This window comes from Anabrus simplex, chromosome 2, assembly GCF_040414725.1.
Source record: "Anabrus simplex isolate iqAnaSimp1 chromosome 2, ASM4041472v1, whole genome shotgun sequence".
In the NCBI taxonomy this organism is placed as follows: domain Eukaryota; kingdom Metazoa; phylum Arthropoda; class Insecta; order Orthoptera; family Tettigoniidae; genus Anabrus; species Anabrus simplex.
The window spans coordinates 520,956,600-521,100,778 of NC_090266.1; positions in this window are offsets into that span (position 1 = coordinate 520,956,600).

Consider the following 144,179-nt stretch of genomic DNA (forward strand, 5'->3'; position numbering starts at 1 on the left):
ATGTCATTCACCAAGGTCATTTCCAGCACAGGTTTTCTATAAATCCTTGGGCCAGGATCTTGAGAGATCAAATTCTTGGATCAGTAGAGCTACCTGCACGACTAAATGGCTCTGGTTACTTCCATGTTCTGCAGTCTTCTCTGCCAGAGCTTCTATACGACGTTCCACAACAGATACGTTAGCGGATATGATTCTAGGGCGATTGGGCACCTCCTCACGTCACTGCGGACGTTCGTGGATTTCTAGATCACGGTCTAGTTCTGTCAGCTGGCCATGGAGGTCCCCCGATTTAAATTCACCAGACGTTTATTTCTGGGGGCACCTCAAAGATTTGGTGTACCAGGCGGGATTTGCCTATGAAGCAACTCTACAACTACGTACCCGGGCTGCCGTCGGAACTGCGGAGCTGACGTGGAGTTGTGGAATCGGTGAGGAATTCTTGGTGTCACCGCATGGAAGCTTGTCGTCGAGGTAACGTACGATATTTCGAGCGTTTCTATCTAGAAACAGAACAGTAAATTTGGGTGTTTGAATACAAGTTCCAGTAATTTGGGAGTCATGTCCAGGGTTATACGATTAGTAATTCGGACTTGTTGACAGTTTATCATTTTCTTTTTCATTTGATTCTGACAGATTACGAACTACAAAGTTTGAGGGTAGTGGTTAACTTCTATTTTCATAATAATAGTCTAATCGTAATAATCTTTATATACGCCCCACTAATTACCCGCAAACCTGTCAGTAAATCTAACGATAGGAAGCTAACGTATCTGAGCATCTTCAAATACTACTGGACTGAGCCACAATCGAGCCTGCAATGTTGGGACCAGGTAGCAAGTGCTTCAACCACCTAAGCCACTCAGCCCGACAACTTTCATGTTGATACCTTTAATAAGCACTGCAAAAGCAGTAGTAAGTTATAATGCTTTATTTCACCATTACACATAATATTTTTCGTTTGGTAGCAAGAACTGTAGGTACGTTTAATTTATTTTGTTTTTACAACATGTCCATAATTCCTTTAAAATAAAAGTTTGATGTGCTTCGAAAATTCACTTCCGATACTAATCATTTGGACAACCTGTCACATGCATTCTTTCGTTGACGTAAGGAACTTTGTTTACATAAACGTCAACACGATTATGATTGTCTTGTTCCTTTTCCCTTTGTGCAATTGAAAACGGCGATAGTAGCGCATTTGACGTCCCGGAGCGCCTATCCCAACCGTACACTCAAATAATTATAATACCATTCCATCTTACAGACCCCACAATGACACAGATCAGGCCATTTCCACACTCAATATAGCATGGGGCTGATGACTACAGATGTCCTAATCCACTAAAGGACGTAACAGCAAAATAATCCGCGTTAACACTGGCTATTCGATTCATCTTCTGAATTCGAAACCAATGTCCAAAGGTGACTGAAGCCCCTAAAACAGAAACAAAGCTCTAAAAACACTAAACCAGTCTGGGAAGAATGTGACGGGACAAGGCATGCCCTAGTAGCGCTAGCCTTCAACTGGTATCGTACTTAAGTTGCTTTTAAAGCATAAACAAAACCATTTTGGCAAGAATGTTACGTAACATGGCTGTTATCGAAGCAAAATCATTCATTCACAACAGCAAGGCGTATTACCTATTCTAAAAGCATCGTATCCCTTTGCTCACGAAGTAACTTCCGAGTATCACTAAAATATTGATGTATATATAGGTTCGTTATATATATCTGCAGTAATACCCCTTACACTCTGTATAAGGAAAGCCGATCTTTGAGGCATTAAACTCATAATTGTCGTGAGCCATTCTTCATTTCATTGTGATAATCACTCCTCCATTTCTTGCCACTAAAACAAAATTTCTGCACCGGACAGATATCCTTCGTCACCTCCGATGTGTAAAATTATGATGCTTTACCCAGCTCCAGACGTTGTTTATTCACCACGCGATCCATAAATATGCTGAATATACCGTATGTATTGTTTACAGTTGTTAGAGTTGTTTTCTAAAGCACCAACCACGTTTTCTTGCCCTTGCCACGTACTTCCTCCTCTCTCTCCCCACCCCGTCACTTTGAAAGGAACAAATAGCACTCAAAACCATCGGAAGTTCAACCTCTGACAACGGTACCTCGGAGGCATCATGAAGTGATGTGGCCAAAATGCAGAACACAGGCAGGCTATGCAGACAACGCGAGGTCATCGGAGTTCCATTCCACAATTGCACGTTGTGAGTGTTCGCGGCAACGCTTCACCCGCTTTCACCACCCCGTCTGCTGTTAATCGCACGGTCCAGCTCACACACACCTCCCAAAAATATTACTCTTCATAAATTCGGTATCACATTGTACGGTTGCAGTTGTCGTAGTTTCTGATAATCACGAATGAGAGCTTCCAAACAAAAACAAGTTTCTTGCTGTACGTTTATCCAGGTCTGAGCAAAATGATAAGAACTTATTTTTGGATGGTTGAAAGAATTGTAACTCGGTTATTACACTGGCAGTACGTGTGGCTGTAACGTATAAAATGTTATTACCGTCAAACAAGACTTTTCAATTTATGTATTTTTAAGTAAGTGGTTCATAGAAAAGAAGCCAAAAATTCCGAACAATTACTATTACAAGCACAAATAAAAAACGTTTTGAACTTCAAAAACATTGGCTTATATAGCCTAACGCAGAATTAAACAAGACAAATATTGATATAACTCATCTTTCAGTAGGCCCATTTGTTCGTTTGTAATTAAAGCCTAAACTCGAGTACCCATTATAAAACACCCGACAGCTCTGTGGCTTCGTTTACTTCCACACATATATTCATTAAAAAAATACTAACCCAGTCCAAACATCGTCAACTACGACTCCCCCTACTTCACTTACTCACCATAGCCGAGTCCATGGATGACATATCTTCAAGTCGAATTATGATTCCTCTTAGGAAGTGTCAACTACAATTAATAATTTGACAAAATGGAGGGATAATTTAGATTGTATTAAATGTATGAAATGACAATTTTGTACTTGAACAAAATAAGTTATGGCACTATTTCATCCATGTCACTGTCTAACCCTTCATATCATAATCTATCGTACCTTTATGACGATTATTTGTCGCTCAAGGTGTACGAATACTCACGGTATACGTATGTCTGTTCGATAGTACATGAAATCTCGAGTTGATATCACATCTGCTTACCGTTTATGATTCGTCTTTCATCGCTTCATTAATTGAGTATACACAACATTAGAACACAAACTGTAGTACTATACCGCATGGAGATCATTCCAATGGAATGCTGATCATGAGTAAATTAAAGGTGGATTGGTTAATGAATTTTAACGGCTTAATAATGAGCTCCGGGAGGTTTCCGCAGTTAACCATTCAATTGTCTATAGAGTAATTACGCATTTCCTCTGCATATTTGAAGTGGAATGTTATGTAGTATTCTCTGAGTGTCTGATGCGTATAACCGATGACAAAGCAATAAATTAGTCAATAAACAATTAGTTCTTTTTGCAGTATCGGCCACCACAATTCATTCATTCATGTAAAACAAATGATATCACCATAAGATAAATAGAACTCATTAACATGTAGTAAAACGTTGAGATTCACACTAGGATTCCGTTTCTACATGGGAGAACAACTCGTTCCGGGATATCAGTATTCAATTTTTGGGCTAGATATTTGCTCATGTGTTAAGAATTTATGCCAAAGTGTTGGTGAGAGCTCACCTCGAAAATGACTCGGGGAACTCATATGATAACAGCATACAGCGAAAACTCGATATTTCTTCGGTGATGGCTGGGTTTCGGTAGTTAGACGATCATCCAGTATAATGTCAACTCTGAAAGCGGTATGGAGAAAAAGGCAATATGGATGCAAGATGGAGATATTTCTTTAACTTCTTTTCTACAGTGGTTTAAGCATCGAGCATATTCAGCTTCCAAAAGAACTTATTTGTGTATTTATCAACATTGGACGTGGAATTATCAGCGCAGTAGTAGTGAAGGTGTGAATACCACTTGGAATTTCCCGGTTTCTCTGAAACGTGACCGACCTTGTAGTCTAAGTGCTCGAGTTTATAGCTCTGTTAATGTTTGTTCGTGACTCAGGTGACAGTAAGCACATTACTGAACTACAATACACAGCCAGCAAACTTGCATTCAGCTCACACAACCTCCTGCTAGGTCTGCAGTTAAATCATCTCTTGATAAACAAATTGAATTTGCGGGATAACAGAGCACAAAAATATTAGACATGCACAGAATACCCAATGTTAAAATAGCAGATTTGTTTTTCTCTTCGACCATATCTACGATTTTATTATTACGACGTCCGGCTCCATGGATAAATGGTTAGCGTCCTGGTCTTTGGTTACAGGGGACCCGGGTTCCCCGCGGTGTAGGGGTAGTGTGCCTGCCTTTCACCCGGAGGCCCGGGGATCGATTCCCGGCCACGTCAGGGACTTTTACCTGCATCTGAGGGCTGGTTCGAGGTCCACTCAGGCGTTGCCTACGAGATATACAAGGGTGGGACATAGCTACAAATTTGTCGCTGAAAAAGCGGCCCGACCTTGTTCACGATTTGGCCGCTAGATGTCAGGTTTCCGTTCTATTCTTGGCGGACTTTAACATTGTAATATGCGGAGTAATTGTGATGCTGTGTTGATTTTGTGCAATTTATTGTGAATATTGTTTCTGTCGGTGAGTGTCTGTGAGGTTGAGAAGAAGGTGCACTGTTGTGTACCTCTCTGCATTTCGGATGACACCAAAAAACGCATGAAAATTGACGTTCCATAGCACCGAGCTCGATAGCTGCAGTCGCTTAAGTGCGGCCAGTGTCCAGTATTCGGGAGATAGTGGGTTCGAACCCCACTGTCGGCAGGCGTGAAGATGGTTTCCCGTGGTTTCCCATTTCCACACCTTAATTAAGGCCACGGCCGCTTCCTTCCAACTCCTAGCCCTTTTATGTCCCATCGTCGCAATAAGACCTATCTGTGTCGCTGCGACGTAAAGAAACTTGCAAAAAAAAAAGAAACGTTCCATAGTTTCCCTTCCGAGTGCGGTTTTGAGGAGAAATGGAAGCAAACTATTTCTAGGCAAGGTGATATAGTAGGATCTCCTTAGGTACCTAGCAGTTCTTCTCATAAAACAGATTTCAGTGTAAGCACAGCAATCAAATTTCCTTTTGTTTTCATTGTGTATCCTGTTCACAAACCGGAAAATGTCAAACGCAGGAAGCGTCCAGATCCCAAAAATGATGTATTGCCATCAAAATTTAGCAATAGTTCCGATTCAGATAACGATGAACATACCATATACGTCAGCCACAAACGAAAAAGGAGTACAAGTCTCGTTTCTTATCAAGGAAAGTCTACGAGTATCTCTGTTAAATCTAAAAAATATACGGATGAGAAAATTAAATACCAGATTACAGAAAATTATCTGTAAATTGAGAAGTGGGATACGGGCAATGAAATCAGAAAAAAAGTTTTACGGTATCTGAACTTGCCCGAAAAGCAAACCAAATTGAAAAGCATGCTAAAATTGGTTATTTAGGAGCTTTATTCCTGTTAGAAAGAATTTAATTTTCTTCTTCTTTCTTCATCCGTTTACACTCCAGGGTTGGTTTTTTCCCCTCGGACTCAACGAGGGACTCCACCTCTACCGCTCAAGGGTAGTGTCCTGGAGCACCAGACTTTGGGTCGGGGGATACAGCTGGGGAGGATGACCAGTACCTCCCCAAGGCAGACTCACCTACGATGCTGAACAGGGGTCTTGTGGAGGGATTGGAAGATTGGAAAGGACAGGCAAGGAAGCGGCCGTGGCCTTAAGTTAGGTACTATCCTGGCATTTGCTGGAGGATAAGTGGGAAACCACGGAAAACCACTTCGAGGATGGCTGAGGTGGGAATCGAACCCACCTCTACTCAGCTGATCTCCCGAGGCTGATTGGACCCCGTTCCAGCCCTCGTACCACTTTTCAAATTTCGTGGCAGGGCAGGGAATCGAACCCGGACCTCCGGGTGTGACAGCTAATCACACTAACCACTACACCACAGAGGCGAACCCAAATTTAATTTTACGGGAAGGAAAAAGAGAAATACGGTGAAACGACGCTAAATATTTGCACAACGGGCATAACATCGCTCACCAAACAGCGGCTTCAATACGAATGTCAAAATATCAGATGTGCGGAGGAAAAGATTGGATCGCTGATAATTGGTGAAAGGGCGATTAAACCGCAATCTCGATCCGCTTATCAGATACTCTGAGGCACAATTAGAGGAATCGGTAAGAAGTGAATTACTTATTTCGTTTGAGCATATTGTAAGAAATACGCTGTAGAAAATAAGTCAAACAATTGCTCTTGGTCTATCTTTGATCTCATATCTGTTTGCTGCCTTCTGAAATTACTAGTTTTAATGAATTTTTATAGTTTTTCATATTCGAGCGTGCTGTAAGGAACGGTAGAGACAGATCAGTAAAGAGAACTCTAGCGGCACTTGCCGGAAGTATCTCGAGGACGAGTCTAGTGTGCTGTATTTCCCGGCCTTGTGTATCTCGTAGGCAACGACTCAGCCTATGTGATTACAATTGAGGAGCTATCTGACTGTGAGATGGAGGCCCCGGTCTGGAAAGCCAAGAATAACGGCCGAGTGGATCCGTCGTGCTGACCACACGACACCTCGTAATCTGCAGGCCCTCGAGCTGAGCAGCGGTCGCTTGATAGGCCATGGCCTTTCGGGGCTGTTGCGTCATGGGGGTTCCGAGTTCGAATCCCGGTGGGGTCGGGATTTGTAACCATACATGGTTAATTCCCCTGGCACGGGAACTGGGTGTATGTGCCGTCTTCATCATTATTTCATCCTCATCACGACGCGTAGACGCCTATGGGCGTCAAATCAAAAGACCTGCACCAGGCCTCTCCGGAGTCCACACGCTATTGTTATTATTATGGTTACAAGGAATGTAACTTAGATTAGCAATACTATATTTGGCAAATAGGTGTATGATTGCAGATTGTATAACATGTATTATATTTACTTAAGGAATACTGTACAACGAAGGCGAATCATTAAGTAAGGTAACATACCTCTCATTGTCAGTGTGTAACGTTACGTAACATCTACATGCATTCATACCGGGTTCGATTCCCGGCCAGGTCAGGGATTTTTACCTGGATCTGAGGGCTGGTACGAGGTCAAGTGATCCTACGTGATTACAATTGAGAAGCCATCTGACGGTTAGATAGTGGCCCCCGTCTAGAGAGCCAAGAATAACGGTCGTGAGGATTCGTCGTGCTGACCACGAGACACCTCGTAGTCTGCAGGCCTTCGGACTGAGCAGCGGTCGCTTGGTAGGTCATGGTCCTTTGAGGCCGCTGCGCCATCGGGTTTGGTTTGCTTCATACGTTCATATAATAAACACATAGTATGATCTTGGATGCATTGAAGAAATTAGTCACCGAGCTCGATAGCTGCAGTCGCTTAAGTGCGGCCAGTATCCCGTATTCGGGAGATAGTAGGTTCGAACCCCACTGTCGGCGGCCCTGAAGATGGTTTTCCGTGGTTTCCCATTTTCACACCAGGCAAATGCTGGGGCTGTACCTTAATTAAGGCCACGACCGCTTCCTTCCCCACCGGGCGAGTTGGCCGTGCGCGTAGAGGCGCGCTGCTGTGAGCTTGCATCCGGGAGATAGTAGGTTCGAATCCCACTATCGGCAGCCCTGAAGATGGTTTTCCGTGGTTTCCCATTTTCACACCAGGCAAATGCTGGGGCTGTACCTTAATTAAGGCCACGGCCGCTTCCTTCCAACTCCTAGGCCTTTCCTATCCCATCGTCGCCATAAGACCTATCTGTGTCGGTGCGACGTAAAGCCCCTAGCAAAAATAGCTTCCTTCCCATAAGACATATCTATGTAGGTGCGACGTAAAGCAACTAGCAAAAAAAAAAAAAAAAAAATAGTCAAGATATGACGTCACATGACAGTTTTCTGAACTCGCAGTCGGTTCATAATACTTCTTCAGTGGTCCAGAAACACAGATATCTGTCGATAGGAGGTTAGGATAGGATAGTCCAGGGAGAACTCCGCAGTGTGTGGTTGGTTGAGTGTGATCTGGTGTTATCGTGCAGCAATACGTCAAAAATTTACAACAATTTCTGTTATTTCCTGCGACTTCTTCAATTGCTTATCTGCCCTCGAGACGTCGACATCGGCTCCCACTGCACACTGTATTTGATAATCAAACTGCAAGCCCCACCATTTCGCGACTGATGGTGAGAGAGTAAGTTTCTTATGTGAAGCGGCGTGAGGTGAACTGGTGGTATACCCACTCTCGTTTGGCAGAAAATTGGAATGAAACAAGGAAAAATACACACATTATGTGTCACATTGGTAGCCTCCGTGACTCAACGCTGGGTTCCATGGTTCAAATCCTGGTCACTCCATGTGAGATTTGTGCTGGACAAAGAGGAAGCGGGGCAGCTTTTTCTCCGGGTACTCCCGTTTTTCCTGTCAACATTCATTCCAGCAACACTCTCCAATATCATTTCATTTCATCTGTCAGTCATTAATCATTACCCCGAAGGATTGCAACAGACTTCGGCAACCGACACAATTCTTATCCTCGCCGCTAGATGGGAGCTTCATTCATTCCATTCCTGCCCTGTCAATCCTGAGGAATCGATAGCTGCAGTCGCTTTAGGGTGACCAGTATCCAGTAATCGGGAGATAGTGGGTTCGAGTCCCACTGTCGGCAGCCCTGAAGATGGTTTTCCGTGGTTTCCCATTTTCACACCAGGCAAATGCCGGGGCTGTACCTTAATTAAGGCCACGGCCAATTCCTTCTACTTCCTATGCCTTTTCTATCCCATCGTCGCCATAAGACCTATCTGTGCCGGTGCAACGTAAAGGAAATAGCAAAAAAAGAAGATCCTGAGGAATTTTGATGTGTCTTATTACGTTGGCATGTTACATACTAAACCGTCTACAAATATTTCTCCCACCTCGCGAGTGAGAGGATCACGAAGACAATGTCCTAATGCAACCATGGAGTAAAAGAAAAATAGGAAAGTAGAACCATCTCTGTGCAGACAATGAAGACCCTTGGAGAAGTGGAAGATAAAGGATTCCACTACTCTCAACCTCGGCACGAAGTCGAGTAGCGCTAGAGTGTTTAGTTCTATGCCCGGCTATCTCAGCCTCAAGGCTCATTTTTGTTGTACGCTGAGTGAACCTCAGGGCAAGTGCTTCTGCGAAACTGGAAATCACGTTTTTTGACTTCCTAAAGGGAATCTAACCAACGCCATTCTGGGAAAACCGAACAATCCTTTGCCTCCTCGACTGGGCAGCCCCTCAACCAGTAGCGTAGCCAGGATCGATCCATAGGAGGCGGGGGGGAGGAGTATAGTTACAAAATATTGATAAAACCTAATGACGGTGCTTGTGCGCGTGTAGTGCGCGCATCCATGAGTGACATAATGACACTGATACAAATAAATTACATTTTTGTATTCATGTTGCAGTACCGCAGAACAAGAACAATATCAAACTGAATATTTTTACGGCGCATGGTATCTTCAAGTTACAATATATAGTCCAACTTCCGGGTATTCTTAGAAAATAAATTAAAGAGATCAGTTGGTTTTACAATTTCGTCCCTATGAATGTTCAAAAAGAGACTACCCTTTGAGTCCAGTTTCACTTGTTCATTGTAAGTTTCTGTTTATTTTCTTTTGTAAAAATTCCACTTAGTGGCATCAAAATCCCAGTATCCCCTTCCCCCCCCCCCCCCACCTGGCTACGCCTCTGCCCTCAACTATGGAGTAACATCCACTTCTCTCTGCCAACTTATCGAGCAAATGGCAATTGGCAAGTGGCTATGGGTCACATAGCTGTCAATTTGCATTCAGCAGATAGTGGGTTCAAACCCTACTGTCGGCAGCCCTCGCGGTTTCTCATTTTCATACCTGGCAAATGCTGGTGCTGTACCTTAATTAAGGCCACGTTCCCTTCCTTTGCACTCCTAGCCTTTTACTGTCCCATCGCCGTCATACGACCTATGTGTGTCGGTGCGACGTAAAGCAAATTCTCTTCATTCTCTCAACTTTTACTTTCTCCTCATTCCTGTTCAATTTTTGTTTGTTGGCCGTGTTTGTCCGACCCTGTTGTATGGGCAGTTCAATTGGTACATATTTATTTTATTAAAATGTTCCAAGTCTCAGATTCAAGTATTCACGACAAGACATGCGACGTAGTGGTACAGTAATAACCAGTGTAGTCGCCACGATTTTGAAAGCAAGCATGCGAACGTGCATGTGGACAGGTGTCGTATTTCATTTTGTGGGATGGAGTTCTACTCCAGTTGCACTTGTTCAGTCAAACCAGCAACGGTTAATGCTGGTATTAGTTGACGCTGAATTTGCCGTTCCATAATGCCCTATACGTGTTCAATGGGTGACAGGTCTGGTGATCTCGCAGGCCAAGGCAACTGGTTGACATTCCGTAGAGCACGTTGGGTGACAGCAGTGATATGAGGACGAGCGTTATCCTGTTGGAAAACACCCCCTTGAATACTGCGAATGAATGGCAGCACAACTGGTTCAGTTCTGGCGAGGTTCTTGGAAAAACGACGAGAATGCTGTTGTCAAAGGAAATCGCTCCCCAGACCATAACTCCTAGTGTAGGTCCAGTGTGTCGACGCTGCAGACAGCTTAGTTACAAGCGCTCATACGGCCTCCTTCTTACCAAACTATGGCCATCACTGGCACCAAGACAGAAACGGCTCTCATCTGAGAGCAGAACAGTTCTCCCTTCCGCCCTCTAATGAGCTCTAGCTTGACTATACTGAAGTCACAGATGCCAGTGATTCGGAGTTAGTGGCATGAACGCTACAGGACGTCGGGCTTGGAGCTGTCCTTCAAGTAATCGATCTGTCACAATTCGCTATGTCACTCAGGTGCCAGCTGAAGCTCTAATTGCTGCTGCAGATACAGTACGATCCACCACAGACATGCGGTGAATACGGCGATCTTCCCTCTCCGTAGTGGTCCATGTGCAACCGGACCCTGATCTTCTTGAGACAGTGTCTTTCTTTGACCATTGTTGCCAACACCGATGCACTGTGGATACCTCTCTGCCAAGTCTTTCTGAAATATCGCAGAAAGATCATCCACCTTTTCGTAGCTCTAATACACGACCACGTTCAAACTCAGTAAGTGGCTGATACTGCCTTCTTCGTCTCCTTAAAGGCATGTTTGACTCACACCGACCTTACAACGTTCACACCGGACAATGAATAACGCTCACAATACGTATTAAAACAAACATGCTTTGCAGGGTCATAGTAACACTACTAGCACCACTTTTCGTCAACTAGCGCGCAAATCTGAATAGGCGTCATCTTTCGGACGTGCAAACACGCCTCCCGAATTTCGTTTATCTAGTACAACTCCTTCCTGGTGTTGTGATTTTATTTTCCGCCAGTGTAGATATAGCCTAACGTAATTTCCTCCAGTTTACATCGAAACTGCACAATATTCTCCTATAGATGAAATATAGAGGACAAACTTTTTGAAAATGATGTATTTATATCTATCATAACAATCAATTGGTAAAATATAATTGTATTCCCAAATACTTCAATTTAATAAGAACCTAATTTATAGTTAGCACCCTCAAGAACATTCAGTAGTTCTTCTTACTCCATATGAATTTAATACCACATAATGGTACTTCTGATTATGCTAATTTTGTTCATTAATAGTACATTTCTGTAAACATATTATACAGACGAACGGATTTAACTTCGCATAAATTGTGAAATAATACTCACACTAATATAAGTTGTATCACTGTAATTTTGAATTTGTAAATATGGAATATTTAAATGTATGTATTACATCACCCATAAGGTTTCGCCTTACGTTGTATAATATGTTATTCATTTATTTTCATAATTTCATAACATAAAGTATTTAAGTCAATAATAATTATTGTCCCCTAGTTTGCGGGTTCCATCCTAGCTGAAGTTGGGGACATTCGAAGGTGTTGAAATGTGACAACTCCATGCAAATGGTTTCCGGTAGGTTAAAGAACTCCTGTCGGACAAAATTCCCTTACTCCAGCATATCGTAAAATCTATAGCAGTTGAAGAGGTGTTAAGAAAATGCTACCACTAGTCCATTATTATTATTATTAGTAGTAGTAGTAGTAGTAGTAGAAATAGTATTTTATTGATTTTACGCCCCAGTAATCACGTCTTGAGAGGAAGGCAACGGAAAACCACCTAACTCCTCATTTCCCTACTACACCGCTTCAGTAGCGCTTAGGATATCTACGGCAACTGATTGTAGTTCTGTTGAGAATCCACCAAGCTTCGGGGTGAATATTAAACATTCATACAATAACGCCTTAAAGTTTTCAGATACGTTGAAGTGACGGAATTTTGTTCCGCAGGAGTTTTTATATACCCGTAAATCTATTGACACGTGGTCGGCGTATTAAACATCTCCAAATATCACCGTACTGAAACGTGATCGAACTCGCTACTTAAACTCGGAAGCCAGCGCTCTACCGTCCCAGCCACTCAACTCGGCTATTTCTATTATTATTATTATTGGTAGTAGTAGTAGTGTCCGCCTCTGTGGTGTAATGGTTAGCGTGATTAGCTGCAACCTCCGGAGGCCCGGGTTCGATTCCCGGCTCTGCCACGAAAATTTGAAAAGTGGTACGAGGGCTGGAACGGGGTCCACTCAGCCTCGGGAGGTCAACTGAGTAGAGGTGGGTTCGATTCCCACCTCAGCCATCCTCGAAGTGGTTTTCCGTGGTTTCTCACTTCTCCTCCAGGCGAATGCCGGGATGGTACCTAACTTAAGGCCACGGCCGCTTCCTTCCCTCTTCCTTGTCTATCCCTTCCAATCTTCCCATCCCTCCACAAGGCCCCTGTTCAGCATAGCAGGTCATTCTCCCCAGTTGTATCCCCCTACCAAGAGTCTGAAGCTCCAGGACACTGCCCTTGAGGCGGTAGAGGTGGGTTCCCTCGCTGAGTCCGAGGAAAAAGCCGAACCTGGAGGGTAAACAGAAGATGATGATGATGATGATGAGTAGTAGTAGTAGTAGTTGTAGCGGTTTGGTTCACGTAGCTAACAGCCTGCATTCGGGAGATGGCGGGTTCAAAACCCCCTGCCGGCAGCCCATAAAATGGTGTACCGTGGTTTCCCATTTTCACATCAGGCTAATCCCGGGGCTGTACCTTAATTAACACCACGGTCGCTTCTTTCCCTTTCCTCTCCCATCGTCTCCATAAGACCTATCTGTGTGTGCGTGAAGCAAATTGTAAATACAGTATATTATTATTATTATTATTATTATTATTATTATTATTATTATTATTATTATTATTATTATTATTGGGTCATAGTCTCGACAGTTCACGTACACTTAGGACATGAAGTTATTCTGGTAATGGCTAATCTATAGTGTCTGTACTGGTGAATGTGTTTGTACTTTGTATTTGATGGCGAAATGGTGCGAGGGAAAACGGTCGTGCCCTATATTGAGCTTCTTTCGGAGTTGAGGTGGAGAAATTGCAGAATACTATTTCTAGTAACTCTCCTAATTGTTCTCATGAGGCGAGTGCAAGTCTGCAGAATCCATAATTTTCATGATTCAAACTCGAAATTACAGAGTGAGATTCTGTAGTGGAATATTAGCCCCAAGAGTATAACGGTAGCTTACTTATTTTATCCACATGGTTAATATAGCAACAAGTCTCCAAATTTGAAATAATGTGAAATGTATCTCATGCTGTATTTTAATCCATATATTACGATATTTTTCAAGGTTGCATACATGAGACTGATTCATGGACCACAATCTTCTGCGTTACTATGAAATACAATTAAAAACATGCATTAATTAAATGAATCATTCTTAGTAAACCACTAATTCACCTGATGCAGGAGTTAGATCTAGTTTAATGAATCCACTCTGTCTTGGGGAGAACGGAAAGTTAACAGCAGCTGACAATGAGAACGGAGCAAATGTTTTCCAAGTTGTGCGAACACAGTTTCAAGGATTTGTGTCGACTGGAAACTTGCTCAAGTCGACGGGGAAAAGTATGAGAAATACATTAAACATTGAAACCGAAAACAATGAAAATAAATTACAATTGGAATATATACTGAGAACAGAATACGTGTTGAAATACTGATGCCATATACAGATCTGACTGCAGCAGCTACAGACTGGAGCAGCCCATAAACCTCTGACGTACAAGTCATAAACCACAACAGAAATAATTGTTTGATCGTCGTTCCATCTCGGAATGTTTTACGTTCGAATCAGCGCTATTAAAGCTCTCAACCAACATGGCATTTGATGACCAGAGCGAAGAGCTCCATACATTTGGGTGAATAATATCAGCCCAGTCTGCTTGTGTACAATGTAATTCTTCAATTAATATCAATTGTTTCAGAGGCAACATACGATGAAATCATCAGACCCTCATACAGCATGTGGTGTGAGAAACAATTACAGTATTTGCGATTCGGTGTTAAAATTCGGATTTACATTGAATGCGCCAGTAATTGAAATAATTCCGTATCGCACAATTTTGAGGGTGTGAAAGACTCGAGTAAAAATATCAAACACAGTTTCTCAAAGTTTTCGAGACATGAGATCAAACCCAAACTTTAGTTTCTCAGTACTACTGTATCGTAGACCCCATTTTGATACCCTCATACCGAGCTCGATAGATGCAGTCGCTTACGTGTGGCCAGTATCCAGTATTCGGGAGATAGTAGGTTCGAACCCCACTGTCGGCAGCCCTGAAAATGGTTTTCCGTGGTTTTCCATTTTCACACCAGGCATATGCTAGGGTTGTACCTTAATCAAGGCCACGTCCGCTTCCTTCCCACTCCTGGCCCTTTCCTGTCCCATCGTCGCCATAAGACGTATCTGTGTCGGTGCGACGTACAGCAACTAGCAAAAAAAAAAAAAAAAGAAGATACCCTCGTATATTAAGTAGGCCTAGTAGGTTCACCAGATATCAGCTGGCATATTTTTTCTCAAGTCCCGGAATACGTTCCGGGAATTAATAATAATAATAATAATAATAATAATAATAATAATAATAATAATAATTTTATTTATTTATTTATTTTATTTATGTATTTATTTATAACTTATCTAAAATACATTTGCAAATATGCAGTAGGATATTATACATTATCTTTGCAATTATTTACACCTGCAAAGCATTTGATGTGCTTATCTGCCGGTGTAGTTGTTTCACATTTATATACAATGTTGCAATCCTTACTGTTTACGACATTAATAAGGTATGTATATTTACATTAGCATTGTAATTTTGTCCTGTGGTGTGAGTTTTTCTTAATCCCTGAAAGTATCACTCAAAATAGATAAGTCTTTGGTACATTTTTCATTCATGAACAAATATTTAAACTGTAATTTTATTATCTATGATCCATAGTTTCACATGTCTTTTTAGTTGATATTTGGTTTTCAAGTGTGTCAATTCTGAGGGCAACTTGTTCAAAAATTTAGGAACTACAACTTGCAGTGTTCTGGATCCATACTTGTTGTAGTAATAATAATAATAATAATAATAATAATAATAATAATAATAATAATAATCACGATAATAAAACTGTGCGTCCTCGGTACAATGTGAGATAGTCGATTGGTTCTATGCCTGGCCACCTATGCTCCATGAATTAACATGATATACATTTCTAACGTAGGCTGCTAGAACCCCGTGGGACCATGTGCCTCTCCAGAAGTGTAAGAATTATCTTCAATATTTCCTCTTTCCTGACAGGCAGTCGAACCTACGTTCTTCCGAGTAAACCGAGCCCTCTTTACCGCGTCGTTTAGACAACACTTAATAATTACGGCTCGGATTTTTATGCCATGTCATATTTTCCTTTACAAGCTTCAGTTAAACTGAACACGTTTCTAGGTTTTGTGAGCACGCTTGCATCGTTTTTATTGATCAAATGCGAAATTTACCTTATCTTTGTCATATTTGATCAAACCATGAAAGCATTTTTGGGTCATATTATAATTGTTTTCATTCACCGTTCTTAAAGTATTATTCACATGTTTTGAGCCGACAATGCTCAGTGATTTTGTTTGTTATAGGTGATTTCTAAAAATAAAAAATCGACAATATATCACTCGCTTTGTGTCATAATCCGAAATTTTAAAGTTATATTTCGATATTTTTATGGCGTAAATTACATGCATAATTCCAAATTTATTATATCGTATAAATTGAATCCCCAGAAAAGCAGTTTCAATAGGATATAGAAGAATTAACTTCCTTGGGCCCAAATACAAGGTTTGGGGATTAGGCTCCAACTAATGCTCCACTCAGGGCGATGGCAAATAATGGTTATGAAACATTACTATAATGAAAAGGGAAATGAAATTAAATGGGCATGGCTTTTTTTCTTTTGCTATTTCGCTTTACGTCGCACCGACACAGATAGGTCTTATGACGACGATGGGACAGGAAAGGCCTAGGAATGGGAGGGAAGCGGCCGTGGCCTTAATGAAGGTACAGCCTTGATTAAGGTACAACCCTAGCATATGCCTGTTGTGAAAATGGGAAACCACGGAAAACCATCTTCAGGGCTGCCGACAGTGGGATTCGAACCCACTATCTCCCGGATGCGAGCTCACAGCTGCGCGCTCCTGACCGCACGGCCAACTCGCCCGGTCGCATGGCTTTTAGTGCCGGGAGTGCCCGAGGACATTTTCGGCTTGCCATGCACAGGTCTTTCGATTTGACACCCGCAGGTGACCTCCGCGTCGTGATGAGGATGAAATGATGATGAAGACGACATGTAAACCCAGCCCCCATGCCGGACAAATAAACCTATCATGGTTAAAATTCACGACCCTGCCGGGAATTGAACCCGGGAACCCTGTGACCAGGGGCCAGCACGCTAACCTTTTAGCCATGTAACCGGACGATGAAAAGGGAAACTAAAGGTCACGGAAATACATTAATACGTCTCGATTTCACCCAACACTAAACTCGTGGTACATGTGTTTGATCGTATGGTCGTCTTTAGTTGAAGCAACTTCCTGATACAAATGACCTCGATCTTGCCGTCATAACCTGTCAGCGATGAATACGACAGCTGGTCAGAAGATAGATCTAGGAAGTCGAACATTGTTCCTGTTGCCATTCCTATCAACTTCTGCAAGATTGCTCCAGAGATGATTTTTACACACTGTGTTTGGTATTCTTAGCATAAGACTGGGAATCTCTTTTCTTGGCGTTCAAAATACACATTCCTTAGACTGGCATAGTCACTCGTTAGCTGAATGGTCAGCGTACTGGCTTTCGGCTCAGAGGGTCCCGGGTTCGATTTCCGGTCGGGTCGGGGATTTTAACCTTAATTGGTTAATTCCAATGGCTCGGGGGCTGGGTGTGTGTGGCATAGTCAACATTAGAAATCATCCTAGGTAGGGTCCTCATCTTCACAGACATGCAGGTCGCCTAATAGGCCTAATAGAAAAAGACCTGCACCAGGCCTCTCCGGAGGCCATACGCCATTATTATTATTATTACTATTATTATTATTATTATTATTATTATTATTATTATAATTATTATTATTATTATTATTATTATTATTATTATTACTGGTTTCAAGAAATGCATTGGTTCGTAAGAAATCAATATATTTCCACATTATCTTCTTGATATTCACCTCGTGTGGAAAAGGAAACCATAATGCCACTAATGTCCCCTCTTCCACTCTCGTCTCACACTCACACAGAATACTTCGCCTCACTTTCTAATGGTGTTGTCCTGATTGGCGCAGCCTGACACGAAAAGTCCATCACACGAAGCAAAGTGGAAAACATGGAGGTAGTGACGAAAGAGGACGCAAGTCCTGTTCTTCTTCCGTGACTGAATATTCTCTTCTTGATAGAGAAATAATAATAATAATAATAATAATAATAATAATAATAATAATAATAATAATAATAATAATAATAATAATAATAATAATAATAATAATAATAATAACGGGCCGATCAACAATCAACCTATCACCATCAACAATAAAAATACGTCCGGCTCCTTGGCCGAATGGTCAGGGTACTGGCGTTCAGTTCAGAGGGTCCTGGGTTCGATTGTCGATCACCTGGGGACATTTAGCCGCATCTCGTTAATTTCTGTGGCTCTGGGACTGGGTATTTGCGTCGATCTTAACACACAACTCTACAAATACACACAACACGCCGCACTACTAAACACCACATTCCCGCCCAGTGGTGAATACATCTCTCCACATACGGTTGGCGTCAGGAAGGGCATTCAGTCGTAAAACTGGGCCAAATTCACGTCTAGTGTCGACCCCAAGTAATTGGGAAGAGAAGTAGAGGAAAACACCTTCTACAATTTTCGGAGAAAAGAGAACTCGAATGCCAGAATTTTGACTTTCAAAAGGGATATTTAACTTACCAGTAAATCTATTCGTATTGAACCCTTTAAGGTCCTTCGAAGGATACCTACCTTCATAATTATCAGCAAATCGGCATAAGATCTATCTCTTGCGTCGTCGACGTGTTCTTCATCACTTGCTTAGGTAAGAGGCTGGTTTCAGTAATTTAAAGTATTTTCTACAATGAGAGGAATCGAGTCAAAATAAATGGATGTTTATTGACTATTGGCGATGAAGTCGAGGAAACATGTAACATTACACAACATCTTTTTTTTGCTATTTGCTTTACGTCGCACCGACACTGATGGGTGTTACGACGACGATGGGAGAGGAAAGGCCTAGGAATGGGAAGGAAGCGGTCGTGGCCTTAGTTAAGGTACAGCCCGAGCACGCAACCTCTAATCAACGAACTCAGTCTTGTCCATTTAAAAAATAACAATAATATAATAACAGTAACAATGATGAGAGACGCTGGCTTTTGTGACCTCAACTCAATTGCCTGAGAAGCAGCCTTACTAACAACCACAGACTTCATTTAAGAACGTAATTTTTAAAAGTCTGGAGATCCTTAAGTTCGGTTTCCATGTGAGACTGCAAGTACTACCATAATGATTCGTGATGATTCAGTCCCCGTAACACGAACTCTAGATTTTTGGTATAATTAAGGCAGTCCAATCGGTATGTGCCACACAGTGGTTGTACGGCATGGACCCTTAATTGAATCGATGTGACCTGCGACTATGTCCTGGTCCGACATCTAACTTGGTGATTTACGTTAAACTCATTGTGTTGATGACCCCATGACTATCCAAAATTTTAAACTGAAGGCTGAACATAATTTTTTACAGTAGTTGATGACCAAGATTTCCACATTAATAAATCCCCAGCACATCTGATGCTCAACAAATCCAAATCAAAATAACAACAACAACAACGCTCACAACACTTGTGGCAATAAAGTCCCTTGCCATCGGACGTGTCCCCTTAATCGTTACATTAAGAAGTTGAAATTTCCCAACAAATAAAACTAAGATTTCCAGAATACATTTTCAAGTTAGTCACTTAGTTTAAAGCTAATTCTAAAAATATGGTTCCACTGAATTTAATAAATTAATAAATGAAGTAATTTCACAAACCTAATCAACAACAAATTTTATCTATCCCGGACGAAGTGGTTTCTTTAAACTCCCTAACTGTTAATTACTTTTTCGTTATCACTTGGACCTGTTTAGCAGAAACATTCCTTTGATGAAAAATAGTGATCTGCTATTGTTTATGATCAAGGTTTCCTTCAGCTGGAAAGCGAAATACATTGTCATATCGACCAGTACAATTTATTTATTTCATGACGTTACTCAACAAGTTTACATTATAACACTAATACTTATTAAGAAACTAGCTTGGATAACCTTAAATCCTATAATCTGCATAATTTTATACACAGCTCAAAATAAAACAAACCATGTCAAATCGCTTATGAAGCCGATGGTTATCCCTTGGACTAATTCCGGCACCTCCTTCGATATGATTTCAGGTCGATGAGACTCAAGTGTCGTAATGCACCTCACCCAACTCTAGGGTGGATGCACTATTGCACCCCATGTGCTCCACAAGCATGACCTTATACCACATGAACGGTCATTCGTGTCTTGGAAATCAACAACAACACAATCATCCATCACGAACTCTGTGTATTGACAGCTATCGTGACATTCAAATAAAATAATCGCAAAACTTTGAACAACCCTCAACAACACGAAACAACATCATTACAGATTCTCAAATTCTGACATCATTCAAAATGGTTATTTACAACATAACATACCATCGTGTCATTTCTGTCGCTTCGATAATGAATCTCAAGTCTCTACTAAATGACTCTCTTCTAAAATAATGAAATAAAATTACAAACCTTTACTGCAAGGCGCGACCTTCACACCAGTTGTTACCAAGCAGTGGGACTGAAAGCAAGTTAAGAAGTCAGTGTGGTCTAAAGGTGAATATCGCGCAACTATCCGCTACAATTTTGCTCGTCAATTAACTGTTGACCAGTGCCTGGAGGAAATGACTCCTGTGCTGGGGAAACAATTTTCCGCTGGTACAAAGAGTTCCAGAGGGGAAATTTTGGGTTTGAAGACGATCCTCGTTCTGGGCGACCGTCTGAATCCGTGACTGAGGAAAACGTTGAAGCTCGAAAATGTTGTAGCAAGAGAGGCGGTTGACATATCAGCAGGTAGAAGAGACCCTCCATATCCCTGCACCAGCTATTCATTCAGTTCTACACGACCATCTCCATGTTAGAAAGGTTTCTTGCCTTTGGGTGCCCCATTCACTTTCAGAGGAACAAAGGGCACATCGAGTGAAATGGTGCCGAAAAATGCTAAAACAGTTTGAAAATGGGACTTCGCGTAACGTCAATAGCATCGTTACAGGTGACGAAACTTGGCTTTATTATTACGATGTCCCAACAAAATCCCAGAACAAGGTGTGGCTGTTTGAAGATGAGAGTACTCCTGTGACTGTACGAAAGTCAAGGTCAGTGAAGAAAAGGATGATTGCAGTATTCTTCACTGAACAGGGCATCCTGACTCGGGTTATGCTAGAAACACAAAGGACAGTTACTGCGACGTGGTACAGTGAGACTTGTCTGCCCCAGATCATCCAGGCTCTCAAGCAGCTCCGTCTAAAGTCACGGCTCAACACTTGCCTCTTGCATCATGACAATGCTCCAGCACATCGTGCTAATGTAACAATGGATTTTCTTGCCAGATCAGGGTTGACTGTGCTTGATCACGCTCCATACAGTCCTGATCTTGCCCCATGTGACTTCGCACTCTTCCCAGAAGTGAAAATGAAGCTGAAAAGGCGGCGTTTTGCATCCGACGAGGAGATTCTGGCAGCATAGGATCAAGAGTGTGAAAATGTAACCGAAGAAAAGTGGCAGAGTTATTTCAGTGGCTGATTTGGACGTATGGAGAAGTGTATTGAGTGTAGTAGAAATTATTTTGAAAAAGTCTAAAGCATTCACTGGCATTGCAAAACTTTCCTAGTGCCCTTTGTACTACAAACGACAAAATCTCAATTACAGTTTCTTTCTAACAATAAACTGGCTCGACCGCTCAACAGCTGGCTTAATTCCGAGAACACTACCCCTCCTCGCTATCTTCTTAAATGACACATACGTTATCTTGACCTGTATCAAATGAAAACCTCGCCGCGCTGACAATTCGCATGAAATACGATTCTTGACCAACATAGACTATGCCAAGAGATTTAATTTAAAACGTCCCTTGAAATATTCTTATCCATCATGGTCCTGTGGTTTCACATGGAATCCTAACTATGGAATTACCCTATTCCCATATCATTGAATTACACAAAATAAATCCTCGGGTTCCCTTCAATGAAAATCCCGGCACAAAGTCTCTTCAACATCACAGGATTTCAACAACCTGATGCACATTCCTTCCCGTTTCTGCAAGACTTGCACCAATTGCTATCACAAATTCTCTACACGACAATAATATGGAATATCTCTCGTATGTGATCCACCATGTTGTTACATAAAACACTCTGTGACAAACTAACCATCTCTCCTTCCATATCTGACATTGACAACACAATATTTCCAAAACCGAAACTCACAACTTGACTTACAAAATGTTTACCGTTATTTCCCTCTCATCTATTCTACACAGATTTTAGCAAACTTTTGGAATAGCACTCACCTTTCACAAATTACACACCGGTCTCACTTCGTACCTTCCCTTGACAAATTTACAGCGCCGAAGACATGCCGGTTTGCCGCCCGCAACAGCTGACATTCCTTCATTATCGCGCACTTGCTCTAAATGGTAAACCACGGATTACACTTACAGGAAATTTCATCTTTACGCTGAACACAATTTCGTGATAAATTAATGTCTTAACTTTGGCAAACAACAAATATAGGAAATAAAAATATGGAAATGATACTTTGCTCTAAACATTGTATTCGTTTTAGAGCCATCAAATCTACTACTGTACAACATTTCACACGCTAGTTTCGCGATCTTCCCGATTATCGTATTCCTCTGACATTTTCACGAAATAAAAGGGTGACCAAAATGCGTCACAGATACACAAATAAAATGGTGTCATCATGAAATAAATAAAATGCACTTTATAAAAAAGGTATTACACGGGCTTACATCTTAACAGGCCCACCAACCTCTCTCATTCTTTAAATAGGCATATCGACAGATAGTGGCTTTACAAACCATATTCTTTCTTTCATTTATATTTGGAAACATTTACCTGAAAATAATGACATAAACAAAAAAATGTCCTTCACGCGTTCTCTTCCTCGCGAACCGAACACGTTCGTCAAATCACCGATCCGCACACGCAATAAAGTGAAACAATATTTTCTAATTCAACTGCAGGACTTTGGCATTATAATGACCGTCTGTTGCCTGGATGTGAATTTACATTACGGTTCCACATTTGGGAACATCGTGGATTTCACTGCTATTCTATCTCTACTTGGAGACGACTTTAGATAGCCACCTTTGGCCAAACTGCCTTCCCTTCTGGAGACTTAGTCTCCACAATAAGGTTATAATGTAAGTCTGAATGACGTGCGGTCGCTTCAAATTCACTATAAACAATGCGAGGATTGCATATGGCGCGGCGTGCTCTTATAAAATTTTCTCCCCATCTCATGCCATCCGCATTTAACGCCAAACAATTACAGACACTTCTTTCTCCTCACAGGAACTGTAATTATGGCTGATTACGACATAACAAATAGTCGCTTAGTTTAGTAGCGGTGTTGATGATAAGTATTAAGGGTTTCTCATAACCAATTGAGTCGTTAAATTAACTCATGAGCTAGGCACTATATTTTCGCCGATGTAACAGAGTTTAAACGAATAGGCGCGTCTTTCAACAATTTTCTTTCTGGAGCTATTTAGCGGTATGAAGTCTTTATCAATAACAACCAAATTGTTTCACATACGATTTCCTGGTGTTTACTACGGCAATTTCGTCGCCAATTCTTCTTAAAATGTATTTTTACTTTTTAAAAAATAGTTCCGCCAAATGTCTTCGTATCCCTGCACATTCTACATGTGTGGGTGACGTCATTTCTTTAACGTGAGAATGAGAATCATCCCACCTGTCCTACACGTATCGTCTCTGGTAAGAGATTTAAAAAATGCAGCTAGGGCTCCTTATGCCTTGTAATTTATATGGGGCCTCATGAAACGAATTTAGGACTCTGACTCCTTATGACCCAAAGGTCATAGGTTCAACTCTTGCCAAACGACTCTATCAGAATTCGATCTCGTAACCATGAGCATAGAAGGCGATCACCCAAATAACTAGCCTACACTGCCAATTGCTGTTGACAGAGCAGTGTGAGTTCATATTACTGCCGTTTGCTGGCATTTCTCTTTCCTTCCTACAACCCTGATACGCTTGAGCTATCTCCGCAGTTGTTTTTCTCCCAGACTTATTTCAGCTGCCGTTCAGTTCTTACCACACCTACGCAAGACAAATAACGTCAGAATGACCTTGTGTTCGACCGCGAACGAATCACGTGTTTTCGTACCATAGGTTTTCACTGTAACTTATATACGAAATGCTAGGTTAAAACGTAGTTTCCAGAATAGCTGTTTTCAAACACTACGTCTGTAAAGCATTGGGTCTGATCACTAGAATGCTGGAAGAAGGAGAGCACAGAAACTAATCATTGGAAAATCCGGTTCGAAAAATCGTTTTTGGATATTGCTAATCCTTCAATTAGACTTGAAACACTCGGTCAACACTCGATAACTTATGCCTCTGTGATATGCGCTCACAGATGTGTAGGCTATTTGTATTTCATTAGGGTTAGATTTTGAAAGGAATGGCTCATAGTTTCGAGAAATGTGTGACCTGACTACTTTGCGCGTTCTGTGTTACAGTTGGTGAGTCGCTCGCTTCTTGGCTGAAGAAGGCGGAATCAAATGTCAGCGTAGAAAACTGGCATATAAGAATGGAGACACAAAGTATATCAATAGATTTTCTCATATGTTGATACTTCGAAGGGTCTTCGGATCGATAGTAGTTGAAGAAACGAATCACATAGAAATATTATTATTATTATTATTATTATTATTATTATTATTATTATTATTGAACTCATCAATGGCCCGGGTGCGAGACTGGTCGACTGAAACTCCATTAGATGACACTATATGGCCTAAAAAGGACATCTGCGGCTTTGCAAAGGAAACCTTCGACAATTTAACCGTCAGGCCAGCGTTACGCAGTCTAGACAACACTTCGCGCAGGTGGTCAAGGTGCTCCTCAAAGGTTTCCGAATAGATGACGACATCGTCGAGGTAATGATAAAGATAACTGAATTTAATATCCGAAAACAACTGATCTAGAAGCCTACTAAGCACCGCAGCGCCAGTGGAAATGCCAAAGGGCAATCGACAAAATTCGTAGAGGTTCCAGTCGGTTGCGAAGGCTGTCAAATGACGGGACTCCTCTGCCAAAGGGATTTGATAATATGCCTGGTTTAAATCCAGGACGGTAAAATACCTAGCCTTTCTGAACCACGAAAAACAGGAATGCAAGTCTGGGAGCGGAACAGATTGCAATATCACCTTCTTATTCAATGACCTATAATCCAAAACTGGACGGTAACCTCCCTGAGGCTTAGGCACGAGAAATATGGGTGAGGAGTAAGCGGACGTGGAAGGCCGAATTATTCCCTCCTGCAACATGTTATCGATGATCTCCTTCAATGCTCGCATTTTTGGGGGAGAAAGACGATAGGGCGGACTCCTAACAGGAATAGAATCTGAGACCTCTATCTTGTACTCCAACAAGTTAGTCATCCCCAATTTTTCCGTCAGAACCTCGGGAAAGGCATCACACAACTCCCTAATGCTCTTGGCCTGATCCTCGGGCAAATGGCTAAGATCGGAGCCCTTTTCGTCCTCAGAGGGCACCACGGCAAAAGAAGAACTCGAGTTAGACCGCAATACAGGAATCCGAACATCACGACAAAATTTGAACCAGCAGGACCCTTCCTGTATATCCAAAACCAAGCCTGAGTAAGCGAAAAAATCAGATCCAAAGATTACAGGACACGGTAAATCTTTGGCCACATACAACGGAAATTTCCACGAAAAATTAGCAACACGAATCTTACACTTCACAACTCCCAAGACTTCAACTCTAGAAGAATTAGCAGCCACACAGGAAAAGGAAACCGGGTGGACGACGGGAAATTTACACACAGATTTATGCAGACCAAACCACTTCTCGCTTACAAAGGAAACAACACTTCCAGTATCTAAGAGTGCCGTCACTGGCTCATTATTAATCTCGGCCTTGACAAATGGAGCTACCCCCTTATTCTCGGTCGTTATCTGCAAACATTCGGCAGGACAGGATGACAAACGTTCACCTGGAGTCGTACGATGATTTTGACTAGGCGACGGCGAATTAATGAGCCTGTCCCTGGCCTTTTGCCGGTCTAGTCAGATACCTTTCGGCCCTTTCGTGCAATCCCTCGCTACATGACCCGGGGTCCCACAGCGAAAACATACAACCTTCGAAACCCTAGGCGGCCCCTCGGTACTCGAACCACGGCTAGGCCCTTGTGCCTGAAGAGATCGAGAAGGGCACTTATTACGGAGATGATCAGACGCGCCGCAGCCAAAACATATTTTTAACGGGGCGGGTTTACGAGTCACAGCACGCTCAGATACACCCCGGCCAGAAGAAAGACCAGGATCGCGAAGCGAGTCGGCATGTCGAATGCCCTCCGCCGAGACGACCATAGCTTCCAACTCGGCAAGGTTACGAGGCTGAGACACAAAACACAAGCAAGAACGATACGACGGAGTAATCCCTTCCACGATAGTCGAAACCACCTGCTCCTCCGTATAATCAAGTGCGAATACCCTGGCATAAAATTTAATGTCAGAAATAAATTCTGATAAGGTCTCATTTAAACGTTGCACACGAAAGTAGAATTGTTGCACCAAAGAATTAAGAGCCCTAGCGGGGATAAAGTGAGTTAGTATATGGGCATGAAACTGATGCAACGATAATTGTTCCGATATAGCATTAACAATCTTATCAGAAAGAACTCCAACGGTATGCGGATAGATCACCTGTAAAATTTGTGCATGCGTCAACCCAAATACTTGAGCGTGATCCAAGAATTCGACAAGAAAACGAAGAAATGCAACCACATCACTCGCCGAATTCACTGAGTAGCGCGGGCTGTCCTTCAGCATGTTATTCAATGGGTGAGGAATACTCGAAAATGGTGAAACCTGCGGCGACAAGGGTGGCTGTTGCCTCGTAGTCTGTTTTGAAGAACGCTCTAAAGATGAGAAATGCGGCTCCAGGGAAGTTCGCTGCCTGTCAGGCCCAAGGTCAGGAGTGGGTTGGTTTAACTCGCCTACCACCGCCGCAGTGGAAGGTAACACTGGCTTAGTCTTGATGGACGGGTCAGCTAGCCAAGTCTCAACTTTCTCTAAAAGCGTAGAAGATTTGACCTGTAAATCCTGAACCTGATTTAACCCCTCCTCCTTTAATTCTAATGACAGCAAATCACCTACACGATGAACATAATGCATCAAACGACCCTGCACTCTCTTAAGTTGATGGGGCGAAGCGACGTCGTTCTCCAGAAAATCCATCACTGAGGCGATATCAGAGAGGTTAGTCTCAATAAGGGATACCGAACTCGTGACCTCGCTTTCGGTATAACAGGGCGCTGAGACATTCCGATGTAAATTGTTCCTCAACAAGAGTTCATCGGCCTTAACTGTCCCTTTCGATTCTAAATTACGTATTGCTAACTCATACAGCAATTCCTCCTTCCGCAAAGCTCCCGGATAAATAATGTCGCGAGCAGACATCGTGTAAATGATACAACACACAAGGCAAAATTACAAGCACCGAGACGAGAGAGCTCTGGGAGCTCAAATTTCGCAAGTAAATGAAAAAAAAAGGAAATCCAGATCGAACCACGCTCCTGGCTGCCACCACTGTGCCGTACCCCCGGCAGGATGACCCAAAGGAGAGCGGGCCAGGGATCTGGATATAAATGTAAGGTCCAACCCAGAGGACAATGTCAAGTCCCAATTCAAACAGCTTGACAACAACTTTATTCATAGACAATGTAAAACAAACCAATTCGGAAGCGCACGAAAATCAACACAACATAACTAAAGAAGGGTTTTAACCCGTTTCCATTTCTCATCCTTGTAAAATATAAGAGGAATTCCACTCCTCTAATAAAAGGTTTAACATAACGTAAGCTGCGCACCTTGGTACCAAATAAATGTCTTACTAATCACTACAGCGCTACAACCTATATACAGCTCGCCAGTTACAAGGTAAGGAAAACTCTTCTATCAGTGAACTCACAATGACACGCATACTCCCTAACCTACACGTCCAGAACATTCTGGAACCTTTCTTTCATGTTACAAGAAACGTACAACACTTTAAGTTACTTTACGTTACTTTCACAAAATATCTCGGCACCAAGCCGTTCCTTATCAATTACCACCAGATACATGGCGTTACATATCTGTACAAGTTCCTAGTTCCTCCCATCATCCTACCAACACATAGCAAGCCAGTAGATCTTACCTCCCATGCCCCTCTCACGGTCCTCGGTTCGACCCAAGAGTAGTGCTCTCCACCAAGAGCAGCAGGTAAGTGAGACGGACCACCGCCCGGCGAGGCACACTCGCTCGCCGGGAGGGGTAGGTCCCGATACCAACGCCATCACGCCCCTCTCTCGGAGAAGCCGGGAGGGGGTAAGTACACGCGAGGGAGCATGGCAGACGATCGACATACGAAAGAAATGCAAATACGGAGGGACGCCCCAGGACGGAAAGAATTCCTTGTCCATGGAGCCATAAGTGAGGAACAGGGAGAGACACATTTATTACACAATCAATGCCTAGGACATTCAGAAATACGCACAATGATGGTAGTAAATTTTCAATGAGCTCGCTAGGAGCACAGCACAGGTACCAAGTCCTTTAAGGCGGGAGGAGACCAAACACACGGTTCAATTATTATTATTATTATTATTACCGAGCAATTTGACCATGTGGTTAGGATTATCCAGCTGTGAGCTTGCATTCGGAAATAGTGGGTTCGAATCCAACCGCTGGTAGCCCTGATGATATTTTTTCGTGGTTTCTCATTTTCACAACAGACAAATGCTGGGGCTGTACCTTAATTAAAATCACGGCCGCTTCCTTCCCAATCATAGCCCATTCAGATCCTTGCGTGGTCAAAAACCTTCGATGTGTTAGTGCGACAGTAAACCACTAGCAAAAAATTATCATTATTATTAACATTATTATTACTACCGGACTAGAAACCAAGAATAATGGCCGAGAAGATTCGTAGCATTGACCAAACCTTATCTCGTAACCAGCAGGTCTACGGGCATAGCAGCTGCTGCTTTGTATGTCAAGGCCCATTAGGGCTCTAGCGCGTGGCTTTGGTTTGGTAATATTATTATTATTATTATTATTATTATTGCAATTCCATCATCATTACCGAGCTAGATAGCTGTAGTCGCGTAAGTGCAGCCAGTGTCCATTATTGCTAGTGGCTATTACGTCGCACCGACACAGAAAGGTCTTATGGCGTCGATGGGATAGGAAAGGACTAGGCGTCGGAAGGAAGAGGACGTGGCCTTAATTAAAGTACAGTCCCAGCATTTTCCTCGTGTGAAAAGGGGAAACCATAGAAAACCATCTTCAGGGCTGCCGACAGTGAGATTCGAACCCACTCCCTCCCGGATGCAAGCTCACAGCCGCGCGGCTCTAACCGCACGGCTAACTCGCCCGGTAGTATTCATTATTTGGTAGATAGAGAGTTCGAACTCCACTGTCGGAAGCCCTGAATATGGTTTTCCGTGGTTTCCCATTTTCACACAAGGTAAATGCTGGGGCTGTACCCTAACTAAGCCCACGGCCACTTCCTTCCCACTCCTAGCCCTTTACTGTCCCATCGCCGCCATAACACCAGACCCATCAGTGTCGATGCGACGTAAAGGAACTTGTAATCATCATTAATCTGAAGTGAAAAAGTAACAATTTCAAGGTTATTTTTTATTATTATTATTATTAATAAAAACATTGCATTTTGGGATATATCTCGCCGGCAATACCTATATAAAATAGTATGTATGTTTACCGCTTAACTTCGTTTCCTGAAAGTACATGGCATTCTACAATAGTATAGCAATGAATTTTAATTTTGACAACCGGACGAGTTGGCCGTGCGGTTAGGGGCGCAAAGCCGTGATCTTGCATGCGAAAGATAGTGGGCTTGAACCCCACTGCCGGCAGCCCTGAAAGTGGTTTTCCGTGTTTCCCATTTTCACACCAGGCAAATGCTGGTACCTTCAATAAAGCCACGGCCGCATCCTCCCCATTCCTAAGTCTTTCCTATCCCATCGTCGCCATTAGACCTATCTATGTCGGTGCGACGTAAAGCAAATAGCAAAAATATAATTTGGACATAAATTACACAACAACAATAAAGATATAACAGACATATATTTTAAGAAATTGTATCAAAACTAAAAATTTCATATTAACGAAAGAAGATTTAAAAAAATACATTAAATTGAAAAATTAAAGACGTGACAGTTTAAGATTACTTGCGAGTAGTGTAACAAAGTAATTGAGAATAATTCAATGATTCTGATCGCACAGAAAACGTACTAAAGTTACAGAAAATAATTAAAAATATTCCCTTACATGTCTGTCTGTCTGTCTGTCTGTCTGTCTGTCTGTCTGTCTGTCTGTCTGTCTGTCTGTCTGTCTGTCTGTCTGTCTGTTAGGACATCAGCCCGGAAGCTAGTTGGGTCACCAAACAGCACCACAGGGAAACCACAAAAACCAATGGTGGCCCTAAATGGGGCGTACTAGGCAAGATGAAGAGTGAGGTAGTTTGTGATTGCTTTCCTCACTGAACTAGAACATGCTATTGCAGAACAATTGGACCTGTGAGTAGTATCTTTCATAAGCAAGCCATCCTCCAAACGTCATTTCTCAGCACCACCCACACTGAAGTACCTTCCGTACTGTCGCAGCCATAAATGAAACTGAAACTTCGGTGAAAGCTACATTTTGCTCCGACCCGTGCCAGAAGACAGATGCGAAAATTCTGAATAGACCAAGAAATGGCAACAGCCGCTCCCTTACACGTAGTGCAAAAATTACACCGCAGTAACTAAGAAATTCCGCAATCGAATACAAATTCAGAGATAACTTAAATATTTCCGATAATTTAACATTATTATTTACATTAGACTGGGTGATACTCAATGCTTTATAGCTCAGCATTGTAAATACAACACCATGACAAAGAAGTCTACCGGTACGCAATAATGCAGTCTTGCTTAAGCATCTTATATTAATCGGAAAAGGATCTTAGACCGCCCCAAGGAATATATTCTATTCTTGACGATGAGATTTGAATTGCACCGTCTCCCGAGTCCATATGTACTCATCACTCCAAAGGACCCCTTAACATGCGACCCTACCCAATTCTGCAGGCTCCATGGAGTTGAAAGAAAAATATTTGTGTCAGTTTTTCTTCTTCATCTCGTAGGCGAGATGTTGTGATATCGCCTTCTCTGCTTCATGCTTGTGAAGCCTTTCTAACAAGTGTGAGGCTGAGTTATGGGCGGAGATAAGCGTATTCAGTATCCTTAGGACCTGCTAGGTAAAGCTAGGTGTAAGGGTAGCACGCCTGCTTCTTACCCAGGGAGCTCGGGTTCGATTCCAGGTCAGTCTATGTGTTTTAATTCTGCTCTTAGGGCTAGGTCGGGGTTCACTCAGTCTCGTGAGACGAATTGAGGAGTTGTCTAATATGAGAGACAGATCATCTAGTTTCAAAGTTGAGTGCACCCCGTTCCAGATCCTCAAACTTAAATTCGTGCGAACAAATGGCCTCGAGTTTTTGACAACATTAAACACGTGACAGTGCCAGGAAGATAATCGTGTCAACCGATTAGGAAGCTATTGTGCTAACCAATAGCTACAGCATTGACGTAAATTTTGAAAGGAATGATAGAAGTCTATTAAAGTTACTGTCTTAGACCTTGGTTCCTAAGAAAGATGTTGGAAATATCTCCTCGTTTCCTGAAGAAATTGGAGCGACTGATTTAATAATAATAATAATAATAATAATAATAATAATAATAATAATAATAGTTTTTGTTTAGTGGCTGTAGACTTTAAAAGACACCACGTATAACGGCCGAGAGGACTCGTCGTGCTGACCACATGACACCTCATAATCTGCAGGCCATCGGGCTGAGCAGTGGTCGCTTGGTAGGCTATGGCCCTTCGGGGCTGTTGCGCCCTGGGGTTTGATTTCTTTGTTTGTAGATATCACAAGGCGTCAAAGTATCAGAATTTGTCGCTTAGGAGTTCTTTAACGAGCCGGAAGCCAACAAAACAGGCGTCTCGCACTTAAACACCCTCAAGTGCCACCAACCTTAATGGGAACTGAACCCACTATCGTCGACACAAAAGGACAGTGACATGCCGGCTGCTTCGTTAAAGTCGGTAGTGACCGGTTTAACGAAGCGATCACGTAACTCGGTGAGTAATACGACAAATACCTTTATTGTAGAGGTAAGTACTATTGATTTCTCGAAATGGAATTATGAAAATCCTCAGCTTGTTACCAGTCATTCAAACGTGTCAGGAATGGAATGAATGAAGCCCCATCTAGCGGCAAGGATAGGAAATATGCCAGCTGCCGAAGCCTGTCGCACTCCTCTGGGGCAAGGATTAATGACTGAAAGATGAAATAAAATGATATTGGAGAGTGTTGCTGGAATGAAAGATGAGAAGGAAAACCGGTGTACCCAGCAGTCCCGTCTCCGCGTTGTCTAGCACAAATCTCACATAGAGTGACCGGTATTTGAACCACGGAACCCAGTGGTGAGAAGGCGACGCGCTGCCACCTGAGCCACGGAGATTCTCGAAACTGAATTATATTTCTGGAATTAAATGCGACAAAGTTTGAACATGCAGGATAAAACTATAGATAAATGGAAATTTAATTGTTTTATTGTCTAAAGTTTTATGACATTAATAGCCTCTTTTTAGAATTTGCTTTACGTCGCACCGAGACATAGATAGGCCTCATGGAGACGACGGGGTAGGAAAGGCCTAGGAGTGGGAAGGAACCGGCCGTGGCCCTAATTCAGGTAAAGCCCCAGTATGTGCCTGTTGCGAAAAATAGAAAACCACGAAAAACTATCTTCAAGACTGCCGACAGTGGGGTTCGAAATGTTATTATTTTATTACTAGCGAATGTACCCGTGCTTCGCTACGGTATTCTACATTGTATTCGAATATCGAAGTAAATAGTGTGCATGCAGTAAATAAGATTGTTTTAAAATTGCATGTCTCTTAGCGTTATCCGAGAAAGAGCATGGGGAGGTCCCCGTACGTTGTTTCCAATGTAAAGTGTTTGTTATGGATTTGTGATATAACGGCAGGCTCACTTGCCTACTGCCATTCACAATCGAGTTGGGAAGTTTACATTATAATTGCAGGCCCCATTGCCTACTATGCGGACAGAATCGATTTGGGGAGTTTTCGTTAAAATGGCAGCCCCCCTTTCCTACTTCCAGACAGATTACAGTTTTTATTATAATGGCAGGCAATTACCCTACTATCACTCGAAATTGAGTTGTGCAGTTATCATTATAATGCCAGGCCCATTTTCCTACTTCCAGCCAGCTTACTGCCAGTCACAACCAAGTTGGTGAGTTTCCATCAAAATAGCAGGCCACTATGCCTAATGCCAGTCACAATTTAGATGAGGACATTTCTTTATAATGGCGGGCACCCTTGCCTACTGCCAAACACAATCGGGTAGGGGAGTTTTAAACAAAACTGCATGCTCACTTGCCTTCTGGAAGTCAAATCGAGAAGTGAACTATTCATTACAATTGTAGACCTTCCTTACTAATGACAGTTACCCTTTCAGGAACCCTTTCATACTGCCAGTCAAAGTCGGTGTGGGGAGTACTGATTACAATAGCAGACCCACCCTTTCTCGATCGCAACAAATCGACATCAGTGAATATATATAGATCGACATACGAAAGTATAAGCGTGTTTACAATATTGAAGACCTTCATTTACAGATTAACTGCTACTAAACGTACGTCATATCGACAAAGGAAAATACATAGCATTAGGCTCATATATGGCTACTGGGTGGGCCAATTTTCGTGAAGAGTTTGATGATTCTGTATTTCATATAAGTAATCGAAGGTATGAATTATGCATGTGAAAATTCCAAATTATGTGATAGGAATTTCCGAAGGTCTGCACCATCATTAAAATTGCCTGCATATTTCGATATTCTTCGGGGGTAAAAAGTGAAAAATTTAATGATCTTGGATGTTTCCGTTCGTTACAGGCTAAAACGTACAATTTTGCCAAATTTCAATTATCTTCTTTTTCTTCTGGCAGATTATGCCGCAATCTGGATTTTGGCCAGATTTAGTGGCCTAAATGGCTGGTCCTATGATATGTCATCTATTCTTGGGTCAGATTGAGTTAGAAACGTGGAACAGAGTAACGTTCTTGTAAGATTATCTCACATTACATTACTTTTCGGATAATTATGTGACAGCTACATACATAGCATTAGGCTCATATATGGCTACTGGGTGGGCCAATTTTCGTGAAGAGTTTGATGATTCTGTATTTCATATAAGTAATCGAAGGTATGAATTATGCATGTGAAAATTCCAAATTGACTTAACATCCATTAATAGAGAAAAATCAAACGTAAAAAGGATACAGATACGGCAAAAAGTCATAAGACCAAGGTTGTAGATCATTCCAAATTGAACGGAGATTGTGCAATCTGTTATGTGATAGGAATTTCCGAAGGTCTGCACCATCATTAAAATTGCCTGCATATTTCGATATTCTTCGGGGGTAAAAAGTGAAAAATTTAATGATCTTGGATGTTTCCGTTCGTTACAGGCTAAAACGTACAATTTTGCCAAATTTCAATTATCTTCTTTTTCTTCTGGCAGATTATGCCGCAATCTGGATTTTGGGCGAGGCGGGTAAAAATTAGGACTTTCAGGAAACTAAACCAAAAATTATGCAGATGGTCATTATTACCCCTTAAACGGAAAGCTGTACGAAAATTTCGCCAAAATAGTCAGTGTGGAGGCACACAGTCGTTACGATTTGATTTATATAGATAAGGAATCTGCTCCATGTAAAACACCTTTTTGGCTATGTCCGCTGGACTTAACCTGCAAAACTGACTATTCATGATATCTCCCTTATTAATCCTCCTGACGAAAAAATGCACATGAAAAAAAGGTTTAGAGGTGGAATTCCATCACGTTTGGTCGATTTCCAGTCAGGTTGGTCTTGTTCTCTATATATTGTGGAAGAGTAAAATCACCATTTCGGTTCCCTATAAACCGCCAGTCCATTCCGGAACATGAAATGTTATTTACGTTTAAAACCTACCTTTGGACAGGTGGATGCTAAATATGAATTTTGGTTCGAATGTCTTCAGTAGTTTTCAAGTTGTAAGGAATACGCTTTACACGCACCCGCTCGTGAGTTAAGTCTGATGCGACTTGTACAAAAAAAACGGTCCGTTAATGATATCTCCCTTATTAATCCTCGTATCGAAATGATGCACATGAGAAAAAAGGTTTAGAAATTAATTTCTACCAAGGCAGGTAGATTTAAATTAACGTTGGTTGTGTATATTTTGTGGAAGTGCAAAATCACTGTTTCTGTTTCGTATAAACCCCCAGTCAGTTCAGGGATTTAGAAACAATATTTGCCCTAAAACCTATCAAGGACAGGTGTATTCTAAATATGAGTATTGGTGGAAATACATCCAGTAGTTTGTAGCACTCGCGTACATACGGCGTAATTAAGGAAGAAAATAATACAGTTAAAGTTGAAAGTAATAGAAAATGGATTATAACTGAGGACAGCCGGAGAACGACAAATATGTAAATGCCAAGTTAATGTATTGGAAAATCAAATGCCCCTAAATAAATTATGCTGGTGTGAGTTATGGATATAATAAAGCGGTAACAGAGGAGAAATTTAGGTCCATTGATTCCTAGGTAAACAAATAATAAGCAGGTGACTAATGGTGTAATTACTTAATCTATTCGAAGGCGGTTATAACATCCAACGATATTCCGCCAATATCCCGCAGATAGGCCGATTGACGCCTGTCTTGCCTTCTACCCAAGGAACAACCACGAATTTAAAAGCATGATGAGGAAAATGGCAATACGTTACTTCCCTGCTGGCATGCAGTCAGAGACGTTGCCATGGTAACCTGTAGGTTCGTTGTCGGTCTGTCGGTCACTCAATGCAGAGCATGGTACCAGCAGAAAATTGTAAATTTCTCCGTCATGTAAAGAGTAAGGTAAATTATGAACATAACGAAAGTTGTTTATAATGAAGAGGCGTTTCACGTACGGTAAACCAAGTTTACAGAAAATCAATAGTATAAGAGAAAATGGAGGAAAACCATTCTGGTTTTCCTATAAACCCCCGTCTATTCAAAGATTTTAAAATGATATGCATATTTAAACCTTCCCCGGTATGAGTATACTCTAAATATGAAGTTTGGTTGAGATCTATCGAGCCGTTTCGACGTGATGGTGGAAAAACCATTCTGGTTTTCCTATAAACCCCCGTGTATTCAAAGATTTTAAAATGATATGCATATCGAAACCTTCCCCGGGATGAGTATACTCTAAATATGAAATTTGGTTGAGATCTATCCAGCCGTTTCGACGTGATGGTGGAAAAACCATTCTGGTTTTCCTATAAACCCCCCGTGTATTCAAAGATTTTAAAATGATATGCATATCGAAACCTTCCCCGGGAGGAATATACTCTAAATATGAAGTTTGGTTGAGATCTACCCAGCCGTTTCGACGTGATGGTGGAAAAACCATTCTGGTTTTCCTACAAACCCCCGTGTATTCAAAGATTTTAAAATGATATGCATATCGAAACCTTCCCCGGGAGGAGTATACTCTAAATATGAAGTTTAGTTGAGATCTATCGAGCCGTTTCGACGTGATGGTGGAAAAACCATTCTGGTTTTACTATAAACCCCATCTATTCAAAGATTTTAATATTATATGCATATCGAAACCTTCCCCGGGATGAGTATACTCTAAATATGAAATTTGGTTGAGATCTATCCAGCCGTTTCGACGTGATGGTGGAAAAACCATTCTGGTTTTCCTATAAACCCCCCGTGTATTCAAAGATTTTAAAATGATATGCATATCGAAACCTTCCCTGGGAGGAGTATACTCTAAATATGAAGTTTGGTTGAGATCTATCCAGCCGTTTCGACGTGATGGTGGAAAAACCATTCTGGTTTTCCTATAAACCCCCCGTGTATTCAAAGATTTTAAAATGATATGCATATCGAAACCTTCCCCGGGAGGAGTATACTCTAAATATGAAGTTTGGTTGAGATCTATCCAGCCGTTTCGACGTGATGGTGGAAAAACCATTCTGGTTTTCCTATAAACCCCCCGTGTATTCAAAGATTTTAAAATGATATGCATATCGAAACCTTCCCCGGGATGTGTATACTCTAAATATGAAGTTTGGTTGAGATCTATCCAGCCGTTTCGACGTGATGGTGGAACAGACAAACAAACAGACACGAACAATTTTATTTATATAGATTATCATTCTGTTTGGTGAGATCTTGTCACTCTCCACTAAAGTTCATAAATTCATACGAGCCACCCCTCACTATTATTATTAGGATACAGTGGTCGTTCACTCATCCCTGCATAGACTATCTGACAAACTATGGGACTGTGGTGACTGCAGAATTATCGACCTTTGTATCTATAATAGACTGCCAATGAGAGGTAGGATATGAGAAAATCATTATCAATAATGCGTTCCTGCTTCTTCGATACAAATTTGTGTCCTGTTCTCTAATATTTCGTATTCTAAGAGGGAAATATCATTAACCATGACCGTACTGAGTTACTCAAACGGGATAGCGCTGACTTTCTGAACTCTAGTTGGCGGCAGATTTTTCCGGGACGTAAAATAACCCCCACGAGACAAAATTAAGTCTCCTCGGCGTCCCTAAGACCGTAAAAGTATAATAGTTAATGGGACGTAAAACCAACAATACTCTTAACAACTATGGTCTCAGGTCTTGCTCCAGTACTTACCAGCCATGAGTCTTTGAAAGCGTGATGCACGAACCCTCACCCACACTCACTGGAATTTAGTCCCGCAGGAGTTCTTTACGTGCCAGTAAATCTACCGACACGAGGCTGTCGTATTTGAGCACCTTCAAATACCACCGGACTGAGCCAGGGTCGAACCTGCCAAGTTGGGGTTAGAAGGCCAGCGCCTTAACCGTCTTAGTCACTCAGCCCGGCTAGGTGCCCACTAAGGGAGGATTTTTGATATTCTATCTCTAAGGGGGTGGAAAGGGGGGTGGATTTTTAAAATGAGTGTATCTATATCTCGAAAACGGAACAGTTTAGACATAAATATTGATATTTGGAATCTCTTTTAAAAATAAAGAAACACGCATTTTTGCTTTCGGAAAATCCTGTTAACGGGGTGAAAAATGGGTTGAATACCTTATGTCGATACATATATCTCAAAAACTGAAGATGTTAGAGTCATGAAAATTTGTATTTGAAGTCTCCTTTAAAAATACAGAAAGATTTTTTTTTGTTTTTGGAAAATCTACTAAAGGGGTGGTGAACAGGAGTGACAAAGGGGGTCTATTCTTAAAATGATTATATCTCGAAAACGTAACGTCACAGACGTGAAAATTTGTCTTTCAAAATTGGTAATTGGAAGCTCCTGCAAATGTAAAGTAACAAACAATATCGTTTTCTGAAAATCGAGTTAAGGGAAATTGTTAAAGTGGGTATTTTTAAATGAGCATATATACAGTATATATCAAAAACTTAAAACGTTACAGACGTGAAAATTTGTATTTTTATCCTCTTTTAAAAATAAGGATAACATGAATTTGTTTGTTTTTGGAAAAAGCACTTCAGGACTGAAAAAGTGGTTGAATTATTTTTATGTGGATACTTATATATAAAAACTGAACATGTTACAGACATGAAAATTGTTATTTGGAATTTCCTTTAAACATACAGACACGCGCATTGTTTTGTTCTCGGAAAATCCACTAAGTGGGTGGGGCAGGTGAAGAGAAGTGGACTTAGTTGAAAACTTCTTATGTGGATACTTATACATCAAATACTGAAGATGTTACAGACGTGAAAACTGGTATTTAGAATCTCCCTTAAAAAATAAGGAAACACGTACTTTTTCGGAAAAGTCCTCTAAAGGGGATGAAAAAACGTTAGAAAGGGGTTGAATATCTTTTTTGAGGATACTTATATCTCAAAAACTAAAGACGTAACAGCCACGAAAAGTATTTGTTTGTTTTTGCGAAACCTATTTAGGAGGGGGGGGGGGGGCAGGACTGACAAAGGGTGAATTTTTAAGATGAGTATATTTCAAAAACGGAACATGTGTCAGACGTTAAAATTGGTGGTAATTCTAATCTCTTTTAAAAATAAAGTAACACATACTCCTTTGTTTCCGTAAAAATCACGTGGGGGGGGGGGGGGCGTGGTATGGTCACTGTAAATTTCAAACAATCTGGAAAAAGTCCTTCAGTCAGTATCCAGTTAATCAGCTGAGTTAAGTGAACTAACATTATATCAATAATTTGCCTTAGCATATAGTTACTCAAACCATAATAATCTTCGCAATTTGAGAAATGTAATTCTGATACTATTTTAAGCAGTTTTTCAGGCTTTATCCCTTGCCACCTAAATGGAGGTCTGTAAGTTTTAGGAATTCCATTATTTCTTAATATGCTATTGTACATTGTTTCATTATCACGAGAGGCTTTACTGTGGTTCATATATTTGACACTACGAAATATTCGTTCAATACATCAGGTTCTATTAGCACTGACACTTTATCATCTGTCCTACCAATTTCATCACTTATAACTGACCAAACTGCCTTACATTTATGTTTCGAGTTGTTAATAAAATAATCATAATTTTGCTTTCTGGCTGCTTTAATTTCTTTACGATAACACTTTTTTTTTAAGATATAATTTTCTTTATCATCTGAAGAACCCCCAGTTTTTTCTTTAATCTAATAAATGATCACTAGGTTCCAAATAGTTGCAAGGCGAGGAGTGTACCATTTCCCTTTCTATTTACCTTTATATATACCTGATGTGTCAATTATCTGTGTTGTTCTAGGAGAACATACTCTCATACAGGACCCTAACGTTCGCAAAAAAGTTTTCAGTTGCTTCTGAAACATTACTGGATTTTGCTATTATGTTTTCAAAATTGATGTACAGTCATTCATTTCTCACCTTAATTATCTCCTAACATCCTAAAGTGTATAACTTGTCTGTGGTTACCGTTTTCCTCCAAGACACGTTTGAATTGTAACCAGAGACCGCAGTGATAAGACAAAAAGAGGCTCTATGATAACACATGTAAATCACTTTTATGAACATTAGTAAAGATATTGTATAAAGAGGAACTTTTTTCTACTGGGTTGGCCACTGACGTGCCTGCCTCTTGCCCGGAGGTCCCGGGTTCGATTCCCGGCCAGGTCAGGGATTTTTACCTGGACCTGAGGGCTGGTTCGAGGTCCACTCAGCCTACGTAATTAGAATTGAGGAACTATCTGACGGTGAGATAGCGGCCCCGGTCTAGAAATCCAAGAATAACAGCCGAGAGGATTCGTTGTGCTGAACAAACGGCACCTCGTAATCTGCAGGCCTTCGGGCTGAGCAGCGGTCGCTTGGCAGGCCAAGCCCCTTCAAGGGCTCTTGTGCCATGGGGTTTGGGTCATAGACCTTAGAAGACCACAAAAGTGGACTTTGGCAGTTGATTGAAATAAAGTGCTAATATTAATGTCTCCAATATAATAGATTGTATAGTGTCGATACCTTCCCAAGCACTCTGCCAAATTATTCCGCAAGTTCATAAAAATTTTAATGTCGGAATCAGGTGTTCCATATAGAGAAATAATTATCTGTTTAATCTGAGTAAATATCATCCCGGCTACTTCAAATATGTTTATACACAGAACTGATCTATGTTTAAAACAGTGTTATCTATGTTCATATATATTGCAACACTCCCATTTGAAATCCTACTTATACAGAATATATGTAACTCTCTTGTATCCTGGGGGAATACTTGTATACTGTACAAGTCAACCTCTTCCTTTAAAAGCCAATGTTCATTCACACACAAAACATCAACAGAGAATGAATTCAGGAATATTTCAATTTCACCAAGCTTATTTCTGACAGATTTTAAGTTGACATGGAAAATAGTAAGTTCTGTGTTTACATAATAATGTTTGCTAGCGATCTGTTCGTATCTGTGTGCCCCCCCCCCCCACATGATAGTGTTACCCATCTTAATCCCAAGTTTGGAAGTTCAATCCCGGGTCCTTTCAGTGGTCTTAGAAGGTGCTGAATTACGCCAGTCCTGCATCAGAGAATTTACCGGCACATGAAAGATCTCATGTAGGACAAAATTTCGGTACCATGTCACCGAAAACCATGAAAGTAGTTTGTGAGGCGTAAAACGAATATGATGATTATTACTTTTCGCTTTCAATCGCACGAATTCTCCACTCACATTCTAAGCTCAGTTAATCCGTCTTGTAGCTATTCTATATTGTCCCTGAATAAAATAATAATAATAATAATAATAATAATACTAACAATAATAATTTTTACGTACTTTCTGTGGAGCACAGAGGTGTATAAAGGTGCTGGCATGAATGGGTGGACAGAGGAAAGATCAAATCTTAATTTAAAATTCTAAAATTTTAAATTTTATTTCTTTCCTTTTTTCTCAATTCAAATTTAAATGAACACCACCAAGTGACAGTTGGATAGACAAAAGGCGAGCTCGTTAGCTCTAGAAACCATAGATATTTGAAACCTAAGAATACTCAGGTACAATAGACATAATGATTTTTAAGAGATGAGTAGGGTTACTCAAACGTTACACTATTACAAAGAGCACTACTGCTTCAATCAGTTACAAATTAGGAGACGGGCTCCAAAATTTACATTCCAGCCTCTCCAATTCTCTATTTTTACATTACATTGAATATAAACAGTTTTCACTGTCTTGCTCGCTCGACAGCCTAAGTTACATTTAAACATGGATTGATGACATTTAAGAGGGGCAATAATTGCCCATTCTGCATGCGCATAGTGAAAAAAAGGATTAAATATCGGCCATAAACCAAAATGCTAGGAGGCGAACACTTGCACTCATTTTGGAATTACACACTGAAACTCTAAGAACCCTATGTGGGCTTATGGTCCGAAGTTACAGAGGCTAAGCCTACACTACAGAGATGACTAGATGGAGAGAAAATTTTAAATTACAAAAGGAAGAGATAAAGTTTAAAGTTTACGAAATCATAGTCACCCAAATACCAAGTTGAATGGGAATTAAAAGACGGTTCACACACTTTATTCCCTAAGTTAGAATAAAGTGTTTAGACTGATTTGAAAGTTTACATTGAAAGCTTGAGTTTTACATTAATAAAGAATGTTGGAACCTTCCCCTCACGTTAGCTTTCTGAGACTATTACATGATTAAAAGATGTCTGCCATTACCTTGAGCTGGTGGGCCTTCCGGTGATGGGCAAGGCTTGCCTCCTCTACGGACACACTCTAAACCTCTTGACTGGAGCGATCGAAAGACAATATGGCCCAGAAGGTCCTAGCTTTTATAGCGGAGAGGAAGATTCCAGAATTATCTGGGCCGAAGCCCAGTACATACCCTCAATTGTGATTGGTTAATTTAATAAATATTCCAAAATTATGATTGGCTAGAATTATAAGAAGGAGGGAAGAGATAGAAGGGCTAGTAACCTTAGAACACCAGAAACAATCTACAGACAATTCAGTTTAGAAAAATTATATATACCAAAATTCTCCTGAAAATGAATTGTCCATTCTCTCACCAGTGGGGGCACATAAATCGCCAGTAGAGACACCTGACGATTAAGTTCAAAACTTCTTTGGAGATAAGTTTCAGTGTTCATATTACAGATGAGCTTCTAAAAGGCGTAGGTGTACCTCCGGTACAATAATAATAATAATAATAATAATAATAATAATAATAATAATAATAATAATAATAATAATCGTCATAAGTGTAGGGCCTCCGGGGACGACGGGTAAGAGCACGAACTGTTGCACTACCGGGGAGGTAAACCCTGAATAACGTATTTTAACCTAGGTAGGTGGTTAGCCCTACCTAAACTATCCAGATAACTAAGCTGCCTACTGGTAAGCCAGTTTACTGTCGGGGTTGTCTCCTTTAGCCTTTGAGGATCTCTCCAATATAGAAAGCTGCAGCTTTCCGCTACATGTATCTCAGACGAGATTAGGGCTGCATTTTCCGCGAGAACTAAAGAACGACTTCTGCGTCGAAAATATCGCAGAATATTTATCGCATACATGATAGGAAACCCTACAGGGTGCTATAAACCGGAGCCTGCAGAATTCAGATCATTCTTAGAAGATCCCTATATCTGGGCTTGGGTTGGCTGCATTGACTGTGTGTTACGGGAACTAAAATATGTACCAACCTACACTGAAAACGTAAGTCATACATTTTACGAGACATTTAAAATGTATCGTGCCATGCAAATTTTACACAAATTACTTCAAGTAGACAGTATGCCTGCGATAACTTCCAGTGCGCGTACACTTCCACAATACGACGAACATCACCGTGGTTCAGAACTTTTTTTAAGCCACTGCAAAACATAACACGGTGGTATAACCAGCTGCTCTATACTCCACATAGAATCCCACCGTCATTTCGTGGTAGCCCAATTGTGAGGTTCACCAAACACATTGAAATGACGTATAATTGCTCTACGCCTTTGTAAAATAATACTGCACGTTGAAAGGATCGGAGTTCCGGGAAAGTTAACTTGTCCTGTGGTGGACAATGTTAATAATAATAATAATAATAATAATAATAATAATAATAATAATAATAATAATAATAATAATAATAATAATAATTTCGTATAGCTATTTCTAGCCGGGTGCAGCCCTTGTAAGGCAGACCCTCCGCTGAGTGTGGGCGGCATCTGCCATGTGTAGGTAACTGCGTGTTATGGCGGTGGAGGATAGTGTTACGTGTGGTGTGTGAGTTGCAGGGATGTTGGGGGGAGCACAAACACCCAGCCCCCACGCCATTGGAATTAACCAATGAAGGTTAAAATCCCCGACCCGGCCGGGAATCGAACCCGGGATCCTCTGGACCGAAGGCCAGTACGCTGACCATTCAGCCAGCGAGTCGGACAATAAGTAATAATAATAATAATAAATGACTAGTTAAGTCCTCGGCTCAATTTATTAGACGAGGAATAATTTGGATTTATTCGATGAGGAATAATTTGGATTTATTCGTCCTAAACAACACGTGGATTAGCTGCCACCCGCGGAGGCCCGGGTTCGATTCCCGGCTCTGTCACGAAATTTGAAAAGTGGTACGGAGGGCTTTAACGGGGTCCACTAGCCTCGGGAGGTCAACTGAGTAGAGGAGGGTTCGATTCCCACCTCAGCCATACTGGAAGTGGTTTTCCGTGGTTTCCCACTTCTCCTCCAGGCAAATGCCGGGATGGTACCTAACTTAAGGCCACGGCCGCTTCCTTCCCTCTTCCTTGTCTATCCCTTCCAATCTTCCCATTCCCCCGCAAGGCCTCTGTTCAGCATAGCAGGTGAGGCCGCCTGGGCGAGGTACTGGTCGTCCTCCCCAGTTGTATTCCCCGACCCAGAGTCTGAAGCTCCATGACACTGCCCTTGAGGTAGTAGAGGTGGGATCCCTCGCTGAGTCCGAGGGGAAAGCCGACCCTGGAGGGTAAACAGATAAAGAAGATAAAACAACACGTGGAAAATACTCTATTGAACCTACAGTACAGTTCTCTCCAATGCAACATGATTAGGGAGTGCTATCCTATTCGAGGCAGTGAAGGTATTCTTGGTTCATCGAGAAGGATGTGAAATCGGCTCCCCATAAAAAGGTCGAAAAATGTTGAATCAAGTTTTTCACTTCTGGGGAGGCGCATGGCCCTGTGGTTCACTCAGCGTACACTAGAAATGAGTGTAAGGTTAATTACTGGGAGCTAACATTTCAAAGAACAGTTTTATGCTGGAAAACTGAATTCATTTGATTAATAAGCAGAGTATATGGTATAAATCTACATAAGCGTAAAAAGTAAAAGTAGCCGCTTTCAATTTTCTCCCACTTGTTTTACGTTCGTATAAGACATCCCTGTTCCTTCTACTCTTGTTAAATTTCATTACTGTAAGAGCTTCAAATTACACAGCTTTTAGTCACTGTTATGGTAAACAAGACGTAGGGACGCGTTGTATTGCATGTAAAAGATCTATATTTTCTTATTCTTATCCGAAAGCAGTCAAGGAAGAAGGATGAAGTGACATTAGCCTGAATCACTCAGAAGAGCTTCTTGGTAGCAAACCTCTACGATACAATCTGGAAGCTTTGCCAGCTATGTGGATGAAAGAGAAAGAAGGAAGAGAGGAAAAGGTTAATACCGAGGATTACTTCTTTATCCCCTGAGAATAAGTTGCGGCAGGATTACTTTAACAATCTTTAGAAAGAACTTTCCAAGGAGACTGTGCAAATACAGCTCCTTCAGCCAAACTGTCATGAATTCCTTGACCTTGAACCTGACAACAGTTAAAGAGAAATCTTTTGGCAGCAGGTCAAAAGAACAATAATAAGTTCACACATATAGCTATCAGCACCGAGCGAGTTGGGCGTGCGTATAGGGTCGCGCAACTGTGAGCTTGCATTCGGGAGATAGTGGGTTCGAATCCCACCGTCGTCAACCCTGAAAATAGTTTTCTGTGTTTTCCCATTTTCCCACATGGAAAACGCTGCGGCTATGGCTTAATTAATGCCATGGCCGCTACCTCCCCAATCCTAGCCCTCTCCCATGCTTCCGTCGCCGAAAACCGTCGATGTGTTGGTGCGCCTTTAAAAAACCAGCAGGAACAAAATAAGAATTAACAGGGCCCGGTTGTGGTAACATGTAATACTTTAATTGATATATCACACTGTCCGCCACTGTGGTTTAGTGGTTAGTGTGATTAAGTGCCACACCCGGAGGCCTGGGTTCGATTCGATTCCCGGCTCTGCCACGAAATTCGAAAAGTGGTACAAGGGCTGGAACGGGCTCCACTCAGCCTCGGGAGGTCAACTTAGTAGAGGGGGTTCGATTCCCACCAGAGCCAACCTCGAAGTGGTTTTCCGTGGTTTCCCACTTCTCCTCCACGCAAATGCCGGGATGGTACCTAACTTAAGGCCACGGCTGCTTCCTTCCCTATCCCTTGTCTATCCTTTCTAATCGTCCCATTCTCCCACAAGGCCCCTGTTCAACATAGCAGGTGAGGTCGTCTGGGCGAGGTACCGTCCTTCTTTCCAGTTGTATCTCCCCGACGCAAAATTTCACGCTCCAGGACACTGCCCTTGAGGCGGTAGAGATGGGATCCCTCGCTGAGTCCGAGGGAAAACCAGCCCTGGATGGTAAATGGATTAAGAAAGAAAAACGTGTATAGAAACGTCTGTCGTGATGACGACATTATAGAAATAATTATAAAGTTACTTTTGCTCATGTTTTGCTATTTAATGTTTAGGTCTTTTTAAGGTTTGTGTCATTTTCAGGTATTTTTTCGTTGACAATATCTTCTCTTTATTTTGCGTTTTGCGCCGTGATTTTCGTGTCGATTCATTTCAGTACAAATGCAGCTTTAAATTAACGATGTCGAAAGTACAAGCATTTTGCACTAAGAAACCGTCTTTGTAGATCCCTTAACGCTTTCTTGGAAAACCCTCAAAGCTGTACAAGAACGTGCTGGCAGACAGTGAGTGTAGTGAGTTTCTCTCATCGGTTGGCCGGCAGGCACGCCCAGCTTATCTGCTACCCGTTGACTCATTACTGCCCGTTCCGTGGCGTAGCAACAAGGACAGCACTTTGCTCACTTTATCCGTGCATGATATGAGATAACAATTAAAATTAAGAAAATTAGTAAATTAAGAATTAAGGAAATAATTCGTACCTTATGATAGGAGATACCTCCCCGTTCATCAAGATATTAATCAATTTGCCCCTCCACGACTTAAGTCTAGATCTCCATCCTGGCGTGCTGCACTTACACTGGAAGAATCTGGGTTCTCCATCACGAACGCCTGGTTACATCAATGGCAACAGTCTTCTGTTCCCAATCAACATCTTGTGACCCTACCTCATGTTCAACCTCCCGGATTCCATCTACCCAGACGTCAATGGAGGACTATAAACAGGATTAGAGTCAATCAAGGAAGATGCGGCTATACTCTTTATAAATGGGGCTGGCAGAAGTCTCCTGGGTGTGATTGTGGAGCTACCTCACAGACCATCTACCATGTAATTGTCGAGTGTCCACAGAGAGCATTTCAAGGTCCTTTGGAGGACATTCATAACGCAACTGAGGAGGCCTTAAAATGGATCAATGGACTTGATTTGGAACTATAGGCTTCTGTTTGTATACATTGTGTACTTATTTGCATACTTATTTATATAATCTTTCTGTGTACATCATACGATAAATAAATAATAATAATAGGAGATGTTAAAAATGTTCTCGTCGTGCCTCCACACATTTCCGGCCATAGTCTTAGGAAACTCCGATTCACACGCATAAGTTCGTCTTCCGTAATTGAGACTGTTTCTCTCCGGATATGTTCTTTAAGTTCATCCAATGTGTGAGGGTTTCTTGCGTACACTTTATTTTATAAGCTCCCTCATAAATAAAAGTTACAAACAGTTAAATCTGGTGACCGTGACGGCCGTAAGTTCGTACTAATAACACGGTCTTCAAAAATGTCATGAATATTAAGTTTAATGTGTCATTAGCTGTATGCGGGTTGCAGAGTCTTCCTGAAAATATCCATTTCGACTGTCAGTGTCCGTCAGTTCGTCAAGAAATGGTTTGAGTATATTATCCCTGTACCTGTGTGCATGAAATGTGCCCTGAAAAAAGATAGGTCCTATAAGACCTGTATCCATTCAATTCGCACCATACTCCGATACGTTCGTTATGTAGAGGAATTTCGTATATGCGATCGGGGTTTTCTGTAGTCCAATAGGCTATATGTTATTCTGCGTCGAAACATACCCGTGTAAATCGATATGCTTCATCAGAGAAGAATATTAGGGGTGGATCAATTATTTCATCATGAACGTTTCGCAACATTCAATTACATAAACGCTTATCATGATCACGTGGATGCAGTTCGTGTACTACAGTTACCTTATATGGTTACAATGTTAACACTTTCGTAGCCGGCCATGCTGAGATCTTCGAAACCCCAACTTCTTGTCCAAATCGTCTTAAGGATTTCGTAGGCGTATGTTCTAATCTTTCTGCGATGTCACTTATTTTTTTCCTCGTTATGTACACGTTGTTTAACACTTCGCTTCTTATCAAATAAAGAAACAGTTCCCCTCAATTTTGTTTACGAGTTTGCGCACGGTCTCTCTATATGGAGGGCATACACTTGGAAATTGTGTTACAAATCAACTAACGACTTCTCTGTAAGACACTGTTTTCACATAAGTATCGCACATAAATACCCTTTCATCTACAGTGTTCAAATGTGGAGGCATTATAAGAATTACCAAACCAAACCCCATGGCAGTACAGCCCTTGAAGGGCCTTGGCCTACCAAGCGACCTCTGCTCATCCCGAAGGCCTGCAGATTACGAGGTGTTGTGTGGTCAGCACGATGAATCCTCTCGGCCGTTATTCTTGGCTTTCTAGACCGGGGCCGCTATCTCACCGTCAGATAGCTCCTCAATCCTAATCACGTAGGCTGAGTGGACCTCGAACCAACTCTCAGGTCCAGGTAAAAATCTACGACCTGGCCGGGAATCGAACCCGGATCCTTCGGGTAAGAGGCAGGCACGCTACCCCTACACCACAGGGCCGGCTTATGAGAATTTTACACCCCGAAGTAACACTTCATAACTCGCGAACAGCTGGAGCGACAGATCAACACTTAATACACGTTCTAACCACGGACCTGAACTGCGAGGTGCGGGCATTCCCGTGTTGCCACTGCCCTGTGTGACGGGAAGTGATGGGTCAACGGGAGGCAGGGTGCGCCCACCGGCCAACCTATGAGAGGAACTCACTGTATTTTACCTTCGGAAACCTGCATATGGTAGCGGTCATAATTGCTACGCGGAATAAGGTATGTAGTGAGCACTATAGTTGTGCAGTGAGGAGTGTTGTTACTAGATATTGCGTTAGGTTAGCCTGTAAGGATTTTCCTTTCAGATAGTGTAATGATGGTATGCAGGTATTCAGTTATATTACTAAAAGAAATACACGCGAAACCTAAAGGACTGGGAGTATATTATTATTATTATTATTATTATTATTATTATTATTATTATTATTATTATTATTATTATTAATATTATTTCTAGCTAACTATTATCTCAAGTAGTTAATTATTTTAATTTTATTAACGAAAATAAACAGAGCATATGAAGCAGGAAAACTGATGAAGACATATGCAGGGCAGAGACCAATGTGAGCGCTACAGTAACTTATTGAAAATCGATCAGATGGTATGACTAGTTAATTTATTTTACTTACTGTACGAAAATAATGCTCAAAATTGCAGTGCAAATATTCCTAGCTGAATCCCATTATGCAGGTAATTTGACTACCAACTAATAGGATTAAAGCAAAGAGCCACAGTTTTAATTTCCTCTCTTGGTTCTCGTCTAAGAGAAGTGAGCTTCTAAATAGCGTATGCACATGTAATGAAATGGTTTTCAGGGGAGCAAGAAAATCCTCTCTTCCTGAAATGTTCATGACTACTGCAGGAGTGGCCGAATATATTCTGTCTGAGAGAAGTGCACCGATTAGTTCCTTATTGAATAAGAGCAAACTTTTCCAAGGAACTTCGTATCCGGAGGAAATCATAACTGTAGTAGCAAGGCGATTCCCGTAGAAGTATGAACAATTACAGTGACAGCATGTGACTTAGACATGACATTCTCACGTACGTGGCCTTTCTATAGAGTAGCGGTCGTGTAACCATAAACTTGCATTCGGCAGACAGTGGGTTTGAACCTTTCCATGGCTTTCCATGATTTCCTGTTTCCGTACCTGGCAAATGAAAGTGCAGCAATTTAATTAATGTCACGACCTTACCCAAAACCCCTAGTAATAAATATGATATTAGTTTTACATCCCGCTAACTATTTTTACGGTATTCGGAAACGTCGAGGTGCCAGAGTTTTGTCTCGTAGGACTTTTTTCACGTGCCAGTAAATCTATTGACACGAGGTTGACACTCGAAAAATACTACCGGACTGAGCAGGTATCGAAGCCACAAATAATATGAGCTCAAAAGGCCAGAGCACTACCATCTGAGCTACTTAGTCTATCGTGATCCTAGCTCTCTCTCTCTCTCTCTCTCTCTCTCTCTCTCTCTCTCTCCTCCTCCTCCTCCTCCTCCTCCTCCTCCTAGTAATATGACGAATTACAGTGACTGCATGTGACTATCGTATGACATTTTGTTATTTATTTTACGTCACACCGACAATGACAGGTCTTATGGCGATAATAATAATTTCGTGTGGCTATTGCTTGCCTGGTGCAGCACTTGTCAGGCAGACCCTTCGACTAGGGTGGTCGACATCTGCCGTGTGTAGGAAACTTCGTGTAATTGTGGTGGAGGATAAAGTTATGTGTGGTGTGCGACTTGTAAGGATGTTGGAGATAGTACAAACTCCCAGTCCCCGAGCCAGGGGAATTTACCATTTACGGTTAAAATCTCCGTCTCGGCCGGGAATAGAAACCGGAGTCCTCTGATATTTCAGTCAAGGAGCCGAACCTTGTCCTGATGATGGGATAGAACTGGGAAGGAAGCGACCACGGCATTAATCAAAGTACAGCTCCAGCATTTGAAAAAGGGAAACGCGTAAAATCACCTTCAAGGCTGCCGATAGTGGGGTTCGAAACTACTATCTCCCGTAGGCAAGCCGATAAATACGTGATTCAAACCGTGTAACCAGATCGCTCAGTCCACTATGAAATTCCCAACTATTTGGGTAAAAATGAAGATTAATTCTATGATACTGTCTATTTCACTTCCTGGGCCCATTAATGAATCATTTAAGTCCAACTACTTAGTTACATATTATCACAGACCCGACAATAATAACACAGGGTACCGGGCAACATTCTACCGTGATGGCGGGTGGGTAATTGAACACACATCCGGCAGCATTTAATCTAGGATTTATTATTTAACACTAGTTGCAATACAACTACAAAGGCGCACAATTACACTAGTTCGCGCTCATTCTCTGTTGTCATTGTTCAGACACACTGGTTATTCACTCTGACACTTACAACCTAAAATAATTACACTGCACACACTTCTGCAACTGCCACTTGGACCCTAGGGTAGTTCACGATTAAACTAACTGTAACTGCACACAGTTTGCGCGCGAGCAACACAGTATCATAATTCTGAACGTGATACACAGCTCGTACAATCACGGTGGCCTTCGTTCACTGTCCCTCGTCGCTCAGCTGCACTCTTCCGCATTCACCGTCAGTTCACACACAACGGCACTCCCAGTGCTCCACCGCAATATCACTCACAGAACTGAACCAGTCAGGCAGGACCTTCTAGATACATCTGACGAGGAGAAACCCCTGGAGTTCTATGGAATAAAAAAATTCGGGGTTTACCTTTCTAGTCCTTGCTCGTACCGTCAGGGAGGCCTGAAATGAGATCACGGCGTGTAGCAGAGGGGGCTGGCCTAGCACGCTTGGCTCGATCCTGACCGGCCGCCACAGTGACGAGCGCGTGGGGCCCCAATTCGGTGGCGTTACTCGCGGCCGTGCCAGGGTAATTTGCTCCTCCAAAACCACTACAATAAATTTGCGGGCGCCGTCACAATATCAACACTCAACAAGAACAGGACTATATCCAGAGCCCTATCGACCAGATGATGAGCAAGGAACATAAATGGCCGAGTTCCTAAAAGATGGAGTTTTCGTGAATACTGCGGTGCAATGTTGAACAGAAGCACAACTGGATATACGTCCGGCATCATTGAGCACAGGTATTTTGCTTCATGATATTGCCTGTAAATACATAGGCAAGTCAATAAGTACCTGCAATTTTGCTCTAATTGTTTTTGGGTTGGCTCTATGGCGTGTTGTGCTCACCAGCTGCTAGATGGTAACGTTATCTATGTCTATGGTAGGTTTCAGCGTTATCAGATCCTTACAGCTTGCGCTGTTGTGACGTAAATAATGGCCGCGCCACTCTCTGATTGCACCAAGGAAAAACAGCGTTCCGCAATCCGTTTTTTGTGGTCTGAGGGTTACCAGAAGCGGAAATTCATAGAATACTTTCAACACAATACGGGGACAATGTTTTGCCACAGTGAAGTGTTTACCAGAGGATTGAACAGTTCAAAAGGGGTCGAACGAGCGTGATGGATGAGGAAAGTTCCTGCGTCCATCTGCAGCCGTAACTGATCCAATATTGAACAAGTGCGTGATATTATCCTGAATAACAGACAGTGACTGTTCTATGAATTTCCGCTCATGGTACACCCTCAGACCACAAAAACGGATTACGGAACGCTGTTTTTCCTTGGTGCAAACAGAGAGTGTCGAGGCGACTTTTACGTCGCAAAAGCTGTATTGTCTGATAACGCTGAAACCTACCACAGACGTAGACAATGGTGTCATCTAGCGACTGGTCAGCACACAATGCCATAGAGCCAACTTTAAGATAATTAGAGCAAAATTGCAGATGCTTATTGACCTGCCCTCGTATAATATATCCAAACAACAGTTATTGTAAACAAGTTCAAATAGTAAACCAGGAAAATCCAGTGTGAGTATTAATTTTTAGTTAATTCCTGAAATACCTGAATCGTCAATGGTTTTAATTGGAACCGAGGAACACGAATAATTTGATGAATTGGTTGCTCCCAAGAGCTTCTATCTATTGTACAACCGTCTTAGAAGTCAACAGTTCCGAACCTTTGAGGAGGGAACAGAGGCACAGGATAACTTACATAATTCACATTTCGTGGAGATGCACTCTAGAGGGATCCGAGGTCTTCTAGAGCATTAAAGACGGTTACTGATACTTATAGGGTCTTATTTTTGTCTTCATAGTACCTTTCACATCATATTTATCTGTTTTTCTTTGTTGGCTCAAAATACGACAAGAACACACCAAAGGTAGGCCACACAGCATATTTCCTGGATATATAAAGCGATATATACCTTGAGCTTAGATAAATTAACATTAAAATTGATTTCTTCATAGATGAAGATAAGGATGACAGGGGAATTATTCTCTTACAGCGAATCGTTAACTGCAGTAATCTTCTTATTGGCTAAATATGGAAAACAAATGGTTTTTCATTCGGTTTTTTCTCTTTATTTTTGCTTTCTATAAAGTCCTTGGGTCATATTGGTCAGCACCAACATGTAATTCTGGTAAGATGTGTTTGATAACGTTATTACTGTGGTGTTTGCAGTGGTTGGTATGTCTATATATAATAAGGAAAGGAAGCGACCGTGGCCTGCGTGTTGGATACAGTCCCAGAATTCATCTGAAATTGAAGTAAGGAAGGGGAAAATTACAGATCAAGGTGACGGGAAGTGAAATGTAATCCCGATTGTTTTCTCACCTGTTTTCTGAAGTTTAATTGAATAGTACTGTAGAATCTGAGGCTAAGCTTTGATTTCAAGTGAAGGATGTTGCTAAACGCAGTAAACAAAGGATCATCGCTTAAAAATGAAGAAAAGATTACTATAACATATAAGGTACTTCATACTGTATATAGAGAAGCATAGACTCCTTTGTGCTACATAACCTCCAGCCTCTCATAGGACAAGTAAGCTACACCGTTGGGGGATCCAAGTGTCGAATTACGACGCCAATAGCTGCTATCCCGATTGTTGTTTTATCACAACAAATCGGAATCAATAGTGAATTAGCTGTGAGCTTGCATCCGGCAGATAGTGGCTTCACTGTCGGCAGCCCTGAAGATGATTTCCCGTGGTTTCCATTTTTATACCAGGCAAATGCTGGGGCTGTACCTTAATTAAGGCCACGGGTGCTTCCTTCCCACTCCTACGTCTTTTCTATTCCATCGTCGCCATATGACCTATCTGTGTTGGTGCGTTGGTGCGGCATCAAGCAAATGGCAAAACAAAATCAATACTTAATTAGTATCTCAGTTTTGCTTAGTCCTATGGCACTAGATTGTAGGCATAAGTAGTCAGCTAACACGCTCTGTTACGTTCACAAATGTTACCCATAACCTAAGATGAAGCATCCAAGATAACGCGTGACAACATTTAGGTTCCATAAAGTGATTGTTCTACTTTCAAATCACAAAGGCATGTGAAATGTGTTTTGGATACGAAAAATCATCTGCACACCTTAAAATATATTGTGCATTGCCTTATTCAAATATAGACGTTGCTGTCCTAATAATTGCACTCCAGTTATTAATGCAGGGAACCGCTGATCAGATCCTGTGAGCTGAAGTTTACTTGCGGTAGGGTGAATAGTTCATTACCCTCCTCTCATAGCCAACACCTTGCAATCTATCCATTCAAATGCTGACCCCGTTCTAAACATTGCATGGACTTCGGAAATATCCTGGGATCGAGTGTTATAATATGACTACGGAGTTACTCTACAACATGATGATCTACAACCGGAAATTTTCAACGATTACTTTGCGTCTACTTTTGTTGCACCTGTTCAGTTCCCAGATTTTCCGTGTATTGATCCTGTTCCTTCTTATAGTCTCAGTAATCTTCCCACCTCTGAATCACAAGGCTATTCTTTACTTTCCTCCCTGCCAGAAAGTAAAGATACCTCAGTCCTGTCTTCCTTAAGAATACCGCTACGTCTCTTGCCCATCCTACTGCTCTTATATTTAACCGTCGCTTCTTAGCTGGATACTTTCCTGCAGACTGAAAAATCGCTAACATCACTCCGGTTTTTATGAGTGAAAAGAGGTCCGATGTCAGAAACGATGGCCCGATTTCTAAATTACTCACCCTGTCACTCATCTGTGAAAAGATGATCTACCAGCGTCTCCTTTCTTTCGCCGTTCCTTACATATCGTCCCTTCACCATGGTTTTCTTCCTGGTAGCTCTTGCCGAAACAATCCGGCTGTTCTTCTCCATCGTGCAACATCTGCTCTTAATGCCGGTTCTCAGTTGGATGTGTGCTACATTGATATTGCAAGGGCTTGTGATACCGTAGACCACGCACTTCTTTCCTATGAACTCTCAGAACGTTTTAATATTCATGGTCGTTTCCGAACTCTCCGGCAGATCTTCCTCAATACCAGAACTGTGCGTATGGTTCTTGATGGGTTCAATTCGACTCCTGTTATGGAACATTCTGGCGTCCCACAGGGCAGTGTCCTTGGTCTCCCTTCTTTCTGTTCTATTTATTGACGATCTCATTAATACTATATCCTCTGTTTCTTGTGAATTTCTACCACATGCAGATGTCGTCAAAAGATTCAAATAAATAGATCCTTTATCAGGTGCAAACTCCTTACAGAGTGAGCTTAACTCTCCCTCTCTCTGACTAGTGCTCTACATGGAATCTTAAGCCTAATCCTGCCAAGTGTTCCTCTATTTCGATCACGCTTCGTAAATCCCTATTCTTAGTAAATACTCCCCCCCCCCCCCCCTCGGTAATCAGTTCCCAACTCTAACAGAACCAAATGACTTAGAAGTGTTGTTTGACAGTAAATTGTTATTTGTACCCCATATACAAAAGATAACCTCACGAGCAATGTCACTTCTCGGTTTGTTGTATAGATTTTCTGAGATCACCGATACCCACGACCTCAGAGCCTACTATGTATATTGCATCCTACTGGTTATTTAATTCACGTTTGCCGAGCTCGATAGCTGCAGTCGCTTAAGTGCGGCCAGTATCCAGTATTCGGGAGATAGTAGGTTCGAATCCCATTGTCGGCAGCCCTGAAAATGGTTTTCCGTGGTCTCCCATTTTCACGCCAGGCAAATGCTGGGGCTGTACCTTAATTAAGGCCACGGCCGCTTACTTCCAACTCCTAGGCCTTCCCTATCCCATCGTCGCCATAAGACCTATCTGTGTCGGTGCGACGTAAAGCAACTAGCAAAAAAACAAAAAAAAAATTCACTTTTCCCATTATTTGGTCTACCTCTTCACCCACTAATCAGAATAATATTGACCGCATGCAGTCTGTGCCACTGATAGAGCTAGAGTATCTGATTGTCGAAACTTGAACAGCAATCAGATACTGGACAAGTTATACCTTCGCCCGTTATCTGCTCGCAGGAAAGTAGCCGACCTTAGATTCCTATATAACGCTGTTTACGGTTTATTTCGTTCTCCTGAACCTGCATCCTTCTTTTCCCTACACGTCCGAACTCGCAAAACCAGGATAAATCCACCCCTTTCATATTCCGTATCCACGCCTCTCTCTTGTTCAAAGAACTTTATTTATCCGCATTATGTGTACCTGTTTCTCTTTGTTGGTTCAAAATACGACAAAACGTCATTAGTAATATCACAAACACTACAGTACTGTATAGAATGTGTATATCATCGTCAAGAACACATCAAAAGTAGGCCACACAGCACATTTACTGGATATATAAAGCGACATCTACCTTGAGCTTAGATAACTTAACATTAAAATTGATTTTTTCATAGATGAAGATAAAGATGATAGGGGATTGATTCTTTTACACAGACTCGTTAACTGCAGGAATCTTCTAAATATGGAAATGGATTTTTTCTTCTTATGCCTCCTTTAAATCGATTCTTCCTTAAGCTAGCTCATTTTCATCATATTCCCTTTTTCTCTTCTCATCGCTGTCCCCTCTATTGTACATAATGTAATATTTATTCTTTACTGTACTATATCGTTCCTTTTATGCCATTCCTGTATTTATCTTACTGTGCCTAGCTATAAGTTCTTCTCTTCGTTTTACTTTCAGTCTTTAATTGTCCTCGTTTCTCTCTTTTGCCTTTATGTTCTATTGTTAATTGTTGTGTCTCTACAGTCTTGTTAGTTTTTAATTTTCTTCCGCTACTTTTATCATTAGATGATTTTCCTCATTGTTTTCTCAGTTATGTTTTTTCTATGTTTGCATTGACCTACTCCATTGTACTGTGAGTATATTTTATTGTGTAACTCTGTAATCTGCCTGCTACCATTTCTTGATGGTTACAGTACTTTTGCATCCATCTGTTGGCACAGGCCAGAGCAAAGTTTAGCTTCCACTGAAGTCCCAGTCTCGTCCATGGCTGTGATAATATGGAAGCTGCTGGGGTATGGGTGGTGCTGATTAATGACATTCAGAGCACAACCAGTGTGTCTGAGTGTCATGAAAGGTGTTGCTCATAGGGTTAGTTGTGCTACAATAGCACTGTCTGGCCCAGTGAGGAAAGCAATGGCAAACTACCTCACTCCTCATCTTGCCTAGTATGCCTCATTTTGGTACTGCTATTGGTTTTTGTGGTTTCCCTGTAACTGCATAGCCTTTGGTGATGCTATTTGAGAATCCAACCAGCCTCTGGGCTGATGACCTAACAGACAGAACTCTGTAATTCGGCTTCACGCTGTTTACAGTAGGTTTCCCAAATAAAAAAAATAAAAAAATAAAGATTATAATTACCTTGAGGTTAAACCAATTCATTCTTCGAGTGCTTCTACCAAGAAAATTGTTTCATCTTCGGCTATTGACTTCGAGATATACACTGAAATTTAAAGGGTAGCTTCTGATCTTGACTATTCCCGTCTGTAGTCCTTTTTTTGACGATATGAAATTATTTGTAAAAAAATGTTCATCATAATATATATTACGGAACTTGTGACTGCGTGTTTCGCGCCATGTAGCTGTTAACTCGCATTCGGGAGACGATTTGTTTGAACCCCACTGTCAATAGACCTTAAGAATATTTCCCGTTGGTTTCCCATTTTCACACCAGACAAATGCTGGAGCTGTACCATAACTAAAGCCATGGCGACTTCCTTTCCAGTTCAAGCCCTGTCCAATCCCATTGTTGCCTTTAAATCTGTCTGAGTCGGCGTGACATAAAACCAATAGCAATGTACAATATATCTTTATTAATCCATTAAGGCATCGGTTATCATCTTCAGGCTACTATACAATATTGTTCTACTCGACAGGTCAGATTCATTTTTGCCTTTCGTACCTGTTATTTAAATTGCCAACTTAATTCTGATGATTTTAGTAGAAGAATAGTAGGAGATACGACAACAAACTACGAACCATACACTTCAAAACGGGGTAGCTGCCGAAGGAAAACCGATCGCCATGAGAACAGTGTGCTAGTTTCCATGCACTGCAGTTATCATTAGCAAGATGAAGATCAAGAATGTCTCTTGTACGAGATACGAATAACAGAAGAACATGCTACGGCAATTTGTAGTTTTACATGACTTATTATAGTGTTACGAATCAAACATTGGCTATTTTATCGATCTAATTTAATACAGCATCAGCCAATTAGTACACACACAATTACTTTCAAATAGGAAAGACCACACTCCATTAATTGCAGTCTATTTATAAGGCCTTTCATCTTCACTCAGTGGGTCTCCAGCTGGGCAGTATTTACCTGAACTGGAGACATTCTGTAAACCTTGATTGACAGCTTGCCTCTTTTTCACTTCACTCCGCCATTCAGTCCCTTCAACAGCAGCTGCACGCACACAGGTTTGAACTTAGTGCTGCTGCCACCACAACATAAGATTATGTGTCCTTGGTTCGACTCCGAAGAAGGCCTGCCACTCACACAATCACCCCACACACACACAGTACTCCAATACTCCATGCAATATTCCAGGGCAGTACACACACAGTACTCCAACAATCCACGTAGTATTCAAGGGCAGTACACACACAGTACTCCAATACTCCATGCAATATTCCAGGGCAGTACACACACAGTACTCCAATACTCCATGCAATATTCCAGGGCAGTACACACACAGTACTCCAATACTCCACGCAGTATTCCAGGGCAGTACACAAACGCAGTACTCCGCTAAGTATTACAAGACAGTGCACATGCAGTACGCTGAACAGTACTGAAAGGCAGTACATACACAGTATTTCAGGGCAGTACGCACACACGCAGTACTCCGCTCATTATTACAAGCCAATGCACATACAATACTCTGACCAGTACTGAAAGGCAGTACACACGCAGTACTTCAACAATCCACGTAGTATTCCAGGGCAGTACACACACAGTACTCCAATACTTCATGCAATATTCCAGGGCAGTACACACACACAGTACTCCAATACTCCATGCAATATTCCAGGGCAGTACACACACAGTACTCCAATACTCCACGCAGTATTCCAGGGCAGTACACACACACAGTACTCCAATACTCCATGCAATATTCCAGGGCAGTACACACACAGTACTCGAATACTCCACGCAGTATTCCAGGGCAGTACACACACCGTACTCCAATACTCCACGCAGTATTCCAGGGCAGTACACACACACAGTACTCCAATACTCCATGCAATATTCCAGGGCAGTACACACACAGTACTCCAATACTCCACGCAGTATTCCAGGGCAGTACACACACGCAGTAATCCGCTCAGTATTACAAGACAGTGCACATACAGTACGCTGAACAGTACTGAAATACAGTACATACACAGTATTCTAGGGCAGTACACACACGCAGTAATCCGCTCAGTATCACAAGACAGTGCACATACAGTACGCTGAATAGTACTGAAAGGCAGTACATACACAGTATTCCAGGGCAGTACGCACACACGCAGTACTCCGCTCAGTATTACAAGACAATGCACATACAATACTCTGACCAGTACTGAAAGGCAGGACACACACAGTAATCCAACACTCCACGTAGTATTCCAGGGCAGTACACACACACACACACACACAGTACTCTGTTCAATACTCAACAGCGCTCCAACACGATGATACTCTGACACTGAGACCACACCAACACTGACAACAGCCAGTAGCACAGCCGTCCCAATCCAGCGTCTCACTGTTCATGACTAACCTCCTTTTATATCGCTGTTGATGGAGTACTAGAATCTTCGGAGCTCGGCTGGAGACGGAACATTCTCGTTTCGTCTTTGAGAAGGCACACGGGAAATCCAGAAGAAAACACTGTAGAAGGACAAGCTGCGGCATGTCCTCACGGGCCGACTGGGAGGTCGCCTGCTTGGCTTACTCATCCAGGAAATGCCGAAGGGGGCTACCGACAGTACTAGCACGTAACAATAGTGATCATAACCATAGACCATTCAAATTTCCATAGAGACTAAACCATAGGTACATGACTTCACTTCAAAAAATAACAGGAGAAGTAAATAATATTGTTCATACACCGAATACTTAGCGGTATTTCTACCACGGTGGTCTGGTTTTGTATTCAGGCAATGGTGAAAGAGATAATGGTTCCTGATCTTCCATATAGAGGACTTTCTATTTCGCGATCAGTATCTTTCGTGCAGGCCAAGATCCATCCCTGGCGAGATATAAGGTATGGGCTGATGTGGGCTAGTGTAAGTTTATTACTTTCATTGGTGTGTGTCATTATCATCCTTGCCTTTGACAATATGAAAGTGACTGAGGCATTGCTACTAACGCAGTTCCTTACGCAGCCAGTCCCTGATAAACCTAGTGTAAAAATGTCGTTCATAGGGTTGGTCGGTCGGTACATGCATTTCGGTGAACTTGGCAGACTGATATGTGACAGTGCCTTCTGGCTCACTACCTCGCCCTCATTTCTCTCTTACGCCTTTTCAGTGTCACCTAGGCTGTCTACGATAGCTGATGGTGGAGCTTAAGGATCCAACCAGCCTTCGGGCAATAAACATACATTCACATACTACCGAGTGAGTTGGTCGCGTGGTTAGGGTCACGTGGCTGTGAGCTTGCATTCGGGAGATGGAGTGTTCGAATCCCACCGTCGGCAGCCCTGAAGATCGTTTTCCATCTTTCCCTATTCTCATACCAGGCAAATGCTAGGGATGTACCTTAATTAAGGCCATCGCCGCTACATTCCCAAATCCTAGTCCTTTATTATCCTTACGTCGTCGAAAACCTCCAATGTGTTAGTGCGACGTTAAACCACTAGAAAAAATAAGGCATTATACATGCATGCATATATATATCCTAATAATAATAATGTTATTTGCTTTACGTCCCACTAACTACTTTTACGGTCTTCGGAGACGCCGAGGTGCCGGAATTTAGTCCCGTAGGAGTTCTTTTACGTGCCAGTAAATCTACCGACATCAGGCTGTCGTATTTGAGCACCTTCAAATACCACCGGACTGAGCCAGGATCGAACCTGCCAAGTTGTGGTCAGAAGGCCAGCGCCTTAACCGTCTGAGCCACTCAGCCCGGCATATACATCCTCATGTATATAGAACGTGTGAGGTCTGGCTGTATTTGGCTGCATATAGCTTAGTCGAATTCGATAATGGAATTCACCGCACTATCTCGATGGGATACTTTTACAGTAGACATATTCCAAATGTCTTACATGTACAGGAAACAAAGTTGTAGTTTAATTTGACTATTGGTACCGTGATCGTATCCGCACGGCCTCCAATTCTATGATATCCGGACAACAAGACCTTACATTTTATTTTACAAACTCACAAATTGTATCGGTCGGGAATCGAACTGTGGCTGCTTTGGTGAGAAAGAATGAACGATATTTCTCGGCTATAAATCCCCTCTTTTGTTAAGGAAAAAGCCAACAATGTCAACAACAGAATATAACCGTTAGGTTACTTATAGAAGTCATCCAAACTTCAATCACTAATGATCACTTATCCCTACAAATATAACGTAAATAATTGATTTTATTTGTTGAACGCCCCCTTCAACTACTATCAGCCTCAAGGGACGCGGCGTGTTAGTTCCAAATGTCTCAATAAATCTGTTGTCACAACTTACTCACGTGTAATCATTCCAAATGGCAACTGTCTGTCCTGGGATTCGATCATGTAAACTAAAGCTCAGACTAAGCAGCATGGACGTTCCTTAGAAAGAACAATTGCGGTATGAACATTGATCCCTGTCGTATAAAAGCTTATAGCTAATGCCATTTAAAAGGAAGAGTCTCTGCGAACTAAGTATGGTCAAATACAGTGTGTCCCACTCCCAGTGGGGCCGGGAGACAACATGTATATTCCGAGCTGTATATTCATAACCTCCCGCGTATTCTCTTACCGATATTATTATATTTATTGGTTACTTATGCACCCAATCCAATGTTCCACTGTTCATGGCTAGTCTCATTTTATCTCGCTGTTGATGGAGTACTAGAATCTACGGAGCTCGGCTGGAGACGGAACATTTTCGTTTCGTCTTGCACACAGAAAGTCCAAACGAAAGCACGGTAGAGCGACAACATGCACTTTCATGACCACTAAGCTTGTTTACAGGTGGTGTAGAAAGTGGTGTTCTTCAGATTTCCAACATTCCTGGCATCTTCTAATGAATTTGATATTCACACGCGCAAGTTCCTGTTGCGTAATTGTCCTAACAACTATCATATCACAGCATTAAGTGCCCGACTCGTTGGCTGAATGGTCAGCGTACTGGCCTTCGGTTCAGAAGGTCCCGGGTTCGATTCCCGGCCGGGTCGGGGATTTTGACCTTCATTGGTTAATTCCAATGGCCCGGGGGCTGGGTGTTTGTGCTGTCCTCAACATCCCTGCAACTCACACACCACACATAACACTATCCTTCACCACTATAACACGCAGTTACCTACACATGGCAGATGCCGCCCACCCTCATCGCAGGGTCTGCCTTACAAGAGCTGCACTCGGCTAGAAATAGCCGCACGACATTATTATTATTACAGCATTAAGTGATCCCTTTCTTCTTAATTTATTCACGGGCCATCTTAACTGTTTCTCTACCTAGAACTGGAACTCCGGGAAATGTCTCCTAAAATCGCCTACGCATCTCTCTATATGACGCGGTTGTTACATATGTGTCCTACATAAAACTCTTTTTTCAAGCGTGAATTTCACTGGCATTTCAACGGTGTAATAATGTAATTAATCCAATTAATTCTACTGTAATTCAGCCATACGTGCTCTTGCAACAAACGTATCACTTCACGGCTTCACATGACACAAACTCGAGTAACTGATCGCCTCGTGGCTATGCAGTGATTTAGCATGAAGTTATGAATACACCGCTCAGAGCGTAGATGTGCATGTCGACTGCCGGCCCCGCTGGGAGCGGGACACACTGTATTTAAATATAATGTACATTATAGTCACTAACTGCATTACAAGTGGTTTCTTGTCCAAAGATGTGGTCATCTCATTCATGCCCAGCGTCCATTGTAATTTAGACTACAATGTGTATGCATCTTTTTTTTCTCGCGCTTCATCCTACTTCATAACATTGAAAAGGTTGGCACGTGTTCTTGAATCTCTCTGATTCCCCTTTTCTCATCATTGTGCCATCTATCAGGACTCAATAGAAATAAGAATAAATGAACAACTTGAAGTACAACTGTTAAGACAACCCATTCTTGCCGATTTTATGAGAAAATAAATTTAGTTTAATGTTATACACCTTGTACCGTTCCTTGGATAAATGGTATAGGACTGAGTTGCCCAGACGATTTAGGCACTGGCTTTCTGAGCCCAAGTTGGTAGGTTTGATCCTGGCTCAGTTTGGCGGTATTTGAAGGTGCTCAAAAACGTCAACCTCGTGTAAGTAGAATTGCCAGCACGTTAAACAACTCCTGCAAGACCCATTTCCAGCACCTCGGCGTTTCCGAAAAGCGCGAAAGTAGTTAGTGGGATGTAAAAACCAATAACATTAAAAAGTGTATGAATGGTTAGAGTAGTGGCCTTCTGTTCAGACGGCCCTGGGTTCGATTCCGGGCCAAGCCGGCAATTTTTACCATGGTCGGTTATTTTTTCTGGTTAGGAGACTGGGTGTTTATGCTTATTTTATTACACATCTTCATATACACTCAACACGATACACTACTAACCACCATAGACACACGCAGTAATGAATACGTCCCTCCCCATAGGGTTAGCGTCAGGATGGGCATCCTGTCGTCAAATTTGGCCGAATCCACAAGTCTTGCCAAACCCAAGGAATTAGGATAAACTCCACGAAGAAAAATTAGCGATGGCTAGCTTCGACATTATTGACGTCCTGAGCAACAATTAGTCCTAATCCTAAATCGTTAAAGATAGAGGAGAGTGCTCATTTTCAGATAAATCAAATGAAACATTTTAGTACAAATTTCCTATGAACATACAATAAGGTCATTTTTCTTATAAAAATGCTATCGTCCGCCTCTGTGATGTAGTGGTTTGTGTTATCATCTGCCACCCCCGGAGGCACGGGTTCGATTCCCAACTCTGGCACGAAATTTGAAAAGTGTTACCAGGGCTGGAACGTGGTACACTCAGCCTCAGGGGGTCAACTGAGTAGAGAAGGGTTCGTTTCCCTCCTCAGCTATCCTCGAAGTGGTTTTCCGTGTTTTCCCCACTTTTCCTTCAGGAAAATGCTGGGATTGTACCTAACGTAAAGCCATGGCCCCTTAATCCTTCTTCCTTGTCTATCCTTTCCAATCTTCCCATCCCTCCACAATGTCCCTGTTCAGCATAGCAGGTGAGGCCGTCCAGGCGAGGTACTGGTCCTCCCTCCCAGTTTTGTACCCCGACCCAAAGTCTCACGCCCCAGGACACTGGCCTTGAGGCTGAGTCAAAGGGAAAACCAACCATGGAAGGTAAACGGATTAAGAAAGAAAGAAAGAAAGAAAGAAAGAAAGAAAGAAAGAAAGAAAGACAGATGCTGTCAGCAAAATAGTGGCATTCTATATACGATAATCAAAACAAAAATTTCCTTTTCTTTTGAAGAGCAGTGCTCATTTTCATATTTGTTGTTAAGGCGATTTTAGTCCAAATTGATTGTTGCCTGACTTATTACGGAAAGGGATAATAATTACTAGTGTGGATGAAATATTGCTCTAAACAGCTATAACTATACAGCATTGCTTTTCGAAATAATTTGAAGATCCAATTTTTAATTACGAGTTAACGCAAAATTTCTTACTCTATAACCATAGTGAATAGAAGAGAAAATGTGATCTCGCCTTTAGTTGATCGGTTCGTCCGCTAGGCTGCTCCGGTTACGTCTCTAAACTCACGAGCTGAAATTAGTAGAAAATACGGTAGTATCAAATATCAAAACTCACGACTACAAAGTAGTAGCTAAATTAACATTCTAATGAGTCTCAAAATTCACGACTCCGGACAGCGAGTGCCTGCGATGACCGCAGGAGAGGTGAGGTGCGCAGTGACTCACACTGCCCTTCAACCCATGTTTGTCCACCCACGCTTAGAATGGGATATCATCTCACCACAGACCAAATTCTCCAATCATATCACTGATCATTACTCAGTTATTCTACTTGGTGTCATCGAGCAGTGTACAACATAGACTTCATTACTCTGCAAAAGGGTAAATTAAATTTTTGTGGTATAGTTTATAAATTTTATAAGCAGCGAAAAGACAAGTCAGGCGAAGCAGTATGGTTTTGTTATAAAAGACTGCCATCCGCGTGTGCCGGTAAAGTTATATTGCAAGTGACAATAGCGCTTTAAGTGAAACAGCCTACCAGTGTGTACGTGATGTCCGTGGGTTTCTCTACCTCCTGTCGCGAATACATTGTGAGAGGCTACACGACAGAGGTGCCAATTACAAGAGGGCACGTAGTTCCAGCTGGAGCTAACAATGGACCTTTTCACACAATCCCGATTACATTTTCAAATATATGTGGGAAGGGTGGACATGTATCCATTCAAAGAAGAACTGTCCCAGGTAAAGAAATCTACTCTTACTAATCCTCTTCTTGGAATTCGTGAATTTTGATACTCGTGAGTCTTGAGACGACACGGCTGCTCTTCCTCTGCTAAATGAGCTTGAGATTACAAGTCAGCATATGAATGAAAGATAATGATTGCGATAAAAAAAATGCTACGATTCACAGGCTGAAATGGAATGCCTTCAGCCCAGAGGATCTCATGTTCGACTCCCAGCCGGGTCGAGGATTTTAATCGCGTCTGATTAATTCTTCTGGCTCGGGGAACGGGTGTTTGTGTTTGTCCCAACACTTTCCTCTTTATATTCAGACAACACATTACACTACCAACAACCACAGGAACAGGTACAGTGATCACATCCCTCCACATAGGATTGGCGTCAGGAAGGGCATTCGGCCGTAAACAGGGCTAAATCCACATATTTGACAAGTTCGTTCCCGCGAGCCCACAAGTGTAAGAAAAGCGGTAGAATAAGAAGATTGCATTCAAAATATTATGGTTTCGCTTGCCATTCCAGAAATCAGGTATCAGATAGTTTAAATAGCTTCCCGGAAGACTTCGTGGTCTAAGAAGATTTCAATACATTTTTCATCTGCCTTGTTACAAAATGAAATCGACACTTCATATTATGTAGATCATGTGTAGGGATAATGTCCACAACATCGTCATCACAACACCCTAATTCTTTCGAATTAATAGTGATACTGTGTAAACTGTCCAAATACTCGTAAAATATATTGCCCCATAGACTATGTTCACATGAGCGTTTTTGTTCCACTATATTTTTAACTTAAAAAAAACAGATTAAAAACGGCTCTTGAAGGATGGGTGAGGAAAGCGCCGTCAATGCTGTATTTATTGCTGTAGTCTCTAATAAATGTCAGAGCTGCGGCAAGTATTTCTACTGTACGCATTCCGTGAAACAGGGTGGCACATTTATGGCATTGTGTGACCTTGAATGCGTTGCGCACTATGCATCATCCTAGACAATATAATGATCACGTTGATGCTTGTTGTTTAAAGGAGCCTAACATCTAGGTAGTCGGCCCTTTGTCCTAGATAATAAATCATACAAGACTGCGGCCATCAGTATTAAGTAAGCTTAAATTGTTCTCCTAGTTCGGTAAGATGTAATTCATATTCTCAGAAAAATCTTGTGATTACCTTATTTTATTATATGCCTTTTCTACTACGGCCTTATTCGCAACGTGTGTAAATTCAGAAGGGTGGTTGTCACAACGTAATGGGTGTATATACCAAAGTGACGTTCTAGCGGATCTTGACTGAATTGTGCTGTGATCACATATCATAATCCACTACTCCATAAATACTCAAATACCTGTATGGAATTATTAATCTTACGGACGCAAATGTTATTTCTGAAGCAGAAGTATTATTGTTCCCACTGACATTACTTTCCATTTTATTACGGTTTGGTGCCCTATTGAATTTTTACAAAGAGCTCCAGCTGGTGTAGAAGTATTTAAGACATCTATTAGATTATTTAATCCACTAGTGAAAGTTTCTGTCGGTTCACTTCGTCAAATCTCTCGGAGATTATATGCCTAAGAAATGTTATGCCATTTGCAATAGAATTACTAAATAACTGAAAAGCAAGTCTCACAAACGCTGTGGCAAACTTTAAAACCCGCAGATAGAATTTAAAGTCCACAAATTAATTATTGTAATAGACTTACCCTTTGTTGCGGAAATTATTTCTGATGCACTAAATTATATGTACAACATCTGAAAAGACCCAAAGTCTCCTGCTAGAATCAAAAGTGTTGGAAGTAGAAAATATGACCTTCCCTTCTGTTCCATTAATTTCTCTGTTTATTAGTTTACTTCCGTCTGAGGTCAAACTAATAATTCTGGTGCCATTTTGTTCAAACCACTTGGATTAAAATTTGTGACAAAATATCACCAGGCGTGGAATTTTGGCTTGCATAGGGCCTACATAGAGATCGGTTTAACCCAATTATGCAATAAGGGTACAAACACGAAGACGCATGATTTGAGAGTTCATTTTTCCAGTGTTATGGGGTGTGTTCTCCTAAATTTACGAATCCATCAACTTTTAATGAGGTGGTATTAAACTGAACCTATTCACTTCGTTTTACTTCGTCAAATATGAGAATTCCCGTGTGGTTGTTTTCACTCTTCTCATCGTGGAAATAGTTCACCAATGGCATGGGTGTTCACCCCGTAAGGTCACTTAAGACCTTCAACTAATTTTCACAGATGAGCCTCCGAAGGAATAGGAAGCATGTCATGCCTTAAACAGTGCCTATAGCCCTTACGTGATTTAGAGACCCCCTAAAAGGAATTCATAGTCCTATCTCATCACTTTTTTTATTTCCTAGCAATTTCTTAGTATGGTGTCCTGTCGGCAGCCCTGAAAATGGCTTTCCGTGGTTTCCCATTTTCACACCAGGCAAATGCTGGGGCTGTACCTTAATTAAGGCCACGGCCGCTTCCTTCCAACTCCTAGGCCTTCCCTATCCCATGGTCGCCATAAGATCTATCTGTGTCGGTGCGACGTAAAGCAACTAGCAACAAAAAAATATGGTGTCAACAATCACCTTTTGCTTTCTGTTTAATGACGGCTCATTTTAATTTGACTGTACCGACTCGGAATCTCTTAGTTGTTTTTCTAGCAACAAAATTTTAACATTACCTATTCTCAATTTATTACGGATATTCATTCAATTACGTTCTTGTCTCTTAAGTTTTTTGAAAGTGAACTTATTGTCATTTTAGCTGTATCTGAAACTACTTCATTTTTGTTACCACTCTCAGAACAAGCATCGACATTTAATTCGTGATGAGGCTTGTGTGACTTGTTTCTTGAAAGTTTGTCTTCGGGGCTGGAGCCATCTGACCCCAACTTGGCAGGATAGATCCTGGCTCAGTCCGGTGGTACTTGAAGACGCTCAAAGACATCAGCCTCGTGTCGGTAGATTTACTGGCACGTAAAAGCACTCCTGCGGGACAAAATGGCACAAACGTTATTGGAGTATTATCTGTCTTCGGAGGGTGTCTTTTATGGGGTGATTATCGTTTCTTTAATTGTTTACTGAGATATTGTAGCAATCTGGGAATATATGAGGGACAGCGCTCGTTTCCAGTTTCCATCTGCCTCTAGGAATTTCTACCTGTTCGCCTTGTACTACAAAATAGTTATAAATTCATGTGAATTGCACACACACACCACTTGCCAGAGAGATTTTTGTTTCTTTTCTGGGAATCGCCTCTTCCTATTTTGAAAATTCTTCATCGTTAGATGGGTTGAAGAAGTATTTTGTAGCCAGACTTGTAGGCAGCAACGAAGCAAGTAGGCTTTTTTCCTCCTCGGTATGTTTGCAAGTTTTATAAGCTCAGCACTACGTTTACACTACCGGTAACTAAATGAATATCATCACCATTCCGCACGCTCTTCACTTTCACTCGACAATAATTCACAACACTTAACTTCTTGCCTTCACAGAACATTACCGAATATATGATAAACATAAGTACAGATGCCAACCCTCACATAGCAACGGTGCTGCCTCTAGCGAACGTTTTACCACAAGTAAATAGTGAACAACTTAAAAGCTCACACTTTCTTTTCCACTCGCTGTGCTATAACCGTACTGAACCCTTTGACTTACCGTTCCATCGTTGGTCGGCCACAGCTGCTGCAGTAGAGCAATATCGAACTCTTAAATCTTGGGGTCGTAGCAGGAATAATTCGGTCAGGATCTTAACCAAACGATGGGGTTCAGAAGAGAGCCTAACTACTTGAAATGAGGAGCAAATATGCGCTTACTAACTTTTATTGACTCAATTAACTGCATAAAAAATATTTATATAAAATCCTTGATCAAGAAAAATTAAGTATTCCATGTTTCAAACGCAGTCACATTGCATGGCGTTAGTTTTATTGATTACAGTATCGAAGAATTTTCTTCGGAGAAAAGTAGAAGTATCACAGATTAGTGGACGGCGAAACTAGAAAAGTTAAAGAAAACCTGAAAATCGGGCACCTATTGATCCAAACGATTACTGAGAATTAATCCACACTATCCGTGGAAAATCTGACCTTCAACAAATAGAGTTCCAGATTTACTCTTAATTAAGGTTATCCACCAGTCAAATACCCTTTCGGATATGGAAACACCCGCCGAATGGACCCTTAATCGAACCAAATTGACTATCAGTTGCTTTGTATAGGTTGCGAAATATTACTGGAAAGCATGGTGTTCACTACAAGTTAACAGCAGCATTCACAATTGAAAATGTATTGTCATCTCGTGACGCCCTTAAGTTGTAGACTAATCCCGATGCTGAAACGTGCATCACACAAACAGCTGTTCAGAAGGAACCAACAACATCACGATCCCAGAGGACCTTACGTTACGTCGTTCTGAAGAAACAAAACTGCGAAATGCAAGAAACACTTATTCATCACGCATTTTAAAGAAATGCCAAACACTGAAGTTAAATAAAAAATGGTAAATCATTTGAAAAATATTATTACGAAACCAACTTTCAGGTTATAAACGGTTACGTTACGCTTAATAAAATTACAAGTCCACATGGTAAAAATGAAATTAAAAATTTAGGAATTCTTTCCTTTACAACAACGACTACCATTACAGATCCATCTACTTATTGTTTGTCCCAATAAACTACCTACAAAGTTATTGATCGACCACAATCAACTACGTATAAAAATGAAAGAACGAAATAAATTGAAATTCAAAATATATTACCGGCTGACGAATCGAACCCGCATTCGTAACCCAAGTCTCACGCAAATAAGCTGAGTGTCCACACGCACACTAGCAAAGCAAACGGACGTCAGAACGACAAATACAATTGAGTCCGTAAATAAAATAAAACACTGAAGTACAATGAACCCAAACACGCGTAGCGAACCGCAGTAATATTCAAATCACCGATAGCTCAGTACCCAATATTGGACAACCCTCACGTTCAGGCCACTAGTGGTTCCATCATCTTAAGTAAACACTTTCCAGCTGGTAAGGGCTGTGCGCAAAACATGTCATCAGTATTACTTAGCTAACACTCTTCGCATTGCATACACTACTGCAGACACTACCATCACTCAAGTCACTTCGAATAAAACCCTAATCTAAGACTTGAGTATATACAGCCGACATTCTAAACCTATCGTCGGGCCTACCTAATTTCTCCGCACCCTAACACCGACCTCTATGTACATACACACACCTTCCTAAACCTATCGTTGAGCGTGAACTAGGACGTCATATCATCAGCATACTCCTAGGATAACATGCCACGTCCTAAATCTATTGTCGAGCGGAAATTGGGTTATCTACGCTTCCTGTAGAATGCCAGGCGAAATCGTAACTTCAAACACACTCTTAGATATTTTAGCTGTAAACCTTGTCGAAAATAATAGCACGCAATGAAACAAATCTTGCCACAGAATGAACGCAAGTCGGGAAATGCAACTAAGTCCCTATCTTGTTAATAAAACGTGGCATTGAAAATAAATAACGCGTGGCAAGCAATCTACAACTCAAACACGATCTTGACATGCGCAATGAAGTTTGGAAAAATAATAATGATTTTTAACACACGTCTAACATTACGTGAATATCGCCAAACAGTAATCATCACCACCGCAAAAATCCACACTGTAATTCTAGGGGAGGCCCTCAAATCGCCTACCATCTCACTATTCCAAATATTCATATCCATTAACTATCCAGTGAAGCGAAATTCATTGAATCTACACAGCCAAACTATCGCTTTAATAACGTCCAACATCTCATCCCACAATGTTTCCGATTTAATGATAAATTATCGTCCCGTAATTTATGAAAATTTTCTGAGTGGAAATTTGTCATTACAGTCAAATAACACCAACCGTGTATTCAGAATACTCTTCTACCCTTGAGGTCGTATAATATAATATTCATTATGCTAACTTTACGTAAACTAGTCACTTGGATTTAACTGCCAAGATCTACCATCCACAACAGAAATTGTTTTTCACTGGGGATCTTAACTTGAAATCATAATTTGCGTCAGAGAGCACTCATTTCGACCCAACCTTCACCAGGTCAGCTGTTCCGGATTGTAAGCGGAATATACTACAGCCTGCCTGAAATATCACATTTAATGTACAGCCTGTCTCAAAAATTATTCGCCATCAGCAAATTTAGCCTGTCTCAAAAATTCATTCTCATCAGCAAATATAGCCTGTCACAAAAATTCATTCTCATCGCCTCTCATGGCGGTATTACACATGAAATACAGGCTTCCTCTGCCTTCAACATCATTACCACTCTTATCTCAACATATATAAATTCTTCGCCATCAATACATTTCTTCTCTTTCAAGACTTTTCAAACCTCAATCCTCTCGTGACAAAAAACGTTTATAAAAAACCTTTTTCATTTATATTTTTCTACAACTTTCGGATCTCAGGAATACAACAACATACCGTGATTTCCTATATCACCGACATACACGATGTCACAAAATTTAACTTCCCATGAATAAATATAACTTTATCAGACTTCACTGGATTTCGAGACACATGCAAACCTTATTGAACATAACTGTTCAATACACTATCAACATAGAAAAATTTTATCCCCCGGTAAATATTATTATTATTATTATTATTATTATTATTATTATTATTATTATTATTATTATTTCGACAAAACATTTCTGAACTCATACGATATTCGAAATTAAGACATTCACCACGACTACATGATCGTTCTCACCTTCCTAATTTTACTCAATTTGGACAATATCTCAAAGAATATTAACACATTATTTAAACTTCGCATTTTATACCTTCGCGACATGAATTTTACAGCCCTGAAGAGTTTCACACGACGACCAGAAATGTAATACCTTCGCCTGATCATTATTAAATAGAAATTCGACACACGCACTGAACATTTATTTGGACAAACAAATTCTAACTACAACATTGATACAAATATATTTACAGACCTGTGATCGTAGTCATCATCCTGGATTCTGGCTGCATTTAGCCAGATGACCTCGTGCTTAGCCTTCCATGGCTACATTTGACATCATCTTCTTATATATATATATATATATATATATTGTACCAGGAAGGCCTAGGTCCTGGTCCATGTTAATTGAAAGAAATGTTATTTCCAGCATTAAAGATCCGACCGACGTACGAACATCCATATAAAGAATGTTCCAGTATGTGCCAGACCCTACGAGTGCGCTAGGCGGAGTCAAGTGACGTCACCTGTCGCTTGAAGCTCACCTCCCCTAGAGATATTTCTCGAAAGAAATTTTCTTTTAACAGCTTTTTAACGCCTTAACCAATTTCAACGGGACAAACGCTGAATTATAGCAAACATCATAAAAGTTAATCCCTGTAAATTTCAAATTAATGCATCAAACGGTTGTTGAGTTATAATAATTTAAAGTCTCAACGAAATTACGTAATCACGGTCACATGGCCGAGAGAGCCGCCACCCCTCCCTGCGCTGGTATCTATATATGTCAAGGCCAGACAGCCCGCAAACTAGTACAAGGACAAGCAAACAGCTGTGTGAGTGAGATAGCGAAGAGACCGGCCCGCGTACAGTATGTTCGCGCAGTCACGGTAGAAGTACTTTCCGTCGTATCTCCGGAACGCGAAATTCTATCACCGATAGAATTATTAAAGGACGTCGCACTGCAGTTAGTATACCGCGTCGCGATTACAATATAATCCTAAAGACATTTAAGACTGTAACGCGAGTGAACTTATTGGAGTACAAATATTAACTATTTCATTACGTGTGGACTTAGGTAACTTCAAGTAACATTGAACTTCTACTAAGCCTAATACTTAGAATTACCAGAACTATATTCACGTCACATCAACATAAGACTCACAGTAGTAATTTGAGTGAAAAAGTGAGAACTTTTCTGTGTTAATATAACATTATAGTAACAGGATTAGCAGAAAATAATACCTAGCAACTTCAGACTGTGTTCAAAGACTGTGCTTATCGACTTACTTTCTTTTTTTAATGTGAACTGTGTGATTATGAACGTTTCAATAACGACTGTAAATAGCATTTCGTACAGAAAGGACTGTGATTCTTCATACGCCATAAATAGTGTTCAACAGTGTCAGTGATAAACTACTCACACTAAGTAAATTTTCGTGTGCGAAAATCACCCGAACAAGCTACAACTCAACGTGATCCAGTTCCAGCTGTCATCACCGCATTGGGAACGTCAACATCGCCAATCCTGATTCTACATGGAACATTCCAGACGTCCATCTTTCGACATTTGGTAGCAACAGTTCTTGTCATAAGTGAGTAACAAACTGACTAAACTTTTTCATTTATTTTGAACAGTGAAACTTCAGTGTCGCGTGTGAACAATTTTCATAATTTCTCAAAAGTGATAAATTTAATTTCAGTTTCATTTCTCGTAGAAAGACTGTAGGCTTTCAAGTGTGCTATATATCGAGATTGACGAACTGAGAACTGAAAACTTTGATAATTTCTCATATCCATTTACAATTATAAAAGTGTGCTTAGGTTTAAAAAAGACTTTAGGTGGAAATTCCCACATATGAAAGACTTTGAAACCAATGATATTTATGCCATTTTTTTTCGACATTTAATTTCTATGCAAAATTTGAGTCAATAATCATACCGCAGGGTGAAAATTTAATAAATTGTTTTAAGAAAAAAATTATTTACCATCTATTATTCGCTCTGCGAGACTATCCTTCTCTGTATCGGCTCCAAAACCCAGTTCCACTCCCTGAGGTCCTACTCATGCCCTTTGCCCACAACTTTTCCTGGTACAATATATATATATATACAACTTAAGCTTACTGATTTTACACTAGGTGTTGATTAACACCGCAAATACCGCACTTTCTTGGCGTTTAACATGCGACGAGCACGCCTCTCAAATGGCGACTGCCACAGTTTTCCCAGGATCCTGCTGTCCTTTACACTACTGCTAGCCAGGTGTTCCAAACTGATAAGAAAATCCGACCTCGCGGCCAGCCTCCAGACTTCACTTTTGACAAATATTAAACGCACATAATTGTAACAGAGAGAAACTCAGCTACGTATTTTAACCAAATACCTAAACGTTCAAAGTTTTCATCGGCGGCAGTTCAGGAAAATTTCTATCACCTTTTACTTTAATATTCTACTTGAACCATTGACACGAACATGTAACAAGTTACTTTGAGAACAAAACCCCACACTTTCTTGCAGACGAATGACGTGGGCTTCGCCGTTCAGACAATCAGACGGAGTGTGTAAAATATGCGGAGGGAGGTTTCTTTTATACCCTCTGGGAGGGACGTACCCTCTCCACGAGGCTCGGTTATGCAATCTGCTAATTCCACATCCCCTGGACCAATTTTCTTGAAATTTATTTCATAACTTCGGACAGATTTATAATTCATGACGGTGTTAATTTTATATTTTTCCCATAATTGCAACGGGCGAAATGAATTATTTCTGCCCTGGAGTCTCGCGGCATCTTCTCAAGGAAATTGACCTTGCCACGTGCCGCCGATCCGCGAGCAGGAGGCAAACGTTTCTCCAGGCTTAACTGCATTTATATTTACCCTGGGGATTCTAACTTCACATACGGTTTATAAATAATTTAGATCCTTTATTCCTGGATTTACCATGTCGCCAAAATTTCTCGTTATGAAGGATTTCTTGAATTTGACAAATTATCTATTACTCGAGATCCACCGAAGTATCCCGGCATTTCACGAGCTCATGGCGTGCTCGTCACGGAGATTTCGTTCCCACGAGACAGCGAGGCTCTTGAAATAAAAAAATGGCTACTCTCAAAAAGTTGTTTGTAGCTGAAATAAATATTTGGAATTATTAAAAGAAAATTTCATCGTAGAATTATGGGTTCAGTACTGAGTTCGTCCTTTGGTCGACGTGCGTTTCACGAGACCGAAGACCAATTGCCGCAAGCGAACGACCAAGTTTCATTGGTCTTGCTTCAACAGGCTGAAGAGAAGCTTCCTCGCACACGAGTCTTATCCCAGAGGCCACGAAGTCTCGAAAGTAAAATCATGGTGTGCTTAGTTCAAATAATGCGCTCTGTAATCTGTTAGCTTATCAATCGTAATATTGAACATTCCTCATTGAATAATAACAGAACATTTATATTATTAGTAGTAGTAGTAGTACTGAGGAATTTACTGATAAAAGAGAATAGAAAATAAAAGTACCCCTTGGCGTGACAGCCCATTAAGGCCTTGGCCTACCAACACAACTGCTGCCCAGCCAGATTGCCGGCAGATACAGGAGTTCTTTATGTGCCACAGGTTTTTATTTTATGTCGTTGATTTTTTTTTTACGCTTGAGATACTGCATGCACATGTATTGCTTGAAAATATAGTCAAGGTAGGCCTTTTGGGGGGTTAGCATTCTAGCTTGACGCTGAGTTGATCTGTGTTCTATTCCTGGTTCTGACATGAGTTTAAAATCCTGACAGCCCTTAAGGAGGTTTTCCGTGGTTTCCTATTTTCCCACGAGTCAAATGCTGGGGCTGTACCTTAATTAAGGCCATGGTCGCTTATTTCCCGCTCCTAGCCCTTTCCTGCCCTCGTCGCCATAGGACCTATCTGTGACGGGGCGATGTAAACCAAATTGTAAAGAATAAAAAAATAAATCCTAGTGGGAAGTTCTATCCGGCCCCTTGGTGACAGTAGAGACGAGAAATGCATAGAAATCATTCTACCCAGTCACTTTGCTCAGCTGGTTAGGCGCTCACCTCGTGTAAATGAAGCTGCGGAGTCGAACTCTGACACAGCTTGTTCGTATTTAAGTATGAATAAGTTAAATATGAGAGAGCTGTATTCGTACTCGTACTTTCATTGGCACGTTAAAGAACTTCTCTTTATCCCAACATTCAGATACTCTAGCGTTCCGAAGACCAATGGTAGCAAAGGGACTAAAACACACAGCGTTTAAATATATTATTATTTCGAATACCAATCTCGGCCATTCTAAAAGTTGTTCATGGTTTCATACTTAACATCCAGACGAAAGAGTAAACTCTGTGTGTCCTATAGTGCAACAGTCACTTCCGAATCCTGAACTCAATTAATTGCACTCAGCTGTCAAGACACAGAACATGGAGCTATTGATCACTATGTCCGAAGCTTCTAAGATGAATATAACAAGCAGAGCAGAGACCATTCTTCCCTTGTGAAACTCAAGCAGGTGGAGCAAAACAAAGGTTACTTATGTGAAACTTGAGCAGTTAGCAACTCTTGCCTTTGGTGTCGTGCTTCATAAGGTACGCAAGCTTACTTTAAAATTAAAGTTTCATATTGCAAGACTTACAAGATCGCGTCGTCTTTTTAATTACCAGCCTACACACATGCAGCAACTGGTGGAGGTAGGAAGTATGAAGACAAGCGAACCGACACCCAAGGAAATTCCACGTACAGTGCTGGGGTACTACTGAGCTGGTTTTGAGATAATCAGTAAAAACTACCTCATTAACACGTATTGTTAATTTAGTACTGCATTGCCTTACTATCGATAGAGAGCTGTTATAAAACAGTACAAAAATTCTAAAATAATTGCTTTCGAGAAAATAGAACGATTTTCCTTCGAAATGCTTCGGTGGACATACTCCCTTTTTACCAGTGAATAAAAGAGGGATATCCAAGTCACCAAGGTAACTACCATCTGAATCCCGGCCGAATACATGTAGGGTTTTTGAAATGCAATTTCACGTTGCAGTAGTTCGGATTCTACGTAAAAGTGGAGGCCCCTTGGCTATGAACACGATTATTAATTGCCACGTAAAAGTACAAGCTTGTTTTTTCTCTTTTGCAAGTGAATCGTGTTTATATTAACAGTAATATTGTTAATTTTCTTCTCAAGTTGTTTAACACTATCATAATATTTACTAACATAATACAATGGTTTGGATTACACTCTGTACTCTAAGGTTAGAGGCCTTCGTAATACAGACACTACAAATGGGATTCGTTTCATTACTTTCCTAATGTCATCCAACTTAATTGCTTTATTCAACAAATAAACCGTGGGAATTATTTTATTACATTAGCAACGTCTCAAAATTATTTTCATTAATCGGCACACCTTCACAACTTGGAAGTGAAGTATTAAGACACAATTGAGAAGTCGACTAATATATTCAATTTTTACCCATGGCTCCTGGATATGATAAATTATACTCAAAGTGTGAATTGAAACGCAGGTTCTTGCTTCCTTTACTTCTAGCTTTGACTTGGCCAATCAGTAACCCTGACTCTTTTGTTGCTGAGACATGCTTTTACGAACTTGCAGGTACTTTTAGGATCATGGTCATGCTGATAGAACCATCCACATGGCATGTACGGTTCAATGATCCTGCCATATACAAATAGATCCATGATTACTTCAATTTTTACCAGTGGACCAACTCCAGTTCTAGAAAAGCAGCCCCAAGCTATTACATGACCACCATGTTTCACAAAGATTTCTATATCAGAAAATTAAGAGAGCGCTCTCGTGGTTTCTATTATTTCATAATATTATGTTATAACAGCTTCCTAATTTGTGTAGGTCGTAAATAAAAATATGTCACTTTTACTATGTTTACTATGCGTACCGGAGGGTCAGATATTTTCAGGACCCATATAAAACTGCCGTTTAATTAAAACAATATTGTAAGAACAGCTAATTCACCTAGTATTTCCCTCAACTGGTTGCGCCATCGTAATGGACACAACCATCAACTCATCTACATTGCCCTGAGGTTCACTCGGCCTGCAGCAAAATTAAGTCCCATGTTAATTAATGGCAATGGTGGCGGGGCATAGAGCTAACCGTTGTACCCCTCCAAGTGCCGAGTTTGCGGATATTTGAAGCATTTACCTTCCACCCCTCCAAGGACCCTCAGGCCCGTACGGAGATGACGTTTTTAAGATCCCGTAGTATGAAAGTTGTGACTTTAAAAGAAGTTCACTTAAAGAGGATTTTCCTGGTTTGACACTTTTTCAGTACTTCAGGGTTCCATCATATGCCGACATTTAGCCTAACATATGATCAGCTGAAGTAGTTATTGCTTTCAGAAATCCTACGAGTACAACCTTGTTCGGAGCCAAAGCAATGGCCTTGTGTACAAGAAGGAATCTCGGTAACCACATTGCGACACAAGATAAATATGTATGTAGCGATAACAAATTACAAGCAATATTTATTCTCTTCACGATTGTGGGAACACCTCCACACACTACTTTCGAAAACAGACCGATGTAAAGACAATTTCGCCCGGGAGCTGACTTCCTTCTTTTGTTTATGCTGTTTGTTCGGGGCGTCAACCCATGTGGATCTTTTGCCCCTACTGGCACCATACTGTATGAAACTGCGTGTAATTGGAATGGTGGCAGTGTGGAATATCGTATGCGAGGAAAGGAAGATTAAGGAGGTCAAAACACCCAGTCTCCAGGCTACGGATATTAATCATTACAATTAAAAACCCCTGACCCGGCTAGGAATCGAACCTGGGGCCGCCGGGTGACAGGCGGACGTGTTTCCCCCTACATCACGAGGCCGGACTGACTTCCTTCTTACAGAACACTGTTGATCGCAACTGCGAGCTCACTGCATTAGCTTTACTACACCTTGATTCATTCTCACTTACTACATTACCATCCTGGGAGAACACAAATCTTAAATACTTGAAATTATCTACCTGTTCCAGCTATGAATCACCAATCTGATATTATCTTGGATTTCTTACCTACTGACATCAATTTAGTTTTTAAAGGCTAATTTTCATACAACACTCATTGCACCTATTTTCAAGTTCCAAGACTGCAGGCTTTCGGCACAATCTGCCATTAAGACCAAGTCGTCAACATAGGCCAGATTGCTTACTACATTTCCACCTAACTGAATCCCTCCCTGCCACTTTTTACCTTTCAGCAGATGATCCATGTAAACCACGAACAATAAAGGTGAAAGGTGAAAGATTACAGCCTTGTCTAAACCCTGTAAGTACCCTGGATCAAGAACTCATTCTACCATTAATTCTCACTGAAGCCCAATTGTCAACATAAATGCATTTCATTGATTTTAATAATCTATCCTTGATCCCATAGTCCACCGTACAATAAACAGCGTTTCCCTCGGTACCCTGTCATATGCTTTATCTAGATCTACTAAACATAAACACAACTCTTTATTCGTCTCGTAGCATTTTTCAATTATCTAGCACATACTGAAAGTCTCATCCTGATAGCCCCTCTGTGGTCTGAAACCATACTGGTTTTCATCTAAATTCCTCTCAACCACTGTTCGCACCCTTCCTCCCAAGACACCAGTGAATACTTTGCCTGGTATACTAATCAATGAGATACCTCGATAGTTGTTGTATTCCTTCGTTTTCTCTTGCTTACAGGTAGGTACAATTACTGCTATTGTAGAATCTGCAGGCACCTTACCAACACTCCATGCTAATCTTACTACTCTGAAGCAATTTCATCCCTGCCATCCCACTAAACTTCACAATCTCAGGTCTAATTTCATCTCTTCCGACTGTTTTGTGACAATGGAGTTTATTTTCCATCCTTTCCACTTCCTCAAGCATAATTTCATCAACATCATTTTCCTCCTCCCCTTGAGCTCCGTTGTTCGCGACACCACCATGAAGATTTCCTTTTACGTTGAGAAGATTTTCAAACTATTCCCTCCACCTGTCCAGTGATTCCCTGGGATCTATTACCGGAAACTCTGTTCATTTCCTTTTGCCCTTCTTTCCTAAGATTCTTTATTACTGTCCAGAAAGGTTTCCCTGCTGCTTGGCCTAGCCTTTCCAGGTTATTACCAAAATCATCCCGCGACTACTTCTTGGATTCCACAACTAATTGTTTCGCTCTTTTTTTCATCTAAGTACAATTCCATGTATGCATCAGCCCTTGTTTGGAGCTATTTCTGATAAGCTTTCTTTTTACGTTTACAAGCTGCTCTCACTTCATCAGTTCACAAAGGTGTTCGCTTTTCCCCTTCTTTACACACAGCTGTTTCTAGGCATTAACTTGCTGTTACTACTACAGCATTCCTGTGTGCCACCCATTCTCTTTCTACACCCTAAACCTGCTTACTGTCCACTGTTCGGATCTTCTCACTAATTATATCCATGAACTTCTGTCTAATTTTCTCGTACTGGATATTTTCTACCCTTATTCCTTTCCAGACAGATTTCACTTTCTCTTTCCTAGGCAAAGAGTTACGTAGTTCACTACAGATCAGATAGTGGTATCAGATAGTGGTCTGTTTCATCGAAAAATTCCCAAAAAACCCGTTCATTCCTAACAGATTTCCTGAATTCGAATTCAGTTAATATATAGTCTCTTATGGATCTGGTACGCCCCCTCCCATTTGTAGCGGCGAATAGCTTTATGCTTAAAGAATGTATTCGTAATTGCTAAACTCATACTAGCACAGAAGTCTAGGAAACACTTACATTCCTATTAGCTTCCATATCTTCCCCACATTTACCAATCACCCTTTCGTATCCTTCAGTTCTATTTACAACTCTCGCATTGAAATCGCCCATTAGCACTATCCTATCCTTGCTGTTGACCCTGACTACGATGTCACTCAATGCTTTATAAAACATGTACATTTCATCCTCATCTACACCCTCACATGGTGAAAACACTGAGATAATTCTCGTCCTAATTCCTCCAACTGACAAATCTACCCACATCATTCGCTCATTTATGTGCCTAACAGAGACTATGTTGCGTGCAATAGCATCCCTGATCAACAGCCCTACCCCACACTCTACCCTTTCCTTTTTAACTCCCGTCAAGTATACTTTATAATCCCCTATCTCTTCCTCGTTATCTCCTCTTACCAGAATATCATTTACTCCTAGCACATACAGATGTATCCTCTTTGCAGACTTAGCCAGTTCTACTTTCTTTCTCCCCAAAAGCCCCATTAATATTGATATCTCCCCATCGAATTCCATTTCGTTCGCTAAGTTGTTTATTAATAACGTAGATTGTAGGGCCTTCTCCACCTGATGGTAAGGTAGTCTCCGTCGCCTTCATGTAGATACAGCCCCAGTATTTATTCGGTGCGAAAGTGGGAAACCACAGAAAACCACCTTCAGGTCTGCTTACGGTGGAATTCGAACCCACCATCTTCCGAATGCTACCTAACAGCTACGCGACCCCAACCGCATGGCCACCTGGCTTGGGTGTCCAGTTGTAAACTTACTTTTTCCTTAAAACAACAATCATTGCCACCACCGTCACCACTACTGGTCGTGCATGCGTACAGACAGATTTGATGGAAATTTAAACATTGAATTCCCTTCTTATTATGGGCATGAGCGACACAGAAATACCAACTGTTAAACATTCTGACCAAAGTTCAAATAACATTAATTTATTCATCTGTTTTATGATTGAGTTGCTTCGTTTCGTTTTAGCTTATAATTATTTTGTTATCGAGTTGGTATGTTTTATGATCGAATTGTATTTATGTTGCTTCGTTTTCTGGAAGTAAAAGTGTTTTATAGTATTTTAATCTCTGAATTACTTTACGTTACCATCAAGTGCTGTCTGCTGTCATTTCTTGATGGATACAGTACTTTTGCATCCATCTCGTGGCACAGGTCAGACTAAAGTGCAGCTTCCCCTGAAGTTCCATTCTCATCCTTGGCTGTGACAATATGGAAGATGCTGGGGTATGGGTGGTGCTGAGTAATGACATTCGGAGCACAACCCGTGCGTCTGAGTGTTATGAAAGGTGTTGTTCATAGGGTTAATCGTGCTACAGTGCGTTGCCTACGAGATATAAAAGGCCGGGAAGTGTGCGCTAGTTCTGAGCATAAAAACCGTCCCCAACCAGGTCCGCAGTACCGCACCAGATGTCTCGGCATCGTACTATAGTTTGCATTTTCTGTAATGTATTAACATATAGAGAAAGTGTTTTTAATACGTTTACATATAGATTTCACTTATTGTTAGTGTTCAAATGAACTCCAAGTATATATTTCATATACACTATAAAATATGGTATATCGTACTATAATTCCAATTCGTCAAAGAAAGGAGACCACTGGAGTTTTCAATCGTTTTCTGCCGATCCGGTGGAGAAGTGGAGAATTGCTATATCCAGACAGGGGGCAATTTAGGTTCCCTTTGGTCACCTGGGACGTCATCCAGAGTTTGTAATTTACATTTTAAATATTGAGACTTCAGTTTATGGGCTACCGATTCATTAGATCACTTCACTGCCTCCGACTTCCGCATCAAAAGACATTTAAGAATTACGTTGGCTTTTCGAACGGAGAAACTGGAATAACATCCCTCATTAAAGAAGTGATCCATTACGAAGCCATGAATTTGACTTGCGTGGATCCCTTATCACAGATGAAATATCTATCAAGCACAGAGTACACTATAATCGTAATCTTTGCCAGCAATAGTTTTGGAATTACTTGATGAGACGCTCGAAGGTAAGCTAACTAATCAGTTCGTGATTATTGTATTTTTACAGATGTATTATTTTAATAGGCCTAAAATATCTGCAAGTTTTATATTATCTTAGACGCTATTGATATTAAGCATGACACCATGCCTGTTCAGAGAAACCTGTCACTCTGGAGTTGTCTTCCTTGGCCATGATAGGTGGTTATCTTGTTCGAGTTGCGGAAGAAAATTGCTTGGGACAGATATCCTCGGCCACTACTGACAGTCCACTGATGTGCCTCATTAGGATGCAAGATCGTAGAGCATTACGCTACCCCTCAAGAAAATTTGTTAACTTTCTGCAAAATATGTTGAGATTTACGCGTCACTCCTTACGTTATCTGGGAAATACTAATTTAGTTTTAAAAACTTAACGTTGTTTCAAAGTTCATTGAGGCATTTACATGCGACGAGTGTGATCAGAGAGTACTGATTGTAACTCTCATTACAAAACTTTTAAAACCAATACTCGACTATGAAGCTCATAAAATTAAAGATGCTCATGGTTTGGAAAAGAACTTCAGGACAAAGCCTTTGAGTCGGAAGATCTTAAAAATGTGAGTGATACGAGCAATGATCATGGTAAGTCATTTTAATGTATTATTTTTATTATTTATTGCACTTTACTCACCTAAAGTAATTCCAAATATCACTTAAATGTGCTTTACTTTACATCCAATCGCTCTTAATCACATTTAGGTGGTTCTAACTTCATTATTTGTAGATTTTTACGTCTTTAAAAACCAACATGTACTATCAATTGAATGTATTTCGTGCGAGCAGCACGGCACAATGTCGAGACCTCTAGCGGACGTTCGTAAAACTACTTGCGACCCGCATTTCTATCGGTCCACTTCCCGACTTTGTGTATCTCGTAGGCAACGTACAGTAGCACTGTCTGGTCCAGTGAGGAAAGCAATGGCAAACCACCTCACTCCTCATCTTGCCTAGTACGTCTCATTTTGGTGCTGTCATTGGTTTTGGTGGTTTTCCTGTAACTGTATAGCCTTTGGTGGTTCTATCTGAGGATCCAACCAGCCTCTGGGTTGATGACCTAACAGACAGACAGACAGACAGAGAGACAGACAGACATCATCAAGTTGGACTTACGTTGCTTAAAGCAAAAGTAAGCTTGTAGTTTTACTTGGCTGCCAGCATCGTGATCACAGTCACGGCTCCTCCAGTTTTACGCGGAATCCGAACTACAGCTGCATATGCATTGGCTGGAATCGACCACGGCCACCTTGGTGAGAAGCCAGTGATAACGCCACTCGGATATCATGTCCTTGTTTATGCTGCTTAGTCTGTTAGCAATACAAGTATAAGCTATTTTTACTTAGTTGTTTTAGTCATCGTATTTTCTTATGTTATTTCATCTGCGATAGTGCAAGTGAAGACTAGCTTTAACTCGTGCTTTTTTTAAACAATTAATTAAAAAATCTGCAGAAAAGACATCATGATAGACTAACTGGGGTCGAAATTCTTCTGCTTAAATACTCTCATGCTGTACGCCTTGAAGGGTGGTGTTGTAGTGGAAATGGAGAGATAGATTAAAATAATTCTCGTATTCTCTTCAAAAAATGTCGGCACATTTTACTATGTAAATTTCTTAGAATGGGACTTCCATTGCCATTTTTGTCCAGGATTCATGCGGTGTTTGCTGTGCGCGCCAAGTATTGGACACCCTGCAGAGATTAAGATAAAACGAGGAAAAAATGGTGCAGCGAAGCATTATCACTCCGACTCTGCAGACTTTAATGTCGTAAGTTCGGAGCAGTACTAAAGCACTCACATATACGCCTGAATCGAGTACTGTAATGATGATAACACTGCAGTAACTGAAAACTGATTTTCATTACCTTCGTCTTACTTTCATATATTGGCCATGCAAAGAGAAACAACATAACACGAAGTAAATTGTACCCGGCAGAACAAAAATAGTCCCCATCAGCATCAATAAAGTTTCTGCCTTGAATTATTTCTCTGAAGAGGGATTCTTTGCCGTAAGGTAGGCTACCTTTAACACTGAGTTTCAGGATCCGAGCCTCTGCGTGACCGATAACGCGGTCTCTCGTTGGCTCGATCGTCTCAGTGTGGCAGGAGATACACACAGAGACCGTTCAGCCTCCGTGAGCACAAGTGGCGATTTCTGATTATCTTTCAAATAAGACCATTCTTGAAATTCTGTCTTTGGAACAACATGGAATTCGATCTGTAATTACTCTTAAATGGGAAGGAAAAGTTGAGAGGACATCACAGTTTCTCTACATGGGAGGTGAATTGTGTAATTCGTCTATAGATCGTACAATCACATCGTATCACTCGACTTGGAAGGTTAGAGAAAATAATTGATGTTGTTTGTTAAGTCATCAGCCTAGCGGCTCATTGGAACGAAAGATAGCACCATCGAAGGTTACGTGATTGTAAGAAAATCGTCAAAATCCAATGGTGGTGCTATTTAATGTGTACTACGAAACACGAGGAGTGACGTAGTTTGCAATTGCTCTTCTCCCCGAGAAAAAATGTACTGTTGCAGACATGTTGACTCCATGAGCAACACAGTTCAGAGGATCCAGTAACAGAGGTCATACTCTGAATGCCACTATACAGCAATGCCCATTCCTTGGTTGCTATCTTACTCTCACAACCATAAATCAAAGCGAAACTTCAGTAAAAGCTATATTTTGTTCTGGCCTGTGAATCCACATTATCCGACTGCTCTGACGGTGTAGATGGTTGGGGCTGGGACACTGTATGGTGGCATGGGATTTCAAGGAAGAGACCTTCGTGGTATGTTCCTTTACACTGAAATTTGCTCTGCCACTCACTACTGGCATTCCTGTATCACGTAATGCATGACATTCCTCTTAAATGAAATGAAATGAAATGAAATGAAATGAAATGAAATGAAATGAAATGAAATGAAATGAAATGGCGTATTGCTTCCAGTGCCGGAAGAGTCCGAAGACATGTTCGGCTCGTCGGGTGCATGACATTTCACTCATGATTGTAGACGTTGTAATGTTGGTTGTTCTAACAATGACTTCCATTACTAATATATAATTAAGTAATGAAAGAAATATTTTACAAAATGGGGGAGATTGACCTCAAATAAAATGCCCATTAGTATAATATCGGCTAGAATGTCTCCAACTGCATCTTAATTATATTAATGACAACTTATGATTTTATTCTCAGGAGAGCTCGCTACACTTAAGAATACATACATCCATTCTATTATAAGCACTACACTAGTGAAACAAAAAATACAGTTTGTTCACAGCATATCATTTTAAGCTTATGGTGTGGTTAAAATAACATACAGAATTCTTAGTCAGGGAAAACTATATATTTTACTTTTGAAATAACAAAAACTGCCCTATTATAATAGTGATTAGATTCGGTTGAAATAAAAGGAAAGAGTATAAATTAACATGTCTCAATTAATCTTCAGTTATTATTGCAGATCATAAAAGAGTCTCTGCAAATTATACAATTGCATTTATACCTGAAATCGTAATCTCCTTACGATGAATTTTCAAGAAAAATTATTATTTCATTATTATCGTTATACACTGTAAGTTATGTATTCCGGATCTTTATGGTCACCCCCGCAGGAGGACATATGATTTATCTATATATACCGAATGGTAAAGCTGCCCCTGTTCACTCATTTTTATAAAACCCGCAGATTATAGTCTAACCTACTGACAAAGATGTCTGATCTTACTAGGCTTCCTATAATTCGTTTATACGTGTCAACTAAATCAGCATTAACGTTAAAATACCGAATAATTGTAAGGAATCGTGGAAATTCTGTATCACAGAAACTTCATGTACGGAGAATACAATGGCTTAAATGACTTGAAGTAGTGTTGATATGACCCTGGCAATCGACAGCTCGTGATAACCGAGCGTGCTTGAAGTTTGAGGAGAAAGGCGGTTCTCCTTAGTCGGGGGTTCGACTCGTATATAGGAAGACTTTTTACTTTCGTTGTTAAATGTTCATGTGAGTCGCGTTGTTGAAAACAAATCTAAATCATGAACAGTTCTCATGTTGCAGGTAATCTGTTATGTTCGTTTCTGAGTAGCCATTAAAAGAGCTATTTGCAGTAAAATAAATAAGCTATTTCCGGCAGAGGTGCAATGGTTTTGTACATGGCCATTCGATTAATGAAGGAAATGTTCAAAATTGCCACCTCCTTCGTTAATACATATCTGAATATCTTGCTTGCTGCAGCGCATGGGGTGGAAACTGTCTGCACTTTGCTGTAAAGATTACTATGTGCCATTTCATGTGCTCTACATATGAAGTCCAGTCATTCTTCGAGTGGAACGTGCGCAGTTTTTTGGTTGAATGGATGTGTCATAATGCTGACAGTAAGTGCAGTGCGCTTCATTCGTTGTAGCCGTTTGTCACATAAAAGTCGCATGTTATTATTCCATTCTGATGTATGCTTCCCTTCTTTCTTTCTTTCTTTCTTTCTTTCTTTCTTCTCTTTCTTAATCTGTTTACACTCCAGCGTTGGCTTTGCCCTCGGACTCAGCGAGGGATCCCATCTCTACCGCTTCAAGGGCAGTGTCCTGGAGCGTGAGACATTGGGTCGGTGGACAGAACTGGGGAGAGTGACCAGTACCTCGCCCAGGCGTCCTCACCTGCTATGCTGAACAGGGGTGTTGGTGGGGGATGGGAAGACTGGAAGGGATAGACGAGGAATAGGGAAGGAAGCAACCGTGGCCTTAAGTTAGGTACCATCCCGGCATTTGCCTGGAGGAGAAGTAGGAAACCACGGAAAACCACTTGGAGGATGTCTGAGGTGGGAATCGAACCTGCCTCTACTCATTTGATCTCCTGAGGCTGAGTGGACCCCGTTCCAGCCCTCGTACCACTTTTCAAATTTCGTGGCAGAGCCGGGAATCGAACCTGGGCCTCCGGGAGTGGCAGCTAAGCACACTAACCACTACACCACAGAGGCGGACATGCTTTCTTTCTCAGGAAGAAAGGTGACTTTTGAGACTTAAGGAAGTTAAACCTTAATAAGTTAAACCTTTACTACGTATGCTTTAAGAGCATAAAATAATTAAATGCTCGTAGCTAGATTCGAACTCTGAATCCGTCGGAAAAATCACATTCTGCGTGTGATTAGTACCATGTAGTCACTCCAGGCGACGAAGAATACGTCTCGTATCTCTGTACTAATGAAATAATATACGCTATCGCTTCGAAATTGATCTTGTATGTTACAAGTTCTGAACTCGAATGGGCAGACAGGCAGATAGGTCTTATGGCGACGATGGGATAGGAAAGACCTAGGAGTTGGAAGGAAGCGGCCGTGGCCTTAATTAAGGTACAGCCCCAGCATTTGCCTGGTGTGAAAATGAGAAACCACGGAAAACCATCTTCAGGGCTGCCGACAGTGGGATTCGAACCCAATATCTCCCGGATGCAAGTTCACAGCTGCGCGTTCCTAACTGCACAGCCAACTCGCCCGGTATTGAAATTGTTGAGATGAGCAATCTTCGTCCCATCATCCACCAGGGAAAAGCAACATTCCTTGCTGCTGCAAAATATAAAACCACAATCTCAAACAGGAAAAATAACTAAACAAGGTTACTAATAACATAATAATACTAAAATTTTATGCACTACTTATAACGACTTATTTGCAATCTCCACCAGTTTTCCGAGAAGAAACAGTTTCTTCTCGCCAGTTCTTGTGTTCCAGTCCTTTAACTTTCGAATAACGTATAATATACTTTCTATAATTTTTCGTATTTGTTCTCCTCTTTTTCCCTTTATGCTCTTTACGAGAACTCGAGGAATCACTATCTGCCATGCTTTGAGACATGCTGGTAACTGAAAAATGAAATGGCGTATGGCTTTTAGTGCCGGGAGTGTCCGAGGACAAGTTCGGCTCGCCAGGTGCAGGTCTTTCGATTTGACGCCCGTAGGCGAACTGCGCGTCGTGGTGAGGATGAAATGATGATGAAAACAACACATACACCCAGCCCCCGTGGCAGCGAAATTAACCAATGATGGTTAAAATTCCCGACCCTGCCGAACCCGGGACCCCTGTGACGAAAGGCCAGCACGCTAACCATTTAGCCATGGAGCCGGACGCTGGTAACTGTTTAAACTTCAGTAAACAACAATTGACAATTATACAAGTGTTAATATCCTTGAATTTAAGCGCGCGACAAAGACTATCATACTGTCGATAATTCAAATCGATCCATGCAGAAAGATCCGTGACTCGTGACGTTTCTGCAAGGACCATGATTTTCGAGTCCTAACCTACAGTGTATTTCATGATTTACTCACAACCTTAGGGGCAAAAGATCCACATGGGTCAACGCCCCGAACAAATAGCATTTTTTAAAAAATGCTCACGACCTTTCTGCACAGGCTGTTAGATATACCCTTGAGAGTATATCCTGTACAAAACTAATTTTCGTAAAACAAAGGTAACTCATGACCTTTCTGCAATGACCGATTCAATTAAGGCCACGGCCGCCTACTTCCCCTTCGTAGCCGTTTCCTGTCCGATCGTCGCCGAAAACCTATCTGAGTTGGTGCGACGTTAAGCCACTAGTAAAAGAAAACAAAGACAGTTTTACACGATGTGTATGTTGCGAACTTATGGCAACAGGTTTTCCTCTTGACTAAAATCAAACAACTGCAACAATATTTTCGTTCACTTAATCTGTTTTCCAGAAATGGAAATAAAAAATATTGAAGTTCTTTTAGAACTTTTCGTTTTAGTTTTACGATGCTCCAAATGCATTTGTCATGCAAACATTCGGGAAGCCGAATCACGGCAAATACGGAGCATTGTCATGCCTAAATAGAAATCGAGGACCAAATGAAATCACCAGCCTATATACTTGTGCACTGCCATGACATTGACAAGTACATTCTGTGTAACTCGGCGTAACAGTCCACATACTGCATGTCAATGTGTTCTCTCGACCGTGAAAGTGTTCACCAAATTATACTTGCAAACATGTCTGTTGTTCTGCCGGCATGTAGAGAGCTGGGAGTATATAGCTGCACTATGACTGAATTGTCACCCTCATAGTGAAAATTCTTCTTCATCAATTATCACTTTTGTGATTTGGGTTTAGTTAATCATATAACACTGAAGAAATGAATTCAGTTTTGATTACATACATACTTACATACATACATACATACATAATGATGTCAGTGGTGCAGTGTGGCCTTCTGTTTTCAAGTTATTGAGTTCAGTTGTGGCTTAGTTGGGTGGTACTTAAAGGTAGACCCTATATGAGTGTTTACATCTCAAAACTCCCGGACTAAAATCAGTAACAAATAGTAACAAAACTCACGACTACAAACTAATAGTAACTACAAACTAATAGTAGCTAAATTAACATTCTAATGAGTCTCAAAATTCACGACTCTGGTCAGCAGGTGCCTGCTATGACCGCAGCAGTGATGAAGTGCGCGATGACTCGTGCACCAGGGGCCTGTTTCATAAAGCTACAAGTCTACAAGTTACAAGTAATTTTTCAAACAAGTTGTTGAAAAAACGTAATTCCTGTTTCATGAAAGCACTTGTAGGTACTAGTGTATTTATACAAACTATAAGACTTGTTAACAAGTCAAAATTCATATTTTGTTTCATAAAGATACTTGTAGAGTACAAGAACTTGTAGAAAATACCATTTTTCTTGCAAGTTGTTTTAGACATGTAAGGTTGAAGACAAGTCTGTAATTTGCTGTTAAATACTCAATAATCAATTAGTTTCCAAGCTTTGTGTTAATTTTTGTGTGGAAATGTATTTGTTTTTATAGTAGAAACGATAGTGATGAAGATATAATAGGGGATGGACAAAGACGTAAAAAAACTTTCAGAAGTAGGGTTAACATGGCTTTCACAAGCTTTTATGAATTCAATGAAAGATTTAGAATGAGTTCAGTAAAACTGGAGTCGCTTCTACAACATGTAGGTAATCAACTTCAGCATGCAGCTAACAGAAACTGTGCTCTATCCCAAAAATAACAGTTACTTATAGCATTACACTAGTTAGGAAATGGAGGGCAATATCATGCAGTAGGTGATATGCATGGTGTATCGAAATATAGTGTGTGCATAGCAGTTCATTCAGTTGTTAATGGAGTGAATATTGTCAAGTTTCCCACAGTTGTTGACTGGCCAGAGGAAACTGGCCACATAGTTCGAGAGTTCCATGCTATTGCTCGTATGCCTCAAGTATGTGGATGTATTGATGGAACACTAATAAACATTGATGCTCCTGTGGTAGTACATGAGAGCGACTTTATTGATAGGCAGGGGAACCATTCCATAAATTGCATGGTGGTGTGGGCCAAATCTTAAGTTTTACTATGCAAGTGCTGACTGGCCTGGAAGCTGGAAGTGTGCTTACCTAATATATCAAGTGAAATAATGTCTTATAAAGGTAAAATATACACTACAATAATGTCATATAAACGGCAGCTATTTACACAGACAAACTCCTTTAACGTTTAATATACAGGAGAAAATAATAAAATATAAATGCAAAATCATACATTAGCTTCGTTAGCCACTTAATTTGTTAAAATATAATATACCCCCCGCCTCTTTTACATTCTCATGACACTTTGTAAGGTCCTTTGTGTATTGAGACTTGGGTAGGCCCAAGTTTCTCAAGTTTCAAAGCTTACAGTTTTGATTTATAGATTTTTATTTCTAACAGTTTATTCTGAAGGGCTATCTTCTTTCTCCTCTCAATTTCCAGATAATCTGTGGGGTAAGGTGAAGCCTCAGAGGAAATTCTCTTCCAAAGATAAGGCAATATTATGGATATTCTTCCAATCTCTAACTTTGTCTTCTTTAGTGGGAGAAGTTTAGAAAGCCCCAAACAAAATTTCTTTCGCTTCCCTGATTTTATTCAACATTAAAATTTTATTTGCAAACTTGTTGTTTAGGATCACTCATGTTGACTCCACTTGGCTATCTCAGAGAAATCAGCTGACTTGTCTGACTTATAGTGAAATGTACCAACCTTAGAACTGTAGAAATTTTGTGTATGAAAGAAAAATTTCCTTCAAGTGTAGGAACATCCACTTGTAACTACAACTTGTATGCTTGTAGACTTGTAGCTTTATGAAACAGGCCCCAGGCCTTTCCGGAGGCCACACGCCATTGTTATAAATTTATGTCAAAGAGAGAAAATACATTATATTAGCTTTAAGACTACAGCAAAATATTTTGTTAATAATAATAATAATAATAATAATAATAATAATAATAATAATAATAATAATAATAATAAAAATACGAGTAATACACCCCTGTCTCTTTCATTCACCAACGATTATTTCCCCTTTTGGGTCGGGGTGGCAGAATAACATCCACAATATCCCCTGCCTGTCGTAAGAGGTGACTAAAAGGGGCCCAGAGACACTTGAAATATTTAAGAAAACGCTAGGTAAACAACTGATAGGCAATCTGCCACCTTGGTGACTGCTCTAAATGCTTATCAGTGGTGATTGATTGATTGATTGATTGATTGATTGATTGATTGATTGATTGATTGATTGATTGATTGATTGATTGATTGATTGATTGATTGATTGATTGATTGATTGATTGATTGATTGATTGATTGATTGATTGATTGATTGATTGATTGATTGATTGATTGATTGATTGATTGATTGATTTAGCTTGGGCTAGCGACCACGGGGCCCTGAGCTGAGTACAAGCCTTGCTTCCACTCACTTATCTCAGGCTCCTTCCTTTAATCTATCCTAACCGACTTTCCTTAGTCAACTCTCGCTTTTTGTGACCCGGAAGTTATTAAGTTTCTAAGGCCTAGAGAGTCTTTCATTCTTCAAGCCCTTCGTGGCCCTTGTCTTTTATTTGTACTTTTTTTTAATTTATTTTGAACTTTTCAATATTACAGTTGATTACATTTAGTTCAGAAGTACCATTATACCAATTTTTCTGAAACGTTCATACAACTTTAGAGTTTTTTATATAATTAGATTTGATATGTATAAACATAAGTTCATCCAAATAGTTTGGCAACAAGCACTTATAAACGTAACTAAAACACGCATAAGTACAAGTACGCCATACAGTTCGGTGGCAAAGGACACTTTGTCTGAGGAAGTTGGTCACCTGATAACTGGAATGTTCCCTCACTGATGTGACTTTCTAAGTCGCTAGCATCCTAGTTAGCCAACTGAAACATGTGTACCAAATGAACCAAGACCGAAGGACATCCATTGTGTTGATCAAAGATCAAAAGTGATATAGACGGCGACCAAAGGCTGCATCAAGCTGTTGATGTCGGGAGAGTCTCCATCGTTCCTTCCTCAGATGATCCAGAAAGCCGGTGAGTGTGAGGAACATTGGTTGCTTATAGCCAGAAAGGTTGTAATGAATGGCAGCTGCTAGAAACCATAAGACTGCGTTCTTCTTCTTGCTCGATCGTTGCGGAAGGTCAAATTGCAGAAGCGCTTGTTGGAGAGAATTATCAGACTCTGCACCCTGTATTTTTTTGATAACTTTCAACGTCCATTTCCATATGACATTAGCATTTAGGCACGTAGTAATCCGGTGAACCAAGGTGTCTGTAGAATCACAGAGAGAGCATCTGTCATCCACCAGCTGCTCATGTCTTTTCAGTTTTTCACCTGTAGGGATGATTTCATTTAGATAACTGTATACCGACACTCTCCATTCTAAGGGTAGCCACTGATTGCAGGTATTTTGCCAGATTAGTTGCCAGTTCCTAGTGGGGTGTTTGAGTTGAATGTTCGGCTGGAAGTGTCTATTTTGAAGCAGGAAGTTGTAGATCTGTTTCACGTGATCAAAGGAGCCGTCTAAGACTTGGTTATGCGGAAGCTGTTCAATAATTGCTAGCGCTCTCTTGTAACAATATTTGAATTCACGAGTTCTTCGGAAATTGGGATCTTCTCTTAGCTGACTGAAGTGACAATCGAAGGATTCTCCCCTCATATGCATTGCCTTGATGATGTGTTTGACGAAGAGGGAACTACATTTCAGTTCCACTGCATACAGTCCTAATCCGCCAAGATGTTCCTTTAAGTTTAGCTGTTCTCGTCGCACTCTGTACCGAAAGCCTTTCCAAAGATAGTAGCCAATTGACATTTCTATGCGTTGACAGATAACATGCGGAGCAGGTAGTATTTGTGCGATGTACCAGATTTTAGAGCAGGCGTAAGTGTTAATAAACCAAGTTTTTTGAAATAAATTTAGCCTTCGTGCGAGATTTTCTGCAAACTGGAAGCGAATCCCGTTCAAGAGAGCATTCCAATTTAGTTCTATTGTCTCGAGGATGTTCTTGCAGAAGGTGATACCTAAGATTTTGCACTTGTTGGTCGGAGGAATACCGATCTCGTCTGCACAAATAGTGCGTCGCTCCGATCCTAGTAGGAGCAGGGAGGACGTTTCAAAGTTTACCTTTGCCCCTGATGCGGTTGAAAATTCCACCAGCACACGACGCACGTCTGATAGGTCATCGCCATCGGTAAGGAGTAACGTCAAATCGTCAGCATAAGCACGCAACGTAAAGTGTTCATTGTTTAAACGAAGGCCATTCAGAGTGCTGTCCAGTCTCCGGATAAGTGGTTCCATGGTTAAGATAAAGAGCAACATTGACAGTGGACATCCTTGGCGTACAGACCTATTAACTGGAATTCGACGGGACAAATGGCCGTTGATCAGCAGCCGTGATGTAGCCGTAATGTACATGCGCTTCAAGGCCGTTACAAGTTGTGCAGGAAACCGAAGATGACTTCGTATTCTCCAAAGATAATTATGCGAAATCCTGTCAAAGGCTTTGCTGAAATCTATGTTGGCAATTGCAGCAGGCTCTTCAGGAAAAGCAGAATAATAAAGAATTAAGTCTCGGACTGCCAACAAATTATGCATAATAGTCCTACCTGGGACCCCACACGTTTGCCCAGTACCAATCAGTGTAGGAATAATCTGTTTTATTCTATTAGCTACCACTTTAGCAAATAATTTATAATCAGTATTTAGGATAGTTATTGGTCTATAATCCGACACATATCGGCAGCTTACTTTCTTCGGAATCATTATAATAATGCCTTCCGTAAATGCGGGCGGAAATCCTGCACGGAATGCGTAGTTAAGAACTTGGGTAAAGTCATCTCCAATCATAGACCAGAAGCGTTTGTACCATTCATAAGGGAAGCCATCTATTCCGGGCGTCTTGTTTGGAGCAGCTTTCTTGAGAATTTGTTCTAATTCCTCTTTGGTGATAGGTCTCTTGAGGAAGGAGCGATCTTCTTCATCGACGTATGTTTCTACAAAGGAAAGCATATTGTCCACACCTATGCCAGACTCGTCATCGTCTGCAAACATTTCTTGGAAGTATCGTTCACCCTCGCGTAGCAACTCATTTTCGGAGGTAAGAATGTTCCCCTGAGAGTCTATCCACTGGTGGATAAATTGGCGATTAGCAGATTTACGCATCTTTGCTACGTGCTGTAAAGATATCCTTTCCTTGTCCAAGAGGGAAGATCTTTTAACGTGTTGCTGAAGACGTTGTAAGTTTTGTTCTTTGAGCCGTAAGATGGTCTGTTTAATCGTTTTCATTGCATTGAACACATTTTCTCCACGTTTTTCTTTGGAATGTAAATCACACATTACCCGCTCATAGAATGCGAGACTAGAATGAAGTTCCCGCCGGTGTTCATAATCTATGTTCCTTGCCACTGATTTCATAGCCGGTTTCAATTTCTGCATCCACCAGTCCATAATATTCCTATAACGCGAAAGACTGTTTTTGCACTGATGATACGTAACACTAAATCGCTGAACATCTTCCTCAGCCCTAAAAACATATTTATTCATTTTCCAAATCCCCCTGCCTGGCTGAGAAATGGGTAATCTGGCAAAGTTTAACGTGAATATTACGCTATGATGATCGCTGAATGCAACTGGTACGACTCTGCAGTATTCTAGAATATTTGCCTTTGTTGCAGAGATATACGCTCTGTCTATCCTAGATTTTGTATCACCGCGGCAAAATGTATATTCAACACGAGGAGCATAAAGTGTCTCCCAAACATCAGCCAACTGCATTCTTTGTACTAGCATTTGCAGTCCTGGGCAGAAGTTAAAAACACCTGTCGAGTCACGTGGTTGTAAAATGCAATTAAAGTCGCCCATCAGAAGAACAGTATTCGGTGTCGCTATATGTGGTAGGATGTCCTGAGTGAAAAATGAATTCCGTTCCTGTTTAAACAGGGAACCAGATGGACTGTACACGTTAATGATCGTGATATTATTAAAGGAGGCTGATAATATTCTTCCCGTGTGGTCCATTGTAATGTCCGTTAGGTTAATTCCTTTCCTATACACAATGACAGTTCCTCGAGCACTGTCACCAATGTTTACTACATAATCATAATTAAATAAATAGCCTAAATGACTGCTGTTCACTTCTTGTAACAAAAGAACATCAACATCATACTCCTTTAAGAAACGTCCCAACAGACCCAACGTTGTGTCACTTCTCACTCCGTTTATATTAAGAGTGGCGAAAGTCGTTAGAACTGAAGGCATAACAAGAAGACAGAGTAACGATAGAAACAGGAGGTTGATAAACATTTTAGTCGACTGCAAAAATCACCTTCGCCTAAACTATTTTTTATGTAACTTAGGGTGGTCATCCATCCGCTCAACACTTTTCCGAGGCGTACGCAAGCGAGGATCTCTAGTAGTAGTAGTAGTAGTAGTAGTAGTAGTAGTAGTACTTTTCACTGTCAACTCGGGTCGCTCCTCGTGGGAGATCGCCTCACGTTGCACCTGTTGTGAAGTCAAGTTATGCTGGCTTTGGTGGGGCTGTGCTATATTCCTGTCTTAGTGTTCTACTACTTGATCAGTGTCCATCAGGTCCGAAAGACGTATATTATTCCCTTGGGCGGTAGGTACAGGAGGAGTGCATACAGGAAGATCGGTGCTGTGAGTGATATCGTCACTAGAGTGAAGAAGATCAGAAGTTGATTCCGTATCTACAGGTAATTGAGATATTCCCATATCTCGATTAGAGGATGGGATGGAAATATCAGTAGCCTGGGAAGAAGGTGCATGGTCACCAGTGAGTTCAGTTGTCGATGACAGAAAGGAATTATGGGAATGGGATACACGACTGTCGATTTTCATCCGTTTAGATGTTGTTTCTTGAACAGTAGGAAACTCTGTGGCGTCAGCCACACGAACTTGTGTGTTGTTTACGTTCCGCATTTCGCCGGGCTGAGTTGGGGTCGCTGTGTTGTCAGTCAAGGTTATTGGAGCAGGGTCCGGTTGACTAGTCGCTAACCCACTTGAGTCACCTGTATTAGCTGCAGTGTTGACAAGCCTCCTCTCGGCTAACCTAGTCTGACGTGAGGGACATTCTGGTCGCAAATGAGTAGTGGAATTACAGGCTAAACATGTACGCACTTGCCCATCATAAATAATTTGCGCACGGTACCCTTCAATATAAATGAAAGATGGAATAGATGTTTTAATTTCCATTCGAAAAGCACGTATACCATTATGCACTCTGAAGGCATATTGCTGAGACCATTCTTCTTTCCTGTGCTCGATAATTTTGCCGTATTTACTAAGCACCGAGTTAAAAGATTCTATCGGGATTTCTGGTGGTACATTTAACACTCGAACCGTTTTCTGTACTGTTTCCGCATCACTGATTTTAACCTTCCCTATCCGACCATCCTGTAATGCCATATTGTGTGTCCCCTGATAGTTACAAACCAGTCTTTCAAAAAGAGTAGTGGATATTACCTTGATGAAGGCGGCATTTTCTAGGTTGTCCAGCTGAATCATTTCGATTTGGTCCTTATTGAGTTTCAAAAAGTGTTGGATCCATTCATGAGTTTCCCATGCCGAAGGTCGGTTGTCGCGTTCGAAGGTACATTTCAAGGTATTTTTACGTGTGAATCTTGTTGCCATCTTTGTTTTCTGCGTAGTTACACAATGAACTCACTTGAATTACAGTTAACTATCACAGTTATTAGACTCGTTTACAGTACTGTTATACTGTTCAATACAACACGCTGAAAACACTACACACACACACACACGGAGCGCAGGCACGTTACCTTCCTCTCACCGCGTGTAGCGGCCAACTGACTTTCGTTGCCAGATACCTTCATCTTTTGAAGTGTGAGATACCTCCCATTTTTCCCTCTGATTAGTATTAATAGAGTATGGCTGCCCAGCTGTACTCCCTCTCAAAACAGTAATCACCACCACCACAACCACCACCACCACCACCACCGCCACCACCACCATTTCCTTCATTGTTTTCAAACCTTATTGACTTGTATTGACCATTTCTGCATTTTCTTGGTTGGAGAAAGAACCACTATCAGTGGTAGAGTTTCGACCTCCGGATTCCAAGATAGCGGGTTCAAACCCGGCAGATTTAGTCGGATTTTTGAAGGGCGGAAAGAAGTCCATTCGACACTCCATGTCGTACGATGTCGGCATGTAAACAAATCTCTGGTGACACATTTGGTGTTTACCCGACAAAATTCATTAAATCTCAGCCACAGATGCCCAAGAGAGTTTCGGTTTACTCGGTCTGCTATCTAGTGGACGTAGGTTAAAACGGAACGTCAAAATTGACGAGCAGACAGCCAGATGGAGTCAAATTGAAATGTCTGCACACGGTAGCTGAGGCTATACGATTATTATTATTATTGTTATTATCATACCATCATTAGCGATCTGGAGTATTTTTGAAGTCATTTAGCGACAGAATTTCAAAAATAGCGACTAGCGACTTTTTAGATATTTTAGATAAAGTTCTGACGAATTTTAATTTATGATTTGTTCAATTTGGTAAGCCAAGTAGTCAACACTTGCGCTTCGTGAACCGCGTGGTTACGTGATGCATTACACTAATCTATGCATTTTAAGTAACGGCATCTGAGAGTGCTTGACTTATTCATACGTGTGGAGCATGAGTTCATATTATTTTCGGAAAGCTTATCACATACAGTTTGACCGTCTTAGAGCTCACTTCCTGTAAGGGAATGAAGAGAGATAATTATAATTTCTCTGTGATGAGACTGATGACAACATTGCATTTTCAACAGTATAAGCGGAAAATTTGTCTATATTTATTTGATGTCCACTGGAAATAGCTTCTAGAATAACCCTGATGTTTCAGAGTCTGCAAAAAATATCCTACTGGTATTTCCATCATTGCTCTTTCCATAGCCTAGCTTAGGAACATTCACAATATTAATCCCAACCGATTTCGAAACTGTTCTTGCGTGACTCTTTTCCTCTCTTGAACAATGATCTTTTCCGCTTTTGAACGGATTTTCCACTTTTTGATGTTTATTTTATAGGGCAAATGCAACAGAAATTTGAAAAGTTTAATTCGGGCATGGAGTATAGACAGCCCGAAATGAAGAGCTTCTGTATTTACTACTTTGGTTTTTGGCAAGTCATTGAAGTATTTTACAGTAACCTTGCAAATGTAGCATGTCATTGTCGATGCTGTCTCTGTTGCTGCAATGCAGATCTTTGCATCTACCATAGAAAGCAGCAATGTTTGTGTACCGGGCGGCACACCTCCACGCCGCTAATTTAAAATTTGCGCCAGTTGAAACTCCTCTGCTGGAGGAAGTCTGAACTTTATCTACGGTATTAATTTTCAAGTTTCTCAGAAGATGTCACTACTTGGAAATTTTGGAGTCTTTGAACTGTGTCACTTTTGATGTATTTTTGTTTTACCTGTAGTAAGAAGTGTGAACTTTCTCTTCTAGAGGACACTACTGAAAAACTACAATGGTGCACCCTAGTGTGATGTGAAAGAACAGTTTTTTGGAGAAATTTTTATTTCAAAAGTTTGTTTCTTGTTAAATTTCTTTCTGTTATTGTTTAAGTTGGCTGTATACCCCTCTCTTTCCCCTTGTTTTGTATTTAGCCAATCCCGAATTTCTTTAATTAATTTCTGACCAATCTGATGTATCTTCCCCCAACTTGAATATGCTGCTTATCCCTAACCAATAAAGTTTTGGTGGGAGGGTGTTCTCATTCCAAAAACGCCTCGAACTTTCCGCGAGAGTATATAAACTGCTGATTTTTGGGTCTCTGCGCCACTTCTGTTCCATCTTTTAGTGTGTAAAGTACATAGCAGGGGGCGGGAAGCGCCTCTTTCTTCGGCAGCAGTCAACAACAAGGTAATGGCCGATTAATAACTTATTTCCTTGCTAGCTCAGCAGTTTAACTCTCGGGGCGGGTCCGAAGTTTTTCCATAATGTAACCTTCCTTAAAATGTAAAGACACTTAGTATCTATTCTATCTTTTAAACTGCATATCGGGATAGAGAGTGCTTAACACTCTCGAGCTCCCACTCATAGTATTTTGAGGTGAACTTATTTTTTCTCAACCTATTCTTCTTTAACGTAATGTAAATTGTTCCTTTCTAAAGTCACCTCTTTAGTATGGGATTAGCCCTTGCATTAATGGCCTAGTGCCAAGTAGGTTTTAAACAAATGTATTAGGAGTGCAGGTCGCCTCCTCTCAATTGGTTATTTTTGAGGTCATGTAATTAACCTTTTTCTAACTTAATAGGCCTCAGTAGGTTGGGTATTTTGCCCCTGTGTCTATGTCCTTAGAGGACAACTTGAAGGTGGAGTTTGGTGTAAAGTTGAGAGCGGGTGGCTCTTTCCTTGAAAATTGATGGTTGTATGCCTCGTGGAGGCTTTATAGTGTAATTTTGGAGCAAGTGCTCCTGGGCATGAATGGGGTTTTCTGCCCCTCTGTGAAAAACTTATTTTGGAGTAAAGTTGGGCTAATTGCCCTAGAAGTGTGAATTCGGGGCTCGAAGCCCAAATCCTGTAAATTCTGTAATCGCACCTTTGTTGCCTTGCTACTCTGTACCTGCCATGCTTGTTATTTCTTAATTTTGAAAAGAAAATATAACCTGGTTAAATTTTAAATTCACTTTAATTTCGTAGCCTGAGACCTGTTCACCCCCCGCACCTTCTTTCACCTCTACCTACCACAAAAACACGGTAACAGTTTGTGTTATGGATAAATCACCCTCTGTTCTTGAAATTGTTGTTTTATGTAGTACTTCAATTTGACTGTTTATATAAGCAATTTCTTCCTAAGTAAAATCAGCTGCTTCATGAATAAATCTAATTATTGTTGGTCTGCAATAGCGAGGGGATGATGGTGTAGGATTTTTCCAAAGAATTAAGTCTTTATTCTTGCGACTAAGAAGTTGGAGAGGCAATAAAGATGACTGAAATATGTCAGCATTAACATCACTGTTGTTTTCAGGCATTTGTTTAAACTTAATTTGCTGTGAACCATCACAACCTCATTTATAGATAATTTGCAATGATTTTATGTCGTCATGTGGAAGACCGTTTAAAACCTCTTAAAAATACAACATTAATCGCGCACATAAGTGATTAAGCAAGGCTTGAAGTTGAATCTCCGCACCTTTGGCAGTCACCTCATAGAATTCCGTCAAAGGGTAGCACTGCTTTTTAGCTTCTCGAAAGATACTGTGAGAGAGATAGAACTTCGTATCAGCTGTTCGGATTATTTCGTATTGTTTACTTGTCAGCGAGGCTTCCGCAAAGATTGACAAAGGTTGGATATGTAAAAGTCGTTTGTCCTGTAAGTCTCTGCGACTACTCCGGCCTAATGTTTGTCTGTATGTAGCTCCTCGTGTAGGAGATGAAGTAATATCTTTAACCGCATTGGATGCCTCAACATTTCCAGATTCACGGAGCTTCACTTGATTGGCATACATTAATTCTGTGGCGCAAACTTTCTTCTGTGTCTTATGCCTTTTACTGCGTTCGCTTAACTCTACAAACAGTGGCGGCGCGTACTGTATGTTCAGTGGTTCAGTGAACCCCCTAGGAATAGATAAGTCTAGGTAAAATGATTTGTCAGAGCATATTCCTTAAATTTGCTCCGTATATCAGCGCGCGTAGCGGTATTTTTGACATCAACACTCGGTTGCTCTCCGGAACCAGCGATGAGGTTCAATTTCAGGACTGAACGCGCGGGGCCGTGAGACGTATGGAGGGTGCGCATGGCGAGAGGCTGTGAGGAGCAGGGAAAACATAGCCCTGGAATCGCTGGCAACTGGACCAGCGATAGACACGAGTTACATCGAGCAGTTCCGAAATTAGCCGAAGCATTGTCAGAGCGCGCGGTTAAAATTTGCTGTATGTGGTAGGTTTTGAAGGGAATTTAATTTGGCGATTTTGCCATTCTGATGTAATTAACCGCAATGAGCCAGAATATTTTGCTTACTACGGTTCTGATAGCATCAATAGGCGTAAGTGGCCTAAGTTTATGTAATCAAATGAAACTTTTCATTAGTAATACGTGTTTTATGAAAAGTAAACAGCAGAATACGTCAACAAATAAATAACAGCAGTCTGCCTAACACGTTCTTGAAGAAGTTATTCCTACGTAAGCAACGTCTTCAAAATGAGGGGAAATTGGATCAGCTTAAAGTAATTGGACCTCATGTCCTCTGCCTTTCATTCTTCATTGTTTTGGTAACTTCTTCGAGCTGTAGCCGTGTCTCTGCAAAGCAAAGTCATGTTTCTAATCAAGCAATGTCACTATTTTACATCTATGTAAACATCAAGTAACAATAATAATCTGAACACGTTATTTTCCACAGCAGTGAACCCCCAGACGTTTTATCCACGCGCCGCCACTGTCTACAAATGACTTTGATGGGCTACCAACTGAAACATGAAATTGTAATGGTAATTTGCAGCCAATTATGGTTCCTTTTTAAGAATTTAATTTCAATTGTGTGTGAAGCAAACCATCTTTTCTTTAATTGTGATTTTATATAAGACAGTTTATCTTGAAAACATTTCTTTTCATCATTAGGGAAGGCAGGATCTGATAACATAGAATTTTCCACCAAATCCAATCGTTTTACAAAATCATTTTCAAAACATCTCTTCATAAGGCCTTTTATAGTCATCAGTTTGCATTTCGAAGGACCTAGGGTAAAATAAAAATGCTTTCACAATTCATTGCGGAAATGGTATTGGTCATAACTGACACATCATTCTTGTAAGCAAATCGTACAAAACCAAACTGCAGTATTCATCGGCTAATTTGTATATTTCATGTAGAAGAATTAATTGTCTATCACACAGCATTCATACATATCCAGGGAAACACTCTGAACTATAACAAATCCCTTGCATTACTGTACTTATAAGGAGTATTTCCTTTGCTTCACAAGTTATTACTTATACACATAGTAAATAATAGGACTAAAATTAATTATAATTAACAGTACATACCCGGATCTTCAGAATCCGTAACGATTTTCACCCCACTTCACGTCACAACACATTTTACAACAGTCACAAACGCAGAAAGATTTCAAGCCAGTAGAGAAGCTTCAGATGCACTGCACGCGGGACGTAACTATAGACAGCAATGTCCCATTTATCGGACTATCCCAGGAAGTTACGCATTCCGAGAATTACTCGCATTTTAGGAACGAACGTTTGGCCAGCTTTTCGGGCCAAATACCCTTCTGCGCGGAGTACAACCGACTTGAGATGGATGGAAGAGGATAGGTTACCTAGGAAAATAATGGACGTTAAGAGAAGCAGGAGCTGACATAGATGACTATAATTAGACTCAGTTTTTAATTATTTAAAGACAAATGTTTCATAACTAAATGAGGCCAGAAAGAGGATTGCAGAGGAGCAAACAATAGTTGTCAAAGAGGCTTGTATACTGAACGCTGAAAGGCAGAAAATTCTGTATTGTAAATGTATGTATGTTTGTTTGTATGTATGTATGTATGTACAGTGGAACCTAGATATCTCGAATCACCTCGGGAGCTAAATTTTATTTCGAGTTATCGAAATTTCGAGATATAGAGAATACCGTTTTTGAGCATGTATGTATGTATGTATGTATGTATGTATGTATGTTTAGTCCTCAGCCCGAAGGCTGGTTGGATCCTCAACAGCTCCGCCATCAGCTGTCATAGATGGCCTAGGCGTCACTGAAGAGGCATACTAGGGAAATGAGGAGTGAGGTAGTTTCCCGTTGCTTTCTTGAGCATGTGAAGCACATAATTGAATCGTATGAAACTACGGACTTATACAGAATACAGTATTTTTAACAGTATTTAAAATACAAACGAACTCCTATTTTACAGCATCACTTTAATTATAAATATTATAGTAACTTCCTTCTTCTTCTTCTTCTTCTTCTTCTTCTTCTTCTTGCTCACAGCAGCGTTACAGTATCCACAGGAGGTTCGGCCACTATAACGTCGAGTCCACATTTATGTAAGCCTCAAAATCAGCTTCGCCGTTAATAAACTGCTGATACTCCACCCATTCTTCAGGAATAGGAGTGACTTCCCCCTCTTCGTGTTCTGATGTTCTTAAGCCACCTTTCAAAAATCCTGCTTTGCGGAAGCAGTTCACTCGTTTCCTGCTTCACATCAGCCCATGATTTACTCAGCTTTGTCATCGACTGTAGCAGATTAATGCATGTTAATGACCCCTCGTATTCAGTTCCTCTCATAATTCTCTGAACATTGCTCTTCCTATGGAAATGCTTCGAGTTTTTAATCACCCCTTGATCCACGGACTGTAGTTTGGATGCTAAGTTTGGTGGCAAGAAATCCACGCGCACTGCCTGTAACTCCTGAACGAGCATTTTGAGATGAGCAGGGCAGTTTTCTACGAAAGGGACATTGAAAATTTTCGTCAGTACCATGCAGCCAAGATTCGTAAATGGAGCTTGTCATCCACGACTTCCGAGGTTGCTTTGACCGGTAATGAATTCCCACACGAGAAACAGCGAGGCTTCGCCCATTTTCCGATCAGTAGAAGTTTCAGGTTTCTGGTTCCCATCATATTACCTCACAGTATCACTGTAACCCTTCCTTCACTTGTTAACTCTTCGTCACAAGCCACAAATGCTGTATTGCACAGTTAATGCTGTGCAAAATTCGAGTTACAGGATATCTTTTTTTTGCTTCAAGAGAGGAAACCTTTGCTTCGAGAAATCGAGAAATTCGTGTAACCGAATTTCGACTAATAGAGAGATAAATAAACGTGAAACGAGCTCGATAGCTGCAGTCGCTTAAGTGCGGCCAGTATCCAGTATTCGGGAGATAGTATGTTCGAACCCCACTGTCGGCAGACCTGAAAATGGTTTTCCGTGGTTTCCCATTTTCACACCAGGCAAATGCTGGGGCTGTGCCTTAATTAAGGCCACAGCCGCTTCCTTCCCACTCCTAGCCCTTCCTTGCCCCATCGTCGCCATAACACCTATCTGTGTCGGTGCGACGTAAAGCAACTAGCAAAAAAAAAAAAAAAAGAATAGGACAAGCGGACGGGAAATTGAAGTTACTTCGATATACTGATCATTCGAGTAATGGAGGTTCGAGATATCGAGGTTCGACTGTATGTATGTATATATACAATCAAAAGTGAGTTCATCTCTTCAGTGCAGAAAATAGTGCAGTTTCATTTAAAACACAAAATTAGTATGGTTATGCCAGAGCCTACGAGGCTCAGGCGGCAACGCGCCAGCCCCTCACCACTGGGTTCCGTGGTTCAAATCTCGGTCATTCTATGTGAGATTTGTGCTGGACAAGGCAAAGGCGGGATAGGTTTTTCTTCGGGTACTCCGGTTTTCCCTGTCATCTTTCATTCCAGCAACACCATCTAATATCATTTCATTTCGTCTGTCAGTCATTAATCATTGCCCCAAAGGAGTGCGACAGGCTTCGGTAGCCGGCACAGTTCATATCCTCGTCGCTAACTGGGGACTTCATTACTTTCGTGACCCGGTTGAAACTGGAAACAGGCTGTGGATTTTTATTTTCATGGTTATGCTGGCCCCGTGGTGTAGGGATAGCATATCCGCCTCTTACCCGGAGGCCCCGAGTTCGATTCCTTGTCATGTCAGGGATTTTTACCTAGATCTGAGACCTGATTCGAGGTACTCTCAGCCTACAATTGACGAGCAATCTGACGGTGAGATAGCGGCCCCGGTCAAGGAACCCAAGAATAATGGCCTGAGAATTCGTTGTGCCGACCACATGACGCCTCCTAATCTCCAAGCAGCGGTCGCTTGATAGGCCAAGGCCCTTTGGAGCTGCTGCGCCTTGGGGTTTTGGTTTGGTTTTCGGCAGATATTGATACTCTCGAAAAGTACTGTAAATTCGATTACGAGCCACTTAGTAACATTACTAAAAGTTATAACAAATTTTGGATACCATTAACGGATGTTGAGTTATTTGATATCAGCGTCTTAGCTGAATAACCCTTATAGCGAAATACTTATTCATGAATTATTGTTGTTTTATGATTTTCGTTCATTCGGTGAAAGGCGTTGCATTTGTTATGAAACTAAATTAACAGCATTACTTTCTCTAGTACACGCATACACAGAAATGGTGCCCCGACATAATCAATCAACACTGCCCCACTGCAGTACTGAAAAGGAGAGGAGGGAATGAAGGGGTAGTGTTGAAGGCCACTCCGATATCGTAAAGGAAGGGAGGGATTAAACGGGTATAATAGTAATGAAGGCATAGTATGTGTGTATTGTCATATATCTGCCACAGTCCGGCTCCATGGCTACATGGTTAGCGTGCTGGCCTTTGGCCACAGGGGTCCCGGGTTCGATTCCCGGCAGGGTCGGAAATTTTAACCTTAATTGGTTAATTTCGCTGGCACGGGGGCTGGGTGTATGTGCCGTCTTCATCATCCTTTCATCCTCATCACGACGCGCAGGTCGTCTACGGGAGTCAAATCAAAAGACCTGCATCTGGCGAGCCGAACTTGTCCTCGGACACTCCCGGCACTAAAAGCCATACGCCATTTCATTTCTTTATCTGCCAGTGTGCACGTTTCAATCACAACAAAGTCTTGTAGCGGGCTGTCTACCTGCAGCAACGCGTTAAGCGAGGAGGTGGGGGAATACAATTCTTGTTTATATCGGGACACTACTTCCGTGCGTGCGTATACAAAAAATATACTTAAGATATTACGGTGTATTTATTGTAGAATGCTAGACAAAACTCTTCTGACAAACAGCATACTTGTAACATAAAACAGAAAATGTACCTTAATAGATGGTTTAGAGCTCGTTAGTACTTGGTACATAGTTAGTACATAGCCCTTTGACTTAGTAACTATGGCACAGCGTGGGGGCATAGAGTCGACTAGCGAGGTCAAGTGGCCCCGGGGTATTTTCTTTCATTCTTCGCTCAAACATTGTAGAAGTCCGGCCCTTGTGTTGAACGTCCATTGCCTCAGTCTTCGGTCCACTTCTCCCCACAAATGCTCTATCGGATTTACTGTAAATCTGAGCTCTGGCTCGGCCACTCAAGTATCCTAATCTTACCCTTCTTGAGAAAGTCTTTGACGTGGTGAGAGGTGTGCTTGGGAGCATAGTCCTGTTGAAATGCCCAATTTCAGTCCATTGCCTTTTTAGCGTGGGGCAATGGTACATTGATAGCAACGAACCGACATCTGAACGGGAGAAACATACCCACGCCATCACGTGGACACCACCATGCTTTACAGTGGTACCGAAAGTTGTTCCTTTCGTTTACAGGTCAGCGCACATATCGTATGCCATCGGCAGAAAACAAATTAAATTTACTCTTATCACTCCAAAGCACGCAAGACCACTGTCGACTGTTCCATTCTTTATGCGATGTGGCAAAGGCACATATCTTTAGTAATATGAACGGCTTTCTGCTTGGACATCCTCCTTGCAAATTGGACTGTCTTAGGACCGATTTTACGCTACTACTGGATATATTCACATTCTGGTGTTAAAGAAGATCTGTGTTTATGTCCACAACAGTCCTTCTCGGATCAGCTTTTAACAATCTTCGAATGAGATTTTTGACTCGGGGCGTGATTTTACTGGGTCTACCCGCTCTCTGTTTGTTGTCTGTGGCCCCTTTTGACTGTTTCCTTTTCCACCAAACGTTTACCATTTGTCTGGACAAACCCTCTGACACCTGTGCCTACGATTTGTCCTGCTTTCGGGCATTTATCACAGCATTTTCCAGGTCTGCTGAATATTCCTTTGTCTTTGGCATGTTGATAGCTGTCTGAATAAACAAAACAAACTAAAACAAAACCCAACGTAAACCAACTGTACGGGGTGACAAGTAGTGTCAAAATACTTTCTGACTGACCAAACTACGATTATTCCTTCTGCACTCGCCACAGTTGTGCCTAGCTCCGATCCGACTGTTCATGCGTCTGCACCTGGCTGAGGTGTTTACACGGACTACGAGATCAACGAGTTGCGTGCTCAACGCGCGCTCTAGGGGTTAAAATGTGTTTGTCAAAATACTTATTGCCACTATTGAACGTACATACATACTGACCTCAGTGGTGCGGTTGCCTACTGTTCTCAAGTTACTGAGTTCAATTGTGGCTTAGCTGGGTGGTATTTGAACGTACAGTACGTTGGTGGCGAGCTCCGTGTCCATGGAATTCGGCACATAATAATAATAATAATAATAATAATAATAATAATAATAATAATAATAATGTATTCGGGAGATAGTAGGTTCGAACCCCACTGTCGGCAGCCCTGAAAATGGTTTTCCGTGTTTTCCCATTTTCACACCAGGCAAATGCTCGGGCTGTACCTTAATTAAGGCCACGGCCGCTTCCTTCCCACTCCTAGCCCTTTCCTGTCCCATCGTCGCAGTAAGATCTATCTGTGTCGGTGCGACGTAAAACAACTAGCAAATAATAATAATAATAATAATAATAATAATAATAATAATAATAATAATAATAATAATAATAATAATAATAATAATAATGCGTTCGATATGTGACAGTGTTCGTACTTGTACACAGCTTCTTTGAAGTAGATTATCCAATACATAAACTTTAAGGTACAGTTAATCGAAGCAGGTCACTTTCTTGTACGGCAAATGAAATGACACTGAGTTTTAGTATTCGCACCACGTGCTATTACTACTGTAAGCCTATATATGCGATACAATACAGGGTGTACCAAAACTCGACGGCAAAAATTTAGGAATGGATTCCTCACATAGAGAGAAGAAAAAACGTTTATGACAACAGGGGTCCGGAAACGTATACTTACAGATTTATTCAAACTTTTGTACGTTTACACCGGACGTCTGTAACGGCATCTGAAACACTTTGAGAATGTATCAGACAAAATGTACAAAGTGACGACCTTCAGCTTGAATACAAGCATGGAGTTACACACGCGATCAAATATGCCTGGTGTAGTACGTACTGCCTGACAGGTTGTCACAATGCGCTCACGTTAAGTTGCTTCATCAGGAACAGGAGTCGTATACACGAGAGAATTAACGTGTCCCTACAGGTAAAAGTCCAGGGGGTTTCAAGTCAGGAGAGCGTAGTGGCCAAGCAATCGGTCCTCCTCTACCTATCCAGCGCTCAGAAAAATGGGTATTCAGGTACCTGCAGGCAGCAGACTGAAATGTGCGGGAGCACCATAATGCATGAAAAACACCTGTCGACGGGATGCAAATGGCATGTCTTCCAAGTATTCAGGCAATGCAGTACGCAAGAAATTCGTGTAGTTCTGTCCAGTGAGCCTATTCGGAAGAACTTTGGGTCCCAACAAGGAATCACCAACAATGCCTGCCCAGATGTTAATGGCGAACCTCTGTTGATGAGAAGATTGGATGATTGCATGAGGATTTTTATCACACCACATGTGTTGATTATGGACATTCTGTATTCCGTCCCTTGTGAATCTGTGAACAACACAAAAGCTGCGAAGTTAGGCATCATGCCGCATTGTTGTAGGAACCACCGGCAGAACGTTACTCTTACAGGATAATCCGCAGGAGACAAGGCTTGTACACGCTGCAGATGATACGGATACAACAGGTTTTCTCGTAGCAGTCTCCAGATCGTCATGTGCGGCCTATTCCTCTGCAAGCCTAACCTAATATTGCTAATTCCAGGAATTTCATCCACAGCGCTGAGTACAGCTTCCTCCTCCTCAACGGTTGTACTGCTTGACCGGTTCCTGGTGGACGTGCGAAACACCCGTGTTCACAGACGCGGTGATGGATTCCGTCAAATGTATTTAGGTCCGGCAGTCTGCGCCTTGGGTATCGTTCCGGATACAAGCGACGTGCCTTCAATGCATTACCATCCGCCAAACCATACATGTAATGCATGCTCGCAAGCTCTGCGTTCGTGTACATGATCACTCCGGAGCGGCCTGCAAACCACAATTACAATTACTGTAAACCACAAACACAGACACCATGCACCAAATCACATACGGCTACGGCTACTTAACTTCACTTCACTTACGTACTTGCGTAAGCAGATTGCAAATCACAATCACTAATCACAGATATCAAACGTGTTAAACAGATTGAAAACCACAGCCGTGTTCTTTATTCCTTATTCAAATAGTTATTTCATTCCTGCCCGGTAAGGAGCAGGCGGGCCACCAGCTAAACATGTAGCTCTTTGGCCGGTGAGTGAGTATATAAAAGTTGAATTTTGGAACCTATACATAGAAGTATGTCTCGTAAATACTGAAAACAAAACAAAGTCAAATACAGAGTGAGACAGAGAAAATGTAAAACATACACAAGTATATAACAAGGAAATATTATATGATTTCTTCCATGTCAGTTTATTTTTCATTGATTTTGTTTGGCACACAAAGAACAGTCTCGTGCCGACGATTACGACACTTGATGTAAGTACTAGAGTCATAACAGAATTGTGAAGAGACTAAAGAGAAAATGAATAGTAACGAATATAGGAATGAGAAGAAGAAGAAACATAATAATAATAATAATAATAATAATAATAATAATAATAGGAATAATAGAAAAATAGTAGTAATAATAATAAGAAGAAGAATAGCATTAGTAATAATAATAATAATAATAATAATAATAATAATAATAAAAGATAAAAATATAAACACACAACACAACGTACTGAGAGAGAAATGTCTTCAGTTCATCTTGACGTACGATACGAAAAACACTATGGTGGAAGCAGAAGGAAATGAACGAACACTAGTGAAAAAATGAGGACGCGAAAAACACAGAATGATGGAAAATGAACACGGATAGAGATGACACTGGTGGTGTCGTAAAGCACTCAGACACAGATATTGGAGGCCGGTACCACTGCCGCGAGGAGCATCATAATATCCAGTAAAAGAAAAATTTAGAATAATAAGGCAGTGGGACACAGGGGGAAGTTACGTGATAAGGGTGGGGAAAAGGTAAGAGATAGCAGGAGAGCGGTCATTATTAAGGATAGCGGTGGCAAGAGGAGAAAGTTTGAGGGCTTCTTTAATCGCGGTATTGTACCGTACCCAGGGGTAAATACCCTCTAGGACGATGCCTCCATTCCTGTATGAACATTCGACTAACTCAGGGTTGGGCAGAGTGTGGGTTGGTTGTCGATTGGGTCAGGATAAAAAGTCGAAGTTCTACTATAAAATAGCAATCAATGACAGGAAATGGAGGTATAACACGAATGAGAAACAATCATAGGGGGTAAGATGGATTTATTAATAAATATCCCCGATCAAATCACACGAAAATAATTGAATCAAGAAAAATAAAAATTTGTAAAAAAAATGAACTCAAAGTATTGAAATAAGTCGAAATTAAAAACGTTAATTGAATGATTATACAAATTTAACATTAAAAAAAAGCAAGTTCAACAAAGAACATTTATATAAATCAAGACTGAGTTTCTTCTTATAGTCCAATGTTTATGTTGTATGGCAACAAGTGTACGCAAACACTGCCATGTGGTATTTCCGTATGGAGTTTCACACTATCGCATTCCAACGATACGGTTTCAAAGTTAAGTTAATCCCGAGAGTCGTCGAAATTACAATTAAATAAAAGTTACATTATACAGAAAAGTTACGACGAAATGAAAAATAATTAAGACGCAATGGACGCTATGTAATTTATGCAAAATACTAGGGGCAAATCCTATACTGTATTTACAACAATTCAAATAATCAAACTAAACATATATATACATCGGATATCGAGTAAAGCCTTAAATGCTACACTGATTCTAATGTGAATCCCGGTTAACTACAAAAGATCTAGACAGAACTAGATAAACCAACAATAAAATAAAAATTCTATCTACACTGCCCTAGTACCTTAACATAACTTACATATCATGCCATAAATAATACATGCGCCTTACTGTATTTACACGACTCTCGGGAAACCAGGATAGCAGCTTACATCCCCACTGATTTTCGGATCTACTCCATGTTAATCACAGTATTAACATGTGTGAATGCACTTCCTTCCTCTGCAGGTGTATCCATCATCTTGCTGGAAAATAATTCACTGGAACACAGAAAACTATAGTTGATAATCTCTTCGCTGCTTAATGCTGCGAGCCGAAATAACCTTTATTTTTACCAGATCAGCTAAACACACTGATTCACATATATATTACACACTTCACTTAAAGGGTAAAAATATAGTTTAAAAAGCAGCCCACGGTTCTGTACGAAAGTTCCACGCGAATACGCGCCCGTCGCGGAATAGTGAAACAATAGCACGTTTCCACTACACTTGTTACTCAGCGGTCACTACACCGTCTTTATCAATTAAAAGTAAACTCTGCCAAAATTATACTATTTCATTTACTCAAGTACAGTAAAATATTGCGACTGCACAATTTAAAGTATCAATGAGAACCAGTTACTATTACTGGAATAACACCACGTTAATCACGATCACCAGTCACAGAGTTAATGCATCCGCACTGTTCAAATCTTTACCACAGAGATACAGAGTTAGTGCATCCGCACTGTTCAAATCTTTACCACGGAGATGCAGAGTTGGTGCATCCGCACTGTTCAAATCTTTACCACGGAAATACAGAGTTAGTGCATCCGCACTGTTCAAATCTTTATCACGGAATGATAAATGAGCTTGGGTTACTGAGGAGGCTTCGGTGACGCCAATAATGCTGGGGTTCCCGGGTGTCTGAACCACCCACCAATCAGAGAGTTCGTCATATATGATGACACAATACTTATTATGATATATTTACAAAACACAACTCAAACACTAGCAAATCTCTTCCACCAATTTTTATAATTCATTTCCAAATATGTCTGACATCTGAAACTGTGGAAAACCGATTACCTACAGAAACTGACATTTTCCACAGAGCACGTTGGTCATCCTGGAATTAATATTTGGCGCGGTGTAGCCTCCAGGTTTGCCAAATCCTTAAGTTCCCATTGGCTGAAATATCTTGCTTGGTCAGCATCTAATACACGTATCGATCCTTGCCAACGCTTGGGTACGCTATCCTTTCTCACGGTCATACGGAAATATGAAGCAATATCCAGCGACTTACTGTCTTGCTCAACATCCGGTATCAACTATCTTAGGATACGATGCTTTAACATGTTAGACTGTAACTTTAATGAATAAATTTTACATATAGGGTCAAATAATATTCCAATTATTATTATGGGCCGACAGGATACGGCTCAGTATGATTGATGGCTAGGGCAGATTGTAAGTATTTGAGACGAAGATCATGGACATGACTAAGGATGATGGGGAAAGAATAAAGAGGTTGGAAGTCAGCAGAAGGGGTGTCAAAGGGGAGATGGTATGCAATACGCATAGCATGTCTGTCAAGTTTATGCAAGGTCACGTATTGTTGTCTGTCAGCTGTGAGCCAGGTCAATGAACTGTATGTTACGACAGGTCGGATAAAATATTTATAAACTATGAGGATTTGGGAAGGACGAAGGCCCCACGTTTTACCAGTAAGAATAAGTAGGGCTCGGAAGCGTTGAAGGGCACATTTGTAGACTTGTGTTAAATGCTGTTTTCAATGAAGGTTGTTCTGGAATTGAATACCAAGGTAGATTAGGGTATTAGTTTCTGTTAGTGGAGTATTATACAACGTTAAAAGACCTCGGTGACGGGGTCTAGAAAGGCGGGGTTTTTTCCGGAACACAATAAATTGGGTCTTGGTGCGATTAAAAGCAATATGCCAGCCGTCGAACCAGGATTCAAGGAGGGAGAGGTAGGTCTGTAAATAACGGGTAAGAGTAACAGTAGTAGGTGTAAGTGCAAGAATAGCCAGATCATCGGCATATTGATAGAGTCTTAAAGGGGGGTCGGGATGTGGGATATCATAAGTATATATATATATAATATTAGCTGATGCACCCGTGCTCAGCTACGGAATTTGACATTGTATACAGAATTCTAGATTAGGTGCTGTATGCGTTTTGAGCAAGATTGTATTAAATTGCATAGCTCTTATCGTTACCCTAGAAACGCGACGGGGAAGTCACCAAACGTCTTTTCTCATATGAAGACTGAGTTGGGGAATTTTCATTGTAATGGTAGGCCCGCTTGCCTACCATCAATCACAATCAGGTTGGGTGTTTTCATTATAATGATAGACACTCACTCTCCACCTGCATTTTTAAATCCTCAGAAAGACTGTCTTAGTTGTTTTCCCACTGAAATGTACATACGTCATTACAATGACGTCAGGAGGAATGGTGCGATTAAATGCAATACCTTCATATGAAATACTCGATCAAATGAAAAAACATACATTTTCTCACTTTCAACGAACAGGACTGCGCTGAAGATCTAAGAGTCCAAAGTTAGAGAGCTGGAATGATCAAAGCCGCAGACAGCCGTGATCCGTGAACACTCTTCCTCTTTTTTCGGCGGGGAGGGGGTCGAATAGTGGAGACTCCCAAGGCAAAAACTATGCCCTTTTACTAATCTGTTTAATAGGAGTACCCGATGAGTCGGAAAATCTTAATTCACTGCACTGGCGCCGGAAAAATCTATCTGACTTGGAGGCAAATTTTTGCTCCAAGCCAGAGGAGAAACCCCCTATTCAATGCTAATGAATATAGGATTTAATAAAAGTGAAGAGGAAGAAGCTTTTCTTAAGAAACGGCTCTTTTCAGGGTTGAATTTTGAGTTATTTAGTGATTTGTGGTGCTATAATTTGGAATAGGCCTAAATTGATATTCTAGACCAGGCCATACTACTACTAAGTGGGCCTGAGCCTTAAGTGTGCACACTGCTCATTAAAAACAGCGCGTCAGAGTAGGGATCGAATAGCTGGAATACTATGATGAACCAGTGTGTTACGTACCAGCTGTATCAGAAAATGTATGAACCAGAGGAATGGCATGCTAAAGAAGAAAGTTTTCTAACTTGTAACTGTTCGCTCTCCTCATCAAGACACTTGGGGAGATGAAAGTTATTACCTTTGGACACATGAATATCAAATAAGCTATATGTGGCTTGCCCGCAAATTGCCACGCAAATAGAAACAATTAATATTCCATGGTTTCCCATTTCTCTATGTGATGTTTGGGCGCCAGGGTTACAGTTTTAAATAAAACTGTAAACCAAAATTTATATTTACTAGCATAGAGAGTTATACTTAAATCACAGGGGTAGGATTTTAAATAATTAACCATTAAGTATCGCTTAAGAAAGAAAATTAACGCAATATAAAATACAAATGAATTTATTATACAAAAAATGAGATGAATCGGAAAAGTTCCTTAAAGCGTGGAGGAATTTAGAATTTACTTTACTGAATTTACTAATTGCGTGCTTTATTTAATTGAAGCTCACCAATTGCAGCTTCCGTTGAAGTCATCGGGTTTCCGTGGTTACTCGTTCTCTTCTTCTCGATGTAGAATTTGCTCCATGGGCATCCTTCCTTCCTTCTCTGATCTGGTACGGGCTATCTGGACTAGCACTCCCTAATTGCCTAGTCTTTAAATTAGACATTGACCCTATACTTGTAAAAGCTGATCAGCGTTGATCGTATGAGGAGAAAATTCAGAGATATGAATTTTTCCATATTAGTAGAAATCTCAATCCAACTGAGCTATACTATTTATACGGTACAGACTTGTACCAAATTCCGTGGACTTGAATTAAACATAGTTCTTCGTCCAGAAGATTTACTGAATATAACACAAGCCGTAAGCTTGTTTCGTCTCACGCAGATCCGATAACTTAACCGCAGCTAAGTACTGTATCGAAGCGATAACACATTGTACAAAAATAACTATGTCGCGGAGCGACCACACACTGTTTCAAAAATCAATAACGTCGTTCACAGTAGATGTTCTAATAGAAGTTCTAATAGTAGTTAGGTTCACAGCAGAAGTTGTAGTTAAGTCCCGTTCTCGTGGTCAGAATCTCTATATATCCAGGCTCACCCCCAGTCTTGGTAACAGTTCAATCTCAAAACTCATATACAACGAAGTATCTGATTCGTAGATCGAATTATCAACTCCCCTTCTCTTCTTTCTTGACAAGTCCAGTAGGCGTGGCGATGATGTAGCTGACCAGCTTGCAAGCCTCGCGCGCGGGTCGCTGTTTACTAGCCTTGGCTCATGAGTTAAACCCATGAGTCATGTAATTTTCCCCGCTCAAGAATAACCTTTTCCGCATACACAAATATGAGATGAAATGACAACAACAATATTTCAACATATTAACCAAATCCAATACATAATAAATTCCTATCTTTCATAATATAATAATAAATAATAAATTATGTTATAATATACACAATATGATTGCAGAAACCTTATTTACAAATGCTTGACGTAGAATAAATATGTTATTACGAATAATTTGCCGATGACGGATAAACTTGATATAAAATGATATCGCGTAAAATGATATTATATTAAATTAGTAGGGCTGGAGAAGCCTGGACGGTTACAAAATCCCCAGTTATTTCTCGCCAATATTCAGTCATGCTATAACACTCGGTACGCAGCAGTAATCCCATCTATCGGAGTTGAGAGGAAGCTTAAGAGACGAACAACATCACAACAAACAATGGTCAATGTAATGTTATTGTTGATCAATGTTATGCGCTTTCGATATTGTAGGCCTTCACATTTAGTTTTCTTCCGACTCTGAAGTACCCTACCTCTCTTACCATAGTCGGTACGGTAAAACTGAATAATACACAAATAACCCGAAATTGTATTCTCTATAACTTTTGTTATGTGGTATATTTCGATAGGACCAATAACATAGGTATTTAAAAATTACATTTTAGGTGCCTTCCTCTAAACTACAATTTCATCCAGGGTGAATAAAATTGTTTATAGCTTAGACTGTTGTTTCCTATTCCCTGACTCTATGTACCGATTTTCATTAAATCCTATCAACTCATTTTCTCGTGGCTCGGCATTGATATGGACTTAGCAACAAAATTACAAATTCATGAATATCTGTGTTATCATAGCCGGTACGGTAAAAATGTATAAGACATAAATGGTCGGAAATTTAATTCTATATAACCTTAGTTATGTAGTATTTATCGATACGACCAATAATAATATAAATATTTGAGAATTAAATTTTAGTCCTTCCCGTAAACTACCATTTTACTCTGCGTGAATAAAGTAATTCATAGCCTAGATTATAATAGCTCAGTCTCCGACTATGTATCTTCATTGAGATAGGACCACTCATAATGTAAATATTTAAGAATTACATTTTTGACCTACCCCTAAACTACCACTTCACTCAGCGTGAATAAAATTATTTATGCCCTATATTGTAGTGACTTATTTCCCGACTTTGTATACCAATTTTCATTAAGATAGGACCACCAATCACATAAATATTTGAAAATTAAATGTTAGGCCTTCCCCTAAACTACCATTTCTATCAGCGTAAATAAAATTATTTATGGCCTAGATTGTAGCGACTTATTCCTCTACTTTGCGTACCGATTTTCATTAAATTCTCTTTAGCCGTTTTCTAGTGATGCGTGTACATACGTACATACAGACAGACAGACAGACAGAAATTACGGAAAAGTAAAAAAAGTGCATTACCTTGTTACTGTGGACATGACCAATACAGAAATATCATTCTTTTCAAATTCTGAGCAATGTACAGACAAAACTCTTTTATATATGTAGTTATAAAATTGGGGAAATGGGGGAACCTTGAGCTACGCCGGCAGTCATACGAAAGGAATAGGAGCGGGTACCATGGATGAGGATCTGTGCTGGTAGATGTTGAAAATAGTTGGAAATAAAGCGAATGATAGTGATAGGAATGGGAAGATGGCGGAACTTAAAAAGCAACCCAGCATGCCAGACTGAATCAAAAGCCTAATTCACATCGAGGCAAACTAAGGCGGCAGTTTTACGGGGGTGAAGATAGGCATTGAGAGAAGAGGAGATGTAAAAGAGATGATCTTGAGTGGAATGATGGGAACGAAAACCGGCTTGAGAGGATGGAATAAGACCTGGAGAGTCGAGATAGGAGAAAAGTGTCCTACTCAGAATCCCTTCTAGGATCTTGCTGAGGACAGGGAGTAAGGAAATTGGGCGATGAGACCAAATGTCAGCTGGGAGTTTATGGGGTTTTAGGAATAACAGAAGGTTGGCGTTACCCCAATGATTGGGGTACGCGCCAGTATAGAGAATGTAGGTGTAATTAATGCTAAGAAGATCAAAAAGAATAGGAGGGGCTTCTTGAATATGACGATATGAGATGGTATCTTAGCCAGGGGAGGTGTTTTCCCGATGTTTCAAGAAAAGCCGGATGTCATTGAGTGTAATGGGAGTATTTAATGAATGATTATAATCAACATGAGAAAAATGAAGGAATGAAGTTTGAAGTTCAGGGAGGTTAGGATCAGAGTAAGCAATGATGGTGGGTTCGTGAGGATGATGGAAATTAGGGGCGTGGGAGGGGGAAAATCAGTTTGATAATAGCGAAAATATTAGCCTTGTCTTGGTCAGTTTGTGGATGATGGGGGGGATATGTAATAGAGTAGCGAGGAAGAGGGTTGGTAGTTTTGGTTAGTTGTCGAAATGTCGTCCAAAAACGTCTAGGGTCGTGATAATCAGCTAGTTCAGTACACTTGTCCATCCACAATTTACGTTTAATAGCTTTATTATATGAGCGCGCGTGGCGTAAATTTCGGCCGTGTTGTTGAAGCGTAGTAGGGTCCTTAGTTCGAGTATATGCAGTAAAGTAGTCATGAACTAGCTGCAGTAAACGGAGAGCTTTGGGGGGTATAGGAGGTTTGGAGGGGTGGTAGGAGTGACGAAGAATATGAAGAGAATCAGCGGTAAGGATAGGTCGCTCTACTTTAGAAATTAGGGCGAATAGAGTGGGAATATTAGTAGGCGGTACAGCATCACTGAGTAAGTTAGTGAGAGTAGTGCGATAAGCATTCCAATTAGTGTGATTAAAACGACGAGTAGGGGGAGGGCGAGGAGGGGGTAACGTCTGACGGGGAAGGATACTAGGAAAGGTGAGAAGGGCTGGGGCGTGATCGCTACCTATAGAAACGAGCTGCTGGGTGGTGATGGATGTGGCAAGGGAGGGAGAAAGAAGGAGCGCATCAGGGGTGGAATTATTGGCTGGGAGGGTGTGGAAAGGAAAATGGAAGCGCATGCCCCGGAGAGACGTACATAAATTAGTGAACTCGGATATTTGAGTGGGGTTATAGGAAGTAACAATAAGATCTGCAACTATAATATATTCAGAAAATTTAGCGTCTATGTATTTAATATAATCAGAGGGAATGAAAGGTTTAGACGGTATGTAGTTAGTAGCTACCGTAATAGTTTTCTGAGGAGTAATTACTTCTAGTATTAGATATTCAGAGAAATTAGTAGGGAAGTGAAAGTAATGCAGAATAACAGTAAAATCCCGTCTGACGCCGATAGCCACGCCACCACGGCCTTAAGTCGGACGATCAGCGCGATAGAAAGTAAACAGGGGAAATTGAGGCATTTGGGCCGGCGTCAGAAATGTCTCATTCAGAAGAAAAATATCCGGTGCATACAAGGAAAGGGAGGTGTCCAGCAGCAGCCGATTGGACTTAAGAGATCTTATGTTAGCATATTAAAGCTTAAATACGCTAACGCATAAAGTGAACAGTACTTAGGGGGAAAAATGCGATATGCATCTTATTCCCCGAGTACGCCACGTCGACATGGGTGTTCAAAACCAATCGAGCCGCTAGTTGGATCTGATTTAGGATGTGCGGGCGATGGAAGGGCATGACGTTCTGTAACACCATCGCAATAAAACGAATGATGTTCTCAAAACTCGGGGAGGGGGGAAGGAGGAAGAGACAGTGGTAGGGAGGTCTTGAGATTGAACAGGGAGAACGGTTTCAGGGTGATCAGGTTCAGGAGCAGGTTTGGAACGACACTTATAACTGAAATCAGGATGATTTTGATTACAATTAACACACTTTGGATTCGACTTATTGGGACAAGCATGAGTAGGATGCTCCTCACGTGAACAGATGGCACATACCTCCGGATGAACACACGGTGTCCCTGGGGCGTGGTCGAATCTCTGGCACGTCCCGCAGCGGATCTTCTGATGTGGTGATATTCTGGAGGGTTCCGTCCGACGGCGCCGGGCTTAGATCATGGCGCCGTCGCGGAGCAGGGCACCGAGCGTCGAGACGTCGCGTGATAGAATGCGAACCAATGAAGTGGGTCCTTGAGCATTCCGAATACGGATGACTCGGTAGATGTGGTGGCCCTCGAGTTGGTGTTGAGCAGCCACCTCATCGTCGGTGTAGTCTCGATCGACTCCATAAGCAACCACAGATAGAATTGTTGTTGGTCGGGTGGGCGGTGCAGGACGTTGTGTTGGACGCTGTGTGTCGACATTAGTGGCCCGTATATGTGACCCCAGTTGATGAGCTCCGATGTTACTCGTGAAGTGATGGTAAAATGGCTGGCAGGTTTTAAGATTATAACCATCCCTCGTCCGTTGGATTTCCAGTTTATAATCCTGAAGGTTTGGCGTGAATTTTTGCAGTTAGTTGATAGATGCACCTGACTTTGGCCTTGGTGATGTCCAGATTTGTAAGCTTTATCAGATAGAAAGGCGGTTGAACAGTAGGCTGGAGCGATGGAGTAACAATACTGCGCTGGCGAATATTAGGTGGTATTGCTGGGTTTTGCGGCACCTGAGCATAACTACGTACATGTGCAGGCATGTACGTTGCAGGTTGATCCAACAGGTTAGGCAGTTGGTAGGCGGTCGATGGTCCAGGGCCCAGCAAATGGATCCCAAGGTCCGTTCCAGAAGATTCCAGACGAGCATTAGATCCCGGTGAGGTTTCGACAGAGCCTGGAGAACGTTGTGTCAGGGAGTGCGTCCTTTCTCCATCAGGACTTCCCGTATCAGACTCCGATAAACGACGAGGTTGTTTTACGTGAGTAGTTTCCATGCCCTTTGGTGGCGACCTGGGCGAACGTGATCGCGTAGGTGATGGCGGCGGAGAAGGACCCATCGCGTAACTTCCAGAAACTCCCTGATATGTAGACGTAAGACTGTCGACGGGTAGAGATTCCGGTCCGATCATATACTGTAGACTGAGTGAGCACAGACGTGTTACCGGAAACGGCTAAGCTGAAAGATGATCGGATACCATGTGTGAGAGATAAGGTATTTTAAGACTCACATCAGATTCATTCACAGCACGATTACTTACGTAACAATTGTAACCGGCGTCTCAAATTATCTTCCAGCAAACGTGACATGAAAATTATTGCTAACATTAATTTTTGTCACAATGTTTGGATAAATCTGTAAGTATACGTTTCCGGACCCACGTTATCATAACCTTTTCTTCTTCCCTCTATGTGAGGAACCCATTCCTAAATTTTTGCCGTCGAGTTTTGGTACAACCTGTATATGGAACTTTAATCATGATTGTGTGGTTATAGGCGTGTGCCGGAAGTGGAGAAAGAGAGATGCGGTCATTTACAATACAATGGATCAAGTAACAAAGAAAATGAGGTAAGACTGTCAGTCTTTAAGGTACAACGAAGTATGACAGCGATTACACGTGCTGCCAAGTCCAAGCGACCTACAATAATTTCTTTGGGGTTCTTCATCTGGCATTAGTATGCCCATCCTCAAATGGACAGAATTATGCAACAAGGCTTCCAAATCTTTTTATTGAGAGGTACGGAATCATCTCCCAGACAGCCTACTGTAGATATGATCCTATATCATTTTGTGTACAGTTGGGAAGTGAAACGAGTGTTGTGTGAGATAAGACATCCTGAGAAAAGGTATGGTTACGAAATAGTTTCACGAGAAATAAGCCACTTTCTGCGGTACAGCCATTAGCAATTGCTCGGTGCCACACTGGTTCAAGTGTCCGAACTCTCGTAGCATTTCAGTGTAAGTCATAGAACAAATTAGTCATATAATGTAGTGTAGTTCGTTTTCGTACCTTACAAAAACGACAGTGGGGGCTAAGGGAGCAAGCTATAGGCCCAGAGTCAGGTCAGCATTGAGCGAGCAGTGATTATATACGTGAGACCCGTGAAGACAGATTTCTAGTCACTTTAATGGACCTCATTTCGAAAAAAAAATTTACCAATCCAGTATACTTCAGACCATCAACATTGAAAGTAATATTAAACTCATAGCATTATTATTATTATTATTATTATTATTATTATTATTATTATTATTATTATTATTATTATTATTATTATTAAATTTGACTCTGTTATTTGTGTCCTCACGAAGCAACATATTTACCCAAAACAAGTCGGAGCGATCAAGGAGGATCCTTTTCAGTGTAAGTTGCCTACCTGTATTTCGATTATGTTATTTGCCTTACGTCCCACTAACTAATTTTACGGTTTTCCGAGGCGCCGAGGTGCCGGAATTTAGTCCCGTTGGAGTTCTTTTTACGTGCCAGTAAATCTACCGACACGGCGCTGTCGTATTTGAGCACCTTCAAATACCACCGGACTGAGCTAGGATCGAACCTGCCAAGTTGGGGTCAGAAGGCCAGCGCCTCAGCCGTCTGAGCCACTCAACCCGGCTACCTGTATTTCAACAACTAAAACTCGTGACCTGGGTCAGTGTATCACTTTTAGAACTGTGGGATTTTTTAACTCGTTCGGAGAGAATAGTTTTACCAGAGCCAAGCAAGGAAGATCTTATGAATAATTTGTTGATGTCCTGTTCCGTGACGGAGTTGTAGCAAAGAAACAATTTTCCATCAAATTGCCATTGGTTCTAACAAGTTGCAACTTCTTCTCGAGCTTGTTGATCAGCGAACAGAATTATTGAGGGTGATAAGAAATATGTGTTCATTGATTGTGTGATACAATGCATACACAAACCAAAGAATGTCCTCTTGTAGTAATACTTGCTTGTATCCTACTTGCCATTACATCCACCATTCCACCAAGCAATTATTGGTTTAATTTCCCCATTCCTCTGGGCGTCCAGAACAATTTGGTTTAATTAGATCTTGACATATTCGGGACCTTTCCCATTAACCCGCATAGCTCATGGGACCATGTTACGACAAAAATTTACCCCGACCGGGTCATGAACACATGGGACCACGCGCCACGGAAATCAACAGTCGAGGGACCTTTTCTGCCTAGTGACAAATGCCGCCTCATTTGGATTGAAATGACTAATCCAAATACATGAGATGACGAATGCCCTATATGACATAGCGAGGTCAACCGCTACCCTTCCGTTCCGAAATATGAGCACGAGCCTCTTATGGCCATGGTGCGTCCGCAGCTATGAATTACAACCAACTTATATCTAACTTATAGGCATAAAATGAACGGAAGAGGTCAGGATGCTGATACCGGCAAAGATAGGCACAAATAAAATTTTCTAAAGGTTTAATTAGCTCTCGTTGAAACATACTTTACACTCTATAATCTTGGTGATTAAATTAATTAATTTTCACAAATACGTTTGACACTCAATACAGCAACGGGAAATCAATTCCGTGCTTTCAATTAAGTAAACTTTCAGTCCACATCTTCACAAGTGTCTCTATGTGGATTATTAAAATTACGGTGTCCAAATTCACTTACTAACTAAACAATCCATACATATTTTAATTAAGTACATGATGAGTGTTCCTTCACTCGATTCAAATAATATGAGGAAGGTTGAAATACCTTTCTAAACTTTAACTTTGTTTAACTGGTTTTGTTGTTGATCAGCCCTACATATCATTCCGGCTGTTGAATACGAGACAAAACAATATTTTTACCTTTCTAAACTTTATCATAATAAAACATTTGACTATTTACAGTAATAAGTTACGACCTTGCGAATGCGCGATATTCCCGTGGGAAGACTCCCAATTTACATATACAAAACACTGATTTACTCTGAGATTAGTCTTAGAGTGGCCACCTAATTTAAATATAGTACGAATGAATTATTACGTAAAATATCAATTAAAAGAAAGCAATAAAAAAATTCCACATAACGTAATCCCAGGAATAAGACAAATAAACAGAACTCTGGTGGAAACAAATCACCACATTTGATGAACCTACTGTACATTTCATAATGGTCTCAACCCCTTCACTTGAAATAAACTACAAATGGATTCTCACGAAATCTAGCTTCAATAAAACAAGGATTATCAAAACATCGTCAAACACTTCTACAACCTGGAATAGAAAACATATAACACACACACTGGCTGCATTGTTATTGACACGTTGCTGTGTGACTAATGGTCCTCATCGTGCCATGTAAGGTTCGAAATGGTGGCCTCGACTTCGACAACATTTGGGACCCTGTAAAACAAATCCCTAGCTACTGCGTTCTTAAGGGTAACAATTAAATATTCCAACATTTATTTTATCATATCTTGTTACAAATGTGGAAACCAATTTAAAATATATCGACCCTGTCTTCCCTTTTAAACGCTCCTAACCCTCGGGTAGACCGTCATAAATCTACTTGGACAGGGCTCACGCCACCGGACAAAAGCCTCTTTGAAACAAACATCTCCACAAATAAATACGTACTCAATGCATCGTCAGCGGCTCATTATTTTAACGCAATAAAACTGATGCACTTATTATATGCTAAAATCAGCTTAGGCGTTCATTATATCCTATAAATATTTCTCGATATCATGCCGCTATCTCATTTCAATATATTCAACCTCACAGAAGGCCAGAGTTCAGACACAGTTTCATACCTCGCATAGTTACCATGGTTTCCCCATCTCACAGGCTAACATTTACCATTTCCTCAAACAGAGATATAAGACTGTATATTTAAAATAAAGTGAATCTACCTTCAGTAAATCGGCACTAATATCACACCAAATAAATTAACTTAATTAGCAATAAAAATACAAACGAAAAATTTACACAGGGGCATAGCTAGTGTTAGGAGGGTGGTTTCTTCGAACCTCAGGCATGACGAACTCTTCACACACATGTCATACAGCCTCTTCTTAACCAAACATGCAATAAACTCTACAACTTTACGTTATGAAAGAGTGCTATTACTATCCGCACATTTAAAATATTGTCCACAGGCAATAGGGAAGACCCTACCGTCATATTATCCTGTTTCATATTAAGTAATTAATTCAGAGGAAAACGAGTACATTAACTCATCAAATTAAATAATTTTTTCTCCACCTTACCTATTAGCACTCTTTATCACAAATATCCCCAATACATGCTCGTGTAATTAAGTAAAATGGGCTAGAATACATGCAATTATCCTAACTTGTTCCCTTTCCAAATAGCCTCAAGTAAGGTAAGGGTTATTCTGCCCGAAGGCAGGTCCGAACCTCCGCAGAGGTGTTCCTGAGCCGGAGCTTACGTGCGGTAGGGTGGCCAGTTCCTTTCCGCTCCTCCATTCTCTTACCCCCACCAACAGCTCGTGGCAACCCATCCAACTCCTGACCACGCCCAATGTTGCTTAACTTCGGAGCTCTCACGGGATCCGGTGTTTCAACACGGCTACGGCCGTTGGCTAACCTGAAGTAAACTAAGCTTTAAAAATCCTACTGACCACTCTAAGCAAACAAATCTGATAATTTAATGTTGACAAAATGATACTAACCCTATCCTTAAATTTACTATCTATTTACAAAGGCAATATTAGCATTACCAAGTAATAACTGGTACTCAACAGCCATTAGAAGTCCTCTATCGTCTGAGTTCTCAAGGGACCCGCCTGGTGAGTTTAGTCCATGGCTCCGCGTTGAAGGATCACGGGTTCAAAACGTATCTCGATGATTCTTGATGTATCCATGGTCTTGAGTTCGTGAACACTGGAAAGATACTATTCACATCACGTTTCAAAAATACTCTTTATCCACACGTCACAGTTAAAGCTTTCCTTACATAGTTATGATTGCGATCATCCGCAGAATAAAGATTACAGATTTGTTAATCTGATTCCGGTACACAGAAGGTTACGTCAGTCAGACCAAACTAATACATCACTGTTTTGACACTGCGATATTTAAAACAAAAAATCTGAAAATAACGTGACATTGGATTCTTATGTTTTAAATCTCTGTCTCGTATATCTGTTTTTATAATTTTGCAGTTTACTCACGCACAAACCGCGGTCTCTCTCTCTACTACGAGATAATCAAAGAACAGTTTTCTTCGTCCGACATTCGGCACTTCACTCTTTCACCGTTTCGCGATGCGAACGTACGGCATAGTCGGGTAAACGCAGCGCGTCGTGACTGACCCGTCATTCATACAGCACTGTCTCTAAAATTCAGTTTTCCACGGACGATACCCACAAGAAATTACACTATCTTTGCATTCCCATTTAGATCCATATTTTCTACACAAAGACACAGGAGAGTCCGACCACAAAACGACCGTCTGGTCACCTCATAGACTATCTGTTGACTAACTAACCACTCTGAGAAGTGCAAGCATATATGGTCTCACATGGAGTGGGGGTTTAACAGAGGTACTGTCCCCACTCCAACTTTGAAATCTCCAGATCCACTAAATTTATGGAAATCAGCGATGCGGCAGATTGTGTGGCTCGATAATCACTAATAGCCTACTAGATGTAATGCTGAACGCAAAAGTATCAGTATAATTATAAGAATTCAGCCGTCTAAATCAAGGGTCCACCGGGGAACCCCTATTGGCTGTCTGCTTCATAGCTAGCGTCATGATGCTTCAGTAGCTTACGTAATTCCTTTGACGCGTAATTTCATAAATAATGTTATGTTATTTCATTTTGTAATTTTGCCAATGACTAAACATTCTTGCTGTTACTTCGATGAGTACTTCATGTTTAATTTAAGCGTTTTTTTCCCAAAAGTATCTCTAAAATCACCTCCTCACGTTGGCTCTACTGTGAGTCGGAATTTGTTTTAGGGGCGGAGTCAGCGAAAACTATTTTTCTTCCTTGTCTTCCCTCATCGTGCGCGCTCACTTCGGGGGTTTTATAAGCCACAGTCCGCGTGAGTTAGGCGCCAAGCTGGCGAAGATGTTACGCAATATGATGAAACTGCGCTCCTGTCCTGACAAAGAAGCTCGAAGCATATACACTCCCCACATATTAATTTCCTAATAAATATTCAATGTGACGATACGGTCACAATATTTAATGGAGATCATGTCTAGAAAGGAGTGAAGCAACTTTACACAAGTTGTCCATGAAGATGAATTCTTCGCCAACAATACGGTTTCACAGTGGGTTGAATAATATTAATGAGATATTAAGGATTTTTGATCCGGATTCCACGTAAACCTGGAGGTGCTGTTGCTATGATCATGCTATTAACAGTCTCGTGAAACGACGGGATTTTGTTTGTGAATACACTCCGTTGTCTATAATCATAGGTATTAGCTGGATCTATTTGCCTCTATTGTCAATAAAAGGGTAGTAAAGTCCCATACTGATTCTGATGGTGATATTTCTCTATTTGGCTATTTCACATTGAGTTGAAAGCTGAGGTTTGTGATTATAGTGTAACCTTTCGTGGTATCAGTATATCAATTGATCATAATAGTCCCGCAACATGACGTTAGAATGGAACACCTTGGATGAGGCCTTCGCCCAGGCGGGCGCCTAAGACCCCTTCTCCCCTACTAGCGTTACGAGGCACTAGCTGAGCCGGTAGAGACATACGGGTCGCAGTCTGTCCTTACTGTGCAGTAATCTAATTATTTACAGTAGGGGAATTTTATAATGAGAGGAACACTATCAAACCCTGCAATGAGAAGAATGAATTGATTTTTTTATAATGGCAATTTAATTACTAATAAAGCACATACTTAATTCTTTGTACAGATATGCCACCGCGTCAACACATAAATAACAAACACTAATATTTCTTGAGGTTAGGATGTTCATATAGTCTTATTTCTATAACCGCATCTGCTCAGAAATATGCAAAAACTTGAGAAGGCGTCCCCTCTCGGACCAATTAATTACCTAAATACTTATCACTTCACACGCATCCTGTATACACAAATCATTTGGCGGAGGCATATCGTGTGTCTTGCGTAACTCAAGCTATTAATTTACACGACCAAAGGACAAGCAGCATCGTTACGCTACCACTTTAAATGAGGTTTGGTTAAGTTATTTATAAGTACACTCTGAGGTACTGGAAAGTCGCCTTGTCCTATTCATTTCTTTAGAGAAAAAGACGACCCTACAACATTGTCTCATAATAAAGAAATATGCACACAATGCGAATTCCATCGGGATGTTAGTTTAAACTACTGTACAATTGACATTCAGCGACGTTGCTTCCCTATAACGATGCATATCAATAAAACAAGGCCCTTAGATTACATGACACTCTGCTGAAAGTAATGACAGATAAATAGACACTTCACATTCATATAACAGCTGATGGACACTGTGGTCTGTCCACAGTACGTAGCAGTGGGTATGACTTTCACTGCTACTGACTAGCAGCGATCTATGTTCCTCTGACAGTGTGGGTGTGAACATTTCAGCTGAAAACCCTGAGCGGTAAAATTTATGCAAAGATAGGTGGGAATAGCTCCTCTAAGATATCTGCAGGTCTACCCCCAACGTTGATGTTCTACAAGTCATTACAAGTAAAGCTGTCTTGGGGAAAAATGCGAACATACACGAGCCCTTTAAAAGCACAACAGCAATAGCTTGCTCTCTCTCTCTCTCTCTCTCTCTCTCTCTCTCTCTCTCTCTCTCGCCTTCGGCCCATGAATAGCCTTTGCAGGTAAACGACCTGCCAGCCAAAATACAAACACACCCTCCAAGTTAACGGGACTTTCTCGGCCGGTCTAGCGATCAATACTTCTGCTACTCATTCACTTTCACTTATTTTGCACTGTGTTACTAGTATCATTAATGTGAATCGGCTCTAATCTAGCTCTCTTTATATTCATCACGGAATTACTCATCGTGGTACTATTAAAATTGCTAGGCGATATTCATTCTCCCTCAAATCACCGGCTCATCACAATCTCCTTCATAAAGTTCGACTTTTTTTCTCCCTTGACGCGGCCATACATGTAAGTCACAAAAGAAGCTGCTCTATCGAATGGGGGCAAATAGACACCGACACTCGCAATTTTAGCATAACTCATTCGTAATCACACCCACTGTCATATCATCTTCTTGATGCTTATATATATCCTTAATTTACATACGTGGGTATCTATCCAATGTGAAGCAGAAATAGAAATTTCAGAATGTTTCTGAAGACTCATACCGAATATAGCTGATGTTAAACTGGAGTGAAAATTACATGAAATTCAAATCCCTTTTACTCAATTACGCTGCTCCACATATCATTTAACTAAGGGGCCTTAACCATAACATGCAATTATGTCCCGTGCAAATGGGATAAAAGACGGTCCTACAGCCGTGAAGAAATCTACATATTCCTACTAGGCAACTGTTTCATCCCTCTGAAATTGCAAATCCTACTCTACTATCTACCTTATTTGCATGCAATTTACATATTTACATTGAACTGAAACTGCGACTCTCTAATACTTCAGAATGGTACTTAACACTTGTCTGGTACAGTCCAACATCTCTCCTCCGGTAGGCACGTCATGGGGGGTCCTTAGTGGGACATTACAACAGCGTCTTCAGCAGCATAGACTTCGTAGTTCGACCGTAGAGAGGTTGCCTTCATGATGACTTGGGTCACGTTCGTGCTGAGACGGTCTTGAAGTCTACGATGCGTCGAATAGATGACCGCCTGTGCAGCTGGATATGCTCCTAAGGATGACGACGTCACTGATACATAACACACAAATGAGGGGATTTTACTTAATATAACTGTATTAATTTTGTGACACGTTATACTGCTATACGATCAGATAAAACTCATGGACTCGAGTTCCCTGATCAAACGATGGTAAAGTCCCTGTAGCCCATCGCTTTCCCCCATTCGCCTCTCGCATCTGCTATCAGCAATTTAGGCCCTACTTGATAGACAATCCGAATTTCACCTCACTGGTTACTGGGCAATGTCATGACAAGTATGGTTTCAACTCGGCCTATTCCACCTTAGTTTCTATGGGATACACAGTTAACTATTGCACCAGGGTTTTATTAGCTGATACCGTCCTTTCAGATTCACCATCAGTGCGCCGCTTGTTCGTCTCTCACTTCACTATTTAATATCATACAGCTAGCAAAGCTTCTCCACGATTTTACCGACCTTACTAAACTCGTATACCGAGTTCTACTGAGGTGCCGCCTGCCAGCGTTTAAGTTACGCGTTAATCGCTCCCATATAATTTATTCTGTGGTTCCACACGTCACATGAAGAATCACTGTCACGTCCTAGGAAAGTTCGAATACCTCCGCACGTTTACACACAATTATACCACTGTTGATATTATTATTATGATCATCATTATGAAACTTGTAGACACCAAGAAATAGCCACTGAATTTCACACACTTTATAACAAAGACTTGTTGAAGAGTCACTCACAAGATACACAACGTCACGCTGCAATTGCAAATATCGAAGTACCCTGACTGGTCTGAAGCGGTCACCTTAAGTAGCGGAACCGTATCAGGCCTAATGGAGAGGGTAAACTCCACCCCTTCTGAAAATATACTCCGCTGGTCGGCACTTTCTACCATTGATTTTGATATCGAATTAAAGCTCGTTCACTCCGGTTTTCACTGATCGATTCTCATTACCATAGCTTCGTGCGTTTTGACGTAATCTCCATAGCGTCCTTTGTGTGGGAGGAGCTGAACTTAGGAAGCTTGCGAGTTTGTTCCCGCCATCCGTCTTCACCATCTGGCGAGCACCTGTTCGAGTATTTGTTTGCTGCGTACTTGGTTACATTTCCATTACATACAGCACTTCTTGGTGTGATAAATCCGCGTAAATTCTGTCGATCATTATGAGGTTTGACTCTTAGAAATCCGTCAAGTATTACCTGAGTTCTCAATTAATTTTTCTGAAACAGTTGAAGTCTTATGGTGTTTCGCGGGAAAAGAGCGAAGAAATTATATTTTTCCAGGGTTGAAAGCCGTGCTTGTGACCCAGATATTTGGCGTGGCTCGTTTCGTCTCTGTCGCACCTGAGTGAGAGCGCTTTCGCCCGCAGGCTAAAATGCGACTCGGAGCAGCAAGTACGCACAATGGGATCTTGACCCATGGAATGGAAAGCGCGCGACTCGTATCCCGCGGAGGATAAACGTGCGCTAACTTGGAAGCTAATTATCGTATAAGAGCGCGGAAAACGGCATATTGAGCGGAAGAATGCCATAATATATGCCTGATGATGTGATGAACGGTCACAATAGTGACGTTTATGACGCGACAGAATCAAGAGTTGATCTTGTTTTGGTCATCAGATGATGGGAATACACTCACACATTGTTAACCTTTCAAGGAATAACTTACGGGTGATCTGAGGAATAAATAAGGGACAATGGAAAACAAATGGTACCTTTTTTTCGTTTTCCGTTTTCCCACGCCCTTATGGAGTCATGGGTGTGATCAGTGTCGCACATGTTGACTTGGCCTGGTTTTAAAGTCAGATGCCCTTCCTGATACTAACGCTAAGTGGAGGAATATGCCTTGATATTAAACTACGGTGTGTTTCTGTGGTGGCTGGTAGGTTGTATGTTGGGTGTTAATGGGGAGATGTGTATTAAAACATATCCAAACACCCAGTTTCCAAGCCAAGGTAATTAGGCCCCTAACCAAACCTGACTAAAATCCACGGCCTGTCCAGGAATCAAACCCGGAACCCTCCTAAACGAAGAATTACATGCTGACCATTCAGCCAAGAAGCCTGAAAAATACAAGCTAAGTGTGAACATAATAACATTAATGTTGACATGCCCGTTCTCAGGCACGTAATATACAACGAATTTAAGTCGTAGAATAACCTCTAACAACATCTCAATACTAAACTGGGTTCCATTCAGCTTCATTTTGCCTCAAGTTGTTGAACAAAACTTTTAGTTTCTGAACTTCACATACGATTATACTCTATAACCGAAGCATTTTTTAGAGTTTCATTGACTAGCAAGTGAGCTGCGCGGTACGAGTCACATAGCTCAGAGCTTGCATTCGGGAGACGATTGGTTTCAACCCCACCGTCGGAAGCCCTGAAGGTAGTTTTACGTGGTCTCTCATTTTCACATCAGGAAAATGCTGCGACTGTGCATTAATTAAGGCCATGGCTGCTTCCTTCCCAAGACTGGCACTGTCCCATCCTTCCGTTGCCGAAAAAATGACATATGTTAAATAGCCTACAGCGTTAAACCATCAGCAAAAATGGAAACAATCTTATTTGCTGGATATTGAACCCTTTGGTCCATTTTGAGGGATACCTACCTTTCTTACCTATCAGCAAAGTTCATGAGATCTGTCTCTTGGGTCGTATCGGGTTCTTCGTTACTTGCTGAGGTAAAGGTAGGGTTCAGTAATTCTAATCTATCTACTGGAATGAAAGGTCTATTTAAAAGATTCCTATTTATTCAGGAAAATTCTGAAGCAATCTGATATGTCAACGGTATCATAGAAGTCAACTGTGTCCACTGGACACCACAATCATTTTAACATAAAGGTCAGAACACTGGTGTGAGACTTTAACGTAACTGCCTGATGGGCATTCTTACTAGAAACCATTGTCTCAATTATTAATTATTTAAGAAAGGAAAGTCTGGAAATCCTTAAATTCGGTTTCCATGTGAGACCACATGTACGATCATAGTGATTCGTTATGGTCCAGCCCTCGTAACACGAACTCTGGACTCTGGGTATAATTAAGGCCGTCCAATCGGTGTGTGCCACACAGTGGTTCTACGGCATGGACCCTTCATTGAATCGATGTGACCTGCGTCTATGTCATGGACCGACATCTAATCTTCTAAGTTACTTTAAAGTCATTGTGGATGATGACCGCAAGGAAATGATGCTACAATGGCATATGGCCCTAATCTAAGTCACTGAGGTTGATGACCCCCTGACCATCCAAGTTTCTAGGCTGAAGGCTAAACACAATTAAGTTACATCGGTTGATGACTAAAGTTTCCACTTTACTATCCCCAGCACATTCACTGCTCAATCAATCAAAGTTCAATAATTACAACAATAGCAATGCTCACAAATTTGTGGCAGTAAAATCCATTTCCTTCGGATATGTCACCTTAATCGTTACTTTACATTTTAATATTCCCCAGAAAACAAACTAAAATTTCCAGAATACATCTCCAAGTTATTCGCTTGATTGAAGTTATTTCAAATGCGGTTTCACTGAATTTAATAATTAAATAAATTTAAATGATTTAAGGAAATGTTAAAGAACAGTAAATTTTATCTCCGCGGACTCTGGTTTCTTCACAAATTTCTACGCAGCTGTGATGTGAATTCAATCTTGTGATATTTATCTGGCTGGAAAAGAATTGTTACATAATACATGTCCAGTTATATATCTTGTCTCCTGATCTCACACTTTTAAAATCTAATCTAGTCCTAACCGTTATTAACACTTGGATATCCTAATAATCTACGTACAACTCGCCATATAATTACGATGTCATATCTCGTCATACCATTTATGAATTTTGCACACCCCTCACAGACAAATCGATCATCACAACCATCGCCCTATATTTTGGAAAACCCTTAATTTGGTTACTCCGTTCCTTATACTAAAAGTTCGTGATTTCAAATGTTCATTACGTCCCAAATTAAACAAATTTTACAGTATTTCACAATACTCAGATCATTACCGGCTATGAATTTCAACTAAATCCTGCATTTTAACGTTTTCCCTGGCCGAGAATACAGTACAATCTAAATTCCACGCCTGTCCCGTTATCACAGCTGAGGCCTCTCGTCCCCAAGTTCGCTTGGCAGTAACATGAAACACCTGGTTTATTCCAGTTGACTGGCTTCTCAAAATGCTCACCTTTTAAACTCTGCCGACATAATTAAACAAATACGATATTCTAACCAACAAAATGCACAGATTAAGCTTCAAGATGCCCACACTAATTATACGCGTCGCCAATTAATACCGCAATGGATTTCTACGAATTTCTTTCCATTCCCAACATTATAAAATATACCTCGGGCTATCGTGTCCCGGCTTCAATGACAGGACTCTAACCTGATTCGCACATCCCATCTCAACTCATACAAAACATTCCTCGGGCTTCCATGTCCCGGCTTCAATGACAGGTCCAACCTGATTCACAAATCTCATATCAACAAAACTAACCTCTGTTTCCCAGCTCCACAATTATCATCGACAAAGAACTGGAATAAAATCCTCACTAGAAATCTCGACGTATAATATCGCACAATGCATTGATCATGAATAACTTCGCATAAATGATATCGTATTTAATAACTTGATTTTTACGAACAAAATGACTGAAACATTCTACTAGATCTTTTTATTTTCAGTCAGACACAATTTAAAATGGGCCTAGAAAAACGTTTCTCTCCGTGACCAAATTCATCACCCTAGGTTCTCACCCGACAGCGCGCTTCCTCTCGATTGAAAATGAGTGACCATGGATTTCTACATTATTAACGTCAAATTGCAGACAGGAAAAATTTACGTCGAATGAACATCTTAATTTGACATCACAAAATATAGGCAGTACACTCACACGGATGACGATCTACATTGGACGTGATATCACTTCGAAACCCTATTCAATAACTTTTTACAACATTATACGGCACTCGCAAGACTTCAAAAATTTATCCAAGTGGAAAATGAAACAAATGACTCTTTTAGTCGTATTCTCACATTTACAAAACTTAGTAGGGGTGACCACTGCGTCGTATATCCCCATTCAAATACACTTTTAGAGATCATGAGACAAGATATAAGAGGTAGTAAGATGGAAAGTCACCTACCTCATGTAGTCACACCATTGTTCGTCATAGGGCTCACCTGCGACCCTGGCAATTTATTTAGCCATTTTTACATTCATGGCTTTACAAACCATTTTTATATTTCTTCAGGTTTCCTGGAATAAAGCATTAAAAAAAAGAAATACCCTTCACTTGTTTGCTTTTTTTTTTGCTAGGGGCTTTACGTCGCACCGACACAGATAGGTCTTATGGCGACGATGGGATAGGAAAGGCCTAGGAGTTGGAAGGAAGCGGCCGTGGCCTTAATCAAGGTACAACCCCAGCATTTGCCTGGTGTGAAAATGGGAAACCACGGAAAATCATTTTCAGGACTGCCGATAGTGGGATTCGAACCTACTATCTCCCGGATGCAAGCTCACAGCCGCGCGCCTCTACGCGCACGGCCAACTCGCCCGGTCACTCACTTGTTTGCTGAGCGCACACGATGGACTATAATTATTTCCGCACACGAATTACTTGATCTCATTAGAATTTATTCAGTACTTTGACCGTCCTATCTGGTACAATTATTTCACTCAAGAAAACTATCTCCTCATGGAGACAAGACCTAGCCACAATGGCTAAAATCTGCAGTTGAACTCAGTCTACTTTTGTTGGTTTGATTTCGCAGAGCAGCTCAACAATTTATCGTCCGCTTTGTATCACAAATGCCGGAGAAGGAGACTTCGTCATGGCGTCCCTTCATATTTATAGCAGTTACCCCCTCTCTTCGGATATCTCCCTTTGCCACCAAGAAAATTTCTATAAATTTTCTGACTTAACTAAACTGTAATTTCAAGAGTTTTGAAAGTGACTACATGCTTGCTACATTTCTGGCGGTAGTGTTCATGGACATTTAAAAATTTTACGGGTTCGATTTGTGAGATGATTGACCCTCTTTGATAGGCACTATATTTTCTTGACTTGGCTTGGGTCACGCCATGTACACGCGCTTTGAAATAGTTCACAAAAATGACTTGAGATTCTTCCGCCGTCGACACGTGTGGCTGACGTCACGTACCCCAGAGCGTGGGACCGAAGGTAATCACCCCCTCGTCACGTGTCAAATCCATGCTATCAAGAATCCAACTTTTAATTTCATTGTTAATTTATGCATAATGTTCTTAGGGCACAAAGGTCATGGGTTCAATATGAAATTATTTGTAATGTTCTTGCAGAGTGTCCGATATATGTTCGATAGCGTTGATACTAAGTGACAAGGAGGGCCTTGGAAGTGTTCTGATATGTTATATAACAGCCACAATCATGAATTGAATGCAGTGTATTTAGGATTGTTCTTCTGCCCGAACTTCCAATCCTTTTCCTGGTCCAATGTTGAATCTTAGCCTACGGGTTAGAACTGAGGGACAGTGAACCAGGTCTTTAATTGCCAAGCTATACGGCTGAGAGGGCCGTCACTCTGATCACTTTCACCCCGACAACGAGTTATTTTGCTAAGAAACAGTCATCTTAGCTGCCCAAGACCCTAAAGAACTATAAGAGCCATTGGTTGTTTTTTAGGATTAGGAACGCTTCCCTGGAGAGAGTACGGTTGATTCCACGCGTACGATACTCGTCATAGCGAGGAGTGAACTTGTTAAAAATTGCTGGCAATTCCTTTCATAAAACGCGAGTAGGCCTAAATGCACAAGTAAACCTGAAATACTTGTTTCACTAACAAAAATATTTAGGGGCAAAAAATCTTTCTAGGTCGACGCCCCGAATAAATAGCATTAAAAAACACAAATATTTCATATCACCTCGTCGTACATTTATCTTTGAAACTTGTTGATAACTTTATAAGCACTCTCGGGATATTTTCGTCGTGCTGGTAACTATGTTTAAAAGTTTCTTTCACGTATTATCGCGTTTTAGCATATGAATGCGAAAGTGCACACTCGATTTGACTTCGTGTGTCTACAAACTTCATCTTTGGTGGCACATTAAAGTAGGCCTACGCGACATAAATTTCCCTAGACATTAGTATTTTATCCCCACATCCCACAGAAATGTCTCATTTCCTCCCTCATCCCCTTAATCACTTCAGCTGAAGTGCGCTCGCTGTAGCAATAATCATTGTCTCGTCGCTACATTCCTCTCTAAGAAGATGTTTAATTTTATCGCATGGACGTAATCACTCTTCCTCCTAACTTCAATCTGAAACACCCAACAGTATTTTGTTTTCTATTCCGTTGTTCATTTCGTGCGAAAAGTACTCCTCCCCGTGTATATGCACTTCACCCACACACAACTATCCCAGTGATTCACCAGCTCTGCCAATTAGTAACCGAAACCTTTCTATAACTGGCATGTAGGATAACAAATGGTAACCTATGTGACATAAAAGAAATCCCTTTTTCCTCACATATCCGCAGAAAGAGAAATCGACGTCCCTTTGGGGATCATTGTACATACCTAGGCATAAATATAAGGAAAGATCTTCATTGGGGTAATCACATAAATATGATTGTAAATAAAGGGTACAGATCTCTGCACATGGTTATGAGAGTATTTAGGGGTTGTAGTAAGGTTGTAAATGAGAGAGCATATTTGTCTCTGGTGAGACCTCAACTTGAGTATGGTTCCAGTGTATGGGACCCTTACCAGGATTACTTGATTCAAAGAAAAGCAGCTCGATTTGTTCTGGGCGATTTCCGACAAAAGAGTAGCGTTACAAAAATGTTGCAAAGTTTGGGCTAGGAAGACTTGGGAGAAAGCAGACGAGCTGCTCGACTAAGTAGTATGTTCCGAGCTGTCAGTGGAGAGATGGCGTGGGAGGACATCAGTAGACGAATAAGTTTGGATTGTGTCTTTAAAAGTAGGAAAGATCACAATATGAAGATAAAGTTGGAATTCAAGAGGACAAATTGGGGCAAATATTCGTTTATAGGAAGGGGAGTTAGGAATTGGAATAACTTACCAAGGGAGATGTTCAATAAATTTCCAATTTCTTTGCAATCATTTAAGAAAAGGCTAGGAATACAACAGATAGGGAATCTGCCACCTTGGGCTACTGCCCTAAATGCAGATCAGTAGTGATTGATTGATTGATTGATTGATTGATTGATTGATTGATTGATTGATTGATTGATTGATTGATTGATTGATTGATTTCCACATCTACTTGGCTAATGAATAAATGGGGGAAAGAAGTTCCCATTTTCACACCGGACAAATGCTGGGGCTGTACTTTAATTAAGGCCACGGCCGCTTCCTTCCCACTCCTAGCCCTTTCCTGTCCCATCGTCTCCATGAGACCTATCTGTGTCGGTGCGACGTAAAAAAGAAGTTGTTGGAACTAAACGAAGCCAAATGTTTAGTTGCAAATGGTGATTTGTGGAGGCGTTTAGTAAATTCACAGAGACTTGCAGACCGAACGCTGAAAGGTAAAACGGTCTATAACGAGGATATATGGATGGATGATGTATGTCTCACAGCTTATGAACACACACAAGTTGCAATGTTATCCGACTGGTGAAATAATACTGCAGTATGGAAAAAAATTAAGAGCTGTATTTATTGCCGTCTCCTAAGCATCCGCTTGATACGAACACAAATAGTACGTAGTGACAAACGACCGCATTCTGTTTCCTCATTTGTTTCTTGTCAAAGAGCCGAAGAGCTCACACTATAATGACGGCAAACAATCGCTCATTTCTCAGATGTTAATTTTAGGACGCCTGATCGCAGGACTTCGTTTTCTTGTTCTGATGCATACTACCTCCTCTCTAAATACCGGAAACTTTTTTAAATATCCTCTGTACGTACTACAATATATGCTTGAAGCTCCGAATTACTCACAGGAATTATTTTAATTTACTATTAGAGAACAGGATGTTAGTTTGAGAATACTGTATGCAACCTTAGAAAAGATGCGGGGAAATAAATTAAAAGTAAATAGCTAATCATAACGAGATTATTCAACTTCCGTTTACGTATTTTCTGAATTGAGAATGACTCTTATGGCAGTGCAAATGTACAGGTCACAAGCAACCAACAGCAGTTTCAGGAATATTCGTTCGTAAATTTAGATTGTACTAGTAGTAACGATTTTCTTAGTTTCATAATTGTATAGAACCTTCCTTTAACATACTGTGTAGGCCATCCATGCTTACCACCTCAAATATTTCTATCTGAAGTTAGCGATAAACGATTTTCACTTTCAGCAATTACAACATGGGGCATATAAATGAAAATGAAATGCGTGACGTGTCCCATGCTTTCTTCTTCTTCTTTTTTCGGATAACCCATTTGGAGGGTAAGATGAATCCACTTTGGTTACTTTTCATTGTGTTCGATTTCCTTTGCTTCCAAATTTCCTTCATCCTTCGAGAGTGTCATTCCTTCTCTTCTTGAGTCCACTTTCTTCTAGTTGTTGGTTTCTTCCGCTCCTGAAACGCTGCCTTTTGAACTGATTCTCTAAAAAAGTGTTCTGTCTTTGATTGTATCTGTTTTAATTCCAGCATTTTTCATGCTTTTCTCAATTTTATGCTTTCATAAGCACCGAAGAAACGGTACGAATTCGCTTCTGTTAAGAGGTACTATACTCATTTCCGGCGCATCAAGAGTTGGTCGTAGGGAGCTACTTTCGGCGATGTAACTGTTCCCAGAGTAAGATATGTATAGCAGGGGCGAAGCGTCAGGGGAAACAGGGTAGACAGCGTGTACCCTTAACATTTTGTGAACGAATTATTGTCTAATTAGTTCAATTTTTTAGAACATTAATTATTTCTACATTCATGGCATTATTGTATTCCCCGATTTACTTATTTTCGTTTCACTTTGGCAATGCTAGCGCTCGCGTCAGTTACACGAAGCCCGTAGACGAAAGTAGACGATGTCCATTCTGTGTTTGTTCCCTTTGATTTTCAAAGCTTTCAGATAGAGGAACACTAACGCTATCTGTAGATGCTGACTGTGGAACTAGGACTTTCCTATAGCGAGATTTCTCCACCCAGTAGACAGACTTACCAGCGTCACTTCTTGCTCTCATTGGCTAGTATTTGGATGTCAGTTATAAAGGTGTTCTTATTGGGTACCATCTCATACATGCCTTTAAAGTAATTAATTTGAATTCTCTTCATTATAAGACACGTCAAAAAATAAAAAAATAATATTCAAATATGAAATATAGCAAACTTACAAATAATGAATGAATGATAGCATCAAAACCCTTCAAGTGCATGCAGTTTCTTGCCCGCCAGTATTAGTTATGATATTATAACCCCAACAACTATTGGTTTACATTCTTAATAATGAACTCCAGTGTGTGCATACGGAAACAACAAAATTGCTTAATTTGATACTGTATATTCCGTTAACGTCAGTTGCTAGTGAACGCGATATGAGTGCCTTCAGACGAATTAAAACCTATTTAAGGAATTCGATGACCAACCAGAGACTGTCTAACTTGGGAATTCTAGCTATACAGAAGGAAATGCTGTGACATCTTAGCAACATGCCTGATTTCAAGACTGGGCTAATAGATATATTTGCTGAAATGAAGGACAGGCGGACTGAACTAATTTACAAGAATATTGTTTACGGTAACTTGTATGAAAATTTATTTATTTTTTACTTATCTTACTAAATCTACATAACAATGAAATATATTGGTATTTTTTTATTCTAAAAGTATGTTGTTATTTGACAACTCCCGCTGCCTGCTTAGTCTATATATATAAAATAACTTGTCCTGACTGACTGACTGACTGACTGACTGACTGACAGATTCATCATCGCCGAGCCAAAACTACTGGACATAAAGAAATGAAATTTTGGGGATATATTCATATTCAGATGTAGGTGCTCGCTACGAGAGGATTTTCGGATATTCCGTCGCTAAGGGGGTGAAAACGGGGGTGAAATTTTAAAATGAGTGTATCTATATCTAAAAACTTTAAAAGTTTACAGATGTAAAAATTGTTATTTAGAATCTTCTTTAAAAATTAGGAAACAAGTATTTTTTTTTGTTTTCAGAAAATCCCGATAGGAGGGGTGAAAAAGGGTGAAAAATGGGTTGAATGCCTTGAATCAGGATACCGGTACTTATATCTCCGAAACTGAAAATATTACAGACCTGAAAATTGGTACCTTTGATCTCTTTAAAAATAGAGAAACAGGTACTTTTTTGTTTTTGGAAAATCCAATTAATGGAAGGGTGAAAAGGGGGGTGAATTTTTAAAATGAGTGCATCTATATCTCAAAACTTTTAAAGTTTAGAGATGTAAAAATTGGTATTTAGAATCTTCATTAAGAATAATGAAACACCTATTTTTGTGTTCGGAAAATCCCAATAGAAGGGGTGAAAAGGGGTGAAAAAGGGGTTGAATGCCTTTAATGAGGATACATATATCTCAGAAACTGAAGAAATTACAGACCTGAAAATTGGTGTTTGGGATCTACTTTAAAAATAAAGAAAAATGTATTTTTTATTTTTCGAAAATACAATTAATTGGGGGTGAAAAGGGGGTGATTTTTAAACTTTTAAATTTTATGGATGTAAGAATTGGTATTTAGAATCTCCTTTAAAAATAAAGAAACACGTATTTTTTGTTTTCGGAAAATCCCAATGGGAAGGGTGGAAAAGGGTGAAAAAGGGGTTGATTGCCTTTAATGAGGCTACTTACATTTCAGAACCTGAAAATATTACAGACCTGAATTTGGTATTTGGGATCTACTTTAAAAATAAAGAAATAGGTATTTTTTCGTTTCTGGAAAATCCAAATAATGGGGGATGAAAAGGGGGGTGAATTTTTAAAATGAGTGTGTCTACATCTTAAAACTTTAAAAAGTTTACAGATGTAAAAATTGGTATTTAGAATCTCCTTTAAAAATAAAGGGACACGTATTTTTTTGTTTTCTGTAAATCCCAATTAGAGGGGTGTAAAAGGGTGAATAATGGGATGAATGCCTTTAATGAGTATACATATATCTCAGAAACTGAAGATATTACAAAACTGAAAATTTGTATATGGGATTTCGTTTAAAAATAAAGAAACACGTATTTTTTTTGTTTTTGGAAAATCCAATTAATGGCGGTTAAACAGGAGTGACAAATTGGGGTGTATTTTTCGAAAGACTATATCTACAGAATATCTGAGAAACGTAAAATGTTACAGACGTAAAAAGTGGGTATTTGGAATTTCCTGTAAATTTAAAGAATCATAGGTGATTTGTTTTTGGAAACTCCACTTAGGGGGAAATAAAAATGGGAGAAATTTTAAAATGAGAATTTCTACAGTATATCTCAAAAAACTTAACATGTTACAGAAGTGAAAAATGGTATTTTTCTCTATGAAAAGTAAAGAAACGTGTATTTTTAGTTTTCGGAAATACCACTTGAGTGGAGAGGGGGTTAAAGTGACTGAAATTGGTGTTGATTTCTTTTAATTCGGCTACTGATATCTCAAAAATTAAGATGTTAAAGACGTGAAATTTGATATTTGGAATCTGTTTTAAAAGTAAAGAAACACGTATTCTCGGAAAATCCAATAAATTGTTTGAGAATACATACATCTGATAAAAACTAAAGTTGTTACAAACGTGAAAATTCGTATTTGGATCTCCTTTAAAAACAAATAAAAACGCGTTTTGGGGGGGGGACCATCGTGGGGGGCGGGAGTGAAAAGGAGTTGAACTCCTTTCATGAGGACACATAAATCAAAACCTGAAGAAATTAGAGTCGTGATAATTGGTATTTAGAAGATCCTTTACTATTAAAGAAACAAGTATTTTTGCCGGAAAATTCACTTAGGGGGGGGGGGGGGGAGGAGTGTGAAAGGAAGTGAAAAAAGTGAATTATTTTTATGGGGATACTTATATCTCAAAACTGAAGGTAATAGACGTAAACATTGGTGTTTGGAATCTCCTTTAAACATAAAGAAACACTCCTTTTTTTGCGGGGGGGGGGGGTTAAATAAACTTAACGGCGGTGGGGTGTAAACGGAGGTGAGACCAATTGATGTTACTGTTCATAATGTACTTATAAGGAGCCTCCGTTGCTCAGGCGGCAGTGCGCCGGCGTCTCACAACTGGGTTCCATGGTTCAAATCCCGGTCACTCCATGTGATATTCGTGCTGGACAAAACAAAGGCGGGACAGGTTTCACTCCGGATACTCCAGTTGTACCTGTCATCATTCATTCCAGCAACACTGTCCAATATTTCACTTCATTTGTCATTCATCGATCGTTGCCCCAGAGGTTTGCTCCGACAGCCGGCACAGTTCCTATTGTCGCCGCTAGATGGGGCTTTCTTCATTCCATTCCTGGCCCTGTCGAATGACTGGAAACAGGCTGTAGATTTTCGATGTACTTATTCTGATCCTAAACCGATCATTTTTAATATTTCCTGGGTTCGTTTTCAACAGCCATCTTTTCCTTCGGAGAACGTTCTTAGATTACAGTAGATTCTCCTGGCATATAGATAAAAATGTAAACACATTTGAAAGAAACGATAGGAATGCGATTGACCGTCAAATTGTTCACCTCTATAATAAGGTCAATAATGCACGGAAGTATGTCATTCGTATCGCCAGAAATCCCGCACACTTGCCTACGCGCGACAATGGTGCTGGTCACATTGTCAACAATGACAATGGCAGCAGATGTAATTTACCGCCAAGTAACGGTCTTCCATCTTGCTGTG